General features: G+C 36.5%; 1 protein-coding gene across 20 annotated transcripts; it reads right to left on the minus strand.

Moving 5' to 3' along the window:
• Positions 1–40,662: 40,662 nt before the first annotated feature.
• CSNK1G3 (casein kinase 1 gamma 3) lies at positions 40,663–111,338 on the minus strand. 20 transcript variants are annotated; one of them, XM_038170668.2, is made up of 16 exons: positions 111,217–111,338; positions 110,844–110,972; positions 102,588–102,657; positions 97,407–97,837; positions 92,909–92,949; positions 86,741–86,810; positions 70,657–70,805; positions 69,622–69,856; positions 59,435–59,520; positions 59,217–59,301; positions 56,047–56,195; positions 54,863–54,958; positions 54,093–54,188; positions 48,483–48,589; positions 48,085–48,108; positions 40,663–42,284 (listed from the first exon to the last, which is right to left on the minus strand). In XM_038170668.2, exons 4-16 carry the CDS (start codon positions 97,579–97,581, stop codon positions 42,230–42,232), a joined length of 1,368 nt encoding a protein of 455 aa, XP_038026596.1. In that variant the 5' UTR covers positions 97,582–97,837; positions 102,588–102,657; positions 110,844–110,972; positions 111,217–111,338; the 3' UTR covers positions 40,663–42,229. The 20 variants fall into 20 exon arrangements, with proteins under 20 accessions (XP_038026596.1, XP_038026594.1, XP_071887104.1 ...); XM_038170666.2 differs by having other exon boundaries at positions 110,787–110,972; XM_072031003.1 differs by lacking the exon at positions 48,085–48,108 and having other exon boundaries at positions 110,787–110,972.
• Positions 111,339–128,928: the final 17,590 nt, after the last annotated feature.

The following is a 128,928-nucleotide window of genomic DNA, read 5'->3' on the forward strand; positions in this document are numbered from 1 at the left end:
AGGTCCTGTTGAAAATACCTGTGCATTTCTGGCACAAGCACACTGCTACAGATTTGATGATTTGAAAAACAATGTATATAATATTATGTAATGCTTCCACCTCTAAAGCATACTTTTTCATGTGAATTTTCATTTATTGCATTCATATATTCAATAAGCATAGTCTTTAATCACATCTGAAAACAAATAATTATAAGGTAGGGGTAGAGCTATGATACTGTGATAGGGAGTTATTCCTTAAAAAGCACAAGTTTACCAGTCCTATTTCAGTTCATTTTAACAGACCATTTCCACTGACTCACTGCCAGCCCTAAGACTTACCACAGCACTGCTTAATAACAATGTGCAGCTTCTGACATTTATTTATAGTATACTAAAACCAAAATCAGGCTGGGTGGCAAGAGGTTTAGACCACCTGAGATGTCTTTAAATCTTCAGCACATGTTTAACTGTAGCAAGACTAGCAATAATCCCAAATACGCAGTCATCACACTATTGGTTGATTCACTCTGTAAAGTTATAGATTCATTTCAGCAAACTATTTTTCCCAAGAGTACTTTAAAAAAAATAAAAAAATGTTGTAAATCTTTTTATCAGTTAAGTGACAGAGGAGTAGTTGGAAAGACAACAGTGATTTTTTTTTTTTTTTATACAAGGCTATGTGTGCACAGTAAATTGATGGATTTTTCTGGAATTCTTTTTTATTTATTTATTTTCCCCTCCTCTGCCTTGTGTAAAGCAAGAACTCTGTGTTTAGTACGAGAAAGCATCAGTCATTTGTTTAGTCTTATACGAGTGTGCAGCAGTTGTGAGCTTAAGATGTGTGTCATGCAGTAACTATTTTAGAAAACAAACTATACTTTCCATTAAAGTTTTAAGAAGCATCTCTTAAGTATCTGAATGGCATTTCACACTGCTAGTAAGGTGACAGTACAAGCAACACCATTTCCAGTAACCATGAAACAAATCAGTCTTCTCATCCTCAATCTGAATAGCCGTTTGAAGTGAAGGACACTTTTTGTCCCCTGTCCAGCAAAGCACTTAAGCATGTGTAGTCTCCTTGACTTCAATAGGATTATTCATGGGCCCAAAGTGAAACATGTGCTTAAGTGCTTTGGTGGATCAGAGTGTTTCTAAGCAAGGGCAGCAAAGCAGAACCTTGTACAGATCCTTTAGTGCTGGAAACGCTGTAACAGTAATAGTATAGTATTTCAGGAACAATGGCCTTTGAATCTTTAACAATAAATCTGAACACAAAGGGAATTGTGAAATACATCAATTTTCTTTGACGCACAAAGCTATCTGAGCCAGATTCACACTTGGTGTGAACTGGGGTAGGCTCAAAGTATTGGAAATATCCTGATGGGTGCTAAGCCTCCAATTTCCAAAGGTTTAATGTTATTGATAAATGATTTTAATTTAACTTACAGTAACACTCAATTACAAATACCATTCTACTCCTCCAGTAAACATGCTAAGGAAAATGAGCAGTCTTCATGAGCCAAACATATCTCTACAATTCTGCATATCTCTGTGACTACTACTACTACTAGTGCAAGTAGGTAATGGTTAGGGTATAATAATTTTCTTACCTACAACCTTTAATTTAATAGGCTGAATATTTTGAGCACTTGGTATCACTTTGTCTGATAGGCTGTCAAACAAACTCTCATGCCACAGACCAAATCCAGCTGATATTTTCAAGATACAAGTATTTTGAGTGTGTGCACAATATCTCAGCTCTGATGAAAGTAAAACAAGGCTCGCTGGTCTTTGTTCAAGGCAGAAGAAAAGAAGGAAAAGCATACTTATTACTCAGGATGGTAGTTCAAAGACATCTGCAGGATTTATTTTTGTTTTTTAATTTGCCTTAATTTTGGAAATGTAATCACAGGAAACAATAACGAGGGCCAAATCAGAATAACCTCTAATGAAATGCATTGTTTAAATGCATGCTTTTTGTACCTCGTAGTTATAGTCACTACTGTTATAAGGGAAATATGGATGACAATTACATTTTGTAAAAACTGTTTGTTTTTTTTTTTTTTAAAAAAAAAAAAAAAAAAAGAGAAAGAGAGAGAGAGAGAGAGAAAGGAAGAAAAAAAAAAAAAAACTTTTCCTACAAGAAGAACCTTATTTTTAATCAAATTCACTTCCTACTCTTTAAGCAGGAAGCAGAATTTGCTATTGCAAATGTTTTTACTAAGTGATGGAATGTGCAGTCATATACCACCAATTGAATTCTGAAATTCAACTTGCCCATGCCAGGCAAGAAAAAGCTTTTGAGTTCAGGCGTGCACTCTATTACAAGGGGAGGCACTTAAATACATGAAGGGGAGGCCATGCATTTTATTTCAGAAGACTGAAATACATCTTGCAATGTGGGGCTTTGATGTTATTCATATGCTAACAATATACCATTTCCTCCAAGTGCTCAATACATTGGAATAAAAAGACATAATTTGCTGACATTGTGCTGAATACATCCTGCCCAGAATACTGATCAATTGTCATTCAGCTTCCAAGGCTAACCCACCCAAAATAACCCTCAACATAACCTTTAAATTATTCTTTTAACATTTTAAAATTCCAGTTAAAATAATTTACCATTTTACAGAATAAAACGATGAAACAAAGAACGTAACTGTATTTTCACTCTGCTTCTAAAATGCAGTTCTAGTGCCCCAGGGACTCCTTTCATCTAGTGTAAGTGCTGGCATATGATGTGATTGTTAACATAGCTGGCCACCAGATGAAGTGAATTATCTAAACTGCCAAGGTTCCTACTTTCATTCCAATTTAAACATCAATTTAACACAGAAACTGAAGGGTATTATGAAAGCTTTAATATGAACAATTTCAGACATGAAAAAGAACTAGAAGGATTTCTCAAACCACCAAAACAAACAAAGGTGTAATTTATTGAACCTGAAGATGAGTTGGAAAATGATCAGCCCACAAAGTCATAACAGAACATGTCTATCTAACTCCCAGTGCTAGTAAATTAATGCCATATAACCTGGGCACTTGCAAAAAAGGTGAATCACCTCTATGAATCCACAAGGGCATTCCACATCCCATAACCAGATGCATCTGATTTATACAAGATTCTTAAAGGGGGATCCAATAGATAGTAAATCCTAGAATTGTGTAGGTTAGAAAAGACCTTAAATATCATCAAATACAACCATCTACCTGAATCCCATCACTAAACCATGTTCCTTAGTGCCATGTTCACATATCTTAAATACCCCCAGAGATGGGGACTCCACTTCTCAGGTCAGCCTGTTTCAATGTTTGACCAGTCTCTTTGTGAAGAAATTTTTCCTAATGTCTGATCTAACCTTCCCCTGGTGCTGCCTGAGAAAGCTTCCTTATGTCCTATCACCAGGCTCCTGAGAAAAGAAATCAGCACCCTTCTCAATGCAACCTCCTTTCAGGTAGTTGTAGAGAGTCACAAAGTCTCCCCTCAGCCTCCTTTTCTCCAGACTGAACAAATCCAGTTCCCTCAGCCACTCCTCACAAGTTTTGTTTTCTTGTCCCTTCACCAGCTTTATTGTTCTTCTCTGCACATACTTTAACTACTCAATACCCTTCTTGTAGTGGGGGGCCCAAAACTGAACACAATTTTCAAGGTCTGGTCTCACCAGCACTGTGTATAAGGGATAATTGCTTCCATAGTTTTGCTGTCCACATTATTGCTGATTCAGGCCAGGATGCCCTTGGCCTTCTTGGCCACCTGGGCTTACTGCTGGCAGTCGACCAGCACCCCTAGGTCCATTTCTGCTGGGCAACTCTCTAGCTACTCTTTCCCAGGTCTATACCACTGCAGGGGATGGCTATGACCCAGGTGCAGGACCCAGCACTTACCCTCACCAGATGTCATGCAACTGGGTTTGGCCCACTGATCTAGCCTATCCAGATCACCCTGCAAAGCCTTCCTACCTTCAGGCACATCAACACTCCTGCCTAAGTACATACCAACTGCGAACTTACTGAGAGCACACTCAATGCCCTCATGATCCAGATCATTGATAAAAATGTTAAACAAAAATAGCCCCAGTACTGAGGTTATCTGGGCACACCATTTGTGACCAGCTGCCAACTGGATTGAATTCCACTCACTAGGACACTAGTCCAGCTATCCAGCCAGTTCTTCATCCAGCAAACTGTATACTTGTCCAAGCTAGGAGCAGCCTGTTTCTACAGGAGAATACTGTGGCAGTTAGCATCAAACACTTCAGTAATATCAAAGTAAAGAACATTAATAGGGCTCAATTTTAGGGGCAGTTCTCTTTAATGTTTTCATAAATGACTTGAATATAGAAGATGTTCTGAATAAAGGCAGATGAGACTAAATTACGAGGAGCTGTTGACTCTGTCAGGGGTAGAGATCTCAAAGAGAGATCTTGACAAATCAGAGAGCTTGGCAATCACCAACAAATTGTAGTTTAACAAAAGCAAGTGCCAAATTCTGCACCCGTGAAGGGGCAACCCTGTCTGTATGTACAGAATGAGGGAATGAGAGGCTGGAGAGCAGTCCCATAGCCTGGGCATTTTGGTCAACAGCAAGTTGAATATGAGACAGCAGTATGCTCTAGCAGTTAAAAGGGCCAACCTTACCCTGAGGTGCATCAGACACAGCATGGCTAGCTGGTGGATGGAATGGATTGCCCCACTCTGCTCTGTGTGCGTGCTGTCTCACCTTGAGTAATGCGTGCTATTTAGGGCACCACAGTATATAAGGACTTAAAACTATTAGAAAGAGTCCACAGAGGGCTACAAACATAGTGAAGGGTCTAGAGGGGAAGATGTATGAGGAGATGTATGAGGCCCAGATGCAGGATTAAGTGCAAGTTCCTGCCTCTGGGCTGGGACAATCCCAAACACAAATACAGGCTGGATGGAGAATTGTTGGAGAACAGCTCTAAGGAGAAGGACCTGGGGATGTTGGTTGAAAGAAGCTCCACATGAGCTGGCAATTTGTGCTTGCAACCCAGAAAGCCAATTGTTTCCTGGACTGCATCAAAAGCAGTGTGGCCAGCATTTCAAGGAAAGTGATTGTCCCACTCTACTCTGCTCTCATGAGACCTTGCCTGGAGTCTTCTGTTCATCACAAGAAGGACACTGATGTACTAGGATGAGTCCAGAGGAGAGTCACAAAGATGATCAGAGGGATGGAGAACCTCTCCTGTGAAGACAGGCTGAGGGAGTCGGGGATCTGACCTGGAGAAGAGAAAGTTAGAATCATAGAATCATAGAATATCCTGAGTTGGAAGGGACCCTTAAGGATCATCAAGTCCAACTCTTGACACCGCACAGGTCTACCCAAGTTCAGACCATGTGACTAAGCGCACAGTCCAATCTCTTCTTAAATTCAGTCAGGCTCGGTGCAGTGACCACTTCCCTGGGGAGCCTGTTCCAGTGTGCAACCACTCTCTCTGTGAAGAACCCCTTCCTGATGTCCAGCCTAAACTTCCCCTGCCTCAGCTTAACCCCATTCCCGCGGGTCCTGTCGCTGGTGTTAATGGAGAAAAGGTCTCCTGCCTCTCGACACCCCCTTACGAGGAAGTTGTAGACTGCGATGAGGTCTCCCCTCAGCCTCCTCTTCTCCAGGCTGAACAGGCCCAGTGCCCTCAGCCGTTCCTCGTACGTCTTCCCCTCCAGGCCTTTCACCATCTTCGTAGCCCTCCTCTGGACACTCTCCAACAGTTTCATGTCCTTTTTATACTGTGGTGCCCAGAACTGCACACAGTACTCGAGGTGAGGCCGCACCAGCGCAGAGTAGAGCGGGACAATCACCTCCCTCGACCTACTAGCGATGCCGTGCTTGATGCACCCCAGGACACGGTTGGCCCTCCTGGCTGCCAGGGCACACTGCTGGCTCATATTCAACTTGCTGTCTACCACGACCCCCAGATCCCTCTCTTCTAGGCTGCTCTCCAGCGTCTCATCGCCCAGTCTGTACGTGCAGCCAGGGTTTCCCCGTCCCAGGTGCAGGACCCGGCACTTGCTCTTATTGAACTTCATGCGGTTGGCGATCGCCCAGCTCTCCAACCTATCCAGATCCCTCTGCAAGGCCTTTCCACCCTCATTCGAGTCCACAACTCCTCCAAGTTTGGTGTCATCAGCAAACTTGCTCAAAATGCCTTCTATTCCTACATCCAGATCGTTTATAAAAATATTGAAAAGTACCGGCCCTAAAATGGAGCCTTGAGGGACCCCACTGGTGACCGCCCGCCAGCCTGACGCAGCCCCATTCACCATAACCCTTTGGGCCCTGCCCGTTAGCCAATTGCTCACCCATCGTATGATGTTTTTATTTAGCTGTATGCTGGACATTTTGTCCAGTAGGATCCTATGGGAAACCGTGTCAAAAGCCTTGCTGAAGTCCAAAAAAATCACATCAGCTGGTTTCCCTTGGTCCACCATACGGGTGATCTTATCATAAAAGGAAATCAGGTTAGTTAGGCAGGACCTACCCTTCACAAACCCATGCTGGCTGGGACCAATGACTGCTTTGTCCCCCAGGTGCGCCTCAATACGTTCGAGAACCATCTTCTCCATGATTTTACCAGGCACTGACGTGAGACTGACAGGCCTGTAATTGCTAGGGTCTTCTTTCTGACCCTTCTTGAAAATCGGCACAACATTTGCCAGCTTCCAGTCTACCGGGACCTCTCCAGACTCCCAGGATCGTTGAAAAATAATTGAGAGAGGTTCCGCGATGACGTCCGCCAGCTCCTTCAGCACCCGGGGATGAATCCCATCCGGACCCATGGACTTGTAGGGATCCAGGTGGAGTAGCAGATCCCGCACACGTTCAGGGTCGGTCGGGAGTTTGTCATCCCCACCGTCCCGGTCCTCCAGCTCGGGGCACCCTGGGTCCCGAAGCCCATCATCGGCATTGAAGACAGAGGCAAAGAAGGCGTTAAGCGTCTCTGCTTTGCCTATGTCATCGTCTGTGAGAAGACCTTCCCTGTCAAGGAGCGGCCCTATGTATTCTTTAGTTCTCCTTTTTCCATTCACATATCTAAAAAAACCCTTTTTATTTTCTCTCACAGACACAGCCAGCTTCAACTCTAGGTGTGCTTTAGCCACACGAATTTTCTTCCTACAGACACGAGCAGCATCCCTGTATTCTTTCCATGTCACCCGGCCCTCCTTCCAGTAGCGAAACACTCTCTGTTTCCGCCTAATCTCCATTAGAATGTTCCTGGTCAGCCACGCCGGCCTCCTGCCCCGCCTGCCTGACTTGCGATATTTAGGAATCGCCTGATCTTGTGCTTCTAGGAGGCATCGCTTAAAGAGTGACCAGCACTGGTGGACATCAAGGCCTTCAAGAGCAGCTTCCCAGGGGACCTTGCTGACTAGTTCCCCGAGCAGCCTGAAGTCCGCCTTCCCCATATCTAGGGATGAGGTTTTGGTGGCACTTTTCCTTCTGTCACCGTAAATTTTGAACTCAACCACTTCATGGTCGCTATGACCGAGGCGGCCACCAATCACCACATCTCCCACCAGACCCTCTCTGTTTTCTAGCAACAGGTCTAGGAGGGCACCTTTCCTAGTTGGCTCCGTTAGCACCTGCACCAAAAAGTTATCATCTAGGTGCTTCATGAACCTCCTGGACTTGCTCGTGTCAGCCGTGTGGCACTCCCAGTTAACGTCTGGCAAGTTGAAGTCCCCCATAAGGACAAGGGGAGTTAATCTCGAGGCCTCTCTTAGTTCTGTAAAGAATAAGTTATCGGCGCTATCGTCCTGGCCAGGCGGTCTGTAATAGACTCCCACAACGACATCCCCTTTATTCGTTCGTCCCTTGATCCTTACCCAGAGGCTCTCAACTTTGCCATCGCCGACCTGAAGTTCCACACAGTCCAGCCCCTGCTTCACATACATCGCCACCCCACCACCTCGCCTACCCTGCCTGTCCCTCCTGAAGAGCCTGTAACCGTCTATCGCAACACCCCAGTCACAGGACTCATCCCACCAGGTTTCGCTTATGCCGATGATGTCGTAGTTGCGGGACTGGGCCAGGACTTCTAGCTCATCCATTTTATTCCTCATACTGCGTGCGTTTGTGTAGAAGCATTTCAGGTGCGTCTCCTTACACTCAGCACCTCGTGGATCGAACCGAAGGACCTCACTGGCACACAGCCCCTCTGATTCTAGCGTACCATCCCTTAGGTCTACACCGGCGTGCCTGGTTTTAGCCCCTTCCCCCTTCGACTCTAGTTTAAAGCCCTATCTATCAGCCCTGCCAACTCCTGACCCAAGATCCTTACCCCTCTCCGAGAGAGGCCCATCCCATCCGGTGCCATCAGGCCCTGTGTAGCATAGACCTTCCCGTGATCGAAGAACCCAAAGTTGTGCCGGTCACACCAGTCACGAAGCCACGAGTTTATGCGAACAGCGCACCTTTCAGCTTCCATCCCCCCTATCGGAAGGACAGAGGCAAACACAACCTGCGCGCCTGAACCTCTAAGTTGTCGCCCCAAATCCCTAAAGTCTCTTTTGATCGCCTTTGGACTCCTCTTTGCTACTTCATCGCTACCAGCCTGAAAGACCAATAGCGGGTAGTAGTCAGTGGGCCGTACCAGGTGCTTGACCTTCTTGGCAATGTCCCTGACCCTGGCCCCAGGGAGGCAGCAGACCTCCCTACGGGTAGGGTCAGGCCGACAAATAGGGCCCTCTGTTCCCCTAAGGACAGAGTCACCCACAACAATCACCCTTCTTTCGTTCTTGGTGGAGGCAGTCCTGATGTGTGGAGTTGACCTCCTCACCCTAGGAGTCCTCCTGGGGACACTTTCTACCTCTTCCTCAGTCTCTGTTGATCTCTCATTCTCCAGGGCCTCAAACCTGTTTTGTAAGGGCACCTGGGAAGGTGGGGTCGGAAGAGGAGGGCATCGCCTGCGATGTCGAGCAGGGACCTGTTTCCATTTCTCCTCAGCTCCCAGATCCCCTCCCTCTGCCCGACGGCGACTGGGCAGGGTGTCCACCCCCATTTGGGGTGTCTCACCCCGGTACCTCTCCTTGAGGCCCTGCAGGGAGTTGCTCCAGAAGTCTATCTCCCGCTCACACTCCCTGATGGCCCTCAGCCTCTCCACCTCCTCCTTGAGCTCCGCCACCATGCGGATCAGGTCATCTACTTGCTCACACCTAACACACGCAGCGTCTCTGCCTCCTGCCGATGGCAGGAACAGGCTCTGACACTCCCTGCACCCTGTGACCTGAACCGCTGCATTCTTTAGCGGGTACTCGGTCTGGGTGTGTACAGACCTCCTGCAGAGCGCTCCGTGCCTGGTGGAGACCATTCTCACCTAGCTAACGACTGTCGTTAACAGGTGCTCGTGTGGGAGGGTGTTGCTCTCCGCCCTTCCTGCTCGCCCTGCCTGCGCGAACTTCTGGGGATACCTTAGAGCAGCCTTCCAGTACCTAAAGGGGGCCTACAGAAAAGCTAGGGAGGGACTCTGTATGTAGTGATAGAACAAGGGAAAATAACTTTAAACTGAAAAGGAGTAGATTTAGATTAGACATTAGGAAGAAATTCTTCTCTCAGAGGGTGGTGAGGCACTGGACTAGGCTGCCCAGAGAAGCTGTGGATGCTCCATCTGTGGAGGTGTTCAAGGCCAGGTTGGACAGGGCTTTGGCAACCTGGTCAAGTGGAAAGTGTCCCTGCTCATGGCAGGGGGGGGTGGAACTGGATGGTCTTTAAGGTCCCTTCCCACTCAAACCATTCTGTGATTCTTTGAGTGGCTGAGGTCCCTTGGTTTGCTCAGCCCAGAGCAGAGCAGGCTGAGGGGAGGCCTCATGGCGGCCTGCAGCTCTCTCACGAGGGGAGCAGAGGGGCAGGCACTGAGCTCTGCTCTCTGGGGACAGTGACAGGACCCGAGGGAATGGCATGGAGCTGGGACAGGGGAGGGTCAGGTTGGGTCTTACGAAAAGGTTCCTCACCAGGGGAGTTCCAGGGGAGTAGTCACAGCACTGATTTTTCTGTTGCTCAAGGTGAATTTAGATAAAGCTCTCAGACATATTGTCTCATTTTTTGGTGGTTCAATGCAGACCAAGATGTTGGACGAGATGATCCTTGTGGGTCCCTTCCAACTCAGAATATTCTGTGATTCTGTGAACAGCATTTCCCTTAGGTCATCTTGATATAGAAGGAGATCAGCTTAGTCAGGCAGCACTTGCCTTTCATAAACCCATGCTGGCTACAATGCACTGTGATGGTATTCAAGATCTGGATAGGCTGGACCCATCTGATTTGATCTGGATAGGCTGCACTGATGGGCTGAGGTCAACTGCATGAAGTTCAACAAGGCCAAGTGCCGGGTCCTGCACCTGGGGTGCAATAACCCCAAGCAGAGCTACAGGCTGGGAGAGGAGTGGTTGGAAAGCTGCTTGGCAGAGAAGGACCTGGGAGTATTGGTTGATAGTCAGCTGAATATGAGCCAGCAGGGTGCTCAGGTGGCCAAGAAGGCTGACAGCACCCTGGCTTGTAGAAGAAGCAGTGTGGCCAGCAGGGCTAGGGAAGTGGTCTTCCCCCTGTACTCGGCTCTGGTGAGGCCGCACCTCAAGTACTGTGTTCAGTTTTGGGCCCCTTGCTACAAGAAGGACATGGAGGTGCTTGAGTGGGTCCAGAGAAGGGCAACGGAGCTGGTGAAGGGTCTGGAGAACAAGTCTTACAAGAAGCGGCTGAGGGAGCTGGGCTTGTTCAGCCTAGAGAAAAGGAGTCTCAGGGGCGACCTTATTGCTCTCTATAGGTACCTTAAAGGAGGCTGTAGCGAGGTGGGAGTTGGTCTGTTCTCCCACGTGCCTGGTGACAGGACGAGGGGGAATGCGCTAAAGTTGTGCCAGGGGAGGTTTAGGTTGGATGTTAGGTAGAATTTCTTTACTGGAAGGGTTTTTAGGCATTGGAACAGGCTGCCCAGGGACGTGGTGGAGTCACCATCCCTGGAGGCTTTTAAAAGACGTTTAGATGTAGAGCTTAGGGATATGGTTTAGTGGAGGACTTGTTAGTGTTAGGTCAGAGGTTGGACTCGATGATCTTGAGGTCTCTTCCAACCTAGAAATTCTGTGATTCTGTGATCTGTTCCACAATGTTCCCCAGTACTGAGGTCAGATTGACAGGCCTGTAGTTCCCTGGGTCCTCTTTCCTGTCCTTCTTCTAGATTGGTGTCATATTCACTAACCTCCAGGCAACTGGGACCTCCCCTGTTAACCAGTTCTGTTGGTAAATTACTGACAGTGGCTTAACAAGCACTTCTGCCAGCTCCTTCAGTACCTCTGGATGAATCCTGTCTGACCCCATAAACTTAATAACATTCAAAATACGTAGTATACCACCGGCAGTTTTAGATCCATCTCACTCCCTTTTTCTGTCTTCAAATTCTGGAGGCTGGTTATTCTGAGAGCAATTGGCCTTGCTAACAAAGACTGAGGCAAAAAGGCATTAGGAACATCAGTTTTATCTCCATCTTTGGTCACTGTTTCATATTCAGTGGATGGAGATTCTCCTTAATTTTTCTTCTAATGTAAATGTATTTATAAAACAATTTTTAATTGTTCTATGACACCAGCCAAATTGAGTCCTATAGTTGGGCTTTGTACCTTTTAATTTTCTCCCTGCACAGCTTGGCAACATATTTATAGTCCTCCTGAGTTGCCTGCCCCTTCTTCCACAGTTAATAAAAATCTTTCTTCTTGCTTTCCTGAAGAAAATTTCTGTTCACTCAGACTGGTCTTCCAAGCACAGTTTGAAGCTCATTCTAGTCTAAGATTACCATATTTAGAGGAAGGATTTTCTCCAGTCAAAAAAATAAATACATATTTCTTCAGTGACCTTGACAGAGTCACTTAGTCACCTAATCACCGTTTTTTCTCAGCTGCTTCCTCCTCCATATAATAATACTTTTCTTAACTCTGTTCATTTTCATTTATACAGCAGCTCCCTTTGCACAACACAATGTTGTTGCCTTTTATTCAAGATACAGAGACTTCATTAAACAAAAAACAAACAAACAAACAAACAAAAAAAAAAAACAAGCAGTATTAGTCTGCTTTATACAAACTAAGATGATCTAGTTACAAAGCACATAAGAAAACTATTTGAACAAATATTCTATGGCCAATGAAGTTTTTATAGAGAGGGCTCACCTCTTTGAGGATTTATCTAGTGCTTTTGAAAGGAATGACGTGTTAAGATATGGTTGTATGCAGATGGTTTGCATAGGAGAAGAAAAATAAAATGATAAGATGCAAGATAACTGTTGCTTCCAGGTAGAGTATATAGAATGATAGAAGACACATCAAAATGAGAAGGAAAAACACACTGTTTCTAATGAGATTAATCACTATGCACCCATCTAGACGTGTGAACATTTTTGTAATGTCCAAGTTTACTACCTTCTTGCATAAATAATCTTTAGTTCCTTACTGGAAATAAATGTTTTTTCTGCATTGTAACTGAATAGAGAAAAGTTTATCATTGAACAGGACTAAGAAAGTACCAAAGGAAAGCATAGACTCAAGAAAATGCAAATATGGTTGCTGTGTTTTTGCATTAATGATACTGAACTGGGTATTCTTTATACATTTTGGTCAATATATGGTGAAAAGAACAATGATCAAAATTATTAAAGAATTTTTGTATACAAGTTCAAGTTCACATTTAAAACTAAGGGGAAAATAGACAAGCGACAAGCCATGGAAACTTGAAATAAGACAAACTTATAAAATAGGTCTGATTAGTAGCCTATAATCTTGGACTTAAATGTAAGAGGCCAACAAAGCCCTGTAACACCAACACTAGCTGCCTATGGAACAGAGTGACACAGCAAAGAGTTGGTGAAGATCAGTTTAAAGGGGATTTGACAAGTTTGATGAGAAGTAATTGGTTAACATACCACTGAGCGTTCTAATTGGGAGCAAGAGCTGAGACATGACTCATTCCCAAATGGCTTTATAGACAGGGCCTTAAATGAACTTTTCTGTATTATTACTACTACTTTATTATGCACAAACTACAACAGCATATTTCAGAGGGTGTGACAAAGAGAGCACTTACAAAGTGTGAGGACATGGAAAAAGCTAAAGGTCCATTTGTAGTAATCTATACAGTAGGGCTCACATGGACAACTAAATTCATTGCACTGAAGGGACAACCAGTACTTGGACAGTGCAAGCAACACACTGACTGACTGAAATGATTGTGATTTCTGAATAGCTTCAAAATGATATGATTGAAATTATTTTTTACTGTTCTTTTTTTTTTTTTTTTTAAATCCATATTGTTTTTGTTGTTTTTTGATAGACTTAATCCTAGCTTCTATTATTCACCTTACCTTTGGAAGCTGAGTGGAAAAGCTCTCTTTCACCCTCTCAAACATTAAGACATTCATTTAGGAATCTTTTTGTTTAAGCATTCATCAAGAATGAAGGTGCTTTGATTGGCTGTTGTTATAACACAAACTTCAAATATGCATCAGGAAAGCAAACATCTGTGACGAATGAATCAATAATGCAATTCTGGCCTAAAGGTCCTTTTCAATGGCAGCCATTTCTTGGTTTGATTTGGGATTCTATTCTCTTTTTGCCCCTAGACTCCTAAAAGATCAGAAACTATGATTTTTATGAAATGAAAAATAAATGTTTGTACTGAAAATGTCATAGTGAGAAGGCTACAGGTGAAATGAGGTATCCAGATTCACCACACTTGGGATTTTAGAGCATATGATGTTACTGTTTTACATCAGCAATTACGTATTGGTCGCAGACAACTTAGAACCAAAAGGTCTACTACACAACAACAACAGAGAACACATATCTGCATGATGGACACACTATTATTCAAACAACATAACTGTATCATCTGTAGAGACCATTTCAATGCAAATCTAAACACTTACACCCAACAGACATTCTAACTACTAGGCCATTTTCATGTCAAAAAGGACAAGTGCCTAAAATGAAACTACGAGATTTTAAATACTAGCAGCACTTACAAATAATAACCATTAATTTGGACTAGATCTTAACGCCAATCACCCATCCATCAAATAGCTTAGTGCTTAAAGAAAACTGTAAGCAGTGAACTTTAAGTTAGTATGGCAAAGAAAAAAAAAACATTTTCAAATGACTTTCCACTCTTGACATTCATGCATAGATAGATAGTCTATAAATCAAGTCAACAATTTTAACCATCTGATTTAACTGACCTCTCCCACTTAAAGATATCCAGCTGAAAAAACAGATGTCCTGCGAAACTAACATTCTGTAATGCCCCTTAAAACCACCTGAGAAATATGCTGTGAGGATGTGCCAACTTGTCAGTGATAAAAGAGAAGGCATAAGAGCAATATGTACCAGCTGGAGGGAAGAAAGATCCTGTAAACAGCAGCAAGCTGACAAATAACTATTCTAGCTGGCATAACTACTACTTGTCTATGGCAAATGTAAGGGGCCAGCTACTAGCAGTATCTCCTGGAGGAATGTGGGAGGGGTGAAGGTGGCAGTAAAATGGGATGGAAGTTATATTTCTATAGAATTTAGTGCTGACCTATTATCTACCAAGAAAAATGTGTCAAAAATAAAATATTGTTTAGGTTGTGGGGAACATACATAAAAGTAATTTGCAAATTCTACAGTTACAGTTCTTTTGAATAGTGTGTTTTTGTTGAGGATAGTTATAAAAGTTTGTATATATATATTAAATAACACTATGGTTTAAAAGCTCACTTTGTTCTTATAGTATAAGAACAAGCAGAAAAAAGACCTAAGTAATAGCCTGAGATATGTTTATTCTTATCATACTTTTAATGGACCAGGATTTTACTGTTATGTTACAGACCACAAAGATAGAATTAGAACTGTAACATTCTATTTATGGTCCTCATTCTCTGTGTTTTTTCATCCTGATTTTTCTAGATCTCAAGCTTTAATGTGGACACACAGATGTGTGTGTGTGCATGCACATGCACTTATTTGTGGGTTTAGTATTACTTTTGCTATTTTTGCTTTTACAGGAAATAACTCATTGAAAGACACAAAAAAAATGAGCACAGGTTCTGGACATGTCAATACAACACAAGCAATGCTTGTCAAGTATAGAAAGGAAAGTACAATCAAAATATGAATACAAACGATGCTTCCTCTCTCTCTCCTTTGTAACTTCCTGATCTTGGACGTTCTGCTCAAGACTCGAGCATTTATAGCAGCTCCAAAATGCTGACTTTGTTAATGCACGGACCTCAGTAGGACAAGGAGTGCTGAGGACGTTTGATTGAAATTGAGAACACCTTAAAAAAACAGATTTGTTTGACATACCCAGTAGGGAAATCTTGCTTGTTGAGCTTGTTATTCATTCATGTATTCATGAAAAAAGAAAAAAAAACACACACACACACACACAATAAAAGCATAATCCATCCATAGTGCCTGAATGATCACATTGAAATGAACCCAGAGCTTTGCAGTGCTAAGCAAGGTCTTTACTTTGCAACAGAACAGTTTTATATTGCAATATCATTACCTGAGCCTAGAGTTTATATTATACTTATAAATCAGCAAGGGAAATTTAACCTGCATTGTAATCTGAAGTTATGCTGAGAATCAGATATTATAAATACATATGCATAATAACAATTGCTTGTGTGACTTTTTGATCTTCTTCCTCCTAAATGATTTGGCAATTACTGTGTTGAAATGTAAGCCTGTGAATCTGTTTGCATTTTGACAACTAAAATACAGCTGAAAGGAAATAGGGAAATAGCAAATATGCTTTGATGATTTGAAAAAAAAAAAAGTGCCTAGAATAGATCATTATTACAGGGGAAAAAAATGAAAAAGATAACTGGCAAGATTTAAATATGACTTTCCTGTGTTCAAATTAGTGAGAAAATAAAGAACAACATTTTACAGGGAAAAAACATTATCATAAGCTCCAGCACTGAGAAGCACTAACATTTGTAAATGTGAATGGGCTATATGTAATTTTTTCTGTATAGTATGATACCAAACAAAACAATGCTTTATTTTCCCTTACTTACTAAACTTTCCTAGTTTTTCTCTTTCTACACTAAACTTTTGGATGCTTTTATTTTGGTTGTACTGGTTTTACAATGTATATTCAGATCAATTCCTATCCCCAAAAGAACTAAAGAACTATATTCACACATGGGGGGACGGGGACATTTGGTATTGCATTACTAATTTCAATCATTTATAATTTATTTTCAACCACAGCAGACAGAATTACTTGATAACTCACTGTTACTGTGTGACCTTGCTATTGTCAAAATTTTGTGCCAGATTAAAAGTACTTCTGGAAATCTTCTTGATTAGTTGTTTCTATTTGCTGTAAAAAGAATCTCTCCTCCCCTCTCACTAGATGCTTTTAACTTGTGATAGAACGACAGAGTCTTCCCTGACTCTGAAAGGTATGTATCAGTTTTGATCAAGAAATCCAGACGTGAAAAAGCCTCAAGTTAATGAAGTGGATCTGAATGCATAAAAAAAATAATTTGTTTTTGGAAGGGATTGACAGAGGAATTAGGCCCAAAATCAGCTTCTGAAGCTGAGACAAACCAAAATAATAGTCAGCTATCTCTGTTCTCAAAATGAAAGTTGCATGACTTCTGTTAGGGGACACCTATATTAATTACCTTCCCAAAACTGTCTTCATCTTGCATTAATCTGTGGTCTAGTTCCTTCAATTAGACAAAATACTTCAGTCAGTAGAGGTAGTGTGGTTGCCTTGTTCACCTTTCAAAAACCATGTTGATAGGTCCCAAGCCACACAAAGTTTTTGCTTCCTCTTCTATTCCTCTGATCTAGGCATAGAAGATTTGCATGATGTTATCACAGCAGTAGGAAAAGCATGAAGTTTCGTCTCTCAGGTGACACACTCACAACAGAAAAACAGCTAAGTTTGCAACCAAAAAAGACTTCAGCCTTCTGAATGAACAACACCTTAAAACTTTAGCACAAAGTCACTTAAGGCTGTCTTCTTTAATAACAACTTTCTAGCACTGTGCACAATTGCACTCTACGATGTAAAAAAAAAAAAATAAAATAAAAAATAAAAAAATTGTGCTTTTGTTTTGTTTTGTAGTTTTTTGTTGTTGTTATTTTTAACCTGTGAAGTTTTAAATATTTTCTTTTATTTACAGTCAACACTTTGATACACTCTTACTCCTGGTAGGCAGCTTGCTGTGTTCATAAACAGAAAGACTAATACTGATATCTAGAAGACAATAGTGCCATTTTCTAGACAAAGATGAAAAAAGAGTCTTATTAAAACAAACAAACAAAACAAAAAATAAACTTTCTTCAATTGGGAAACAGTGCCAATTTGTTAACAGCTTGTCATCACCTCATCAACTACTTCTGAAACAACATACAGTTCTTGAATTCTTTTCTTCTTCATGCTATTAATGGTATGAGCTATAGATCAACAGGAACCCTAAAACCATTACATACCATTACATGCAACTATATACCAGCTAACAAGACATTCTGCTAACAAGTCAATTAACAGTAAAGCTTCCAATGCATTGGGGATATCTAAAAATGTCATTTCATAGGAAATGTCAACATTACTTTAAATGGTGGCTCTGATTTGAGTCAAAATGGAAACTTTCAGAAAAAGTCAAACTAGTTAGCAACCTCATAAATTGCACAACTTAAATTAATAGAAGATGATTTCAGTCAAATAAAAAAATTGGAAGGTGCTTGCATTAGAATTAAATGATGAAAAGCAATAAATAAATAAAAAAATAAAAACACAAAAACAACAATTCAGTTTCCAAAAACACATGCATAACCTCATCTGTTGGTGGAAGAAAAGCTTTTTGCATTATGTCATATGAGATTTTTTTTTTTACTTTATTTACTGCTGAACTGAAGAAATTAATCGTCTCTCCTTCCTAACCTCTTCAAAGATGGGGTCCTTCAGAAGGGTTGCTTAAAAGTGTCTCCATCTACTCATTCTACTCTCCATATCTTGAGTCTTAGCAGTAGTTTCAACTAGAAATATTCAATTTAAGTTCTCATCCTTCAGTCTCACCATCACATTTTTCCTCCTTATCAAGGACATACAAAATTTTCGGGCCACTATAGTATATTTGCACATCAGCCTCCTGTATCCACATGACTGATAATGCAGCTAGGCAAGGATGATAGTTCAGTTTGCAGTACAGTTGTATTCACCCTGAGAAGCATGATGAATCAGTTCTATAGTAGTAACTAAATAGTATCTTCACTGAGATGGACCAGGCATCCTGTGAGACCAGCTCAAGATCACTGTAAGTGAGTCTTCTGCTACAGTGAAGGCCTGATGAAATATCAGCTGAAGTCAGTGGGAGTCAATGTATTTCAATAGTCTTGCTCATATGTATCAGGAAAAAATGCTTATCCCCTTAGTCAAATCACAAAATCATTCCTTATTACCTACACCTGCAACAAACACCAGTCCATTACCCACACTGTATTCAACAATTCCTGTATTTCTAGACGTGTTAAAAAAAATTCTTCCTAAAAAGTCGTCTTCTGCTCTTATTGCAGAAAGGTTAACTTCAAAGTGTTTGGCAGCAGCAGCCTTTCTTGCTCATGACTAACTGTTTCACCAGGTAATTTCAACAGGCTCTGAAAATGCCAGTGATTTAGACAAGCGTAAGCCCCTGTTCCCATGTGAAATTCATTTTAAGATCATATCAATTTTACTGTAATATATTAATATACAAAACTGTTACCACGGAAACCAGCGACAAAGATTTGGACAATCAGTTCCAATTATTATAGTTAAATAGTCATGCCTTAAAACCTACAAACAGTAAATGTTATATGGATAATCAAATGAAAAAATATATTTGCTGTGGACAGGAGAAGATGTGCTCAGCATTGTAATACCGGCACAAGTCATTCAGGATATAATTTGTTTTGACAATCACACAAGTTTTGTTTTTTTTTTCCTTTTTTTTTTTTGTTTTTTTTTTTGTTTGTTTGTTTGTTTGTTTGTTGAAGGGCGGGAGGGAAGTGTGGAGAGCCAGGCATATTGAGGGTTGGTTGGTTGATTTGTTTGTTTTTTAACCTACAGTCAAGTGGCACACAAAAAGGTCAGCTCCTGCTGTCTTTGAGATCAAAGAAAATCAAGAAAATTACTTCCCATCTGATCCTGAGCAATCAGATTTTCAGCTGCTCAATATTTCAACAAGCAAACACATCAGCACCAATTAGAAGTGTAGAACTGTAGCCAAATAATAGTACCACTGTATTTCTGTGTGAGTTGATTTTGGAATAAAACAGAAGAAAGATGAAGAATAGAAGTGGATGATTCAGAGAAATTTTAAAATCTGTATATTATTCTAGAAAGAACAAGATAAACTGTAATTTTAATTTCTTTGTGACTGGAGAGAGAAGCTAGAAGGAAGAGAATAGAGTGATGTAGCAGACTAAGCAAAATGCCTTCTTGTAACAGATGACAACGAATGCTTTATCAGCATATACCCAAATACACTATCTAGTGATCAAACAGAATCAAATATCACAGCTATGCCAGGGACACAGTTGTTTCTTGGATTCTGACAGGAAAACAAGCAAACAGAATATACCCCTCAGCAGAACAAATGCAGCCTTTTTTACTCACAGCCCAATATACTTTGTTGCCTAAACGTAAGTTACACCTATTGCTCATTTGGACAAAGGATGCCGAAAACAAAACAGCGAGTTGTTTATTTTTTGCCATCTGCTACCAACATGACAAAATTTGGACAGCATAATCCATTATAAGTTGTAAAACAAGAGCATAAAGGTATTTACTGGAAGCAAGAGTTTTATTTGAGAAAGTGTTTATTTTGCAATTGTTCACAAATATTTCAACTCGCACACATAATTTCTTGGAGGAATGCTCTATCAGTTCACTACTTGAAGTCTTGTTCACACACAAAAACTAATTTACAACAAGAAAAACAACCAAACAAACTACATACAACTTCATGACCATTATACCTCTGCAAAAAAAAATAAAAATACTTGCAGTAAAAAACACCACACTGATTTAAGCACTGCTGTCAACATTTGCTTCCTTTAGGCCCCAAGGACCAATAGACTCTTATAGGAAAGCAAATCTGGGTCTTACAGACAGGCAAAGCTCCTAGTACTGATTATTCACAGTCAGGTCCCCAGGAACTCTTACCACATCTCATATTTTTCAATTTGAAAGAATGCACTACTTATCCTGAAAACTCCTTTTTCCCAGAAACATAATCCACCAATAAAAACGTATCAGCACACACACAAAAATAAATTAATAAATAAACTAATTAATAAAACCTGCAGAACTGATGTTTGCCACTGATTTTGCATTGTGTTCCATAAACTAATATATAATTATCAACCTCAAAAATCAATATGCAACAGTATTGTTCATAACCATAGAATAACATTATTATTCTATGTATTCTCATGTTTTATTATTATTCTATGTATTCTCAGTATTATAATACTGTTGTGAAACGACGTTAGAAGTCTCTCTAGTAATCATCACTGTCACAGCCTACTTTTCATAATTGCAACCGTATTTTTGCTCCTGGGTTAAGAAAGACATATAGGAACTGAGTTTGACACTTAAGTAACTGTTACAATAATTAACCATTCATTTCTTCTAGCTGCTGTTTCATCTCCATGAATTGTAAAATTAAAAAAAAAAAAAAAAGTTATCTTAATTTTATACTGAGTTGAGAAAATAATAAATAAATAAAATGAGAGGAGTAGAAAAGAAATAGCAGTGGCTCAGGAGAGACCCCAAAACTCAGAGACCTAGTTCAGAGACCTAAAAATGCTGACACAATCCAAATCTACACTATTATGGTGCATTACATTTCTTCCCCTTCTTTTATGATTGATATTGATGTTTATGATACCAAAGAGCAACAAACCTTGAAAAGCTACTCAAAAAGTAAAGAGCACAGCATATATTTACAAGAACAATTGTTTATCAGGTCTAAAAAATTTAAACAAAACTTGAAAGAACATCAAGAACATCATCAGCATTTCCGATTTATACAGAAGAAAAACCAACTTATTAAAGATTTACTATGTTTTTCTTCATATTATAGCATGTCAAATTTTACTCCCTAACTAATCTCCTCTGTTACCTAAGTATAAAATATTCAAGAACTTCCCTTTATCTAAGTATTCAAAAATAGTTTAAATTTGTAACTGTGCACCAAACAAGTAAGGTATGTGAATAGTTTTGTTTCTGCTTTCGACAGGAGCTACATCTGCCTATGAACTGCTGTATACTGACCCTATTGTTTTTTCTGTCCAACCAGGACACAGACTATGTGCAAGCTTCTGTCTATAAATAGGAAAATTATCCTCAGAGGCTTTTTTGTAGGTATACCTTTCGGCATATCAGGTAAAGAGCATATATAGGAGCATATCAAAGCATAATAGAGCATGGAGACTTCAGATTAGACCATGTCCCTTTTTCAACCAGCCTGAAATTCAAACAGAGGAAGAGATGTCTCTGTATTAAAGATGCAAATACTATAAAGATACTATAAAGATACAAATACTATATATATGAATGCAAATGTCTTCCATTTTAACAACAAACTGCAATTTATTTTTTTTCCTTGATGACTCTACAACTTTGAAACTCCAAATCTTGCATGAAATGGATGGGAAGGTGGCATAAGAAGAGGGAAGAGGCATATACTACTCTTACATGTAGTACCTAATTTTTTGTGCTAAAACAGTATTTTTAAATGGCCATTGGTTAGCCTTAAGCTGAAAAACAACAAATAGCACTGCAACCATCAGAACGCTTGAGATCTTGTTTCTTACATTTTTCTCCAATCTTCTTTACCAATAGATTTGATGTTCCTTCCAGCCCCTACCTCCTGTTTAAAGCAGCAGGTAGTAATGCGTGCTAATTGAGGCTGGTGCCAAAAGAATGGCTAATGGCTGACTTCTGCCTGCTGTTCCTGCCACTCTCTTTCTATTGATTTTCATGAATCTTGAAAGAATGTAGTTATGTTTAAGAAATCTAACTTCCTTTCAAAACTAATTTGAAACTGACCTATTTTGGGAGAGAATGAAGACAACTGACAAACAGATGACTCCCTTCAGAGCCTTGGTCTTCTTACAGAAGGAAATAATGGAGAAGTGTGGATAATAATTTTTACTCATTTGTTTTTCATTTACCAGTTTGTTACAGTGCTCAAATTAACTAAGTTGGCACCTACTAGATGACACAACTTTTGCTACCATTACTTGAAAGAGTGAAGTTAATTAATTTTTCCAGACCCTAAACTTTCAATTCGGAATTTATGAGAAGAAGCAGCACCATAATTGCATGCAGATATGCAAGAAACATGGCACAAACTCATTAGGTGCACTAAAAATACAAGTTTATCCAAAATTCTGTGCAAATTGAAAACAAACAAACAAACAATAAACAATCAAAACAGCCAGTATTTTGCATAAGAATATTCAGTTCATGTTTTCAAGTTTCAGAAAATATGTGCTACCAGTAAGTGTTCAGGCCCTCTTACATATTTGATATAATCAAAGAACACATTTTGGAGAAGAAGATCTCAACAATATAACTATCTGAGTTACTAGGTGGAGGTCATTGATTTAAGTGGGAAAGGAAGCAGGATAACACACACACACACACAAAGATAAATGCATCTCAGTTTAATCTCTCTAAACTAGATAAAAAAGAAAACTGATAAAAATGAGTCCAATCAAAAAAAAAAAAAAAAGCTAAAGTAAAACAAACTATTCTTTTACTATAAAAGTTCAGATGCTGTATTTGGGTCCAATCAAGTTGAATGGTCAGAGATAATCTCTTACATTGAAGGACATTAAAATACCCAGTACTCAATATATACTGTGTGTTCTTTAGCTTTTTGCACACTCATCTTCTGTCAGCCCTCAAAATTGCTCATAATTTATTTACATGAAAACACTAGAGATACAAGATGTTTCCTACCTTGAGCAGAAGAGCCTTGAAGAACAGCTGAACCTATCATGACCTTAAAGATTACTAGCTTTTTTTTTTTTTTTTTTGTATTGCCAAGGCCTAACAGTGAAAAAAAAAAAAAATTAATATAGCAACTGAACTCACATAATATAGACCACAGTTTTAAGCTGAATCAAAACCATGTTCACATTTGGCTTTGATAATACTGAAATCACAAGACCATAGGTGAAAACTGCAGCACTATTTTCAAATTTCAAGAAATTCCTTTTGATTTTTTTCCTCTTGAGGTGGAATCACGTAAGAGTATTTGTGTTTTTCTAATATTTTGGCAACCGAATCAGCAATAAGGAAATAAACACCTTATATATATAACTACCAACAACAAATACAGGGATTCAGGGACTTAAATTAGGCCTTCAAGTTCAATATTTACCCATAAAGAATTTCAGTTTTCCCAAAATAAAGTGTTTCTGCTATTTCAGCAGCAAGGAATATTATTTCAGTTCACAAATGCAACTATTGCATAATAAGGTCACTTAATGAAAAAAACGCTTGGTCTGAGTCAAGTTTTCACTGGAATTATTTGTACCTCAGAATAACAAATATGTTAGCAAAATATTTCAGACAGACCTTCCAAATCTCACCAGTCAAAATTGTTCCAACTTAACCACATTCTAAATGCAATAAAATTCAGCAACTATAATCTAAAACATACACTTACTAGTCTTTTTCCCACAAGTTACCATGGAAACAAATTCTACATTTTCACAAATTGGAAGAGTCAGTTGAAAACAAAACAAAAATAAATTAAAAAAAAAAAAAAAGATTAACTCATTATTAACTATACTTCATTAAAATTATGAACGTAGCACTAGCTGACTAGCTTGTAGTGAGGAACATTTAAGAGTGACAGTAAAATTATTCAGGGATCGAAACAGCATGGATTTCATAAGAAATTCTAAAAATAAAGATAAAATAAAAATAACAAAGCAGTTTCTTATAACAAAGCATTTATACATTATATTTAAAACAAGATGTTGTATCCATCAATGTGTGATGAGAATGAAACTAAACCACAAATTATCCTATAACCTGAGTATGCACAGAACTATTGGTTGAAGCTTTAGATTCAAGCAGCATATTGTCTAGCAAGGAGATTTAATCTCTCTCACAGCTTTTGCTTCCTATCTCTAAAATGGGGACAGTAATGCTTTTAATAGCAGATAATACTTTGGGAAAGATATGGCTTATATTTGTCTGCATGGCTACCTAATCATGCAACATCATATACGATTTGCAACATCAAACAAATGCCAGATTGTGCTATACAGGGTTACATGTATACATGCTGTTATGGTTATCTATAACCCTGAATCAAAGAAGTTGCAAGGTTGTCTCTTACATCTCTAGAGGTAGACATGGATCTCCTGATACCTACTTTACACCAAAGTCTGATACGTATCAGATTATACATGGCCCCAGAGTATATGAAAATTCAAAAGAAAGGGCTAAAAGCCAAGAACATGCATATCCAGGGATCATCTACCCTCATTTGGCTTAAGTGCATGGAATTTCTACTCTTGGATTAATTAGGACTAGAATTCTTGTTACTCCAGAAATCCTTTTTTATCAATACAAGAGAAAAGCAATCAGAAGTGGTTCTGACATGGGATTATGCTTGCTCTGGAGTCTGGGTGACAATCCTGAAAATGCCTGTGATTGGAAAGCAGCACTCTCCAGTTCAATTTCATATATCTAATTTATCTTTTAAATCATCATTTTTTTAACCTTGTTTAATCACTCTACTGATTTATATATATTGAGTCTTCTGAGAATGCCAACTAATGTAAGTCCTGGTGATGGCTCATGTCATGTGAATTCTGTCAAATATAAACCAGTTCCAAAGCATTAATGTCACTGAAGTATGTCAGGTAGTGACTGTTCTTAACCTAAATGAGATTTGAAAACACAATATAGAACAACTCTGGGTTTCTCACATCTGTTTCAGTATGTACTTCTAAGAGATTTTTGAAAAGTAATAAGCAGGAGTTTTGAATGTGTAGAGAGGCACATAAACTGAAGAAGTTTTAAATCAGGTGTTGACCAATAGACAACAGATCTTTGGAATGCATTACCAGCCTATCCTGGCAGTATCCTTAAAAATACATGAAAATTTTCTCTTTTAAAATTATGACATAGTTCACATCATGTTTTAGGACTTCAGTCCTTGGCTGTACCTCATACAAAAGATGAACAAGGTTCCAAAGAGGTTAAACATATTCTAGATGTATATCCCAAAACTTAAGTAATTTCTGCCTTTTATATACATATATATATATTCTTTAATTCTTATGGTTTAGAATGATTCTTATAAAACAAAAGTGCTTTTTTCAGCCTCAACTGCAAAAAAAATAAAGATTAAAAAAAAAAAAAAAAAAAGATGGCAAATACCTAAAGAATGTCTACATTTCTTTACTTAAAGTAAGTGTACTGGGGATTGTATTTCTTTTCTTTAAATTATGTATTTGAGGCAGATTATCTTTTTGTACTTCTCAAAAATAAATATGGCTACAATGGAAAGTCTTAAGCCCTCAGCCCTTTTTCATGTTGTTTCATTGCAAACGGCGAGATTATCTCTAGGAATTCCAACCACTCTTGTGAGTGGCAGGTTGTAGAAGCAAGCCTATTGTTAAAGGCAGGTTTATTCTTCTTTTGTCCAAAAAAACTTCCTCCCAAGGAACAGAAGTCTGTGTGCTATTTTTGGATTTGTAAAGACCACCTATGGTCAAAAATTTCATCAAATTACCTACTGTCTGCACAGGATAAACATTCACTGCTTTCACTCACAGGACTATTTCAACATGTCCAGATGAGAGAAATTAGGTACTCATGTGATTCCAAGACATTCTCCCAGTTTTGGACCAGCTACTGTTCTCAGGTCATCAAAGAAAATGTCTGTGATTGATAGAGCTCCAAAGTGTTTTTTTATCATAATAAAATGGATAAAATAGAAAAAAAAAAAAAAAAAAAAAAGAAACAAAAAAAGAAAAAAAAAAAAAAGAGAGAAAAAAAAGAGTGGATATTAAAGGAAAGCAAGGCGGAGGGTGTACTGGGTCTGACTGGGATGTTAACTTTCCCTGCAGCAGCCCATACAGTGCTGTGCTCCGCACTTGTAGCTAGAACAGCAGTGTTATCACACCAGTGTTGTGTCTGCTGCTGAGCAGTGCTGGCACAGCATCAGGACTCTCCCTAACCCTCCTAGGAGGTGGGCAAAAAAGTGAGAAGAGAAACAACACCAGGGCAGCTGACCTAAACCAGCCAAAGGGCTATTCCATACCATGTGGTGTCACACTCAGCAATAAAAGGTGGAAACAGGAAGAAGAGGGGAGGGGTGGGCTCTCGTTGTGAAAACATCGGTCCTCCTCCTGAACACCGGCTGCCTGCGTTGAGGCCCTGCTTCAAGGACGTGGTCAAGCATTGCTCATTTGTGGGCATTTGAGAGTAATTTATTTCCTCTGCACTTCCACATAGCCTTTATTTTTTTTGTTGTTGTTTTGTTTTGTTTTTCCCTTTCCCCTTCCCTTTTCCCCTTTCCATTTTTTTTTCCTTTAGTTAAATTGTTTAGTTAATAATAATCTTTCCTTAATAATAATAATATTTTTTCTCTTTAATTAAATTCTCCTTATCTCAATCCGTGAGTTGTTCTTTACTTGACTTCTTCCCCTCCTCATCTAAAGAGGGGGAGTGAGAGAGGGGTTGTGGTGTTTAGCTGCCTAGCACTGTAAAACCACCACACTTATGTGGCTCCAAGACATTCTCCCAGTTTTGGACCAGCTACTTTTCTCAGTTCACTGAAGAAAATGTCTGTGATTGATAGAGCTCATAAGTGTTTTTTTAGCATAATAAAATAGATAAAATGGGAAAAAGAAAAAAGAAAAAAGTAATAGACATTAAAGGAGAGTGAGAGAGAACGAGAAAAAGAACAAGGCAGAGGGAATAAGGAAGACTGCATGTTTTTCAAGACATACAGCACAGAAGAGACTGAGCAACCAAAAACATCTAAACCAAAATATTCTGAGGGTGTTACATCCCAGTCAAGACTTTAACGGAAGAAGTTACTTTATGTCTTTCTCTGTTTAAAAATAAAATAAAATAAAAAAATACAGTGAACACTATCAAAACAAAACAAAACAAAAACAACAACAACAACAACAAAAACAGTCTCTAAGTGTTTTTGTCTTTAAAGCTCTTTTGTACTGCTTTTCTCAGTCCATTCTCCTGATGTGGTTTGATCAAGTGCAAATCTCTTGTGCTGGAGACTCAACATTTATTTTGACTCCAAAATTTTTATATTTTCCCCATATTTTCTCTGAAACAGGAAAGAAACAGGAAAATATTCAACAGTCTTTACTTCTAAAACATGACTACTGTATGACTTGGAACATTACTGGTTTTTGAAACTTTTTTTTTCTTCAAATAATGATAGAGTGCACATACACTGGAAGTTAATAAAGTTTCCACTCACAAAAGTATAATCATTAGTTCACCACTGACCCTTCAACATTTTCTACAAATAATTATTCCACTGACCCTTCAACATTTTCTACAAATAATTCTTCCTTACTACATAGGAATTACAAAAAACCTTACCCACAAAATACATGTAAGGTACATTTTTTTCCTTTAACCAAAAGTTTCAAAATAATGTGGTTTCTTATTAATTATTTCTTAGTGAGTGTCTGAAATAATTATTTCTTTCTCCTCACATAACAAGTATTCACCCTGCAGATCAATGCACACTAACCCTATTTGCATACTGAATATTCTTCTTTACTCAGTTCACTAACACTTCTGCATATTCCTTAGAAATCTGTAACACAGTAACCCAGATGATAGTAGTGTTGCCTTGTTTTCCAAATTCAAGGCTTGTTTGATTATGTTCTGTAACATGGAAAATTCCAATGTTCAAACATCTTGTGTATGTAACACATTGCACATCAATCATACCATTCCCAGCTGTTAAGAATGGGAGAAATCTTTGATGCATTTGTGTTTTACATGCTTTGTGACACTTCCTCCCTCAAAGTTTTGAGCACAGGATAATTTTTTTAGTCTTATGTACACATCTAAAACTATGTTCACTCAAATGGACTACCAGATATTTCCACCCTCTGAAAATCACCTCTTGAGTAAGACTGATCTTAAGCCATCTAACTCATAATCATATCCCTGTTTTAACTAGACACAATTAAGTTTTACTGACATGTAGGAAGCACCTTAAAGTACAGTATCTTTCAGTCTCTTAGAAACCAGGAAACAATTAAAGAGGACATTAGCATCAAACAACAGTTTCTTAGGTGAAGAGAGACTGAGCTATTACATCTCTTAAAACCGCTGACAGCTTACCCTCATTTAAATAGGTATTAGCAATGCCTTCCAACAGTAGACCCAATGCTGTTCCACTTCTTTTTTATGGCTAGGTAAAGGGCACAGATTCCACATTCAGCTAGCTGTGCAGATCTTTTTAGCAATTCTGAAATTGCCAGTCAGGACACAAGACAAAACGCAACTAGGGTAGGTTCTGCATTGACACGCTCCCACCTTCATATCTTTGAATTGCTGTGGAAAACATTCAAATTGTGTTTACAAAGAAAATCAAAATAGTGTTTCTTCTTTGAATCTATTCTCTACTATAAGAATACCTGTTTTAAAACTGTTTGCACAGAAAGGCCATCCACAATTTATTATTTCCTTTGAGAAAATCATTATCTAGATTTACAACACACAAATTTAAAGGCTAAAAATATAAGACAATCTGATTAAAAATTGAATGCCAAAACAACAACAAAAAATCTGTATTGAAAAACAGATAAATAAACATAACAAATATAAATATAACCCTACAGTTACAAAAGAACCGATTTTTTTGTTGCTATATTGTGAAATGTGTAACCAGGGCCAGATTATTACCTTTGCATTTTTATTAGTCTTATCTGCACTGTTGTGTTCGCAGGCTACTACAAACATTGCATAAAGCCTTGTTTATATGGTAAATAAGCCCTATCCATGACAGAAACCTTACTCTATGAACCAAATAAAAAATTCATCTTCTAAAACTACAAACTTCAGGGAAAATGACAAGTAGGTGTTCTGTCAGAACGTGTGATTTATATTTAACATACATAATATCCTGACAAATTTTCAAACAATGCAAGGGAACAATATTTAATGTGATTTAATTTTAAATTCTATGCTAATTGTCAGTGACCTCTGAACTCTGCAAGTAGTGCTACTGTCCACATGGCAAATGTAATTATGGAATTTGATTTCCTATATATTGTAAGCAATGCAACTACTTTAATTGACACTGATGTATATTTGTAATAACTTCTGTGTAAATTAAAAATCAATACCGATTTTAGTTCCCTGGATACTATTTTTTTCATCAAATTGGTTATTTCTTTGGAATAGGAAGTATACCGAAGCAGACATTTTGCAGAATGTATGATTTATGTTTTAAATCATACAGTAGTTTGCATGCATGCCACTTTTGCTTAAAGCTTGTGTGTCTCACACTTGTGCACACACACAAAGACAAATCCCATAAGATCTAGGCTGCCTTCAGGAGATTTTGCTTCTAGCTGATTTTTGATTGATTGCCAAGCATGCTTCACAATGACTAAGTGGGATATCATTGTATTAGCTGATATCAATGCTGCAATGCACCATAGGTATCCAATACAGAATTACTAAAAGTAGGGTAATTCACTTCGTTGATGGTTGCTTTTTTTTTTTTTTTTTTCTTTTTTAATAGAACAATCCAGATTTAGGAAATATTTCAGTGTTGTTGCACTTTCAAAGAAATGCTTGGCAAGAAAGAAACAAATTAGTAATGTTTATTATATCGTTGCCTTATCCCCATACACAGTGATTAAATGTTAGAATGCAAAATATAAATACAGGTATCTAAAGTAAAGCTACAGCTCTATACAAAGGAGGGCATCAATCAAAACATTTTGCCATCTGTGAACCAGTGTTCTTTATGAATTCAAGTGAATTTCAGGCTAGGCTTTGAAATGGTCACAATAGTTGTTGTGGGAATGGAAGGTGATTTTTGTGGTTTCAGACCCCCAAACCGGTATGCTGTATTGTGTGTAATATTTTTCTATTGTCATAAAAATCATGTCATATTCTTCACTAAAATTAAAAAGGACAAATATATTTTGAAACGACCTTTTATGTTTAAATGGTGTTAACCATATAAGCTACATAGTGAATAAAGATTGATTGAGGAACAATGAAGAGAATAAGAACACTCACAGCTCAAAGGTCTTGCTCTCACACACAGTACAGGGCCACATCTGATCTCCTAGTGTTTTATCCCACTGTGACCACATAGACTTCATTAAGCTTCATCCTTTATACAAACACAAATGAATACATAAATAGAAAGCAAAGAGCTGCACAGATTTTACACAAGGCTAGAAAAAACCCTTAATCAGGAATCACCCAGCAACAGTGCCAACTCTGTTTTCAAAAGCTCCTGTTTGTTCACACTATACTCCTTAGCAAGAGAGCTAATTTACATCACAGGTGCAAAGCAGAAAAAACAATGTGCTATAAGGTCTTTGGGAAATTTTGCCTTTCAAAGAAATAGCGTTTCTCACCTGTAACAAGAACTCAAAGTGACCTAAAGACAAACTGTGTTTGTCTTTAAACTAGAAATATTACAGGCACTTTACATTCCTTTTTTTTTCCTTTTTTTTTTTTTTCCTATTTTTTTAAACTCTATGTCAAGTGGAAAACTCTCTTCTTTCCTGAATCCTCTCCCAGCAGTACTAGTCGGTCATCATCAGTATATATCTAGGACGTGCACTCCATAGTGAAAACTGTTACTACTCCTTTACACCCCATGCTTTCTTTAGCAAACTGGGTTTATGAATAAGGGAAAACAACTAAAATCAAACCATAAATAAATAAAAATTTGAATCATAATTGATTTCTGCTACCTTGCAAGAAGATTATTTTTTAATGAATGATTTTATTATATGCAATTTCTTATGAATTAATCTCTTCTACAAATAAAATAATGGGAAGAAAAAATTTTATACACTCATTTCCATAAATGCCACAGAGGCCTAACATAATCCATCTTACCAGTAGTTGCATTTTACTCAGCAAACAAATCGTCAACTTGTAATTTGCTTTTGATGTAGGCTAAAAACACTTTAATATAATAAAGCTTATTGATGCCTGTAAGGCCCTTTTACCTACAAATATTTCAAATGTAGTGAAATAATGCAACACTAATCTCTAAGACTTTTATTCTATAATAGATGTTTTTTCTCACTAAATCAATTCAAAGGCTAATTGGGGTGGAAGGTGACTATCTCTAGTGGTTATAAATACATTTGCATTGCTATCAATCTTTTACACGACTGATGTTTAACGAGGCTGAACAAGAGCTCAGACCAGCCCTACAGCTACAAACTGCAAACATGTAGTCAATGCTTCCATCAAGTGGCAAAACCAGGAGTTGCAGTACTCATAATTTCCCAGCTCACAATTCTTGCAGGCACTCAAGAGGTTTGATAGCTCGTCGAGCATGTGGATGCTCTTGTCCAAGTTCCCTCAGCTCTGTTGGCCACCTGAAACTCAATCCATTACCATCTACCAGGGTCAGAACAATAACAAAAAGCAGCAAACACAGCATGACTATTCAATGCAGACAAGCCTAGCCTCAAAAGAGACCACAAAAGGTCAATGATTCCTTCAGTATACTTTAGTTTATGTGCTTTCTAAACCGTTCACAACATATATAAGGACATTTCATCCTCCTGTAACCTGAAAGGTCTCATCACATCCTGAAATAAACTTGTCCACACCAACATCCCAGGAAAAAAGTCAGACATTTGGAAATGCAATTTAAGGTGCTAAGTGTACTCCACAAGTGTTCCAGGTGTCAGAGAGAGAGAAAAAAAAAAAAAACAAAAAACCTTTGTATCGCAAGAGCTCACACTCACAATGCTTTGACCACCTCCAAAAAAAAAAAAAAAAAAAAAAAAAAAAAAAAAAAGTATTACTGTGAGCTGTATAGAACAGTATATCCAAAATAGAGAAGCCCAGTTTACCTTCCAAAAAATGTAGAATTTGTCAGAATGGTCTCTCCTTAGACAATAACCTCAATAAATATTTTGGGTTGAATTGTGCTTAAAAGCACTTTAGTATTTTTTGCCTAATGAACCAAAATACAACTATATATAGGATAAACTATGAAGTAGCTGGTTTTTCCAGTGGGAAAGTTATTCTGAAAAAGAGATGCTTATTTTTCCCATTTGGTTTGTCTATGAAACAGATTATCTAAGTAAGCTTAGTGGCTCTTTCCTCCATGGATCATTTCTGCATGAACAGCTTGCAATGAAGTGTATCTTCCTCTTGAGGAAAGAGTGATCTAAAGCAATTCTTTTGTGTACACCTGGAACTTTTAACCATCCCCAGTCAGTCAGTTACAGACATTATACCTGGAAGTGTCATACTTACTGAATAGCAAATATATAATAAGCAAGGAACCATAACAACCTTTATGATGCTACAGCATTACTAGGTGCTCTCCAGAGTTTTACAACCAGAAATTTAAAGTAGCCAATTGCTGATATGACTGAAGAATGGGTTTACCAAAGACAGCTATTATGATTCCAGAATTTTGCTTTTAAGTACCTAATGTCACAGTAAACAGTTCATAAACCATAAGCAATGGTGTTAAGGTAGCAGGAAGAAACATGCATTTTGTCCTTTATTACTGAGTGTTTTTATGTATAGAGCCACAAAACAGTATATTCCCAGTGTAAACATTAACAACACAGATAAGCTTTTGCGTCAGTGAATATGTAGGCTAAAATGAGAACTGAAATAGAAGTGGAAGCCAAGGGGAAAATGACATCATGAAGACAGGAAGACAGACAAAATCCACAGAATAAGTTAAATCAGTTACAGGCAGAAACACATAATGTTAGTTAATAGCACTTTAACTACAGTGTAAATTTACATTGTTGTTTCAAAGGAACTAGAGGCTACACTTGTCAGAATGGGGGGGGGAGCGGGGGGGGGGGGAGAGGGAGGGAGACAGGATTTTAATCATGAGCCAAGAATTGACACTTTAAAAGGGGAGGTGGGGGGTGGGGGGAGAGAAGGAGGGGAGGGAGAGATTCCAAGATCACAGCTGGGACCATCTGGTATCACACTAACATTTTTAGTTTCTGCCTTAAGTGCCTTTAAAGAGAGATGTATATAATGAGGAGAAAGACAACTGAATAGACTACATCTTACCAGTTATTAGTTGGTCAGAAACTGAGACTTTCACTGCTTTTTGAAAATAAAATAAAAGTTCTAAATATGACCAGTTGAGGACAAATCTAACCTGTCTGCACAGTGTAAGCAAATGTGGAAAAAAAAAAAAGAGACACCAAGTACAGATAAAACATGCAAGATGGCAAAACAGACATTCCAGATATATATACTCTCAGGTGTGGGAGACGGAGGGATTTGGCCAACCTCTTTTCAGTGGCTTGTGGGGACAGAACAAGGGGCACAGGCCACAAGATGGATCACAGGAAGTTCTGTACCAACATGCAAAAGAACTTCTTCATGGTGACGGTGACGAAGCACTGGGACAGGCTCCCAGGGCAGTTGTGGAGTCTCCTTCTCTGGAGATATTCAAGGCCTGTCTGGACGCCTGCCAGGGCAGCCTGCTCTAGGGAACTGCTTCGGCAGGAGGGTTGGACCCGATGATCTTTCAAAGTCCCTTCCAACCCCTACAATTCTGTGATTCTGTGATATATTTAAAAAGTCTATTTCAGATTATTTTCTTTGACATCATGAAATATTGCAGTGCATTAACAACACACACACAGAGGAGGAAAAAAAGGAAGGAAGAGAAGGAGGGAGGGAGGGAGGGAGGGAAGAAGATTGCAGAACTGTAAACTACAGGCACTTATAATGTGCCAGTGCAACCAACGCTACAATCAGAGAGTGCCAATTCAAGTAATGTTGCAGCTGGTACTGAATTTCTTCACTACTACCATGCCACAACAATATAGAGGACACTTATGAAATCAGGCTCTAATATTGTGATCAGGCATTGCTATAGTTGTTCAGTTCCAGTCAGATACAAGTTTCTAAAATCCTCAGAGGTTTAGCACACTGCTGCATCTTAAAGCCCTTTGCAGTTAGTATAAAGAACTAAACTTGTGATAAGTGGAGCTGGTTATTTAATGGGGAACAAAATTTTCCCAGTCAAGTGGCAGCATTTTATCATCATAGATTCTAAGAAGCAGCCTCTGAAGTTCTGCAACTGTTGCACAAAACTACCAGTTTTTAAATAGAAGGGCTAATGCATATTTTCAGGGAAAAAAAAAAAAAAAAAAAAAGAAAAAGGCCAGGTCTTGGATAAGCACAGCTGAACTCATCTAGGAAGGTTACCAGCAAGACTTTCCAAGTGTCTAGTGTCTAAAGAGGTACATGGCAGTTTGCTCTCTGCAGAACACAACAGTGTCAAAGATGCTGAGGATACCCATAAATGTTTGAGTTCAGAAAGCAACCAGGCAAATTAATGGTAGGGAAAAAAAAAAACACAACACCATTAAACAAGAAAATACTGCTTATGATGGAGGAAGTTCCTGAACTGTGGAATATTGAAAGAGGCAACTACTAGGATATGGTTTACTACAGGCTTTTCACATATTCTTTCTGCAGTATCTGATAGCGATCATTGCTTGCAACAGAAGTCTCACCAAGTATACATTCAGTCACTACAGCTGTATTTCAGCAGAGATTTTTCAAAATCGTATCTGTTTTCACTCTTAATTTGAACCAAGCATATTTGGATAAACTACATGTGAAAATATTTACAGAAATTCATTAGACATGTCTTTGTCATCATCCTATGCTGGGACTGCTTGTGGTTTCTGATAGACCATATGACTTTAAATGTACTTCTTTAAAAGCTTCACATCTGTTGGGTCAAACTACCTTCTATCGTCACATGAAATACCGACTAGGAGTGATCCCCTGAATTTCCATGCAGACTGATTTTTGCACCTTCTTTCATGGGTTATGATGGTTCACTGCTGCATTGCTCTAACTTAGTGTACTTGCTGAAGGCAAGTTGCAAACAAGCACAAGGTTAAGAATCATCATTAACTCACTTTTCACTTATCCTAACATTGGACATTTGAATTTAAATCACTCAAACTCTTCACCAACCATAAAGCCAAATTAATAGTTTAAAGTGGAAAAAAATATAACAGCTACTATTTATCCATGCTTTCATGTTATTTTGTTTGGATCTAGGAGCAACATTCAAATTTAAAAAGACAGTTTTTCTTGCATAGAAAAATGACCCACATGGAAGCAGGTGCAGTTTTATTTCTGCTGAATCAGGCCCTAATTTATGTCATGTATTTTACCCAGCAGAAATGCCCTAGTTTTGTTGTACTACGTTGCCTCTATTAAAACAAAATTGGAATCTTTTCAGTCCAACAGCCTGCCTGAAACTCTTATAGGCAGGTTTGACCTTTACATTATGAATTTCATTTCATTATAAGCTCTTACATTTATATTACTGCTTAACATGAACTCTCACTGAAACGTGACCTGACAATTTCTATCTATATTTATTCATGCTAAGCTTTGTGCTTAACAACTATCGGGCTAAAATAGAGTATAGTTACTTGAGAAATAAAATTTCCTGCTATTTCACACAATGAAGGTCATACCGGCTTCACATAAAAGGAAAGGAAATGTTTCATGTTTTACAATTGAGGCATGCAGTTTAAATTGATTGTTTTAATCACCTATAATACAGTGTTGGCCAAAATTGCTTTTTTTTCCTTGTGTCCCTCTATGCACTGTTGTCAAGTCAGATATACAGTTTATCATCATTAGCACTGCCCCACCAATAGGATAAAAATAACAAATACAGATTCAAAAATTACTAAGCTATACAGCTGAAAATAATAATAATAAATATATAAATAAAATAAAATAAAATAAAATAAAATAAAATAAAATAAAATAAAATAAAATAAAATAAAATAAAATAAAATAAAATAAAATAAAATAAAATAAAATAAAATAAAATTTGTCACAGGCCATATTGTGTCCGAGTTTTATTCCTGTATACTGTCTTATTCCTGTATACTACCCTTGGAAAAATACTTTTACCTTTCTGCAGCATGATCCTTTTTAAAGAAAGGATCCCAAAGAGATCCATAAGCTGTCAGCTTGCTGTTTTTATAAAGCAGATCAGTAACAATAACTGCACAAGTGTAGGCCCATGATTAAAGATATGATCAATTTCTCATTCAGTTTTGTCTGAATATCAGTGTCTGATTTTCCAGCTGGTCATCAGTATGCAGTAATTATAGCTACTGTGCTAATTTAAGTATTACACATATGTACACTAGATTTCCACAAGTATTTGGAAGGCTCAAAACAACACTTATTGCTATCATGAAAAGATGTCTACTAAAATCGATCTCTTTTTTCTAGTTAGGAACATTAGTTGTTTTGTTGTTGTCATTTGTTTGTTTTTTCCATAAGCAGATGAATGTACTTAGAAATATGCATACATATATATTTTTGCTATGTATGATTCCATGAGAAATGCTCACAAAAAATACTCTACTGGACAATTTACAACAATTTCAACAATTTGTACAATATACAAATATTTACAGCCTTAAAAAAAAAAAAAAAAAAAAAAAAAAAAAAAAAAAAACAAGGTTACAATCTTTTTTGTCAACTGGCTGCATGAAACACCTATTGAATATTGAATATGGTGTCATTTTCAGTTTCACATACTGAACACAAGATCAGTTTGGTTCGGTTTGTTTCGTTTTCAAAACAATGCCTTTTACCTACAAAATGGAAAGTTTCCTGAAATACTTATTTCATTCCTGGTTACAATTCCCAATAATATGAATTTTATTTGGAAATAACTTTAATTAAAGTTCAGTTGCAAAGCACACATTATGAGAACTTTCAAATGCTCATTCTATGTGGTAGCTAGCATTGCAGCACATCTGAAAAGAAGTATTTTAGCACCCAGAACAGGAAATACAACCCCACAGGAAAAAAAAAAAATAATAAATAAATATATATATATATATATAAAATTAAGCAGCAATGTCAGTTTTTAATCTGCACAGGTAGTACACAATGTTTTAGTCCAGGCCTCCTCTCTCTTTCTCAATAGCTGCATGCTGGTGATCCTAGCCAGTCAAGCTTCTGGCTCACAAAAATCCTTACCTCGTTCCCCCACAAGGGATTAAATTTGTCATGAGACTTGAAATTTAGCAGTTATGCCGTTAGATCAGGAAAGAGAGGTAAAGAAGTGTGTGCTAAGTAAGGGTGGAGGTTATATAAATGCTTACTGTCAAGGTGTTGCAGTTGTACAAAAACAGATCAGCTGAGGCAGGGACTGTGTCTGTGAAAATATGGAACTTGATAGAAATAACCTCAACACTAACAGCAACACAATCAAAGCATACCAGATGTATCCAATGAAATCCAGCAATGTTGATTTAATACGCCATATTATTCAGAAAAAAAGGATGATGCTATATGGGCATGGGAATGAGGTCATTACTGTTATTTCAATAGGAGATACACAAATGGCAACTAGCTGCAGAATAGTGTTGCCTATTAATGCACTCATACGTGATCTGCAATTACAATAGATCAAAATGCGGGGCAAATAGCTCTCAAACTACTGAATGCATAGCACTAATAATCAGGTTTTGAGCCATGAGCTCTATTACAAAGTCCCTAAAAAGTTGCATTTAAAAACATGCTAGCATATTAACCATGGAATTCAGTGGTGATACTGAATGCCATACAACCAGTACAAGAATATTCACTGTTTTATACGTTATTTGTAGACTTTACTATTAAGACACAGTATTAAGAATGATTACAGTGTGCTACTAGAAAGGACTAGATAATCAGTCACTAGTACAGATTACCCAAAGCCCCATCCAATCTGGCCTTGATCACTTTCAGGGATGGGGCATTCACAACCCCCCTGGGGAACCTGTTCCACTGTCTCATCACCTCCCAAGTCAAGGATTTCTTCCTTGTATCTAATCTAAACCTAACCTATTTAGTTTAAAATTGTTACACTTTGTCCTGTCACTACATGTCCTTCCTTGTAAAAAGCTACTCTGTCTTTTTTACAAGCCCCCTTTAAGTATTGAAAGGCTGCAAGAAGGTCTCCTCAGAGCCTTTTACCCCTTAGGCTGAAAAAACACAACTCCCTCAGGCTGGAGGAGAGGTCCTCAAGCCCTCTGATCATCCTTATGGCTCTCCTCTTGACTATTCTGTCTTTCTTGTATTGGGGGCCTAAGAGCTGAAAGCAGTGCTCCAGCTGGGGTCTCAGAAGAGTGGGGCAGTGGAAGAGAATCCCCTCCCTCAGCCTGCTGGCCACACTGACTTTGATGCAGCCCGAGACATGTTTGGCTTTCTGGCCTGCAAGCATTAATGGCTCATGTGGAGCTTCTCATCAAACAGTGCCCCCAGGTCCTTCTCCTCAGGGCTGCTCCCCATTCTTTCACCCCCCAGCCTATATGTTTGGGGTTGCCTGAACCCAGGTGCAGCACCTTGCTCTAGGCCTTGCTGAACTTCACTAGGTTCAAGTGGGCCCATTTCTCAAGCATGTCCAGGTCCCTCTGGATGGCATTTCTTCTCCCATATGTCAACTGCACCACACAGATTTGAGTCGTCTGCAAACTTGCTGAAAATGCACTTGATTCTATTTATGTCATTAATGAAGATATTATTATACTTCAAAAAAGTTCCTAACAGCTCCTAAAATACTATAGAAAAAAATGCATGAGAGTGTACTTTTTAAGATCTCAGGCATTAAAAAGCCAAGTCTCAAAAAAGTTCATCTATTCCACATCATAGAATATGTCTGATGGCTTTTTTTCCTTGTGGCACAGACCCAACCCAAAGAGATCCTGAGTAGATTTCTTCATTAGAAACATTTACTGAAATTTCTTCTCTCCATTGTAATCATTAGGGGTATTAAAACTTAACAATATCACAGAATCACAGAATTGTCTAGGTTGGAAGAGACCTCCAAGATCATCGAGTCCAACCTCTGACCTAACACTAACCAGTCCTCCACTAAACCATATCGCTAAGTTCAACATCTAAATGTCTTTTAAAGACCTCCAGGGATGGTGACTCCACCACTATCCTGGGCAGCCCATTCCAATGTCTAACAGCCCTTTCGGTAAAGAAGTTCTTCCTAATATCCAACCTAAAACTCCCCTGGTGCAACTTTAGCCTGTTCCCACTCATCCTCTCGCCAGGCACGTGGGAGAATAGACCAACTCCCACCTCGCTACAGCTTCCTGTACCTGTAGAGCATGATAAGGTCACTCCTGAGCCTCCTCCAGGCTGAACAAGCCCAGCTCCCTCAGCTGTTCCTCATAGGACTTGTTCTCCAGACCCCTCACCAGCTTCATTGCCCTTCTCTGGACTCGCTCAAGCACCTCAATGTCCTTCTTGTAGCAAGGGGCCCAAAACTGAACACAGTACTCGAGGTGCGGCCTCACCAGAGCTGAGTACAGGGGGACAATCACCTCCCTAGCCCTGCTGGCCACACTGCTTCTTATACACCTGTTAACTAAGCAGACATACCTATAACTGCAATGTTGAAGTAGTATTTTGAGTAACTTACTTTCAGATTTCTTGATATTGAAAAACATTAAAATAGTTGAGCAATTTTTCAAGTAACATTTTCCATCATTTCATCCAAGACTGTAGGAAAGCAGAAAAAGCCTACCTTTAGTTCTCTTCTCTTACACTTAAACAGGAGTGTATTTTATTATTTAGACATCCAGGCAATGTTGACTTCATTAGTTTGGACAGGAAACAAAGTATAGAAATGCTAATCATATTTTCATATATACATAACCATATATTCATAACACAAATATATCTGCATTACTTACAAATGAACAGTTTGCTTTGCTAGAAGAAAACCTTCAGCATTACAATTAAGCACTTGAAAATACTGCTGAAAAGCTACTGCCTGGATAGTGGTCATTTCAGCAAATACACAGCTTTCATCCTTCTGAATATTTCAAGTCCATAATATATGTATTTTCTTGGTATTTTCTCTGTATTCAGAATCTAAAAACACTATACAGGTCAAAAGCTTCAGACAACAAAACCAATTAGGTATGTGAGAAATACACGTATCACAAATATTTACGAATATTATGAAGTAACAAATTTGGTCAAATACTAAAAAGAGGGATGCATTTTTGTATGAAAATGGTCAAGAAACCTCCTACCTTTCCAACTCAAATTAAAAAAAAAAAAAAAAGAAGGCAATTCTATGAGTTTAAAATAATCAACAGTGAAAAAAGGTAAAGAGGAAACTTATGACCAAAGTCATACATTATGTTTTTGTAGGCCAGGTTCAGTTTTGTTGTTGATGATTTTCTTTATAAAACAAAACCTTAAAATCATGAACAGCAATAATCACAAATATCAAAGTATACCGTGTATTCACTGAGCAAATAACCCAAACAATATGCTACACTATTGGCCATCAAGGAAGACTAAATTACAAAATACAATTAAAATCCCCATAAATGTAATAATGAATTTAAAGGTGTGCATTTATTTTTAATATACATTTTGAATGTTACCACAAAACAGTTTAAAATAAATATGTATGCCAAAAGGCATCTGTGGACACATACGCACATACACACACACACACACACACACACACACACAAATCACTAGTTAGCTTTAGAAGAACTTTAAAATCATGGAGATAATTAATCTGATTTTTGGTCAACAAATCTGTCTAGTCACTTCAATCTTTCATACGCTTCCTTAAAGTAACTAGCAGCTAAACATGACAAAAGCACACCTCTGTCATTATGGCTTTAAATAAAGCATGTATTTTCTTTAAAAGACAATATAAAATGGGCTGTCTTGTCTACAAAAGTGCTGGTTTGTTCATATTGCAGGCACTTCATTGGACTGTGGGAAAAGTACCTGACCCATCCTTGTCATCCTATTGTACTAGCAAGGCTACACGCTGAAGTATTAGAAAATTCCAGGAAAAAAAAAAAAAATAAATTTGGCTGTTATGGGCTAGTATGCAGAGAAGAGAAAAGCCTAACACAATTCTATTGTCTTTCTCTTCTAAATCAAACAGAAAAGTAATTTACAAGCATATCTCTAATATTACATGGCACATCCATATTTTCAAGTTGAAGATGTTGTCAATCAGCAGTTACCTTAGCGAACACATGAGCTTTAATATCAACTTTGCTTTAACCAGATTCACATTTATTTCTCCTTTTATAATTCCTATGTAGATCCTCTCTTGTGAAGGTAACTTCTATCTTACTAACATTACTGGAAGCAATGTTACATAATACAAATTTCTGTATTCTTTGTACAAATGCTCTTGTCATTTCTGCTATACTGCAATAGCAAGTATATAAGCATAACAAAAGCAGGTTTCCAAACCCAGAAGCTACAGGAAATACTTTCAGTTCATTAGCATCATCAGCATTTAGACAACTGTCATTAGTTAATTGTCAACCTCCTCAGCATATCTGGACAGTGATTGTACCACATTAACAGAGAGAGGAATTAATGCTGACATAATTTGGCTACAGTACCAGGGTTAGGCAGTGGGAGTCAATGCAGAATTATTTTTTTTTTTAAATGGCTGTGCATTTATATTTTTCTTCTGCATTTTTTTTTCAAAACTGCTTTTGATATGCTGTTACAGACTCATATACCAGATTTGTGATATCTGTCTTCAGCTACTACTTCTTCACCACTAGTACATTCTAGGATGGGAGAAATACTTCTGAAGTTTAGTTTTGCTGTAGAAAGTGATCATTTCTACCATTTCATTGGTCCATTTGTTGATAGTCAACAAAGTCACAAAACCTTAAAGCTTTCAGAAGAGATGAATTCAAGAAACAAAACACAGATGTAGGAGAACCTACAAAACACAGAAGTCTTTCATTGTTTTGAAGGGAGTCCTTGGAAAATGTGTAGTCATTACAGAGGTGTTTTTGCTGATTGTGGTTTTTGTTTGTTTGTTTGTTTTTTCTTTTTGTGTCTTCTTGTTTTTTTCAGGATCACAAGACAGCAACTGAACAAATGAGCAATTTCCCATGTTCTGCGTGGCTCTAGTCATTTCTGGTGCTGAATGGTTTTCCTTCTTCTTCGCTTGAAAAAACAGCAGCACCTGCAGGTGTAACATGAGTTACATATAATTTAAAAAGAAGCCCCAAAACTGTTGGCATTTTGTTTCACTTGATGTATGTAGCTCAGTTATAATGACCTCCACAAGGAATAAATTAAGTTCTAAGTATGTGGTTGATTTATTTGTGAAAAACAAAGAGAGTTACTGTTGACAAAACAAGGTCTGTCAAAGGAAAATAGCTATAATAAAAATAGGTAGTGAATCCAGAGTATTGTGTGAAGGTATCAAAGACATGGGCATTACAGACTGATTAAAAATGCATTTGTAAAAATAAGTAATGTTCCGTTACCTGAACACTTTTTCACATTAACTGTTAATATGACAAGCACAAGCTTGAGCTTATCTTAAGTTTGCATTACCTGAACTGGGCACTTAAGACTCTACCATGCCTAATACAGGAACCCACCTTGAGCTTCTTTTGTCAACCAGAACTTAGGAAAGCCTCCCCAAAGCTACTCCCCAAAATATTTTAGAAAACTATTTTCATCAGTAACAAAATTAATACTCCAGTTAACTACTGTGATGATAGCACTGCAGTGAGAATCACAGCTTTAAGTGTACGTAAGTATACTGACATTCTTTCCTCTGCTTCATTGCATACATGAAGGAAACTAAAATTGAAACTGATAAATACTGCCAATTCCACTTAGCAGGAAGTAACTAAGTCTGAAAGTAACTAAGAAAGCACTACAAAAGGAAAAAGGATTGGAGGAAGTTTGTGAGAAAGATTGAAGGAGTCCAGGAAGCATTTTTGAAAAACTAGGTGAAAGCAACAAATACACAAAGAAAACCTTTCATCTGCATTTCATGGTAGTCTAGCTTATTTTAAGCAACTCCTAGCTCCTGACTATCATTTTGAAATTAAAGCCTTGACTTAGGAAAGTATTCAAAATAGTTTAATTATAATCAAAACTGAACAAGCAAGCGTTTTAAATGGCAGATTTTACCACTGTTAGTTCTGCTGTTTGGTTACTCAATTATCCATTGCAGTGCTATATACTATACTAAATACTGATATTTTTCTCAAACTATTGAATACAACAAAGTGAAAACTACAGATTTACCATATCAGCAGCTTATCTGCAAGTCCTTAAGTTCACCAAGCATTAGATGTCATTAAACTTCAAAAGGAATCTTGACAGCTTAATTTGGAATGTGGGAAAAGGGAAAAGCATTTGAAAATCAAGGAGAATAGGGTTCTAAAAATGAAGTTCTAAAATGGGTGAGAACATCCAAAGTAAGTGGAGACATAAGTTACCTTCTCAAAATATCCAATGGCACCCTGTTGCTCAGTCACTGTAAAGGTAGCAGTGGGCAGAGGCAGACCAGGGCTGCTCTGAAAGTTATGTAACTTTCAGTAGAAAAAAACATTGGTTATTGAGGGAGAGGAAAACCCACATTAAAATTCAATAGGGGAAACTGCAGAGATAATATTTTTATAGCTACCAGAAATATTACTGTATTATTTACCTTAAAGAACTTACGAGAGAGACATAATTGCTCTTGAAGGCTACCAACTGTAGCTGAAATTCCCAGTAACTGCTAGCCTTTTTCCTTACCAGCTGTTTACAAACACTAGCATCCATTATTACATAAGCTATTACTGAATTTATAAGCAGATGTGTGGAGTCCAAACTAGCTTTATCCTTTCTTCACCTCCATCTTTTCCCAAGTATTTTATATATATGTATATACACAACAAACACCATATCAAAACAAAGCTTTTTACACTGGTTTCTCCCTTTTTTAGTGCGGATTACTCTATGATCCTATAAGTCAGGAAATGCTGACCTGGACTGTGATAGTAAATCACTTTTGCACCTGTTCCAGATTAGGAAGCCTCAAGGAAAGCTTACCAAAAAAAATTGTAGATTCATAGTTATTATAAAGAGCACATATTGTGTAAGTAACTATAGGAAGATGAAATTGTGCTGGACAGTTAACTCAAATTCTAGAAAAACAAACCTTGAAATTTAATTCATCACCTTTTAAGTACATTTAGTTTAAATGGAATATGTCCCAACTAAGAGCAGCTTACACTTCCTAAGTGTTTAAGATTGCTTAGACCTTCTGTGTAATTCAAGGACTTTTTTTTTCCCTTTCTTCCCAAGCAAGTTGTTTTAACCTATCCTTTGCTGAAAATCTTGTACTGCCCTTTATTCCTGCTCCATAGCTTGTTTTGTTTGCTCCTTTTCTGTCAATCAAAGAACAGAATCATGTAATGGGGAATTCAATAGTGCTACCTTTAGCCAACATAAAGCATTGCTTTCGTAAACTCTGTCTGCTGGATTTTGCATAATATTGTTATAAAGAGTATTCTATTAGCAGCTATCAGTTTAAAATGACTGAAGTTATTAAACTGTATTCCAGTACAGGGAATTTAACTAATCATGCTAAATGCAGTTATTCGGTAGTGGAAAATTAATGTCTTGTTGATGTGTGTAGAAAGTATTAAAGAAATATAAATTCCACAGAGCACTGTAAATCACAGTATTTTTTGAACATTTACAGAAATAAGTATTCTTTATACTTATACACTGTATGCTTAACAGTCTAGTAATGCTAAATCTGTCAAACCTTCTAAGAACAAATAAATATCATTTTTGAATATATGCACATTTACATGGAACTAAGGGAATTCAGAATAAGCTGTCAATTTACTTCATGAAAAAAATGTAGCCTTGGTGTTAAAGATCCATAGTGTATCATTTCTTGAAGAGCATCATGCAAAAATAGAAATACTGACTTGTTTTTATAAATATTGTCACTAGAGGGCATCATTATCTTGTATAGATTTTACACTGCTTGAAGACAAATTTAAATCTACAAAGGATGAAGGGGCATTATTTAGTACTAAAACACAAACTTCACCAACTATTCAATATGCATGAAAAATGCATAAGAATTCATGAATGAAGCATTCCTGGAAAACACTCAAGTTTGTGTCCTCAGAGGATGAGGAAATCCTCTGAGGATCCTCTTTAACATCTTCATCAATGATCTGGATGAGGGCATTGAGTGCACCCTCAGTAAGTTTGCAGATGACACCAAGCTAGGTGCGTGTGTCGATCTGCTCGAGGGTAGGAAGGCTCTGCAGGAGGATCTGGATAGGCTGCACCGATGGGCTGAGGTCAACTGTATGAAGTTCAACAAGGCCAAGTGCCGGGTCCTGCACCTGGGGCGCAATAACCCCAAGCAGAACTACAGGCTGGGAGAGGAATGGTTGGAGAGTTGCCAGGCAGAGAAGGACCTGGGAGTGATGGTGGACAGTCGGCTGAATATGAGCCAGCAGTGTGCTCAGGTGGCCAAGAAGGCCAACGGCATCCTGGCTTGTATCAGAAACACTGTGACCAGCAGGGCTAGGGAGGTGATCGTCCCCCTGTACTCGGCTCTGGTGAGGCCGCACCTCGAGTACTGTGTTCAGTTTTGGGCCCCTCGCTACAAGAAGGACATCGAGGTGCTTGAGCGGGTCCAAGGAAGGGCGACGAAGCTGGTGAGGGGCCTGGAGAGCAAGTCCTATGAGGAGCGGCTGAAGGAGCTGGGCTTGTTCAGCCTAGAGAAGAGGAGGCTCAGGGGTGACCTTATTGCTCTGTATAAGTACATTAAAGGAGGCTGTAGAGAGGTGGGGGTTGGCCTGTTCTCCCATGTGCCTGGTGACAGGACGAGGGGGAATGGGCTAAAGTTACGCCAGGGGAGCTTTAGGTTAGATGTTAGGAAGAATTTCTTTACTGAAAGGGTTGTGAGGCACTGGAACGGGCTGCCCAGGGAGGTGGTGGAGTCACCATCCCTGGAAGTCTTCAAAAGACGTTTAGATGTAGAGCTTAGGGATATGGTTTAGTGGGGACTGTTAGTGTTAGGTTAGAGGTTGGACTCGATGATCTTGAGGTCTCTTCCAACCTAGAAATTCTGTGTGATTCTGTGTGAAATTATACATACAGAAGATAAAAACAAGGGACTAACTTTGTTCACATCTTCAGATGGGAAAAAAAAAAAAAAATTACAAAAAAGGCAGAGTGATACGCTTTTGATGAAACAATGTCTCCTTAAAAAGAAGTTTCTATCACATACATGAAGAACCTATACTTGCATTTCCTTACACTATTCAGCAGTGTTACATCTGTAAATAGATGCTTAAATACCTCAACTGCCTTTTGTATTAAGTTTGTAATTAACATGTTAAAATGTAAAGTTACTTAAACTTTCTGAATTATTCTTACTGAGAAAAGAATGTATACATTGGTGTATGGTGGCAATTTTGGACATGTGTGCCTTAATTACTGACAAAGTATAAGAAAAGTTCTAACAGAATAGTGAACAAAGAAATTGCAGTTTAAACTGATACTACTGGAAAACTAATATTTTGTTTCCTACTGAAGAAGAAGATTAATCTGTAAAGTAGAATATTAAGAACTGACATTTCATATATAAAAAAACAGTAAGTCTAGGTCAAGGACAGCTTTTTTGTCCCTCCATTACTCATATTACAGCAAATGAACAAATAACTTCTACATTTTTAATTGAGCTGGCAGCACCTAGTTTCTGAGAATTCTCTTTTTTTCCTGTATATAATTAAACATAAGTTTAATTGTGATGAACATTACCCAAAGCTTTGGAAATTTAATCCTTTCCTGTGTATACATACACTGGGTACAATAAAGGTTATCACTGCACTTACCCAAAGGGAAGGAATTGGGAATTTCTCTATGTGCAGCCTACCAACATCCTTGTTATTCAAGACTTTGGGCCTTTTTTTGTTTGTTTTCAAATAAGAAAAATAAATTCTTGTGAGAAAAAATAAAAATAGTACAGCACTCTGTAAAGACTGCAAGTAAAGAACTGGTCTTCTCAGTGCCCAATAGAAAGATAGTGCAAAAAGTGTGACAATAAGCCAAAAACTGTTATTCACAATTTTTAACTACTTATGCACATAAATGACACATATTAAAATGAGACCATACAGAACAATCACTTCAATAAAAATTTGTATTTTATGAATTTTATAGTTGCTTAAAAATTTGCAAAGTGGGCTCTAGAAAACAAATTCTACTAATGAATGCTCACTAGATTTTTCTGCTACATGCTTCTGCGGCTCTGTAATCAGCCGGATCCATACCCTTCTGAAATTCTATTCCACAAACAATTATACAATCAAGTACCTTGAAAGTTATCCTGCCTTTATCTATCAAAAACTTTTTTTTCTGCACTGCCTTACAGGTTTGACTTTACTACTAAAATATGTATATATATATTTTAGCCATCTTGTGTTAACAGAAATTAGTGTTTTCCCCATTAATTCCATTGTAATTCTAAGGTACCCTGAAATAATGCTTTGGTAGTTAGCTAGCAAGTTGTCAAAGACTATTATTTTGGTAAATACTATTTATACAGAGGTAATGGGCAAAGCTCAAACATCATATTGCATTTATTGCTTGTTCATGTGAGTTATTTTCTAGATGCTAAAACACTAGCTGAATGTTATAACATCTGAAAACAACTTCTACCCCTCTAAAACAGCGTAGCAAAAATATTGTACTACCCACTAAAAATAATTGAACAAGGCACACCACAGACTACAAAACTTGAACAAGCAAGATCTGAAGCAGGCAAAATAGCTTATCAAGGTGGCTATCTGTTTGTAAAAACAGTTAGTTGTTGCATGATACTAGAAATGTTTTATGAGTTCCAATTGGACTTATTATTTTAAAGTCCTCTGAAATGAGTTTTAAGCAAAATAAGAATAGTCCTTGGAGCTATTTCTGCCTGCCTGTGCTGTAGAACTCACCACATGTTCAACACTTTCTCGCAGCTATACAGAAAGAGAGTAAGGGAAAAAAGAGAATCAGATACAATACACAGAAAGAATTACAAATCTTTGATAGATACGTTTTTGTAGTCAGACACCATGTAAAAATAAATATTTCAAAATTAGTTAAAATATAAAAAATGCATGCACTTATCTAGTATAGGGAAATGTGTTATTAAAATCTGAGCCTAAAAAGCACAAGCTACGGAAGGTCTATTACTTAAATGTTTAAAGCCAAAATTAAGTAATGTACCATAATACTTTGCCACTCACCAGTGTCTTTTAAGCTTGGACAATGTTCTGTGAGTAACTAAGCAAGAAAAATTTTGAAGTAGTTGAGAAGACCAGATCTAAAGAATACGGAAAGAAGAACATACTTTGTTTCATCCGTTACTTCTACTTCTGCAGGAGCTGCGATGGGTACATTTGAACGGCCCGCAGTTGGGTCATCCGTGTTCAATTCTCCATTTGTTGAACTTACTACCTGAAATCACCAGAAATATCTGAAGTTATGCTAGTGCCAGAAACACATTTATGATTTTCTGAAGTTACATCTTCAAAACTCAATTTTTGTTAATTCCATAAGTCTTTTAATTACAATAATAGTATCCATTCCTCCTGTTATTCCTGCATCCCCGACTTTCTGCCTTTTTCATATCTAAAAGAGATGAAACATAGTGTAACATACATCTACATGACATTCAAATAGAGTGGACTAAGCAAAGCAATGCTGCTCATCAGGCTTGCTGGTCTTCCTCATGTCTCTTAAGAGCCTTAATGGAAGGCACCAGGCCGTTTTCTGATAGCAATTTAGTCAGTCTTCCCCTATGTCTCCTTCTTTAGTGCATTCTGGCTCCTCTGTATCCTTCAACTGTACCTCAAAGCACTCATCAGAAAAGGAAAAAACAGTCTAGACATTCTCTGGACCAAATAGCAGGGTATTTGCAATAACTCAGATTTTTTCTCTTTTCCTACAAAAAGCAAATGAAAACATTCAAATCATTCAAAAACAAAAAAAGATTTGCTGCTCTAGTTTAAGATTTGTGGTTGTTCTGTATCAGCCTTTGTCAACAACTCTACCAGTCTCTTCGGAACCTCTTCTGTCAATGCTTAAAAGAGCATTTGCAAGATTTGAGCAGCTCATAAAACCAAAAATTCTCCCTGTTTCTGACAGGGTTGATTCTGTTTTTGTTGTTTGTCTTGTTTAACTTTTTAAACCACAGCTGAAGTCATCATGATCAAAGGTGACTGCAACTTTAAAGAAGTAATAATAATCTGCTTGGGTCAACGAAATGCCATATGGTAATGATGAACAAAGTTATTTTCAGGGTTTCCCAATAAGCTTATGTGCTTAAAAAAGAGGATGCAGAGGCACTTTTGAAGCTGTAACAACCTGTTTGGTGATTCTTTTCTTTAAAGTCTTCATACTAACTCCAAAACTGAACACTATTTCCTGACAGTTATTTCCTTTAATGGGAGAAGTCTTTCTTCTTTTTGAAGATAGCATTTGTCTTCCTTTTTTGTTGTTGGGCTTTGCTGTTGGTTTCTTTTTAATCAATTTAAGAATACAGTTTTCTCTAAGAAACTTTAGAGAAACCTTTGCACCGGGAGTACCAAGAGACTGTCCTACCTCCCTCCGGGTGATTTCTCTGGAGGCTCAAAGACAACAAGACCTCATTTCTTTCTATATACATAATACATATACATTCAGCAAACATGCATCCAAATATAATAAAATATAATGGCATACTGTAAGGCTTGGTTTAGATGGGAGGAAAACAATCTTCAGATTTCTGGAAAGAGATGCAGCCTCTGAAGACGTAAGTGAACCAAAGGATATTCATAGCCCAAAAAATCGCAAATCATGTTTCTCAAGAATCACAAACACCCTGAGTTTCGTTCTAGTCTACTACTGTAGATGATAGATCTAGGAAAGGTCTAAGATGAAAATCTTAGAATTAACACAACTGCAGCAGTAAAATGTGCAAACTTAATCAAACTTATTTACTTAAGCATTAATAAACTCATTTAATTGGTAGGGCTCAAGAAAAATGTAGGAATGTTCTCATTCCAGCATCAGTAAGGCTAAAAGAATGTGATTTTACAGTCCTAAGTTCTGTAGCTTGCTAAAATAAGCTACAATGCTATAAATTCCTTGTGATGTTAGTAAATAAGTCAGTATTTAAATTGACAGTAAAATACCTTAGTATCTGACCAAAAAATGAATTTGTCAAAAGATTGATAATACAGGGTAAATGAAGCAGTATTACAACTTCACTACCAATCCTGGCACATGGGCTCTTAACTTAGACCAACCATAGACTTTTCTCTCATAGGCTACCTACTAATAGTCGAAAAAATCACCTCAACACAGGAAGAAAAATATAGGAATCCAACAAAATTAAGCAAGACTAAGTCTGGAAGACATCTGGAAGACAACTCATGCAGTAGAGGTATGGTACACCAAATTTTTTTTGGTGTACCGTCAATAAGGCACAAAGAAGAATCATCTTTCTGGTTTCACAAAAAAAAAGGCTGAAACTTTAGGAAATGAGGGGAAAGAGTACACAAAACTAATAGTGTTTAAAGAGAAACTTTTATTTTCATTTCTTATGAGTAGAATTGGACCAGATTTCCTCCACAGTCTGGAGGAAATCCATAGTCTGAAATCCATTAAGGCACAATTCAGCTCATAATAAATTTGTATACTACCGTAGATATTAAAGTTATCTTTTTTATGTAAACGTTTTGTTAACAAGAACTAGATGTTTTGTGTTTGTTTTTTTTTTGTTTTTTTTTCCATGAACAGTAACAGAGGTTTCTGAAAACTATTATTTAAAACGAAGGTTCAAATTTTGTTTCAATGTTAAGGATGAAGTTAAGCTACCCATTTGTATGCAAGTTGGAAATTAACTACTGAACTAGAAATCTAAAACAACTAAGCATTGTGATAACAGATCTTATCTTGATTTAAATTTAGTTCATACAAATTAAACTGGCCTTTGAAAGTTCAATTGAAGAGCACTTATATAAAAAAGTGTATGAATCACAGTTTCTTACCGTCCTCTACACCACAAGACAAAAAAGAAAATTAGACTCATTATCTAATGATAAGCCGTAATAATTGTGAAAGATTAGTTTCTTGGATGTACATGTATGCTTTTTTAGAAACTTAATAAGGGCCAGTTAAATTAAGACAAAATTAAGCCTAAATATCAATTCCCCAAATAGTAAAAGTAAATCAGGCTAGCCCTATGCTTTGTTTTGAATAGGAATACACATAAACTAAACTTTTACTTGCTATGTTCAAAAATCAGTCAAATTCTCTCATAAAACAAATCAGCCTATTGTCAAGAAGACACAGAAAATAATCTTTCATTTTATTACAACTCTCAGTAACTGAATTCTCCACTCTCCAAAAAACAAAGTTGTCCTTCACGCCTAAGCATGAAATTATTATTAATGATACTAAAGAATGATATATTTTACTTTCAGAATCTATCCAGATAAAAGAATGAAATAATTGGCACTACCTTTATCATTCAGAAAAGCTTAGGCAAATTGATTTGTTTCATCTAACATATTGCTATCTTAACCAGGATAATGAGGTACATGAAATATTCTATAAGCAACTAAAAGCTTCACAATGCCTAAGGCTAAGGCTGAGGTACTTAATGCTTTCTTTGCCTAAGTCTTTATTCATAAGGCCGATCATTCTCAGGGTACCCAGACCCCTGAGTTGGAAGATGGTGACAGAGTAAGATGAAGTTCCTATAATTCAATGGGAAATTGTAAATGACCTCCTCCATGTTTTGAATGTTCACAAGTCTATAGGGACAGATGAGATTCATCCAAGGGTACTGAAAGAGGTGGGGGAAGTGCTCAACAAGCCTCTTTCAATAGTTTACCAGCATTCAGTATGGTGTTCTCCAGGGCTCGGTCTTGGGTCCAGTTTTGTTTAACATTTTTATCAATGACATGGAGGAGAGCATTGAGTGCTCCCTCAGTAAATTCACAGATGATACTTAGGCAGGACTGTTGATCTGCTTGTATTATACAACTACTGTTTTTGGTAAGTGAGGAAAATCCACAAAATAAAGATAATACGTTGCTGAGTGAATTGCTGGGAGGTATGAGAAGTTGCTTTCATTACTAAGGCTACAGAAACTAGAAAGATAGACTGTGATGCTACTGCATTTACACCTAATTCCAAACACAGATAAGCAGAAGAAAGGGCCATTTCTGGACATCTTCGTTTTACAATTCAGTTTGCTAGTAATATTTCAACTTTTCACATGAACTGATCCTACTAAGCAAAATTAGATGCATTAAGCACATTAACAGTGACACAGGCCTAGATAGTCTAAGATTACTTAAATTTATACCCCCCCAAAAAACAAACAAACAAACAAACAAACAAAAATACTGTTAATTATCAAACCATTTAGAACCTGAATGCTTCCAATTGAACATCATTATTAAGAATATTAGCACATACACTAAGATATATATGCACATTCCAACAGACAGTACACTTCAATTTATTATGTAATACTGAGGAATCATTAACATGTTTAAATAACCTACTACAAAAGGATCCCATAGATGACAATAACTGAAACCTGTAGTGGCAGTGTACCAACATTTTTGATGTCTTTCTTTAAAAGGAAGTTCTCTGCCACGAGATTTTAATATCTTGAAGAAAATCTGGTAATTCTGCATAAAACTGATCTCATAGATATGCAATGACTCAATGATGACACAGAAAAGAAAAAATAACAAAACCCAGAATTCAGTTTCACCTCCTAGAGTCACAACCTTACTTTGAACAATTGTGCCTGGCACTTTTAAAATTTGGCTTATTGAGGGCAATTAGGAATTTAGATAAACTAACTAGCTAATGGTCCAACTCACTAGCATGACTTGGTTAGTATTAGATATTAGATATACTTGGTTAGTATATCTTACAATGAAGATATTTGACAACATATATACCCAGTATCTGTGTTATATCTGACAACACTCAAGGGCTCAAACTTCACCATGCATTAGGTGAAAAAAATATATATTTTTCCCCATAACACATTACAAAATAAGTTATTTTCATTTCAGACCGAAAGCTCAAAAGTATATGCAGATTGGCAGTTGGCATTCTGAATCCTTCTGTATGTAGCGTCTAACCATTCCACTCCAGAGTATGTTCATACAGCAAGACACCAAAAAATAAAGTTTAGAGCACATGAGGAAAATAAAGCTCTTTGAAGATGATGGAAACAAAGGAATAATAAATATTACTTTTATATCCATTTTTATTTTTATATATATATATATATATATATATATATATATATATATATATATATATATTATCCATTATTATTCATATATATGCATATTTATTTCTATATTTTATCTGTATATATATATGTATACATTTTTATGTATATTAATAAAGGAAATATGTTGGTTTCTACTCATTTTTCTATGGGTAACTGGTAAACATTCTTCTAGTCACCTAGTGTTTGAAGAAAAGTAGCTGTTAAAGTTTAAGTAAAATCTGTAATTAGTGCTTTCATTTGCAGTTTGCTGAAGGAACATAAAGTGTGACTTGAACAACTATGAACTAAGTTAATAGTGTATTAGCTGCTAGTAAAACCAAGTAACATATCAAATGTCTAAACTTCAGTTGGTTACAGTGATGTAGGAACATATTCCTTCAGAAGGACAGATAATTCTGTTGTGTTAGACTATTTTTTTCTCTTTTAGTAAGAAGCATGCAGCAGATATTCCACATACAAAAAGACCTACCGTTCTCTGCACCTGTTTAAATTTCAGTTTGGCAATAGTCAAGTAGTGAAAAATAGGTATATTCTGCACATAATTGGAAAGCAAGCCTAAGAGGTAAGCAGGAATCATTGCCATGCATTAAAGGAGACTAATGTTATCTAATGTGAAAGCAATCAGTCAAGCAAAGAAGCAGAAAATACCTGTACCGAGCCACCGTGTCTGTCAGCTGCTAGATGAGCCTTCAAATGATGTGTATTGGCCTGCTGTGAGTTCCAAGCTGCTCTGTGATCTGTTGCCTATGTTTTTTTGAATGTATCAGTAAAATAGGCAAAATGAAAATAAAAATTCCAAAAATTAACAATTCACTTATAAAATATTATAAATTTTTTTTTTTAAGCACAGAAGCACTACATAATCAATTCCTATATAAATTGTATATCAACATTACCTACAGAGTAAAATAAAAATTTCATAAAGAAGTTACGAAGTATCTAAACTAAAAATTCCTTATAAAAAAATGAACAAAACCCACTAATACAACCCTGTAACTAAGCTTAGATAAAAAGTCAAAGATTTAGCTTCTTAATGTGTTTACAACCTTGGTCATTATCCCGTTTTTTTTTTGTTTTTTTTTTAAAAAAAGTAAATATGTTAGAAATGCATGTTAAAACCTCAACAGATGATACAGGATAATGGGAAATGTGATTAAAAACAGAAATAAAAAAAAATTAAGAGAAAATTCAATATTGATGCATAGTAAATTATACTATAGCATCAAAACAAGTAACTTATTACAATGTTGAAATGTCTACAGATGTGAAATATATTAACAAGGACCTACTTAAACAAAAGAAAAAAAATAACCTGGAGTCAATTTTACTTTGAAGTTATAATAAAAGTAACAAGAACATAGCAAAGATTTTTAGATAAAAGTCAGTGTAATGCTGGCAGTCTTACATAAGCATTTTACCTGATTTTTGGATTGTTGCATCTTATCTCTGTGCTGATAAGCTTCTCTGTTTGATGACAATGCAGTGTCTAAATGCATTGAACCCAGTGGCGTAGGCTATAAATACAAATAATATATAGCAACTGGTAAAAAAAATAAATTTCTAAGTCTTACCAGAAGTTATTAAATTGTAATCCAAATAAATCCTTAAATCTGTCAGTCTCCCATAATCTAAAACTGTAAAATTGAAGCAAAACTGTCACAAGGTATTTGCTAATAGCAGAAAGAAAAAAGCAAGCCAAGTCTTACACAATTTCATGCATGAGCAATTCTGAGTATTATCAGATGATATTTTTTTCTGAGAGGATTTAAGCTACTATTTTCTGCAGTTAGCATTTGTTTATGGGATATTTTGCTGACAATCTGAAAAGAAGCTTAAAGTAATTTTTAACGTTAAACACTGAAAAAATATTTAGCAATAAAATCCCACAATTCTTCAAAGGTGTCACACTTGTCACACTTCAGGGTAAAATGTATAATCTGAAATTGTGCAACTTGCATTCACAACCCTTCTCCTATTTATTAGAAGAAGAAGAAGAAAGAAAAGCTCTGACGTCTTGAAAATTTCACTTTTTACCATTTCTTTAAAGAATATAAACACAGTATTTTCTGCAACTTCTGCAGAAAATGCAGAAGTGATGTGTCTTCCCTGTGATGGAAGCTGATATCCTCCATCTCATTTCAATAGAGTAACTCACAAAGAAAAAAAAAAAAAAGTTTCTTCATAATGAAAAGCTAAATATCTGGAATATGTGTCAGAGAAGTGACTGCTTTATGTTCTAAAAATGCTTGGAGTAAGAAAGCTCATAAATGAAAAAAATATGAACGATGACAATAATCACTTGCAGAGTTTTAAGCTTTCTTCAACTCAGAAAGCAGTCTAAATTCCTATTCCTATCTCATTTTAGACGGAAAAGAGGTTTTATTGGATATTAGAAGTATGCTTGGAAAGAGACTCAATACGAAGCATGTCAAACTAAAACACTGTGTTTCAAAATGCAATAGAAAATGTGTTTGTCAAACGTGTTCACAACTCTAATTAGCTGCCATAAGATGTACTCATATTCTAAAACTCAAGACTAACAGTGGCTCATAACTGATCAAACAATTAAACAGTATCTTATTAATAGCTTAATCATACTCACCAACTGTTTGCCAGTCCAGTCATATTCATAATCAAACACATAGCCTTTTCGATCAAGTAAGTCAGTGAAGAGCTTTCTTAAATAGTCATAGTCTGGCTTTTCAAAAAAATCCAGCCTTCTTACATAACGTAGATACGTAGCCATTTCCTCTATGTAAAAAGAAACACACCTAACTGTAACACTTTTTAGTGGCACTCAAAAATAGTATTTATTAATGTATTTTAAAATAACTTCTGTCTTAACACAAAACATGAATTGTGGTCCACCATGCATGTATGCATTATCAGAAAGAAACGTTGCCTCATAGTAGTTATATTCTTGAAGTTATACTGCCCCATTCCAAATACATCCTACAAAGTGATTCCCCCTACAATTTTACCTTTGTATCTAAGACAAGTAATGTAAGACAGTGCATCTTTCATTTAACCTTTTGAATCCTCATGCATAATAATGTAACAAAAAAGTGGGGAAGTAAATGTCTCCGCTTTTCAACTTTTTTCAATGTTTTGCTTATAGACAAGCCTAAGGAAAGGTAAGGAAGGGGTATATATAGGACAGGGTGGACTGTGTCTCCAGGAACATGTTTTACTGAATGCAAACTTCCTTTCTGAGAGGATCTACAACTACTTCCTGAAGTGGGAAGCTTCAACTGTCCTGACACATAGTATAGGCTGTGATATTGATCAGATGAAACACCTGACCTGAGTCCTGAGGCATAAATTCAGGAGGACAGGTAATGTAATGAAACACTGAAATGTAAATTGCTTTGAATACTTTGAAGTCCATGAAAGAGTGGAAAATCACACACCGGTAACTCATTCTGAGAAAAGCAATGACTCCTCACACTCTAGCCAAAAAGACTATTTGGATGACTCCAAGGCAGAAGAGAAAGCTCACACAACTGTATGATCAGAGAGTCTGAGGATGAACAGGGTTCAATGTAGTTTCGACCAGCACCCGCTGACCCTTATGTATATGAGAAACAGAACAACAGTATCACCACATGCCTTTCCTCACCTTCCATTAAGTGTGAAGGACCAGACATTTTGTAGTACAAAGAGGGTACCTGCCCTCTAACAGAGGATTACGGAGAAGTGCACAGGAGACTGAGCTACACCAAGTTAAACTCCTCCATAAGTAGAGGGGTAGAAAGAGCGTTTGAGACCAGCTTGGAAAAAGTAATTTGGAATGCAGCTTAGTGATGTTGCTGTCCGATATGAAGCTACTCTTACTCATTATTATTTGCAAGAATTGCAACATATACCCTCTACATTAGATTTAACATTATTTGTTTATGCTTAGTGAACTCATTTATGTTCCAACATTTTCTCCAGTTCTGTAATTGAAATCCTTTTTTTTTTTATAGGATACACAGAGAAATTAAAATGAAAATCATCAGAAAAAAATAGTTATGGATTAATTTTTACAAGAGGGTTGGAAAGAAATTCAAGATGCAACCTAGTACACCATGCTTAGCTCAGAGGAAATCAGTTCCAGCCACGTCTGTGTAATTGGTTTTCACACAACTCCTGTGAAAGAAACTCCACAATCTCCTCAACAATCCCCTCCTGCTCTTCATTGCATACGAAACAGATGAGTTCACCGCTAAACGGTTTTATAGTGGATTACATCCATTACTGTGTCTTTTTTGCTGTGAATGTAGTAAGCTAATTCCTTTCATGACTGTACCAAGGCAAAAGGTACAAAAGGTACAGGGGAACTTAATTCCCTCACAGTCTTATTTTGGCTAAAACAGTTTCTATAACTTCAGTCTTTGGAAAGAGGTATAGCAAAAAAAAATATCCCTGCTTTTGCACCCTTAAAATAGGGTAAATTTCTTGAAGTACAGTTCCCAGAAACAAACATACTGTTTCAGCTGCAGTTTTACAGAATCGAGTACAGCAGAAATAGCAATTCATATATCTTTTAGTTTGCAACTGGTTTATATAATGCAGTTTAGTACAGGTTTTTGTTTGGTTGGTTGGTTTTGTGTGTTTTGTGTTTGTTTGTTTGTTTGTTTGTTTAATATAAGACCATGACACTATTCACTCATTTACTTTGTGACTCATCTTTAAGTCATTACCTAAAGCACCTTGCCATTTTACATATCCAGTAATTTTTAATCTGGACTTGATCCTTTGTTTATATCCTATTGTAACTTACTGAACTATACCTTGTATTTTTAGACCGTATTTATAATTTGTCAAAATCTTTTATTTCCAACTCCACTATCAAGCCCATGAATTTCATATTTATCGTTTGGAAGCTTAATAAGAATTCTCAATTATACAAGGCATTAACAAAAATACTGAGCGGAACCATCATAGATCTCTGTGGAATTCTTTTTCATTTTTCCAATTTGATAGCAATGACAAGTTCTTGAGTACTTCAAACAGTTTTATACTCTTTGTCCCAAAGTAAATTCCTCTCAATTATGTTTTAATATTATTTATAAGGTTATTTAAAAATAGTGTCAAAAGCAAAAGTACTAAGGTTTCATGGCATTTAACATCAGCCTCTTGTCTACAAGACCCACTGTCTTGTCATAAAAGACAATCAAATCTGTTTGTCATGACCTAGTCTCAGCAAATCCATTTTGCCTATCGATATGCTGATTATCTTTGAAGGTGTTTATTTCTATTTTAGCAACAACACCATACCTATCCTGTTTATTAATCCAACTTTTAAAAAAGTATTTGCTTCTGTCTGGTCTTCCAAATACCTTATTAGGAGGTATCTTCTCTTCGCACACTTAAGAACAACTAACTGTAAGTGTCACAGGAAAACCTGCAAGTTATTATTTTTTTTAAATATTATTTCAAGCTGTAATCATATACCAGCTGAAAAGCAGATTCGTTTTTAAATGGTTATGAAGCAAATACCAAAATTTTGTGTTTGAAGGCAAAAGTGTAGACTAGCGGAACACTTTAACAATAATTATAATTTTTTAATGTTTCTCTTAGAATTATTTATCTTTGAACAACACCAGCACTGGTTTACTGCTTGTTTCAAAAGATACATAAATATATATACACACACTATGGTGATAGATATTTAGAAGTATTGTTTAATTTATTTTTAAAAACAGATATTAAAAAACAAGGTATACTAGGTTCATTTTCTAAATCAACACATCAGTACACAACATTTTCAGTAGCAGCAGACATTACCTGGGAAGTTTTCACACAATACTTCTATAGATGTTGTTTGTTTTGTCTCTCCTATTTTCTGGTAACGTTCTTTTAATGTTTCAGCCTATGATAAAAGAGCAAAAGAAACTTATGATGATATACAGCTTTCAGACAAGCTTTCAGAAATTAAAAGATCATACTGAGAAAAGCTGATTATCTAAAACCAGGAAGGAAGTGAAGATGTAAAAAACTACTACCTTTAAACCTTGCCATGGAAGGCTTCCTCTGAGAAAATACATAAACATATGACCTAAAGCTTCCAAATCATCTCTTCTACTTTGCTCTGAAACAAAATTCAAATATTATTAGAAGTCAATCTGCTTAATTTACCATTATATTTTAAAGTCTAAGTTCAAAATTGTGTAAAAGTAATTGAGAAGTGTAAAGTACTTGAAATCAAAACAAACATTTAAGACTTCTTAAGTACTATAGCCTACATTAAGAACAGAAGTAAATCAGAACAGGCAGATGCAGTTGGCAACTAAATAAAACTCAGCAGTACATTAAACAAATTATCATGTTATAATAAATTGATCTTATTTTAAAACAGATTTTGATCCTTTAGATACATAATTGCACTTTTGTCCCACATTTTTTCATAATTTTTTTCCAGTTACGAACTTGAAACAAGTTTAAAAAAGCTTCAACTTAACTTATTTTTCATCTATAAAATCATGGAAGATGGTTGATTTCTCAGTCTCACTTTACTGGATATATAAGTAAACAAAAGGTCTTCTGAAGAAGGCTCAGAAGTCTTACTATTTGATCAGAAAGCAGCATAAAGAGACATGTACACACAGGCTACTCTCATAAGTACTGGAAAGAAGTGTCTGGCACGAACCATAACATTGGATCTGCAGTAGTACAATGGCATTCCTTCAAAAAATTTATAGAACATTTGAAAACAGAAGAGTAACAAACAAAATACAGTTTATACAAAATATGAAGTTTTCAAAATACATTCTGTATTATTTTAAAGTAAAATCAAATCTACTTAGGAAAATTCAATGTAATAGAATTAGTAAAAATCTTTAAAGGACTAGTAGAAAAGGAATTTTACATTTTCACCTGACTTCATTCTGTTCTGTTGTTGAAAGAGCTGTTACACAGTGTATTATGTTTTCTAGTAACAAACACTATTTCCCCTCTAACTTTGACTTCCTCCCTTACAGAAGGCAGAAAACCAAAATATTAGCATTGCTTCTACTCAGCACTGTCACAAAACCACTTTGCCTTGACAGCAAGAGAAACTGAACAGAAAAGTACATACCATGTTACCATTTGAAGACAAGAATGTTAAAATAGCAAACCCGGCTTTGACCAGATCAACACGAAATATCGCTGCAAATACACTGCATCTGAACAATAGTTCTTAATATAAAAAGAACTTTTACTTATTACTGTTTTCTATGCCCAACTTCTCACTTGAACACTGAATAAAACATACTAGCAAGTAAATAAAAAAAAAACACCAAAAAATTATTATAATCCCGAGGTTGGACCACACCTAGTCCCTCGCTTCATCACACATCTGCCAGCCACATGGAGGTGCTTCTACAGTCACTTCTCCATCCTTCCAAATCCCATGCCAACATTCATCCTGTTTGCATCCGCTCTGCCACTTTTCTTGTCCACTGCTGTCTCCTTCCTCAGTGAATATCCTCTAGACAACGTTGTTTTCTCTAAGCTCCTCTGCTGAGCCTGCAGTATCCCATTTGCTGAGCATATGCAATGCTGATACCACTGCTGAAGTTACTGGAGTTTTATGATTGACAGGTTTCAGAATGTGCAGTAAATGTTGACTTCTGTTGCCTGTTGGAACCCAGAGCTCTTTATGGGGTGGACACAGAGATAACGGGTACTTGTTGAGAACTGCTCACAACAAATGTTTGTTGCACAGCAGTGCGTGCATTATGTAAATCAGTTCTGTGGCTGCAAGAAAATGCTGGCAAAGCATACAAAAATGTTGCAAGTGTGCAACCCAAGGCCCACCTATGAACAACTCCAAAGTATGGCTCACAAAAATAAATCTGGAAAGTTCTACTTGGTCTTTGCTGATAGATAATAATTCCTCCTTTTTGCAATAACTTCTACAGGTTACACTAATGAAAAATTAAGCTCTTTGTGAAAAACATCAACAACAATAAACACGTATACATTAGGAGCAATTGCTACTTCACTGAGGGCTATCTCTAAAAAAGGAGTAACTTTCAATTCTTGTCCTGAAATGATTTCTCATTAAGATGTTTTTTGTATGAGCTTTGGGTAGTTTGAGATACTTCTGTAGAACAGTTCCACAGTAACTATTTCAAGGATGTGCCATTTGTGTTCATAATGCCCTCTAGATTCTGCTATGGGAAAGGTTTTGCTGGTGACTTTTTTTTTTGTCGTTGTTTGTTTTATATTTTATACTAAAGAGGGATTATTATTTAGAATTCATTTGAGTTCTTTGGTCATAACTTTAACTTAAAATAGTAGTCAAATATCCTTTCTCAGGGATGAAAATTTTCAAGATAATCCTGCCAAACTAGAAAGCCAGGGTTTTTATTGCTATGGTTAGAGAAAGGGCTTTTGCAAGCCAGAAAAACTGAGCAGTGGACAAGCTGGAAAACAAAAGGATTTCAAGCATCAGCTGGAGGAGGAGTTGCTGATATTTGCTGATCCCAGTGCATCACAAATTAATGAGATCGAGAGGATTTGTTGTAATACGATCGTAAGATAACAAAACCACAAGATGTTAGGGCACAGTCTCTCTCCCTCAAGGAGGAGGTGTCACCTGAAGCCAGCTAAATTAGTCAGAAACTAATACCCATTATTTAGTTTACAAGCTACACATAAGTCTTGACTCAAATAGGTTGATTTTAATAAAAACTAGAACCTCATTCCTCAGGCTATCTCCAGAAATTACCTCTTCTTAGCCTACATGGTAAAGTAACCATAACAGGACAAATAAGACATTTCAGTCTTAGTATGTGCCCATTATAAACACCACACTCCTCCCTCCAAAGAAAGTTTTACTGCTTGCTATAGGAATGCTGAAACAGCAGAAACTTTCTGATCTGTTTGGATCAGAAAACATGGTTTTAGCTGTCAGGAATGACTGCAGGAGACTGTGCAATGCTCAGGTTCCTTAATATAATCACTAAGCAGATAGCAAGTGACACGCCTACATGTCCTGTAGGTAGAGTCAAATCCTGTAGATTTAAAACTTATCACCCAAAGTTTCTAATCTTGTTCAAAATGATATAATTCCACACAACAGCATACTTTGAGGGAAAGAATGGCACCCCCTCATTATGTTTAAAGATGAAATTCTGCCAATTTTATAATAAACGCATTGTATGCCATATTGTTACGTTAAGAATAATGTGGGCTTTAAGCAAACTGTTTTCAGTTATACCTTTACGTGAGCAAAGGAAATTATCTAGCATTTGGTAAGTCTGAATCTTGGACAATTAGAATCTCAAATCATTTTGTATTAGAAGCACTGTTTCATATAATTGTAGGTTTCCAGGTTTTCTTTACACAGAAAAAGTTATTCATCTCATACTACTTATTACCCTTATCCAAAAATAAACTGAGATCAAAGAACCACAAATTTTAGTATTTTTTGTATTTCAGAGATACTTATTTTGAGCAATATCATTTAATAACTATTATAATTCACTTGAAACATAGTGATTTACTGTGACAACACAGCTCTGATACCTGCTCAGAACACAGTTTTGAAGCTATTCTACTAAATTGGCTATAAAAGCAAATTAAGGTCTCGAAAATCAAAGAACTGCATTTCCCTTATGAAAAATTAGGAGTAATAATCCTGTCATAAAAGCAAGCAACCAACAAAACCTTCAAACCTACTTGCTGTTCAAAAGCCACATTGTTCATTCCCCTTCTCTGTCATAGCAGAACACTTCACTAACCCTAGTTCTGTTTGCCAGACACACTGCTTTGTATTAACCCCATAAAGGTTACGGAAATTTCACTTGCTGTATCTATGCAAGATCACTTCTTGAGCCTCACTAGCTCTTAGGCCTGCCTCTCTACAGCCCTGCCCCTGAGGTTCAGCAATGGTACAATGATGAGGACTAGTCAATCTTCCACGCGGGGCTACTAGATCTGGAAAAAGATTTCATTCTGCCCAACTGACTCAGCAACAAGTGAGAGTTGCTAGGCTCTGAAAGGCTATGGCCCATTAACTGCAGAAAATATTTTTTTCTTCAAGTTTATGAAAAAGCTCTAGAATGCAGGCTAGTACAGACATTTATTGTGAACAAAACTACATTAAGAAATGCACTAGCATTGATCCAATCTACAAATATTTTTGCTGATTTAGATTACAGAAAAGACTGGTCCTAAGAAGATGTATTTTAAATCTAGAACATACGACAGCTCTGACTACAGGGTGGACCTACCAGTGAAGGGCAGAGGGGCTTGAAGGAAGGGTGTTCTTTGTTTTGTTGCTGTTGCTGCTGTCTTTGTTGCGTTCTTTTTTCCCCTAAGATAATTACTGTTAAATTACCGTTAATTTCTTCATTTGGCCTTTCAATTAGCATTACAGAGCAAAGCTGTTTCATTCCCAGGAGTCTCAGACATTCATGGTAAAATAACTAACCTCTGCCTTTTCAATAATCAAGCACTACCAGGAAAAGACCAATATAACCAAGGATATTCGTCATTCCCCAGACACCATTAGATGTACCAATTTCATAGCAATTACCGCTTCATTTGACCACACTTCTTTTAACCAATAAATTAAAACAGCAATCCAGTACACTATTTTTCTGAATTTAGGGAAATCCCCCAATTACCATTGTAGATTTCCAGCAGATACAAAACTCATAGGACTCTTACAGATAGAGATTTTTAGCTCCCATACAGAATCCACACTCTCTGGCATCCCACTCTCCCTTCCTGAAAATGAAGGGAACTGAAGAAGCATAGAATAATTTTATCCTCAGGAGAAGTTAATTTACAGAAGCAAGTGCACCAACCAAATGCTGAAAAGGGCTGCAGAATATCTGTATTTCCCTCAAACAATTATCTAAATAAATCCACATTATTTTTCACATAGACAAAGTATCTTCTATTCCAGATAGAAACTTCCAGTGTAGTACAAAGCCACTACAAACATTTGACCAAATGCATGTTTGGGGAAAAAACATAATTGAAATAATTGGCTACACAGTGCTCGGTAACTATAAATCACCTTCTATACACACTTCAAAATATTGGGTCTTGGCAATTTTGTGCTAGTTTCAACTAAACACATGCAAACACTTAAAACTCCTTGTTGCTATGCACTCGTTTTGACATTTGTAAACTATCCGGATCCTAAACTATATTTTTGGTGATGAGAATACATGCTTTCTTGTTTATAAGTAATAATGCAGAGTAAGTTGTAGTTCAATTAAATGCATAACTGAGATTAACCTGTAAGAGAATAAGAACATGACGGTCTCCCTCTTTACTCAAACGGCTTTTATTTTTCACAAGGGTCAGCTGAAACCTTGGATAGTTAAGCAGCAATAATGTATTCATAAGCTTTGCTACAAGGCCATTGATATTGTGAGGGGGACTGAGCTCTTAAGAGGTCATACTTCTCTGACACCCAAGAAATGCCTACAAAATCCTCCAGGGTCAAGGAGAATCACTGCTCTGAGTTTGAACTGAAGAAGTTTTTACACAGGGTTGTGGTCTTTTGCATGGTTTAATCACTTACAGCGCCCAGTAACGCCATTGTAAAGATTTCAGATATGCATGCTAAATTTTTTGCACTTACATTTAAGAATTGCGTAAGTATTTGTGTAACTCCTGTGAGAAGGAGCCGTATCACAGTAAAGTAAGACCAGCTAGTGAAAATACTATTAGCTTTGCCACAGCTACCATGGCCAGAGGAGTCAGTATATACCTAACTACTCTTCCCCACAGCTTTGCTGAGAGGTACAGACTACTAACGATACGCAAGTAAGATTTGGAAGAATTTTCAAACAGACATGTCATTTAAACAAGAGTAAGTTTACCCAACTAGAGTTTTAAGATTCTACCTAAAGAATGCAAAAGACTCTCCACTTGAAGGAGAAAGTGTCCTTTATTATGTTAATGTGTTAACATCAGACATATAATTCCCTAAAGAATCAGATATATTCTCCCCATAATTAGCAACTTTAAGTTATGTGGTTTTCTTTCTTAAATGATTTGGGGGTAAGAGGGTTGTCTTATTTAAGAAGGATTAAATAGGTTGTTTGGTTCTAAAATTGGTTGTATCTTCTTAAACTGACACCAATTTGATATACCATGCACAGGAAACAAAGTAAATGCTTCCTTGAGAAATTTACAGTTTAAAAATTATGTTTAAGAAATTCAATCACCATTAATAAATTTTAAAATGTGTTCTCAGTAAAAAATATTCATGATACTACAAGAAAATGTTAATATTTACATTGTTATTCCTTAAATGAAAAAATATTGCAACTAATCTTAAAGCTCTTTGGCTCTAATATGGTTTAAAAACATTGACATTTTTGAAGTCTTTACTTGGAAAAGAATAGTAAATCTAGCACATGATAAGTTTACAATAGTTCAGTTACTTCTTACACATCCAGTTACTATGTGAACGCAAGCAGACTTGAGGGCGGTTTCATGTACCATGCTTTTTTCAATTCATGAGTGGGTGGGCTTTCATTATATATACATGCTAGGAATATGCTATTCTACCTGTTTTAATTAAGAGAATGCTTCTGATCAGGCAGTTCAAAACCCACTGACATTGACACTGACAAGACCTGGAGTAGCAACGAATTTATCATTATTGTGAAAACAGAAAATATCATAGCACTGTAGTAAATGCTTCTGTATCATTACAATAGGCTTCTTTCCATTTTCAAACACTAAGGTATTTGCTGAAATAAAGCTGGCATATTGTACTCCATTTCAAAAGTGGGAAAACAGCCAAAAAGTGTTCTAGTAGGCCAGTTTTCAGTAATTATTTGGATAGCTTTGTGGAATTTGTGGAAATAATTTAAGTAGAAAAAAGGAAGAAAAAAAAAAGAAAAGATTTTTATTTTCACACAACTGGCATGCCATAACAAAATAAAATATGAGTATAAACTAATGATCTTTATCTCTAATAAATATCAAATAAAACATGACCAGGTTGCCCTGAGAGGCTGTAGAGTCTTCACCACTGGAGATACCAAAAAGCTGTTTGGACGTGGTCCTCAGCTCTATGCGGCTTAGCCTGAGCAAGCAATTGGACCAAATGACCTCCAGAGCTCCCTTCCAACACCAACCATTCCATGATTGGAATCTCTACTGGAAGTCTTCTACTGGAATCCCTACTGGCTTCTTTCTTTACTTGCCAAGGGTTGGCAGACACTTCCATAACAACTAAAGGAACCACAGTGGCCATGATGCAATGAAAAATGTGAACAAGATCTCTAAAGCCATAAACTTCAGAAACAGTAATTTGTATCTTTAAATCTGTGGATTGATTTTTCAGACACTTAATATGCAAAAGTGCACATTACTAACTTTTGTTCATGTCAGTCTTGTGAAGAAGTTGATGAAGTTTATATTGACAGAAAAGGAAATCTGGGAGACTGATGACAAAAAAATCCCTCAGCTTGCCAGCAAAAGTTCTCACCTGTGTCATTTCATCTGTTCAACTACAAAGTGACTGTTGAAACCGTCACACTAACTTAACATATGAAAACTTCAATCTTAAAACAGAAAGACAGACTAGTTATTTCGCTGTTTCTTTAAACATAAAACCAATCACTAAGCTCAGCCAAACAAGATACATTCCATGATACTCAGAGCCAAAAGTCTCAATTGCTTCTCACAAGACTTGGCTATGTGCTATAAATTGAATATATTTGACAAACAATATTCTTTAAGCTCAAGCATTCCTGATGTATAAATACAAAGAATTACACCAGTGTCTCACACGCCCAGCAGAAACTATCTCAAATGTGTTTTACTTAAATTAATCTCATTCTGACCACAGAAGCAACCCCACAGAAAATGAAAACATGGTCAAAAGTGCACAATCTCCCACCTTTAAAAAGGGAAGCAGTTATTATTTAGCTTATTCTTAAAAATTCCCCCTAGAACATGCATTTAAAGAAGTAAGCCACCCTGTGAAGATGTTCCCAGAACATGGGACTGCCAGTGAGATTTCAAAATCTACAAAAAGTCCACCTCCAAAATCAGGATTAAAATACAAGACAGCTACACATTAAACAGTGCTTCTTCTGTTTCTCTAAAACATGCATTGTGTATGTGTGTAATAAGTTATTTCATTATATAGGAAAAGTACCCAAACATAACTCTTACCAGATATGAGTGGGGTGGCCATTCAGACATTGTCTAATGCTACTAGAAGCCTTCCACTACTTAAAAGGGCTTATAAGAAAGATGGGGAAGGACTCTTTATCAGCGAGTGCAGTGACAAGTGAAAATCGTTTTAAACTAAAAGTGCGTAGATCTAGATTAGGTATTAGGAAGACACTCTTCACCATGAGGGTGGTGAGGCACTGGCACAGGCTGCCCAGAGAGGCTGTGGATGCCCCATACCTTGAAGTGCTCAAGGCCAGGCTGGATGGGGCTTTGAGTAACCCGGTCTGGTGGGAGATGTCCCTCCTGCACATGGTAGGGGATTGGAACTGGATGGGCTTTAAGGTCCCTTCCGATCCAAACCTTTCCATGTGTAATAATAACAAACCCTTCCAATAATCTGGGGACCTTACATGCACTGTCAGTCTTACACAAGAACATACAGCATAGCCATACATACACCTGCTTCTTTCTCCCTATGCAATGGAGAAAACCAAAGGATGTTTTAGGAATTGGGAGGGAAAACCCAAGATCTACAGTTTGCTTGCACATCATAAATATTTCAGATTTGTTTGTGAAGAATGCACTGATATATGTCAGGTTAAACATCTGAAATGTTTTGAATTATAAAGTAATATTTAGCATTTTAAAATCAATACCTTTTTGAATTGTCACCATAGAAAAATATATTTTCATCATCACCTACTTAAGTCCTCCTCTCTCCTGTTCTGGAACATTTGTAATTTTTGTTTAATTGAAAAAGCTCCACTTTCTTTAACTTGCCCAGAGATAGAGCAAAATTACCAAGTTTACTGTCCTAAAGTAATGTCAAATGACATTTTGTAAATATTGGTCTATATTTGCCATGGGATTTACTGAAAAAGGAACACATATATTCTTTCTCTAAATCTTCACAGAAGCCAGATAAATAGCTGAGAAATTTAGAAAGATCTTTCTAATTTATGTTGAGACTGAGGCAGGAACCAAGAGAAAAGCATTAACAGGTGGAACAGTTCCATACTGATTAAATTAAAAAATTGCCAATAGACAAGATAACTAATTTTTTCCTATTTTGAAGAAAGATATAAAAGCTGAATATATGTGCCTATAATTGTTATTCTTTTAAGGGAATCTAATGTGACAGTGTTATAAAAAATGCATTAAATCAAACTACTACAAAACATCTACCATCATTTCCTCAGCTATGGCTGCTCACCACTAACTGAACTTGTTTGATTTTACTGATTAAACCTCACTATCACTCTAAGAAAAACATGAACAGTATCACATTTGTCATATTAGCATGAACTATAAAAACTGTGCAACAGTCTGTCTGACCGATTCAAACAGCAACCTATTTACCATGCAATTATATACTACTGGTTTGCACAAATTCAAAGATGTCAGACCTATTGTCATTAGAAATCATCAACACAACTGGGATAAACAAAGACTGCCTTGTATGCTCATGCACCTTTTTCCAGGTAAATTTATTCCTTCAATTAAAATTATTTATCTCCATATATATCTTGTCATTTCCTTAGTCCATCACATTTGCAACAGAAGCTTAATATTTAGCTACTCCGACAAAGCCTCATTAATAACCATTAAAATCAACAAGTCTGCATGAAAATGGGAACTCCTATTATTCCACTAGGCAGTACATTTCAAAGGGATCAAAAAAACTTGCAAGGCAGCATAGAAAACCCTTATCACTGCAATCTATTAACTTTTGTATCTTTCTCAACAATATCTACCTTTATTTTCTCCATAGCATACTTCTAATGTGAGGATGTTACAATATAAATATACACCTCTTCTTCTGGATAACTAACAAAAATAACATAAATGTTTGCTGAGACACAATCGTGATCAACAGAGACCCAGAGAACCTTATTTCCATAAATAGCATTTTAGCAAGTCCAGACTAATTTTGAACAGTACTTTAAACTTCAAACTGTTGAGAAAAATTACAACTTGAAAAGAAGATGATTTCACACAAATGACAGCTGCTAATTCTCATTTCTGCACTTAAAAGCACACGTACCTTTTCCTAAATGTGTATTTATACTCATGTATCTAGCTGTTCCTGTAAGGCTCTTGTGTTCTTGATATGGTATGTGCTGCTTCGTTTCTGGATCTATATACTCCTTTGCCAAACCAAAATCTATAATATGAATAATTTGCTGGGTTTTGTTTCCAGGTTGTCCTATTAAGAAGTTTTCAGGCTTAACATCTCTGTATATCAAGTTCTTTGAATGGACATATTCCATACGAGAAATCTTTAATAAAACGAAAAAATGACAGTTTAGTTTAAGCTCCAGGTTGCCACATGAACTTGTGGTAGAAGCTAAATATCTTACATTTGCATTAACCAGAAATTATGTCACTAAAACAAGTTCCACATAGATCACCTATATATTAAAGGAATAAAAGCTTTATACCAGTAGAAGAGAAGTGCTGGAATTCCACCAACATATATATAACCCCAATATCAATATCTATTTATAGAGTTGGAGGCTCAATACCTTTAAGATTTCAGAAAGATTTACTTAAAGCACATTATATCAAGGCAAACATGCAAAGCCTTGTTTCTTCCTTTCATTACACACACTTGTCTTACTGGAAACCAAATTACAAAATGCTTCAAAAAATCTGACATATTATTCACTGCATAAATTTGTTATATTTTATTATTTCCAGAGTTTTATTTTTTCTCTTTGTTCCTGAGAAAGCACAGGTTAAATATTTATGCTACTTAGGAATCCTAGCTTCCAACTCCTTTCATAATTACAATTATTTATATTTCAAGAAGGTGTTTTTTTAATTGTGAATGTCAAACTAAAATCCATTATTTCAGGTTGTGATTAGGCAAGAGACTCAGAAGACAGTGATTCATGCAGTGATTTTTGAAAAATTAGAACAAAGCAAGTGAAAATGACATAAAGTCAATCTCCTACTAAAATTGTATCACAGCCACAAATAACAATTTAAAACATGCTAAGCAAGTGAAATGAGTATTTAATCCACTGACGACTAAATTACTTTAATGAACATTCAAATTCACATCTGTTCTACTTACCAACTGTATGGCTATCATAAGAACAGTTTTAAGAGAAAACTTCCTATCACACAAGTCAAATAAGTCTTCAAGACTAGGTCCAAGTAGTTCTAGCACCATAGCATTATATTTTCCACATGGGCCAAAATAGTAGACCTGAGGTAGTCCATCTGTAAAAGAGAGATACAGTGTAACTATAAGGGGTTAAATAATGTTAATGAATATAACACTAGAATTCCTACCTAACTTCAAGATGATCTTAAGTAAAAAAATACATATTTCACAAAAGCCAACAACAAAACCTTGTGAAAGATACAAGTAAAAGGTAAAATAGGAGTAGTGAAAATAGTATCAGTAGTAATAAACGTCTTAAGAATGTTACATATTTGACACGAAAAAAATTTACAATCTTTTACAGAAAATGAGGAAAATCTGTTGAATTTTGTAAAAGTAAATTAAAATGGGGTTTTAAAAAGGTATTGAGAGCTTTTAAATAAACTTATTTACCAAAAATCATTTTTTTACATTAATTTTTTTACATTAAGGTTATATTCAGGAGTAAACTGCTTTATGTTAGTCATTTAAAAATCCAAAAGAGATTAATGAATCCATAAGCTTCATGAGACATTAAGTCAAGTTGCAGATGCATTATCAAAATAGAAATGCCATAGATAACAAACTGTTGTAGTCATCACTTGTTAGTATAGATAGTTTTCCAAATATGAGCTAGCAGTACGAACTTGCAAACCAGAAGACAAACTGCATCCTGGGCTGCATCAACACAGGAGCAGCCAGCAAGCCGAAGGAGGGGATTGTTCCCCTCTGCACTGAGGGGTCCCACCTGGAGTGCTGCATCCAGGTCTGGGTCCCCAGCACAAGAAGGATGTGTACCTGTTAGAATGAGTCCAAAAGAGAGCTACAAGAGAGTTGGAACACCTATGAAAAAAAAAAATCTAAAAGAACTGGAGGTGATATGGCTCCAGAGAGATCTCATTGCAGCCTTTCAATACCTAAAGGGGGCTTATAACAAGATGGAAAGTGACTTTTTGCACAGGAAGATAGTGATAGGACAAGGGGAATGGCTTTAAACTAAGAGATAGGACGTTTCGATTAGATGTAACGAAGAAATTCTTGGTGGTGAGGAACTGGACCATGTTGCCCTGAGAAGCTGTGGATGCCCTGTACCTCAAAGTGTTCAAGGCTAGGTTGGATGGGGCTTTGAGCAACCTGGTCTGGTGGGAGGTGTCCCTGCCCATGGCAAGGGATTGGAATTGGATGGTTTTTAAGGTGCCTTCCAACCCAAGACATTCTATGATTCTACGACGAAATATATGCATTTTTTACTTAAATTTGCACTGTCTTCTATTCCTTGATTACTTTTTGTTTCTGTATAGATGGCACATAATAGCAAAAATTTTTCTTAAATCTGAGTTGGTTCATTACAAATCTAAACACCACCAAGTTGAAGTCTTAAAACCATTAAAAAATCTAGACTGTGGGGTACACTGAGATCTATTATTTAAACTGCATGAAGGACAGGGTTGTTTGTTTTTTTTTAATGTACTCATAAGAAATGATGACAAAGGGAGTTTTCATAAGTCTCAAGGGGAACCTATGATAAAACAATTCACAGTCTTTCCACTTCTACAGAATTCAAATACTTTCCTTAATTTCTTAAATTCTTTTGAAAATTGAATTAATGGTGTCCAGAAATGAACCACTAACTCCTACACTGTTACATCATTAAAGTGATTTAGAAGAAAAATATCTTTGAATAAAAACAAAATTTCACATTTTAAAAGTTTATTGTAAGCAAGTTTGCATCTGTAGTTGTGTATTTTTTACTTTGAATTTTGTTAAAATAAAGAGCAAGTTCAGAACAAAATATCATACAACATTTCCAGAAAAAAAACATATGTGAACATAAATCTCTCACTGCATGTTCCACTAACAATTTCTTAAATACTGTGTGAATAAGTATGAAATAAACCTATCAAGAGGGGCAAAAGGCTAATTTGGCGTTAAAGCTGCATTTGTTTTCAAATCTTGCATACAAATAAGTAACTATATTTAAGCTACTCTTGAATTTAAAAGTAAGAATTCTTAACCACTTGTTTTATTTCACTTTAGAAACAATCAAGTCATTTGCATTTGCAGTATCACAGAAAAGCATGTTAATACTTAAACTGTGGATTAAATGCAGTCTAAAATATGAACTGGCATCCTGATGTCTTATTTCCTGATAGATAAAATAGGCCTTACAATTTTCCTGATATAAAAGTAAACACAGTGACACAAAATTTTTCAAGAATACATTTTGCTAATTTGCTTGTCATAAAAAGCACATTAAAGGACGGTATATTTTTCCTTTCACATGAGCTTTTCTATAGTCTCTATTATTACAATCCTGTACTACATTTAACAGCCATATCCATTTTCAGAATGTCCCAAACATTGGGTATTGCCTTTCTTCTCTGAAGATAAAATGGGATTTTATATATGAAAACACTCCTAACATCAGGTGTACTCTGAAGTACATCTGCTATGACAAAGCGACGCACTTGGTGGATGAGGGAAAGGCTGTGGATGTGGTCTACCTTGACTTCAGTAAGGCCCTTGACACCATTTCCCACAGCACCCTCCTCAAGAAACTGGCTGCTCTTGGCTTGGACTGGCGTATGCTTCATTGGGTTAGAAACTGGCTGGATAGCCAGGCCCAAAGAGTCGTGGTAAATGGAGTCAAATCCAGCTGGAGGCCGGTCACTAGCGGTGTCCCCCAGGGCTCAGTACTAGGGTCAGTCCTCCTTAGCATCTTTATCGATGATCTGGATGAGGGGATCGAGTGCACCCTCAGTAAGTTTGCAGATGACACCAAGTTAGGTGCATGTGTCGATCTGCTCAAGGGTAGGAAGGCTCTGCAGGAGGATCTGGAAAGGCTGCACCGATGGGCTGAGGTCAACTGTATGAAGTTCAACAGGGTCAAGCGCCAGGTCCTGCACCTGGGGCACAATAACCCCAAGCAGAGCTACAGGCTGGGAGAGGAGTGGTTGGAAAGCTGCCTAGCGGAGAAGGACCTGGGAGTATTGGTGGACAGTCGGCTGAATATGAGCCAGCAGTGTGCTCAGGTGGCCAAGAAGGCCAACAGCATCCTGGCTTGTAGAAGAAGCAGTGTGGCCAGCAGGGCTAGGAAAGTGATCGTCCCCCTGTACTCAGCTCTGGTGAGGCTGCACCTCGAGTACTGTGTTCAGTTTTGGGCCCCTCGCTACAAGAAGGACATGGAGGTACTCGAGCAAGTCCAGAGAAGGGCGACGAAGCTGGTGAGAGGTCTGGAGAACAAGTCCTACGAGGAGCAGCTGAGGGAGCTGGAATTGTTCAGCCTGGAGAAAAGAAGGCTCAGGGGCGACTTTATCACTCTCTACAGATACCTTAAAGGAGGCTGTAGCGAGGTGGGGGTTGGCCTGTTCTCCCACGTGCCTGGTGACAGGACGAGGGGGAATGGGCTAAAGTCGTGCCAGAAGTTTAGGTTGGATGTTAGGAAGAACTTCTTTACTGAAAGGGTTTTTAGGCACTGGAATGCATGTAGGCTGCCCAAGGAAGTGGTGGAGTCACCATCCCTGGCTGTCTTTAAAAGACGTTTAGATGTAGAGCTTAGTGATACGGTTTAGTGGAGGACTTCTTAGTGTTAGGTCAGAGGTTGGAATAGGTGATCTTGAAGGTCTCTTCCAACTAAACGATTCTGTGATCTCACATTTTCCATACCTTAGTACAGTGCTAATTTACATGCAAGCTACAGCTGTGTAACTGTGTCCAAAACCAACACCCTTATATTTAAGCAAAACTAAAAGCAAACGAAGTGTTTTCTAAGAGCATTTTCCTTGATATCTTTTCCTACATTTGATAACAATGAAAACGTAACCCCTAACAACCAACCTTCCATTTATTATTTTTTTAATCATAACTATACCCTATAACAAGCATAATCATACCCATTCCAGAAAGAGTTTGCAATAGCAGCTCATTCCTACTAAGGAAGTAACATAAACCACATTACACATTATGTGTGTACATGGTACAACAAAGCTTGATTTTTAAAAGATCATCCCTAATCATAAAATAACGGCTCAGAAAAGCTGTCTGTACAGAAAAGGATATCATAATTCTAGATATCCCTAGTTTCAAGTTTTCTGCCTCCACTTTGTGGTACTGTGGAATTGTACATGGAGATGTGGATGAGTATGCAGTAGTGAATTATGTTATCCAACAGCTGTACAGAAGTAAGTCCAAAAAACAAACAATTGAACACAGGAAGAAAAAGAACAGTAATGAAGAAGAAAAGAGAATATTTGTGATGGTCTGAGACACATTCCAAGAATCTCTGCTCTTGTATCTTCATGTCTAAAGATTTGAACTACAAAACTCTCCTCTATTAGCACTGCCTTTGCTCTGTGTCGGTTTATAGCATTTTAAAACACTAAAAGAACTTAAATATTTTGTTTACTGTTTACTTTTTTTGTTTACAAAAATATTTCTGTTTACTGCATCGCTATTTTCATTAATAAGCTTTAACTGTTAGCTGCAATACCATAAAACCTCACTTACTCTATTTTCATATGATTTAAAGTATTATGATTTTCCAAGCAGTTTTGCTGCACAAAGTAGTTTGTATCTTTTTAATACAACAGCTATCCAGAAATTTCTACATAAATAAATGAAATAAGTTATAGAACATGTTATACTTAATGTATTATATGCTATACAGCACCATGTAAGTTATAGAGTATGCCGTATTTCCAACATAATTCATATTTTATAAAACCCTGCTGCCCTGGACTTCGAGAGAGTAGACTTTGTCCTCTTTGGGGATCTCCTTGGTAGAATACCATTGGACAAAGCCTTGGATGGAAGAGGGTCCTAAGAGAGGTTAACATTCAAGAATCACCTCCCCGAGCTCAGGAGCAAAGAGGAAGTCAGGCAAAAACATCAGGAGGCCTGAATCGAGGAACAAGCTGCTCCTGGCCAAACTCAAACAGAAGAAGACCTACAGAGGGTGGAAGCAAGGACAGGTAGCCTAAGAGGTATACAGAACAAATCATCTGAGAAGCTATGGGTGGAGATTGAGACCAGCTCTGAGAAGGACTGGTGGATGGTGGTTGATGAGAAGCTCAATGTGACCTGTCAACGTGCACTTGCAGCCCAGAAACCAACCGTATCCTGGCCTGCATCAAAAGCAGCATGGCCAGCAAGGCAAGGGAGGCAATCCTCCATCTCTATTCTGCTCTCGTGAGACCCCACGTGGAGCACGGTGTTCAGCTCTGGGGCCCCCAACACAAGAAGGACATCCTCCCATTAGAGTGAGTCCAGAGGATGCTCACATGGATGATCAAAGAAACACGGAGACATGGAGATGACAAACGTATCATCCTTGTTCCTTCATCCGTTTACAGCATATTGCAGTTTACGTATGCCCAGTTAAGTGGATTTATAGACTATATTGTCTAACTTAAACTGGGCTACCCCTCACAAAATGGAGGAGCAGTATAAAAAGACTCCGCCAAAAAAAACACAGACTGAAAATATCACTTATAATGCTAACATGAGCAAAGAAGAACAAGGCAGAGCAGACATTTCTACTGTGGTATAAGCTCTTCATCTGCTGCATTATAAAGTAAACAGTGATAATCTTTTCAAAGAAAAATAGGCCAGAAAATGGAAAATATCAAGAAAACTATTTGAAATATGTAGTTACATCCACTCTTATTAACAAAGAACCTCACCCTGAGTGTTTATTATGCTTTGATATATTATCTAGTGATAGTATGAAGGAACTGCAGTTATCAAAACATTTTTTTAAAATTAGAAACTAAGCATCTAGAACATGAAAACAAGCCTCTACAATTATTTTCAGTAGCATTTCAAGTCATGTGTTATTGAATCCACAACCTTTATGTCATTTCACTAAATCCTATGACAACGATTTGTCAGTATCTTTTGAAATATCTTACTTAGTAGCAAGACACAAAAAGCCACAAACCATTGAGGAAACACTCGATCTTCCTGCTGTGGTAAAAATGGTTGAAAATAATGCATGAAGAAAAAGATGGTGTCAAACTGAAGTGCACTCCTTTGTCAGCAAGTACCATCAGAAGACAAGAACATACTGCTGGAGATTTGAGTAAATAACTGTTAGGACAAATTAGTCAGTGTGGTAGGTTTGGCATACAGGTGGATGAGACCACACACATTTCAAATACATCTCAGCCTATGGTGTATGTTAGGTTATACTTTGATAATAGCATACACAGAACTTTTTCTGTGTATCACTACCAGAAAGACATACTAGAGTTGATATACTCTCAACACTAAATGACAATAAAGAACATGTTTTATGGAAAAAATGTCAGTGTAACTGTTGCTCAAACAGGTGCTTGACCATGAAAAATCTGCTGCTTAGTGATTATCTTGTGACAAAGGTCTTCAAGAAGCTGAACTTAAAGAGGAGTTGCAGATTTTTCTTTTACAAAAAGACAAGACTTCCAAATATGTTGACCCACCTCTGTGAAGACAAGTGGCTGTCAGTAGTAGGCTACTTCACAGACTGTTCAAAAAACAGGACATGTCATAAGGGTGAAAGTGACAAATTTAAACAATGAGTGAGAATGTAGCTGATTTTCAAAAGAAATTTGTGCTATGGAGATAGCATTTTAGAAACTGATGTTTGGAAATGTTTTCATTGTTAAGTGATTTCATTGAGCAAAACAATGCAATCTGACCTAAAAAAAAAAAATCTCTTGCAAACTATTTTACACTTACACCTGGAAACAGAAATTTCTAACCAGTTCAAAAATCCCCCAAGGAGTTTCAGTGCATTTTGAACATATTTTCTAAAAATATGGATATTTAATGTCTTCTGATTAGTTTTCAAGAACAAGAGATTAACATCTGGAAAGATGGAAAATAGTGGAATTAAATAAAAAAAGCAGAATAAGTAGTGAATGGGATTAAAAACAAGCACCATGATTTAGTAAGCCCAGCCAGAGATGCACTTCTTCCATTTGGATCTACATATCTTTGTGAGGAACATTTTCCACCTATGACAGTAATTAAAACAAACTCAAACCAAACTTTGAGCCAGACATTCAAATCACTCTATCACAAAGTACAAAAATAAGAGCTTTTTTTTTTAAAAAAAAAAATCAAATAAAATAATGAAGTTCATTCAAGCACATAACTCTCACTACAAAGCCATAATTTTTTTAAAAGAGCAAGATCAGGTACAATGTATATATATTAAATACTATTTAAGCTGTATCTCATCCCTTTAATTTCTCATTTTGTACATGTTTTAATGTACATAACATTAATACAGTGATACACTTATTTTATAAATACACATTTATAAAGTGGGCGTTCAAAAATTTTTACAGATGGGATGTACGACCAGTAACTCAGTATCACCACAAAATACAATCTGTAATTTGTAAAGCTATTGGGCAGGTGACTTTTCAGTGTTTTAATTTTACAGTTTCTTCCAAATCCAGTTGAGAAACACACTTACTGAAGTGACCTGTTATATCTTATTACTTAGATTGTCAGTTAAACCAGAGTCCTAAATGACAGTAAAATACACAAAATTGCAATTACAGAACACACTATTCTGCATTCAGTTTCCTACATTTCACTGTCTTTTATTTGTAGTTTTACTTTTCATATATAGCAACTCAAGAGACACTGAAATAATCCAAGCTGAAGATATTGAAGAAATGCATTAAGAGCTGTCTTCCATGGCACATTCATATTGATAGTGTCAACGATCCAACTCAGTTCAACAACCTGCCACCAATAGAAGGATTCTTCACTTCACTTTGCAGCATCTGACCTGAATCTTCCAGGAAAGAAGCAATGACAAAATTGCAGGATAATGCCACATGTGTTTTTCAAGTTGAACCAAAGCAGCATACAAAAAAACATGCATACAGAAAACCAAAGCAGCGTATGCAGAAGGCCATACAATCTCAGGTAACTCAGCACTTTACAGCTATGGAAACCACAATCATCCCTGCACGTGACTGCAAAACACCAAACTAAACGAGGACGTAATATATAAGCACCATTACTTCAGTACTTTTGAATTAATGTAAGAAGCCAGGCTTCTTATAGTCAGTAATTACCATTTCTCAAAATCATTAACACATGCACTTGTAAATTAAATTTAAATCCGTACAACTGCCTTTCTTAACAGATCTCCTGAACTAATTCTAGGGAAAATACTTCAAATATAAATTGCAAAAATTCTGTACATTTCCTTAAATTAAATGTTAGAAAGGACTTGCCTAAAACACAAAAATTGCCAGCAAAATTCTCCTATAAGTTTTGCTGGAAATGTTCTTAAGACAGCTGATCTAAATTTGTAATTCTCAATGTCTCATTCATTCAAATAGAAATATCACATTATTCACGTATTCACATTAATAACTGAGCAGCTCAACCTTCCTATTCAAGTATACTGGCTACAATGGAACTCAGAATCAAGTCAGTTATTTCCCAAACACCTCCTGACAGAACCGTAATAGTCATCAGCACATAGATAACAGTGCCCAAAAGCAGATAGATACCTCTTCATTCAAGAGGTTCATTAGTTGATTAATTTTAAGTGTTTTTTTTTTTTAAATAAGAAAATCATGGTTTGTGCTAAGTTCACCTGATCTGTATTTTTATTAATTGATACAGATATCAAATATATATATATATATATGCAAAACAAATATGTACAATTGCTTACTGTTTATTCTTCTGCATAACATCCCTAGTGAAAATAGAACAAGTGAGTGTAGGACAGCAGTACTAAAATAATTTAAAAAAAAATCATTGCTCAGTTTAGGAGCAAATTCCCACTACTTATCTAAGAATATAGCTCTAAGCAACGTTCATATAATGTTACAAAAAAAATCAGAGTGTATATTGAATGTCTGCTAGCAAGATACATAGGCAAGTTATGAACTGCAATAACTCAAAGAAACATACACAAGAAGTCATAAATAGGTATACGTATATAATTAAGACTACCCTGAACTGAGTTAATTGCCAACTCTGCAGTTAACAGCTAGACATTTTGTCTTTAACTTTTGTTTCGAACAATCAGTAACAGCAGTGTGCTTGTTTCAGAAATTAATTTATCTCCTAAAATCTGAAGCTCCAGTAAATTACTATTCTTTTAATAAGTTATTAGAAACATTCAGTTCATAAATAAATATATTTGGACATCTACAGCATTGGACTAGTCTTGTACTAGTCTTTTTTCAAATTTGCTTTAAACCATGTTAACTTCCATTATCATTATATTATGGAATGGCAATGGCAAGTACCAATCTCCAATGCAAGTACTATTTTTAAAAAATACATAATAGGATATTTTAGGTGATACCTGAACAAAAATCATATGAAATCATCGTATTAATCTAGCTACAATTCACTTCTAGCCCTAAAATCAAACAGAATCATTACTAAGGTAACTACTCATTATATAGTAATCAATCGTAATAAAGCGATGACAATTTTGCATAGGGAACTTAAACAGCACTGTCTGCATGGACTCTGTTCCAATGCAGGAGAAGGGCTTCATATAGATAACACTTTTCTTATCATATTTGGTACTATGCTGTGTACTACAATATTGGTAGCTGTCACGGACTGGGATCGATGTGTTGCAAAGGAGAGGGGAGTAGGACATGAGGCCCAGTGCCCTGAGAATTAGGAGTTGTCATGGTGTTGGGAAGAGTTAGAGCAGATCAGAGATGCTGATACCATCTTGGTATGGTGTCAGCACCTGAAACTATGCTATGATGACCTTTTTTTCTGTATTAAGTGTCACGCTGTGGAAGAAACAAACTACCTCCTTTACTTATGAAGGTAGGCTGGCCCTGGCAATAAGGCAGAACCAATCAATGGATTGACCTCTGTAGCAATACAAAACCCTCTCCCATACTGAATTAGTATTTTCTAGTAGTGTACTATGAAAGAGTAGAAAAAAAAAAACACCTATCACTGAAGATGGGCAGATATTGGAAATTAAAAGGATGCTTTATCATGCATTCTATACCCTGAAAGGTATAGAATGGTATATATAGAATATAAGAATATATAAAAGGTATAGAATGGGTTGTACAAAAAAAAATGAAAAGTTGGCATTGAACACTCAAACCTTTCGTTTTGTCCCATATGATGAAGTCGGTCTGAACTGAAATTAGAGGAACAATTTTATTTTCGTTACCATAAATATTTTGGTCTTCACCTACAGGAAAGAGTACTGAACACCAACTTTACTCGTCTTCAGCTTGGCAAAAGCTTTTCAACAAAGATAAAAACTATGACCAGCAATGTCTACTCTACCAAAGCAACATTAAATGGTGTAGAAAGTACTTTGTAATAAATGTTTAGTTTAACATATTCTGCACCAAAAAGTGCAAAAAAAGATTTCAGACCACCTTTGCTACTTTCCCAAATCAAAACCCAGTTATCAACACAGAGAATCCTGACATGCTCCAAACACTAAAATAAAAATTCAATTGAGCCCAATTGCCAGAATAGTGAGTAAATTCTACTCCTCAGTTGACAAGCTTGCAAAAATGCTTCCTACTTCCCTGGCTGCAGCTTTTCTTACGTAGTCCTGTTCTTAAACTAACATTGTTTTACCCGTCAATACATACACACACGATCTATTGGCTTCTGTATTGTTGAAAATTACATTACACCCACAGTTCAATGTCCTCCAACCAAAAGTAACTTTTTTTTTTATTATAACCATCCAAATAGTATGTTTGGTTTTTTATTGCCTTTTTTTTTTTAATGTTTAAGGTAGGCTCTCATTACCTCAGAACAGAAAACTATATGTATTTTTAGATACTAATGCTGAGCATATTACCATGTGACTACTAGTATCCATCTGTAGAAAAGATTGTCACATACAGAATGCACTACTTAGCATTCTTTTCACAATGGCCAAAACCACTTAATATGCTATACTGTTTTTCATAGAACAAATGCATCTTTTATACCTTCATTAGTCAAGTGTCACATTTTGGTTGCACTGTAAGAAATGCTATTTGACTGCCAATCTGAAGAGTCAGCTAAACTTCATCTGAAAGAACAGATGTACAAAAGTTAAGAAAAATAAAATATCATTACCAATATTGAACTCAGCATGAAATGTTAATACAGCAATTTCAGAAGTAGAATAATCCAGAGCTAAGCAGATCTTTGTCTCTTTCACAAATTACCTCAAACGAAAAAAATAAAATCTAAAATGGATCCTCCTTGTTGCTCTAGACAGGTATTATAGTAACAGTATATATATATAGTTCTCAGTACGTCAGCAGCACTGCAGACAGAAGTTTGCTATGGCAGCAGCAGCTGTCTGCCTTTCTGTTCCACTTATCAGATGGCTATGAGATCTCCATCTCCTGTAGAGGCTTCCAGCCGTTACAATTAATGGCCTACGGATTTGTTAAGAGAGGTAAGAAAAAAAATTATTTGGAATAGTTTTTATACTCTTAAACACATAGAGAACAACTTCTATTTCAATATGTACACAGACTCTTTATTTTAAGACAAAACTGAACCATGCTGTAAATTCCTACCTGTCTTCCTTGGAAAACTTCCTTTCTTGGAAGTTTTCACTCATGCAGGACCATTACGTCCCACATTAAAAAAAATATCTCAGCTTTGCTCCTCAAAAGTTGAACTGAGCCAGTAGCTACTGATTTCTTTGACTCAGTCTTTCCAAATAGAAAAGAACACTGAGTTTGGGTGTGGTTAAATTACAGACCCTATGTCTATAAGGGTTATTTACAGACATAAAACATGAGAAAGAGCTGACTTCTGAAGTTCACCTTCTTATCATGAAGGGAAAGATTTAGCGTGAAAGATAACTACCACAAAATAAATAAATGAAAGCATACAAAACTGCTTTTTATTCATGCTAAAAGTCCTAATACATGTGTAACTTCAGATAAGAACTCAGCTGTAGTTTTATTTGTAGTACTGTGCTATCACTGATGTATCTATCTGTTTTTCTTATCTTTTCTTACTGGGTTTTAAGAAAAATAATTTTAACTAAAATTATAGTAGAATTCAAGGTATCTCAAATTTCATCTGTTGGTGCTTATACACTTAACTAGAAACTTCCGCATACCAACAGCTAAATGATCTCGAACTTTATGAGTACAGTATGTACTTTAAGCAAGATTCTCCTGCCCACAACTACTAAACAACAAAGTTATGGTAGAAAAAAAAGCAAAGTAATATTCAGAAAAAATCTCTACCGGTGTACATAAAACCTAAAATGAAAACTAAATAATGATGTGACCAAAATTAGTTACATCTTTAAAATGATTTAAGAACTACTTTAGGAAGTTTAGACCCATTCCTCTGAATAATCCAAAATATTTCAAGAGTAGCCTCAAAGTAGATAAAATGTTTCCTGTTTAAGAAAGAGACCTCAGAATTTTGTTTTCCTGACAAACTCCTACATTCTACTGAACGTTCACTGATATGGTCAGTAAGAAGCCCATTTGAGGCTGATTTAGCCTCCTTGATAAGCAGATTCTTTCCAAAGAGGAACAGTTTTGAAACGTTTCTGGTTTTACATGCATATTTCTTGCCTATTTTTTCCATGACTCTTTTGTTCTGTCAGGGTTGGAAATTACAAGAGATATCCCTCCCAAAATGCTTGTTGCACCCAAGCACATCTTCCACCCATTCATGGCATTCAAGAAAGAAGAAGAAACCAAAAGAGTAAGTCTTATCACAGGATTATTTTTTTTTTTTTTTAAATCTTTAAGTCACAAATCCACATTATAAGAATAAGTAGACCTTCAGCAGGCAAATACTGGCTAGAGATAAAGGAATACCAAGTAAATATGGAATTTCAAAATGTTAATCTTTCCACCAACGGAATTCATAAGATCAGAGGAAACACCTAGCTACTCTGTTAAAAATGGTTAGAAAGCAAGGTAATAGGCTGCCCAGTAACACTATATGACTTCAAGAAGGTATTTCAGGAAAATAACCTTATTTACTTCCAGAACTGTTAATTCACATCAGTGCCTTCTTCCCATGCCATCACCCCAAATAAACTGTGATTTCACAGGAGCTACAAGTACCTCTTCAGCCTCAGGTTATTTTACAGTCACCATGACTGTTTGTAGCATCACCTGTGGAATGCATAGTTCTTATTGGTGAAAAATTAAGTTATCTGTCTTCAGGAAACAATGGCTCTGCCATTTCTCAGAACTGGGAAAGAAAGGAAAGTGTTACACGCTTTTCCACAGTTACCTCTGAAAAATGAGTTCACACTCACTATACTGATTTTTTGTAGTCACTTACTATTAATTTACATGAATGCATGTGCAGATGTGGAGAATAAGTGGAGGATACTTACTACAATTAAATACAAAAATCAGTCTACTCTCAATATAAACTACCACCTAAATTATGTAAATTTTTGCATCAAAAAAAAAAAATGAGGAAAAAACAACTTCATGATGAAAGCCTGCAAATACGGACTTATAGAAGCCAGAAGGCTCCAGACAACTGGAACTGATACTCCAGTAAGTAATTTCTCAGCAGAGAAACCAATTTGCTCGTAATTACTACAGTTAGGACTTCTAGCAATGACAGCTATTTTTATACCTCCTAATGCCAGTTGTACAATGAAGATACATTTTCTTCAATTTACTCTGTGACAAAAATACAACCACTGCTTAGAAAGCAACACTGCCTATGTAGTCAGAACTAATATAAGATTTATTACTTGGTCCATCAAATATCTGCCGTCATGTTTTTCAGCCATTCATGTGTGAAAATTTCTTACACCCACACTTGACTGAAACATGCATTCAAAAAAAATGAACTAAAACAGATTGCCTCAGATTACGTGAGGATAGAAAATAAATCATTCTGCAGTTTTTCTTCTAGAAGTGTCTTGGGTAGAATGGCTTCCTACACATGAGTAGCCAATTCTGACAAAGATAGGAGAAGTGTTGCAGAAAGAAAAGGAAACTACAAGTTTTTGAACTTGTCTCTAGGAATATGGGAGCATGAATATCACTTTTTTCACAGTGAATCCCACACAGCCCACTAAAATGAATCTCAAGTGGGATGCCTGAGAAAGTCAGAAAGGTCTCAAAAAAAGCTTAAAAGTGTTCTAGACTTGATGTGGGAAGCTTTCACTTTGTAATAAAAACACTTAGAAAAATAGAGAAGTCCACACCAAAGACCTCCTCATCTTCAGTCAATATACAAAGAATCAGAGAGTTTGTTTTCCTTTAGAGCACTGTAATAAGGCAACTGAATAAGTGATCAAATTGTTGCTACCCACAGAGTTTTGAAGACTGAATAATATCACAGAATCACAGAATTTCTAGGTTGGAAGAGACCTCAAGATCATCGAGTCCAACCTCTAACCTAACACTAACAGTCCCCACTAAACCATATCCCTAAGCTCTACAACTAAACGTCTTTTAAAGACCTCCAGGGATGGTGACTCCACCACCTCCCTGGGCAGCCTGTTCCAGTGTCCAACAACCCTTTCGGTAAAGAAGTTCTTCCTAAGATCCAACCTAAAGCTACCCTTGCGGAAGTAAAACAGACTGTAACTATGACTGTCTCATTAGCTAAGGGATTAAGATATCTGCTTTTAATTTCTCTTTCAGAATGCCAGCCTAGCGTACGTTAACAATTTACAACTACTTTAAAAAAAAAAAAAGACATTGTACCCTGACAGTTTTCTCAAATTAACAAGCATGTAAGACTCAAGATTTTGATGACACAGTCTGCAACTTAATTTTCCATCTATTAGTAGGAATAGACGATATCATATCTTATGAGGAGTTCTTTCTGAAGAAATGTTGCTGGTGCCACGGCATCAAACAAGTTCTACATGAAGTAAAAGGTTCAGAAAGTTGTTTAAAGATCCTCTGCTAGGAAACACAGAGTACAAAATTTTGAAAGCTACTTAACCAGAGAAACATTATCCAATCTGTGTATCAATAAATATGAGATGCTGAATTTTAAAAAAGAAAAGTTATTTAATTAAAATTCATCATAACACATACACCCAAGGCAATAATATACAAGTAGCATGTCTATTTTGTATTCCCTGACTTTTGGACAGCACTTTTCAGCTTGAACAGAACGTTATTGCAGACTAAACAGAACTTTAAGATCACTATTAAAAACAGCCTTTGACAGGAAAAAAAAAAAAAACAGTTTGCATGTAAAAATAAAGTATGTAAAGTATAAGCAAAATAACCCATTTTGCAAAAGAAACATTAAAAATGGAGGAAAAAAAGTAACGACGTGACCTATGAAAAACTACTCTTTGAATTCAAGAACATTTTCAAGCAACATATATTCTTCCTAGCTATATTAACTAATTTAGGGAAGATTTGTACTCTGAGTACAAGAAGCTTTATTTCTTGCTAAGTGCCTACAGTTTTGTGAAAGGTGCAAAACTGCATGAAAAATACCAGGGATAGCTCACCTATAGCAGGAAAAGGTGAAAACTGGACAATTGAGGGAACAATCATAAGGGTATTTCTGGGCATAAAAGCACCAAGAGGAATGAAATGAGCAAGTCTTCTCTGCATTTAAAGTTTGTTGTTTTTTTTTTAAACATGTTTTAGAGTCTTAAAATAGGAAGCAGCATACAGATAGTATCAATGGAATTGAAGTAAAACTAAGACTAAAGCTATTTAAGCACCTTATCAACTTTAGATATTATTAGATCAGCAATTTGTTTATTTACAGTGTTTATTCAAAGAGAAAACATAACATTTATAAAGACTGCTTAATTGAATGATTTGGTATGATTTGTGTGATATTTAATGTTTATTAAGTAGTCTGAGGATTTCAGACACTTTAATGAAGAACAGAAATTTTAAAATACCAGGAGAACATATATATTAATCCACTGATTATGGGTCTTTTTCCTGTTTTGAGTACCTTGGGACACTTCATTAAATAAGATTCACACCCCTAAATAAGAAAATTGCTGCAAAAATTGCATACTGTATTATATTACAGTAAAACATATGACACTGCTTTTTACCTCCAGCTCCTAGCTGCTTGTAGAATCTGTATTCCAAATGTAGCTGTGGTGCTCTCGACTTCATTGGCTCCTGATTTAAAAAACAAAAACAACATTTAAAAGCCTTTGAGCCTCCTACTGAACCCTAAAAAACTAATACACTAACCTATTACCTGCCAAATTAACCCTGTTGCTCCCAAGATACATGAAAAGTTTGAACATTCCCTCCAAACCAACAGGTAATCAGAAAGCTAGGAAACAAAGCCCAGACAGGTGACACCAGAGTGTAGAGGGCTTTTACATCTTGCATTGCTCCATTATCCCGTGGTCCAACTTGCAAACTGATTCCCAGACCCTTCATGGAGTAAAAAAACAAACAAACAAAAGTTTGTCTCCCCAGAGTATGTGTCAAAGTCCTCAGACAAAAGGTAGCATTGGCATGGAGCTTAACAAATCAGACAGTCCACACTCCTGCTATACATGATAGATGCATTTTTATCAACAAAAATAGTTTTATGCTAGGATCAGGAGAAAAAAATAAATCCATTCACCAAATAGCCACATCCTAACATAGATTAAGTTGCATCATTCTAAAACTTTAAGTACAAAAAAAAAAAAAAGCACCAAAATAACTGCTTTTTAAACCTTTTTTCCTCTGGCATATCTTACATAAGTTAATGAAATCTTAGTTCTGTCATACATATTAATGTTGCAAAATCTCAGAGAATAAAGTGACATGATATCAAACACAGGAACACACAAGCAGTCTAAATGTAAGCCCTAACTTCTTGAGTATTTCCCTTTCCAAAGTAAATACTACTTTATCATAAGATTGTTAAAGTAATTTCCTAGAGCACCTTCTAGAAGATACACCTGGTTTCTTGTGATACGTGAAAACTTCTAGTGAGTCAGTGACAATTTGGACATTAACTGCTAATTATTCCTGCACCAACTACTGCATGTACTTGGAAGATTGTTAATACAAACTCTTACCAACAACAACAGATAGTGCTGAATGACAATTTTCAGGAAAAGTTTGGGCAAGGTACTCATCTCTTTCCTCACATCATCTTCTCCAGAAGCTAACAGCTCATTAACCTATGTTCTTTCCAAGTCATGCATCCAGGCTATAGAAGCCACAAGCCAATCTGCAATTGTAAGAAGCCGAGTTCTCTTCCTCAACCCATCTCCCTCCAACACTCAGATGTTTCAAATTGCTGCTTGTGCTACAGCCAAAATCCCTGTCAGAATCCATTTGTTATTTGATTCTGGCAGGACACCAACTGTTGAGGACCACAAGTAAAAAGAGGCCAACACAGCAGCTTATACATAAACTAAGCACAATTTAATGTATGTTTTTTATCCTCCATAGCATTCATTCCAGTTGCTTACTGGAAATTTTTACAAAGAACTGAGCAAGAACTTTCTAAAAACAAAAAGGTGTTAATCTTTTACACACAGCCGTTAAGCTACACTAGCTGGGCCACCAAAAGCTCTCACTTCCAGTTTCAGAATACTTGAAATTTATTGCCATATATTAAAGACAGATTTCACTTAAAGCATATTATTGTAAATATGGATCTCAGCAAATAAGTGCAATTATTAACCTTAGTATACAGCTTCCAGACATTTAAATTAATCCACTCTAAAGCATAAAACATTTTAACTTTTTACAAAACTATACAACTCTTGCTACTGGTTTGCCTGCAGTGTTATTACACAAATCTAACAGTTACACAATGTACAACTGTATACACGCATTAATTAAAGCTTGCAACTCTGACTGCTAAGTGTAAAACATTTTAGTCCACAAAACTCTGCATCAGTTTAATACAACAAGAGAAGACACTGTCAATTTCTTACTATTCAATACTGTAGGACACTCCCACAACTCTCATAACGAGGAAGAAAAAATAGCTTGCATATATTAAATTTGCTATTCACATAAAGAAAAAAAAAAAAAAGAGAGGACTTTCCTAGGAAAAAGATTTCCTATTTTTGACATAAAAATCTACGTTGACAGGTCTTCAAATAAATGGCACTTGTTCAGGTCATCAGCAGAAAAGTTCTTATAAGTCTCCAGGAGGTACAGGTTTGCAAACAGTCTAACAAGTCTACTTGCCAACTGGCCACCAGATAGACTAAGTCAAAATCCTGTCTAGGAGATAGACAGTGTTAATACTTCCACTGCTTCCAGTAATGAAGAAAAATGTGACAATATGTAGTTGTAATCTATTTACTGATCGAGGGTTTTCTGCAACTGCATGCATGTGTAAGTAGGCTTAGATTCTTTATTGACTATTCACTAACTCCAAACATACAGAGGAAATAATTTTTTTCATTCAACAAAACTTGTGAGAGGGCAAGAACAATAACGTATTCATACACAATTAGTTTTGTTCCTACGCATCATACTTTGAAGTATGGAGAGAACTACTGAGAGAAATATGAGAAGAATAGGATACACAAACAGAAATCCAGAAAAAAAATATGTAAACTTTCACTGTAAGACGGAAGTGAAGGACACACTGCAAACAACTTTTTAATTCGTGACTATTAAAAAGAGAACTATGTGCAAGAATAAAAAAGAAATAACACATCATGGTTCTGTTTTCATTAGTGTTACGGTAGATTTCAGGAACTAAAAATAAGCTTGGGAACCCAAAACTGAAGCACTGTTCAAATGTGACATTAATCCCAGAAGACTCTGAAGCCAGCTCCTCCTCTTACCAAATAAATTGTGTGTTTTTGGTTTACATAATTAATCTTGAATGTACAAGCAGCATTGTGAATGTGATTTACAAAACAATGCAGAACTGGAACAGTTCCTTATGAATCCTTTGGCAAACACCTAAGCCATTATTATTTCAAAGCTGTTTCATTAACATAGATAGCTTCTTTTCACCACAGAAGAGCATTCCCTCTTAATGAGGAGCTTGGGGTTCAACCTGAGTTCTCGAGATTTTCCTGCCATCAAAGCATTAGCCTGCAGTTGACGTAGTACCAGTTACCAAAGAAGCAGAAAAAATAGCTCCTTCATTCATAATCTTTTCTTCCTTATTTCTTATTTTCTTTTGTGGGATGCTTGTACATTCAGACAAAAGAATAAAGACATTTGAAATGAAAAATCCATTTCAAGTTCATAATGCATTTTTATTGCAATTATTTTTGCTCTAAAGACAAGGAATAAACTACTATAGTTTTCAAGATGCGCCCTTTCCATCTAAAGGTCCATGACAAAACACTTTATCCGTAGTGTTACAAGCTTTCAACAACTTTGTTAGCCTAAAGCACAACATTCACCTACTACCTAGTTTTCATATTTTTAACAATCCATTGAGAACTCAATGTACATTCCATCTCTACTTCATCTTTCCTTAAGAAGCAAACAAAAGCTATTTCCAGGAAATTTTTCTTTAAGAGGTAGGGTTCTTGTTAAATGAAAAGATCAGTCTATTAAACAGAGTTGCATGTGATTTGGATTTACTAGTCTACACATTTCAAGTAGAGAGGTTTTGAAATGGTAGCATTCTAGACTGCAGTAATTTAAAAAAAAAAAAAAAAAAAAGGAAAAGTTCTAGCCTTGGAACTGGTATCTTCTTTCCTACAAACCTCTTACAATTTTTATGGACTAAAATCTAGTAAGTTAGATGATTAATGAGTTGATGAATTAAGCATTACAGATGAAAAACACCAGTGACTACCTTGTAATTTGTTGCCTTTCACAAAGACAAAGGAAAATCAAGCTATTTGCTTGAGCAGAAATTCCTTCAGTTGATATTTGGTTAGTGCTTCAGCAACCTCCCATGGAGGTACGTTTGGGCAATGGAGAAGTTAATTGAAGGAGAAGACAGAGCTGAGTAACAAGTAGGAGGTGCAAATGCAGTAGAGGGTCATGTGTTAAGAGAAGGAAATCTACCCATAAACGCTAAGAATTGATACCCCTTACAGTACACCAAATAGTAATATAATTGCAGAACTACCTCATCAAAAGGTACTAGTCTGCATACTACTAGAACAGCAGAAACACGCAGTTAGCCAGCACAAAACCCATTCCTAACACTCTTGTTCCGATTAAAAAAAAAAAAAAAAGGGGGGCAGTTCTGGCCTTTCAATCTTGAGTACCTGTCCAACAAAATAAAGGCCAAATGAAAGAAAATGGATTATAAGCATTAAGATCCTGAAAGTAGCTGTCTTAGGACAATAAATACACACTTTATATAAACTTCATAAATTAAAATGAGTATCTGTGTGAGGCCTAAGAGTCATAAGAAGAAATTTACATAGTTTAAACTTTTTTCTTTCACAAGTAATCCCTAAACTACCAGAACTATCATGAACAAGAACATACTTGTACACTGCACAGGAGGGAAAATATTAAACACACTGAAAAATTTGAAGTCAAAACAATAGTCATAAAATCCATTTAGTTTAAACATCAGTAACAGACACTCAGCAAGCCTTCAGGAGTAACTCATACTATCATTTTTGAACAAGGTATATGGTTACATTTAGATACAAAACATCTGGCATAGGAGAAAACAGGTTCTCCTACCAGCTGCTCACAATAAACCAGCAAGTAAATAGCGTGATGCTACCATAAGGAATTAAAATACAATTTTGGTATAGCGTAGGAAGTATTATAACCATATCTTCCACCAGTTGCTGTTCAAACTAGAATACATGCATTATTCAAATTACCTCATTCAGTAAACTACAACAGGTACAGATAATTACTAAAAGGTAGAGGAAGTTATGAGCACCTTAATTAAGCTAACAAAACAAAGAGCACAGACCTGATGACTGCTCGCAAAACATAAAAAGTGAATAAATGCTAAGCTGTTAGACTAATGTTTATAAAGGGAAAGGAACGTATACCATGGGCAGGTATTCAACCTCCCTAACCGTTACAGAGTCCTGGCACGCTCTCCAGCAGGAGAAGCAAAACAGCAGAAAAGCAAAAATTCAGCAAAAAAACCGACGTAAGTAATAAAAACAGTTTTATCACTGAGCAGATTAAAAAGTTTTCTCACTCAACATCAAGCAATTAATGCTTCAAAATATCACTGTCTTGCAAACTGTTTCTGAACGTGCTCTACAGTAAGTAGTTTTTAACTAGAGGAGTTCTCAGAACACCTTCCAAGTTTCACCAGACATTAAAAAATCACTTGAAGATTGTTTTAAAACAAAGTCAATTTAGATCAGATATAATGCAAACACGATGAACACCCTTTGAATTGCATCCAGCATTACTCTTTTGAAGTATAACCTGGCTGTTTTTAAATCTGTAACTACTCCTGAAATAATTATTTTCTAATAATTATTATTCTAATAATATTTTTCTGAACAGTGGATAGTTGCACACACATTTTGCATGGAATATATAAACATGTAATACTTTTTAGGCTTCCAGTTTTGAGCCATCTATTTCTCTGTTTCCATAGCTTGTCTTCCTCTTTACAGAACCCAAATTTCACCACTCTACGCTGTGAAAAGCATTCTGTTCTACTGTAGCAACAAGAAACTTACAGCAGTCCCCAAAAAAATTAAAGGACAAACAGTAAACAAATTAATTCTGTCTTGAAATACCTTGGTTATGAAAACAGACATTTACCTAAAAGCTTAAATGAGTTCAGAAGCAAAACATGAAGTAAGTTGAATAGTTCTAATGAAAGATGCAGAAAAGAACAGAACAATATCACGTTAACAAATATGTAAGTTTTACATATTTGTAAGTGAAAGGGAACTTTTGACACACCGTCACAAATAAGAAGCCTACCAAATCAGAAGTGCAAGTATCAATGACAACAGATGAAAACCAGTTCGTTGCTAGAATAAGGGTGTTAAACTAAGGACATTCTGTAGAATTTCTGGAGCTTTTTGTAGTCATCTGATATCAGATTTGCATTAAATTTGGCTTTTACCTACTTGTGGCAACTGCTGAAGCAGGAGTCTATTACTGACTTCAAAGACATTGATTTAGCTCTCAGAATAGTGACAATTAACTTTTAGCTTTATTCAATATGGCCAAAGCATATAATTACAACTACGACTAACTACTTTCATCTACTCTACGAAAACATACAAAAGTATTAATGATTTCAATTAAGGAAAAAAGCCATTGTATATTGTAAGGAAAATCCTGATTAGTTTTTCATCCCAAATCTTAACAAAAAAGTATTAACTTACCAACTTAATTGCCACATGTTCATTTGTGTATAAATTGTTTCCTTGAAAACAAAACAAAACAAAAAACAACAAAAACAAGAACGTGAGACTTCAGCAGTGACAGTTCATAAAAACACAGAGCTGTGGGAGATCTATTCTGCCAAAAACTATCCTCATAAAACACAGCAAACTTATGACTACTTTCTTTAGCAATTAAGTAAATTACTTGTCAAGAACTCATCAGAAAATCACAGATGACACGCTCAGCAAACAAACAACTTGGGCTTTAACAGCGTTAAAATAACAGAGAACCTTTACAAGCAAAGTATGAATAGCAATTTAAACTCACAACAAGTCTTAGGAACTTGTTTATAGTTTAGAAAGTATAAGATTTTTGGTCTGAATTACAGAAACACACTGAATTTCTGTGATAATTTTCACTATAGTTCACAGTAAAAAACACAGGGTTACTCTGCCATAAACGTCTTACTCAAAAGTTAAAAAAAAAAAAGAAATAATAATTTAGGAAGGTTTAAGAGGTTTTTTATTATTGTTTTTTTAAATGACAATAGGAGGACTATAAGAAACAAAAAAATAAATAAATAAAAGAGCATAAACACTTCAACATTTTCAACATGTCTTAGGTATCCCGAGAACAGAGAAGATAAATGGAACAAGTCTACATGATGAACATATCATTACTATACACATCTGAGTAAAATAAATCATCTTATTTCAAGATTTAAGCCTACCAATTAAAGATAAATTATATACACTTCAAGAATTGTAATTAAAAGCACAGGCTAAAAAAAAGGAAAGGCAAATTAAACAATCTTCAGTTACAAAAAAAAAATAAAATAACAGAATCTGGTACTGTTTCCTTAATCAAGGAAAATCACATTTAAACCTCATTTAAGATTCTTTGGAACTGCTCGTCAAAGATAATAAATATTGTGGTACTCATTTTAAAAATGCAGTCTTTTACTGTTATGCCATACTTCAAGGAGAACTTGGTTCTTGAATAGTGTCAGAAGTGGCAGTATCATGGAGACAAAATTTCAGCTATTTCACCACATTTGCTACATTCTTACAGTAATGTACCAATTTTCAACTTTCTCTAGTATCTAAATCAAATTTGATATTTTATGTTTTCAGATTCATTGCTGAAAACTATTTTTTTTCTAAAATTGTTATATAGTTTTGCAACATTACATTCTAACAAGTTAGAATTGATTAGGGCTTCCATCCCTCTTCCCTTCTCCCCTCCAGCACCCCACTTCTGTATATTACTAAACTCAGACTTAAGACGAAGATGGCAAGAATATTATTGCCAAGTTAAATACTTACACCATTTGGAAAATGCATCTGCTGTTTTAAAAGCAATTCTGCAACTGGATGAGCATATTTCTAATCACCATTACTTCAAAATTTTATGCAATGACTGTAACACTAAAGCTACAAAAGGTGTAAAACTGAAACGTATCAGGTAAGGGAGAAAAAAAGAAGTAATCACTTCTGACACTTCTGATTTCCCTACAGTATTCAAATGATTCCAGTGCGTACTATTTTAAAGACAATCCTATGTTTTTCTCTGTAACATTACGAGTGTCCAAATTTGATGTATTTAGCTTGGTTTTGTTAAAAAAAATGAACAGGAAAAGAAAGAAATGGACCAAAACAAAAAGGTAAAGATAATTACGTTTATAATAAGAGACTGATCTCAGCTCTAGTCCTTATTTTTAAAAATAGACTACTCTTGCAAAGCAGAAAAAAAAAAAAAAAGAATAACTATAAAATCGTGTGTCTGTTATGGGATCAAATTTACAAAAAGCAAGCTACCTGAAGGATGTACCCTAACCTGGTTACCAAGCAAATGATCTATCATGATTCAATGATCTATCCAGGGACTATAGCAGACATCCCAGGTACCTAAAATATGTATTTTATGATTGAGTTTGTTTGTTTTAAAAGAATACTTTGAAGCTGTCTCTGTGTTTTTGCATTGTATTACCATATTGAAGACAGTTTAAAAGAGCCTTGCAGGGAATGTGCTAGTTCAGTCTAACTAGATATTCCTGTCATCTACTAGATTAGTTAACAAATCCAGTAACTATCCAGTTCCAGTACCCCAGGGGAGTGCAGACAGGTTTATCGTTCTGAAGAAACATTAGAAGGGATATTGTAACTTTGAATACAGTGAATCAACGCCATCATCTCAAAAAATGTAGGACATCACATTTGACACTTCTGGTATCTCTGAAAGCACAGAAGGAGGTAACATGTAATACATCACAACCAGCAGGAACATAAGACTGGTGGGACAATAAAAGAAAACTCATCTTAACTACAGCTAAGGAAAGTTTTAAGATTAACAGCTCAATATTCAAAACAATTTAGTCCTTTGCAACTCAATGGTTGCACATAGTGTTTTAAGTGGCACTTTCATTGAGACAAAATTTCAGCTATTTCACCAAGTCTGCAACATTCTTACAGTAACATTACTGATTTGACATGCAGCCAATTTACCACGTTAACCACAACAAGCCACAGAACAGTAGCAATTCCTTTCTTCTCAGGAGGAAGTAGTACCGCAATGGCTACTAAGCTGCAACTGAATTTCTTACTTTCTGAAGCACATCTTCATCTAACAACTTTATTCCTCCTGTATGGCTGAAGACTGGATCTTAAGCCACACGCTAAACATATTCAAGTTTGATGAAGTCCACAAAACAAATTAACTGCTTGCGTACATCTTAGTACACAACAACGGAGGGTTGCCTGCTTTAAGTTATTTTTCCGTATGCGTTACTACAGTAGAAAGTAAGAAGTTAAAAATCTATCTCTAATACGAATCTTAGCTGTCGCTTTAAGCAGTTAATTATTAATTAAAACATCTTACCCCTAATAAATTACGGCTTTACCCCTAATAAATTAGGGCTTGAAGAATCAATGTATGGAACAAATAAGATGTTCAAAAAAAAGCCTGGTGCACTTTGCAGATGGAAGGACAGAATACTCTTCCCCCTATTTCTTTTACCAGTATGCACAATTTATTTCACTATCACACTAATTTTTAGCCACTTCAATATTGTTTCTTTTAAAAAGAAATGGATGATTTCACTCTGTATTTGCTGTAACCAAAATAGATATGATAATAATCTGAAATACATAACCAATTTTGCATGCTGTGACCACACCAAGGTAATGGACAAGAAAATATTCAACTTGATTATTTTACAGTTACCTTCAGCAGTAAATGTGACATATTAATTGTATTGGTTTCTTTTATTTCATTGAGAGGTTTAAGTGAAATGCAATCATTCAAGGAGAGTTTAGAAAAGTTTAAGACAAATTCAAAACAGAGCTCCTGCCTGACTTCTGATTTTCAGAGGCACATATATAGCAATTTCGTGTAATTGCTGCTGGAATAACTACAGTGCCTCTTACTGAGACTGTTTTAAAATTCAGTATCCTCATTAAGAGGTACAGTAATATTCTTTCATTCCTCTACAGCATTACTGTGTTCATCTTATTTGCATTCTGACACAGAGCATAGTGCCCCCTGACAGCACTATACAAAAACCAGTTTCTATTATCTTTCTGCAGCACAATACGTAGTTCTACCAAAAACAGAATACCAACAGAAACACAACAACATAGCCCACCCTACTCTCATATGCCCCACACCTGAAAAAGTCCCTTTTAACCTTCAAAAACAGCATTAAGTCAAGTCTTTCATAAATATTGGAGCAAATTCTTGCCATTAACTGTTCAGTTACGTTAGTTAATACATACAAAATTTCCATATCTTAAAAACCCTGGACAGCCGTGCTGTCTTCACGGAAATGTAAGTGCCCAAAAATAAATTGGTATCTTCTCTTTCAAAACCACCCATCGTGCCCATTCTGTACTTTTTTATTAATGGTAAGATATCCAGCACCACCTCCCCCCCCTTCCTTCTCCAAAACTCCAGACCCAGTCTGACTGCCCCTAATTAACAGCAGCTTACTGTTTAGCCTCACTACACCACACCGTTACTGGTGAAAAGGAAACCAAGGGATCCAACAGCTTGCTGTTGTTAAACCTTCTGGAGTGCCTGCTACACTGTCTTCCAAGAGACATTCTTAACACATTATTAAGACTCATATACATTTAGCTTCAAATACACCTGAATAAGCTGCTTCTGGAAGTCAGGATAGAGAGCAAAATACAGTAACTGTGAAAGCATTTCCAGCATCTTCGGAGAGACAACTGACTGAACATGGGACAGCATTGCACACGGTTATGAAATGTTATTAGCCCTGGAAAGTCTCCCGCCGCATTGAGTCTTAATATGTAATAGAGCTTATATGGACTAGGGTTCAACCCAGAAGAGAGCTACAAGGCAAAATGAACACATCTGAAGCTTGCAAGTAGTTTGAAGAGCTGTATGGTGTGGATATCATGAAGGTATCTTCATGCCTAGCCTACACACATGGCTTTGAATAATGAAAGTTGAAATAAAGAACAGTCATCTTACCTAATCGCAATTCTCCAAAGTTACCGCCTCCAATTTTTTTGCCAACTCTGAAGTTAGGTCCAACCATTAACACTCCTGAACTTGAACCAGTTCCACGTGGAATATGGCCAGACCTCCCAGAAGTCCGTGGGATTCTTTCATCTGGCTTGTCCTTGTCTTTTTTTTTATTATCCATGTCAAGTTTACGGTACTCCACTTTGATTTCTTCCTCTTTTCAAAATCAGTATAAGCAAACTCCAATTAGATGGTGTGAGAATGCGAACATCACTAGCAGAGTGCCCAGCTGATTACTGTCAGGAAGCAGTCCACAACAGCGCATTCATCCCATTTGCAAAGTTGTTCTTGTTTCTTTTCCCCTTGATAGTATCTGCAGCAAAACGTATCTCCAAAATGTACGCAACCAGCAATATTTACTAGCATTTACAAGAACTCTGTTAAAGAAAAACAAAGTTATTCAAAACAGTAAAATCCTTGTACAAAGTTATATCTTCCTTTAATCTGCCATACACTTAAAATGCAACAACATTTGCTTCACAGATCTTCTGTGAAGTACCCCTGCATAGTTAAAAGTCTGTTTCCAGCACACAACTGCTACAGATATTGGTGCAACTGAGATGAGCTAAAAAAATCTCAAGGCTCTACACAACAGATTTTTTCCCTAAAGAAATACCCTATAAAACTACTTCCTGACTCTGTGAACAGACCTAAAATTGCTATTTAAACATTCGTTGCATCTCATGCCAGCTCTGCAAGAGACAACGGTTCAGTTCTGATTTTTTCCCCAAGTAGTATCTATTTACCAAAGGAAATGCTTAAGCTACATAGTTACTGAAGTTACTGAAAGACGCTCAAAGTGAAAATGATTCCTTTACCTTTTCTGAATTAGTTTGAGATTCATGATTTATACACTTACAACAAGGACACTACAATTCATTCAGTAAATTGTGGAACTTGAAAATGTATTTACTCAAAATATTTATTCTCTCCTGTCCCATTTAATTAGGTCATACATCTGCTTTCATACTCCCTCCATCCACCATTTAGCATCATTTCCCAGACACCAATTCCAACATGGTTTTTTTTCAGAAAATGCATGTTAGCTTACTACTACAATAAAGAATTAAAGAAAGCTTTCAGCTTTATCTGGCCCGTAAGAATAGTGACTGGTGTTTTCTATTTGACAACAGTGGTTTAAAAAAACAAAATTGAGAAGATTGGCTACTACACAGCCAAAACTTCAGGGAGATTTAAATACCTGTTCAGAATTATTTTGCTACAGTTTCCTCAATATTGAAAATACATGGCAGAAGAACAAAACATCCTCTGAAAAAAAAAATAATGTACCTAGTGCTATTTATACAGCCTTTGTTAAAGACGGTCACTAAGAGCTTATTTTCACTGGTTTGAAGGGAAGATGCTGTAATTTCTTAAACTCAACTATCATGAAATATAATTATTATTACACACATTTCAGCTTATTACTGTCATAAAAATCAAAGAGACAGCAGAGAAAAAGTCATAAAAAAATATGAATAACCACCCGAATAACTGCATCTGCTGATTCAGAGATACTCACATAATAGTTTTTAGCAGATGATGTTTAAACAAATCACTAATCAAGAGCTGACTAAACAATCTGCTGAACAATGAAGCGCAAGCAAAATTATTTGGTGAAGAAACATGATTACTATCAAAGGGGAATGAAAGACTTGTTCCCAGAAACACAAATAGGGGCTCCAATCCAATTAGAAAAGCCTAATGCAATGGAAAAGTATGATAGTAAGTAATAAATGTAGAGGTATAATATGAGTAGATGCGTTTAAGAGAAATAATAATACAGGCACATTTGGCTGCAATGTACTCTTGCAGGCTCGAGTATTGTTAGATATCCTACAGCAACGTTCCAAGCCAGTGACCTTGAAGAACTAAAGAGGAAACATTACCCATTGTTTCCTCACCCACTGTGCTACAAAGCCAGTTAAGAAATAAGGAAACTAGAAATGGAGTATGTTAAGGTAGGACTTTAAGTGAACTAATTATTACTTGGAAAGAAGGTCAGTACATTTGACACAGCAGAATATATAGATCTTTTAATCAGCAAATGAAAAGAAAAGAAAAAAAAAGACTTGTGCTTCATATTTTACTGGTTCTCCACTGAGAACTAGCACGGCAAACCTAGAATTTTTGAGTAAACACATACAGCCTTCATGGCAAGTAGAATCAATGCCCTTAAGCTCAGCACACAATTGCCAACACAAAATAGTAAAATAAATAAATAAGTAAATAAAAATTGTACAGTACTAACATAGTGCTTTGGTAATCTAAGTAGTAGGGGAAGGCCAAATTTCCTGACATTATTTTTCACATACCAAAATCTTCACCCTACCAAGTGCTTAAAGAATCATCTCAGAACAGTGAAAGGCTAGACAGTCAGTAATCGTTCAGTGATACCAACAGGTTCCACAACAGAGACTGGTCATGCAGGTAAACCTGAGAAGATCCAAATCTGATTTCAGAATGAACAGGATTCTTAGGATTCTTTTTCCCCAGTAAAATAACACACTTCTGCTATGCATCTAGTCATCAAAATGCCAATATCGTAGCTGTGGACATCAAACTAGTGTTTGCCCCTCCTCCCCACCATCCTCATCACTCAGAGGAGGGGTTGGGATATATGATCTTTAAAGATCTCTTCCAGTTCTGGTGGTTGTACCCAGCTGGGCAACTGAACTCAACCACAACCACTGCCTCACTCCCCCTCCTCAGAAGAGGGGAGAAGAAAGTACGCTGGAAAACAAATCAAAAAAAGCTCACAGGTTGAGAAAAGGATAAGCAAATTAAAGGGGAAAGGAAGTGGGAAAAAAAATACACAATGGCCACATGGAAGCACTGAGAGAAAATAAGTTACTCTCTACTTCTCATCAACAAGCAGGGTTCAGCCACGTCCTGGAAAGCAGGGCCTTGATATGCATAGCGGTTGTTTGAGGGGACAGACATCTTCATAATGAGAGCCCCCCCTCTTTTGCCTTTGCCACGACTTATTGCGGAGTGTGACACTATTACGGCATGAAACATCCCTTTGGTCAGTTTAGGCAAGCTGCCATGGCCATGTCCCCTCCCAGCCTCCTGCCCATCCCCTATAGCCTTGGTGGGGGTTGGACAGAGTCCTGATGCTGTGCCAGCAATGCTCAGCAACAGACCAAACACTGCTGTGATACCTGGGCTGTCTGAGCTACATGTGCAGAGCACAGCACGGCATGGGCCACTGCAGAGAAAGCTGACTCCATCCCTGCCCAAGCTATTCTATGATTCTCTAACCGCTTACCAATTACCATCACAGACAAAAGATACAACTTGCACAAAATTAATTTATAGACAACTAAAAGTGAACTAAGGTGGTGAAAAATAAAAATAACTACCTCCTGCCCCTACTCTTCCCAGGCCCAATTTCACACATTTGTTCTCAACTCCTCTAACACCTCACCCCACACCCTGAGCAGTGCAAGGGGCTGGGGAAAGGGTGCTGTGGTCAGTGCACAGCAGCTCCTCTCTGCTACTCTCCTCCTCGCATTTTAACTCTGCTCCACTATCAGCCCTGCCCACAGGCAGCAGCTCTTCTGCTCCCACATGGCTCCATACTATGGGATCCATTCCCCTGGAGCAAACTGCTTCAGCACGGGTCCCCCACAGGTGGGTGGCAGCTCCCCCCAGAGCACCGACCAGCAGTTCCCCTGTGGGCTGTGCAGGGAGAGGCCCCTGGTGGAGCAGGCTGTCCCCCTGCAGCCCATGGGTCCCCCATGGAGCAGATCTCCACGCTGCAGCCCCCCCATGGGTGGAGGAGCCCCCGCTGGAGCAGGTGGATGTGGCCTGGAGGAGGCTGCGGCCCATGGAGAGCCCCTGCAGGAGCAGGCCCCGGGCCGGAGCTGCAGCCCGTGGAGAGGAGCCCACGCAGAACTGCTCTGTGCCTGGAGTGCCTCCTGCCCTCCTTCTGCACTTGCTGTCCACCCTCTCAGTGACTGCTGGGCAGTTTCTCTCACATTTCTCCCACTCCAATCTTCCTCAGCTGCTGCATAGCAGTTTTTGCACGTTTTAAAATATGATTTCCCAGAGGGGCACACACACTTGGCTGCTGAGCTCATCTGTGTCCTCTGGCAGGGTCACTGGTACTGGATGGAGCAGCTGTGTCCAGTACAGGGCAGCCCCAGGCCTCTTCTCATGGAAGCTACCCTGCAGCTATTCACTGTCGACACCTTGTCACAGATAACAAATACACTTACAAAAACAATGTTCGTGTCTTTCAGATATGTGACATTCCAAAAAATGAAGGTGAGTAACTGCTTTTCTAAAGCAGCAAGAGCTTTCAGCAGAAATAGTCTACCACAGAGTTTTCAATTTAAGGAACATCTACTTCCAAATTTTTTTTGTATCCACACACAGATTTCGCCAGACATCATTTTAAAAATCAAGGAACCAAAAATCAAAAAGGTTAAGTTACAATGGTTTCATGGGATAAATACTTGTGCTTATATTCAAGATTATCAAAATAATTTGTTTCGTAAATTGTACTAGCATTTTGTGAGCAAACCATAAAGCAAGAATAAAACTAATAGAATTCCATATAATAGAGTACATACTAAATAAGCTGCTTACTGAATTATTTCCTAAAAAATTAAAAAATTCTCACAATGTTTAAGTAATGCTTTATTGAGAACTTCACTGAAATTTAAGGAAACAATGCATGAAACCACACTAACTACTAAACTAAACCACACTAACACATATTTCAGCTTCCAAAAATGAATCTATTATATGGTAATTTATATAATTCCATCTTCTGCTACTGAACCAACAGATATTCCAGTTACATTATGGGTATGCTTCTTTATATAAACTGAAATTAGCACCTTTTATCAGATTTCTGCTAAATGAACATAATAAGCTCATTACATTTTTAGCACACTATGTCAGAAGGAAGACACTTGTCAGAATGTCAGAAGGCATTCCTATCAGTTTCTTCAGGATACAATACTTGCTAATAAAATAATCTGCAGTTAATTTGACATAAGGAGATCACCTCAACTTTCATCACACAAGTTCCTGTACAACATTTTATGAAATATCTACCTTAGAAATACAAAAGACATTAATGGTTTTGTTTGTATTTATTTATATTGCACTTACCTATGAAACAATAATGCTGCTCATGCCAATCTCTCTTCTTCATCATAATGCTCCTTTTAGAGGAAAAGCACTAAAAGGAAATACATATATGCAGCATTTGCAATTACTTTGGCATTCAAATAGTCCTGATGTAGAATGCATATAAAGCACGTTATGGGGTTAATCACATCAGTCTTAGCAAACTGTTAGAGAAAACCCAGAAGACTTTTTCAAAGACTCTATGTAATATATGAGACTTGTATGCCATTAACAACAACAACAAAAAAATCACAACTGTATTACACAGCAAGAAAAAATAGCTATTAGTTACAAATTAAGTCTTCAGTTCCTATAGATGGAAGATAGAAGGTGAAATGTGACTGTAAGGAAGCAATTAACAGTCATAGAAATGTGAAGTTAAATAAATAAACCCTCTATTAGCTCATTATTTGATGGAATTTAACAGATATTCCCAAGCACTGTAAAGAGATCACCTAAAAAGCAAAGAAAGGAGTGGTAAAGACAAGCAAGAGCAGTGAAAACAATACCTAGATGCATGTTTCAGCTGACAGAAAACAGTCACACACCTTATACCTGCTGAAGTATAAAAGGAATCTAGGATTCAGTTTTAGAGACAGAAATTAAAATTGACAGTAAAAGACAGGCAGGCTTCTGGTCAATATATACTGTCAATATACTGCTTAGATTGAGAACACATGGTCAAATCAACCCAATAAATATAAAATTAGCCGTAATACTAGAGTAAAGTCATCCTGAAACAAAATCCCCATTTTAAGGGAGAAGCATGTAAGAGCAACTGTATTTTCTGGGTACACAGAGAATTACAAGCTTATGCCAATACTGCTTTACATCAGCTGAAGTATGAGGTCAAACGCAAAACTTAATAGCAAAACTAGATTAGCCACCGTGCTGGTACGGCCATACCAACTCTGAAACTCCAATAGTTATTCCCACTAAAAGAGGGTTTGGCTCTGTGCTCTGCACCATGATTGGAACCTATTGTTATGGTTCATCTACATGTTACTTCTTTCAAACTTTTTGCTCTTGATGTTACAACTTCAATAATGTTATTTCTAAATACAATAGGTGATTAAATTCTTGTTCCCCGAAGTCAAGGCAAGGATTACAAAGACCATTCCCTAAAGACTCTACTGTCTAAAGTTAGATGATCATTTTGTGATAGTTCTCAGCCTTCTCATCAAATATTTCCTTGAGAGAACATTTTTACTCTACAGAATTGTTTTGTGCATTTCTGATTTGCTTGCTTACAAAATCAACACGGAGTTTCCAACTCAGAAAATGCAGCTTGTTTAAACACTTGTTTTGCACACATTCTACCAAACTGAATTCTACATACACAAAAAGCTGAATGATTTAATGGAACTACATGGACATGTGCATTAAAATGAGACTCAACTCACCACTATATTCATTTGTTTGTTTTTTTTTTTAAATTTATGTTGCAGTAGGGTAATCAGAAGAACCCAGAATACTGAAAATTCCGTAAGAATTAGACATAGAAAAACTGGAAACGAGCAAATATCTCACTTCCAAATGAATTCACTGTGGGAAAGTTCTGTATTTTTTTCTTCTGACAGATCGCGACCTTTGAACTACTTACAAGTATGCACTTAAACATCAAAAGAAAACAGTTCGAAGAAAGGGTACTGAAACAAAACACTGTAATACTATACACATGGTGAATAAATGGATGAGTTAAAAAAAAAAAAAAAAAAAAGGTCTCTTTTGTTGCATTATACACTCAGTATAGTCAGCAGCTTTGCTGCTATTGTTCCAAGTTCACACACCACCCAAAAGGAACACATCATATATTAAGCAAACATGCTGGTACAGAAAGTCTGTGAAGCAAAACGATCTTTCCCTGAACCTACACTGGAGAAATTTTAAGTCCTCCTAATCTTTTTATCCTTGAATCAGTATTCATAACTCCAAAGCATTTCAACAACATCTATGAGAAAAAGGGAAATAAGGCTACATAATAAATAAGGCTACAAAAAAAAAAAAAAAAATCAAATTTCCTTATCACTTGTATTAAAAGTTCACATTTTTCAAGTTCACTGGAAACAACCATAAGCTCTTCAGGTTGCACTGCTACCAAAGATATCACATTAACACACAAACAATTTCTTTCACATTTACAGGTTAAAAAGAGAAATCTCAGATTCACTCAAGAGAGCCAGCTGGGCTAACAACTTGAAGGTGCCATTAAATTTTATCACCACAGGGGTGTTTCTATTATCTTGCACAGCCACACTCAACAGAACATGACATAAGAAAACACTGCTCCAAGTCATTTTTAGGGTCAAAGTCTAATCGCAACCATGTCACGTTGCTAAAATTAAAATTCTAATACAGGGATTGACACACAGGAAGAGCCTACACCCAGAAAAGAGTTAGACATCCCTAGATTACAGGTGCTGCAGCAGCACCACTGTAATCACATGCAAGCTTATCTGAGGTGTATGCCAGAGCATTCTTTCTCAGATACACAAATCACCTTTAAAAGGAAAAAAGCATCCAGAAAGTTTCTATGCTCTAGATCTACTCTTTAATAAAAATATTAAGTGAACACCAAAGCTGCTAAAAATATTTCCCAGTCAGGAAATAACAAAGTTAAATGAAGCATACAACTGTCACTCTTCCTTTAAGTATCATCAGATTAAATTAAACTACATAAGATAATGCATAATTGCAAGATCCTGTATCTGTGCTGGTATCAGTAGACTAACATTTTCCTCCAGTTTTAGAAAAAGCATACAGTAGCAGAAGAGCTAGGGAGAAAAAAGAAAAGACTCCATGAAACAAAAAGACTTTAAAAAGCACTTCATGTTTAAGTACAAAGCATTTAAACAAATCACCCACGCCGCTACCATCTTCATGTCTTCAGTTTTGCTAGTCTCTCAGACTTCTTGGTTCACAGTAGTGGTCCACTATAGTCTCATGGTTGTTGTGGGGTTTTTTTGGCATTTGCATTAGTCCAGCAGCAAAGCTTCTCCACACACCTTCCAGAAATGCATAGAGAAAGTTTCTAATGCCTCTGATTTCCAGCAGTGTTCCTCTAACATTACATACAGCTTTTATGAAATAATCCACCCACTCAGTAGCCCTTATTTCAAACAAAGAACAGTCCTGTTCAATTTTCAGTCTTCACCTAAATGTTACAAGTACGCATGGACAGACAGAATAGCAGAATTTTACTCAACAAAGCTCCTTCATAAGTACTTAACAGTACAAAAAAAAAAATGCAATTTTTTACATTACTACATACTACATGTCAGAAATCTAGATCATATTGAGAGCTCCCTTGTAAGGCAATCAAAACACCATTCAAATATCTAGTAAACTATTTATGGTATTGTTTTTACACATTATGAAAAGATTAAACTCTTCTTTCTAGCCTAGACCTGGGATGACTGCATCATTTTCCTTCATTTTTATAAACATGTCTCCATAAAATAGAGGACATCTGTGAAATTTCAAGTTTACAGCCAAAAGATTCACAGCCGAAGAGCCCTTGAAACTTAATCTTCTTATATCTTAGAAACTTTTCTAAGAGCTTCTAAGCTCCAAAAATTCTTGTGATGGTATCTAAAAGGAAGAATAGCTCTAAATTGATACACAATTTGCTAGGATTGTTTATTTAAACTGAAAATAATCTAGTTATTGAACAGTGGTATATTTATTTTATTCCCTTGAGAGAAATTCATATCTTCACATGATCTTCATGTGACCCATAAAACTAGAGTTGACATTCCTACAGCTTTTATTACAAATAAATTCAGTTATAACTGTAGTTTTCATTCAAACACACACTCATAATATTGGTATTACACCACTTTGACAGTTGTTTATCAAGGCCCCCAAATCCCAAACTGCCACATTCAGACCCTAAAAATAAATGTTAAAAAGTTCAATGCATAACTCACATGAACATATCCAATCTGATTTTGACTTAAGAATATTATTTCTTAATTTTCCAAATCACAGAAGATGAAATCCCTAGACAACTCAAAGATAAAGTACTGAAACATTCAGTATGTAATTTCCATATATACTACTTACTTGGAAATGAGTTTTGAAAAAACAAAAACCCATTTCCAAACAATTTCTCCTGGCAATGTTTCTCCAGCTAACAATAAACTGCATCAAAATTGCTAATTACTGTGTCATTACACATTTCTTGGATAGCACTGTGTAAAAGCAACCGAAACATAATGGAAACTTACTCATCAGTAACTTAATTCATTCATAACAATGTCATCTACTTGACATACATGGGGAACAACAGACTAACTCTTGCAAATCTAAGGCAGCCAATATGTGTCATTCTAAGGCAGCAATGCGTGTCATTTCTTAAAACTTTATTTTTAAAAAGTTTGTTTGTTTTTTTTTAATTAAAAAATTTTTTTTTATTTTAACCTTAAGACGTCTTATCTCTTTAGAAAACAGACTAAAGGCTTTTGGAAGAACATTCCAAGTACTATCAATGGACCATTCTTAGAGCTGAAAGTCAGAAAATTTAAAACAAACATCAAAGGGGCACTTCTGGAAGTCAGAGATACTTATCTCTGTTTGGTAAAAGCTGAAAATAAATTTAATCATTTGGTCTTCCAGTCAACTGTAGATACGATTCACCTCAACCCAGTTAATGTTACCTGTAAACTCAAGTTGCACCACTTGTAATCTCTCCAGATTTAGAAACGCTCAGCCTCTTTAAAAAAAATGTTGAACAGAAGTAAAAAGAGCAAGTTTCATAACCTGCTCCTGAGAACCCGCTCCTACAATACTACAATGAGTATCATTAGTTTGAGGCAACCTTGAAGAGAAAAAATGGCCCAATATTTTTTACTGGACTTCCTTTTGTTTTTTGTTTTTTTTTTAAACCTCCCACCAGTGTAACACTATTTTTCCCAGTCAGCGTAACACAAGTAAGAAAATACAGGTTCAGGCTGGAGTGTCACACCTCCAATGATCCTTATCAGGCCTCTGGACTGCAATCTCTACAACATTACTGCATCTTCCTGACAATACTGCACAGTTATTATTCTAAGATATCTCCATTTACATGGATATCATCTACATGGAAACTGACATCAACAGTTTCATCATCATTTGAAAATAATTACCAACTCCATTTTAAGATATTGGAACTCCTCTAAAGCAAACCTTTATAAAACTACTTTGTATCATTACATTAAAAAGCTATTGAACATAAAAAGCCTTCCATATTTTTACATATAGAAATGCTAGCTGCTCCATGTAAGTCCAAATATAAAGACCTAAAATGCAAATTGTTTAGTGTCTGAAGTCAAAATAGTACTTCAGAGACTTTCTGTGCAAAACAACACATTTTTTCAATACTACTGTCTTCTAGGCCGCAGAGGTGGGTCATACCCCGGACTAAATCACAAGTTCTAGCATCACAAAAATAATCTGCCAAGGAGCCCCTACCTCCAAAGAACTACAGCAGTTTTCTACAAAAATATACTCTACTCAGTCTTCCAAACACAGCAGATGAACACTTACTAGCTAATTAACACCTCAAGCTCAAAGAACCAAACCAAAAACAGGTCAGTTTTAAGTACAGACAGTCTTTAACAGTACAGACAATCCAGGTCTGAAACTGTTTTGGAAAATACAGATAGGCCGTACAATGGCTCAGCACGAAGGCTCTCCTCTCCTGCTGCATCTGGCCACAGGTACCTGCTGCTTTAACTGCTTAATTCACAACAGACTCTGAACTTAAAGCCTGCTATAAAGCTATTAAGTTCACTAGCCAAGCAGAAAGTACACAAACTCACTATTGAACGGCAGCTGAATGAACTCAGGATACAAGAGAAAGAGGCAGAGCAAGGGAAGAGGTACAAAACAGAGCAGGCAGGAATGAGCAAGGAGAAGAAACACCTGGCAGCAAAGAGGAGGACTCTCCCAGCACCAGACATCAAATCAGACCAAGCACTCCACATAATTTCAACGGCTGCTGTTTCACAATCAACTTAAGGCATCTTTCAAAGAGAAAATGTTCACAGACCTCCACAGGCTAATTGCCACCCAGACCGTACTGTTACCTGTGACCAGTTCACCTACTTACTATTGCTGTACATAGTTTACTGGCTTCTCAGAAACACTCAATAAATAAACATAGAAATTACAGTGTGACAAACCACATGCTTCACCATGAAATCCAGGCCCAGCTTGTCAGAGGACACTGCTGGATTTTTGTACCACTGAAAAGGACACTACCTTCCATTCTTATATTCCACATTCACACCGGCTTAATACTTGAAGGTAACATTGACAAAGGGCATGAACTGCCACCCCGGCAATTACACCCCTGTAATCTGAAAAAAAAAAACATAAAATAAAAATCCACTCCTGGAAAATCACATTACATTATCAACAGATTTTAAAATAACTTTTTACTTAAAAAGTCTTGGTATGTTAGAAGCTGAAGAGGGTAGTAAGGTTAAAGGGAAGATCATAAAGCACTCCTCTGTGTTTTCTGAATACAGATGAGCACTCTGCTACTTACTAGAAGTTTCAGAAATCCATTTAAAACTAGTGCTTTCAGAAAGGTAAGTAATCAAAATCATAACCACTCCTACAGTGCAGACTGGTATTCTACCTATTCTCCTAACTTTTCACTTAATTAAAATAACAAAACAAACAAACTATCGTGCTTTTATTTATGCTAATACTTAGATTAAATAAACACACTTTTTTTTTTTCCCTTCACTGACTTATTTCAATCGCAGCACACAAGTTCCCAGAATCCCAGTGATATTATCTAGGATGCTACTCAGAACTAAGCATAGAAAAACACGCTCACAAACAGCAGATTGATTTCACTGCACTGGTTCTGCAGCAGCATTGAGAGAGTCAAAGCATCTGCACTGCCAACAATCTTCAAATTAAGGTTTGCAAGAAAGTAAGACAATCAGATAAAACTTACTTTTCCGCAATTTACCAAAAGGTAAAGACCAATCATATCGAAGTCTCAAAACATTTCAGAAGAATGTTAAAGGCCCAGAGACAAAGCAAACAACACGTTGCAGTTCTTAATGCTTCTGCCTATCCTTCCAGGCTGGATTCTCCTTGAGAATATCCCACCCCATTTCACTGCTAAATAACTCTCACGTATCATGATCCGTTTAAGCTAATCTAACGAGTCAGCCACGGAAAACCACTGAGCCACTCCCCCTCTAAGCTCTGCATCAGCTCCTCGCAACTGCGGGTTGGGTAGGACTGAGCAAAAACTCCTGCAGTTAGGTTCTGGTTGAGCCAGTGAGCTTTAACGACACCCCTTAAAACTCCTTCCTCCTGCGGTTTGTCTGTGTCCTCAACCGATTTACTACCTATAGCCACTTCAAAACAACTAGTTAAAAATAAAGACCAAAGAAAAATAAATAATAAAGCATATATAATAAAGCATATATAATAAAGCATATAGGTTGCTTAAACAGATTGAAAAGGTTGCATTAGCCAGCTTGATTTATTAATATAAATCAGACAGTTAATACAGCTAACCAATACCTCATTCTTTGTAGAGATGTTTTGTGTCATTGCACGACACTTGAGAAAACTAACAACCACCACTTCCCTATTCCTCACATTTCATCTATTGTTATCTCAAAGCCCGAACAAAATGAAATTTATCCTAAACACTGGGAGACTTTATAAAATTTTCTTTGTTAAAGCTCATTTTTAAGACAAAAATAAGGATGCTACAAACACTCGTCACTTTCCCACTTCTAACCTTTAAACAACCCAGTGTAGTCATTTTAGAAGCATAAACAGTATTATTTGCCTAGGACATAACTTTGCAGGTACACTGTAGTTTTGATACACTCTATCAACTCTGTTAAACCTGTTTATTCACAGAAGCCTCATGACTGCTGAAAAGTGGAAAAGTTAGCACTGTAAGCAAGCTCAGCCCTGTTAACTGGACGAGAAAGAACTCTTTTGCAGGTTCAGTAGTCTTCCTTGTGGGGAAGAGCAACTTCAGAAAGGTTTATTAGGACCGCGCCCGCAAGTGTTCGGCACACACAGGTTGCCTCTCCTAACTAATCTCTAAAACCTTCATCCTGGCCAGGCAGGACAGAGAAGAGGTGACTGCATCGGAGCTGCACGAGCGTCGCTGTATCAGAACTGGCTCTCTAGGCGCAGAAACTCACTTACATTTTATTAGCAAATCAGCCTGTTTCGGAAGCACGAGTAGCAAGAGAAGAGGCTCACTTCTTTAGCTGAAAGCCAGCTCCTGCTAACGATCCCTCCGCCGTTCGCCAGCTGATTTCTCTCATTTCAGAGCCGCAACACACGGTACCGCTTATCCCTCTGCGGCTGCTGCTTCACTTGTTGAAACTCCTGCGTGGAGAAGAAACCCAGAGGAGGAGGAGGATGCTGCGGGCAGCAGGACGCCTCTTAACAATCACTTCATAATAATAATGAAAAAAAAAAAGAAAAAAAAGGCTCCCGCTTCCCCTTGCAAAGCAGCGAGCCCCAGCTGGAGCTCTCCCCCCGCAGAACGTTTCAGACGAAAACGGGGGAAAAAATAATAATAATTATTATTATTAAAAATAAAGCAGGCAGCTCGCGGCGGGAGACTCACCGGCGAGGCGGAGACCCCCCCACCCCTTCCCCCCCCGCGGTAGGCGGCGGCAGAAAATGGCCCCCAGCCCCGGCCCCGCCGCGGCCCCTGCACCGGGCGGGCGGGATGGAGGGCGGGGCTCGTTGTGGCACCTCCCGCCCGTGTGGAGGGAGATTGGCAGCCCTCCCGGCCAATCGAAAGGAAAAGAGAGCCCGGGCCCGCTGAAGGGCGGGGGAAGTAGCCAATGAGAGAGGGCGTGGGCGGTGCCGCTCTGCCGCTGCCTGGGCAGCGCCGGGCCGTGAGGGGCGGCCCGCGGCGCGTCCCCATCCCTGTGCCCATCCCCGCCCCCATCCCCGTCCCCAATTTATATTAACCTTTTTGTTGTGTGCCGGTGTACAAGGTGGACCTGGGTAGCATCTCATTCATTTGCAGAAGTGCAAGTCCTGTGAGCACCGCCTCCCGCCCCACGCACAGTGCCGATTCTCCTTCAGGACGCCTGACTCCTCACAGCAATCCGCCTGGTTTCCTTCATCACCCTGTGTCTGGCTGCAGTGCCCGCGGACAGATCTGTGCTTTGCTGTATAACAAGCTTTCCATCCATAAAAGTTGGTTTTGTTAAAGAGGAATTGGCACATACCCACTAATACTACTATTGCAGGATCCCGTCAGACGCTTAAACTTTCCACTCCTGTAACCGGCTAACCAGAGGCAAAAATAAGCATGGTATTGCTGTGACTCCTGATCTGTTTTGCAGAACCTATCCTCAAATTTGACATCAGCCTTAATCAGAAAATGACATATTCTCACAAATCCTAATATTGCACTCCCTGGCCTTTACTAAAGAGGCTGTTGCAACCTGCTGATGTGTACAGACTTATCAATGCATACAGACTTTTGTGTGTAAAAGCTGTAGGGGCTTTTTGCAGTAAAGTTATCTCTGACTTCAAAAATTAAATTCATTTTCCTTTCATTCAACTCAACATATTATTTAGTAACCTTCATTACTACCATATAGCAGAAGAACAAAGGCAAAAGGGAAAGATGTTTTCCATATATTAGAAATTTGAAGAAAGAATGCATCTGTTGGGGTGGTTGGAATTACGGTCAGTGCTGAACAAAGCAGATAATTGCTATGTATAAAATGTGTTTGCACGCTTAGTAAGAAAATGCAGGCATAGCATACCATCGAGTACACAAAATCAGACAGGAATGCTGTGGCTTCAGCTTTATGATGTGAGGTACACACGAACAAATGTTGTTCCAAGTGAACAAAAAATTAGCTCAAGTGTTAATACCAGGCTGAACGTTATCATTGTCAGGGAATCTTTCAAAAATTCCTGTGCACACAGCAGAATAACAGAGCTTGTCTAATACCATGCCCCTTAATTTTCCAAAACCTTTTTTTTTAAAGTACTTTATGACAAATTTGTTGAGATATTTCATTTCCTGTGAATTTTCAACTTTCATTTTAATATCTACTTATAGTTTTGCACTGATAATTCGAAGTCTGTTTCTAGTAGCCTACACAATTTAATTTATGCAGTGTTTTCTGATGAACTTAATTTCAACATGGCGTACAGGAACACTTAATTATCAGATACTGTTAAATTAAGAACTTGCACTAAAAGAGCCCCCAGACATAACTTCTGGTTTGTCATTGTCACAGTTCAGATTTCTCTTAACAACAGCTTCTCCAGATCTTTAAGAACTCACTTCTTTTCACACAGATGGAATGGATAATCATAATACTCCTCCTTCCATCCAGTATTTTAAGTGCATATTGAATTCTAAATATTGTTGGGTTTTGTTGTTGGTGGTTTTTTGTTTTGTTTTGTTTTTCCCACTCTCTTATGACTTGAACCAGCCAAGCTCATTTAGAATGATTGCTCTCACTGTGGTATCTTGATCACAGTCCTTTCTGCCATTCAGAATCCTGTAACTTAATCCAGGCACCTAAGAAGATCTCACCACCTAAAAATAGAGTTAAACAAGCAGTAATACAAATTGCTGCAGTAAATGAATTCTTTCTTATGGCTCTTCTAAATTCTTTTTGGCTCTAACTTTTAGCTTAAGTTTTGTTTTTTTTTTTTTATTCTAGTTCCAACTGTGCAAAATGAAAATCCCTGTAATGTAAGTAAGCTACAGAGCCATGAGCCAGCTCTTAGCTCTTTGTGGAGAAGCAGTGAAGGAAATCCGTTTCTGGCTGATGTAAATGTGTTTTCTCTGTACAAACAGGGAAAACAAACAAAACTGGGTATTTTTCATTTGTTCTAAAGTTCATGCCGTTTGGCAGCATTTGGTGTTTGTGAAGCAGAAAGCCTTACCTGGCTGGACTTTGCAGATTGGGGTTGAGGTACACGTGTAGGTTCCAAAATTTTAAGACCAGTAGGAGCAGTGCATAGTCCTCAGTGCAGAGAACTTACCAAGGCACCTAGACATAGCACCACGTGAGAGACAGGTGGGGCTTTCCTTCTGCACTGCATGACTGGAGCTCAACAAAAACATAGGAGTTCATGCTCTTCTTGGCATAGTAATGTCATTGCTGGTGATGGTGGCAAACAGCATGCCCAGTTTGAGAATCTCTGTAATATATCATCCTTGTTCATCATACAATGTTAAGCAGCTGACAGGATGTCTGTACTTTAAGTAAAAAAGCAAAAGCAGACTTTGGCTGCTTCATCTGAGCTACATACATTGTTCTACTTTTTCTCCACAATCCTGAAGTTCTTGGTTGAATAGATTTCTTGGCAGTTTGCTGTTTTCAATTTTCCTTTAGAAGAACTGCAGATGAGGAAGAGATACAGAAAAGTGGTGTGTTCTGGCTGAGTCCTTCCAAACTAATGGACCACAATGAGCTTTTAAAAGCTTGTGGAAATCATAGCTGCAGAAAGTTCAGAAAGAGGGCATGTCAATCTTCACGGGTGCCATTTCAGCACAACTGCAAAATTAATTTAATTATTAATGCATTTTAAAGAGTTTATATATATATATATATATATATATATATATATATTCAGTAATGGATGCTTTTGCATATTTTCTTTACCTCATTTACTGTTTTCAGTATGTTTCATAAATGTCTCAACGCTGGCTGCAAGTTGAATTGAAAAAAAAAAAACTACTTAATTTTCTATTATATAAACATACTCAAATTGTTTGAGTATTTGAGGTACTGCCTCTTTGTGTTTATTTTTCTGTCATGTAAAGTAATAGTCTGTGAGTACAAATAAACCATTTATGTGTTTCAAGCTATTCTGCAATATTTCAACTTCTTTTCATAAAAGCAATTAGTCAAGTTCTAGGATTTTTAAAATGCTGGATTTGCTAATATATCTCAAACTGTGTTATAAATTGTACTTCTTTCATATGCCAGCTGCTAAATGATTAATGAATTGGCATCACCGGTATTTATAGTAATTCCTAATCCTTTCTCTGGAAGAAAAACAGTGAATAGTCCATTGCTTGAATCTAGCATTTTAGGCTTTATCTCCAATACACTGTCCTCAAATCCTGTTCTCTAATTTATGAGTTGTTTGAATTCTACCTTAGAAAATCAATAGTAAATTAGTAACAAAGCACTAATTCTTAGCACATATTCTGCACTAATGAAGCAACTCTTCTGTCATGCAGAATGTAAATTTTCCAGCCATTGTTTTAACTGCTGCTCCTCAATAACTGACTCACCCACTCAGCCTGCTAATCATTTCCAGAATAGGTTACATGAACAACAAAGCAGACAAGAAAAGTTTATTAGAAGCAGCTGGCAAAAGTGCAAAATAAACTTTTTTTTTTAAATTGTTGGTAGACACTTCTGCATCCCTCTCATCATCTACTAGATCTTTTACTCTTTCCTATATGTCATTTAATGGCCTTTAATGTTTTCCAAAGGAAATTCTACCACTGTCTGTATTTTGTCTGCTTCTCGTGAAACTTTCTTTGTCTGAAATATGTGACAATTTTTTTCACAGTAGCACCACGTTACTTTGCATGCTGTTATACTGAATATGGTCTAAGGTCACCAAATATAGTGGGAGGTAATTTAAATGCAGAGTATGTGGAGAAGCAGAACTGTACTCAGGACAGGGGAAACATTAATTAGCTTGCTGAATGATTGCCACTCTTTCCCAAAGCCAATTACTTTTCTTTCAATATTTTGTACAATTGTCAAGAATATTCTGCTGGTTCTAAGGAGAACGTATTCTGTAGTCTCTGTAAACCAGCTTTCTTGCACACATCAAGAGCTCCCTCTATTTCAACACAGCAGCCTCCTGTGTGCCACCTTTCTGTAGGAAGCTCTTGGACTCTGTATCTACCGCTATATACCCTAATATACCCTAATTTCAACTGTCCAATATGATGAGTTTCTTTTCCTCCTTTACCCTTACATACCAAAATCTATGTCATTTGCGCACCTTGTTTACCTTCTAGAAGACATTTTCCAGCATTGTTCTATTTACAGAGTGTGAGTACACTTCCATTTTGCCATTTCTGTCAAACCAGCTGTTTGATTATTGAAAAAGAATGAAGGCACTTGAGTTGCACCACTCTGCTCAATAAGCTAAACAGATTCTACAGGATTTCCATTTTAACTGGAACTCCTTGGCTTTCTAGTTGTCCACCTAATCAATAGCATTCTGCCCACTGACATTTAAAATGTTTCCTGAAATTGGGGAACTGATCAAATACAAAGCCAACAGGCAGATATATGACTCTGCTACCTAGACCAAGGTGGGGGTTTTGTTGTCATTATTTGTGTTGTTTGTTTGTTTGTTTGTTTGTCTTGTTTTGTTTTGTTTTTGTATAAGATAAAGTACAGAATTCACTTAAGATTTGTGTGCACATATATGGCACTGACAGAAATGGATGGGACTGTATAGTTTTTGTTAGGTTGTTAAAGAGAAGTGAAACATACCCATCATCACAAAAGTCTTAGCCTCATGCTAGAATTAACTAGTTTTACTGTATTACAGTTCGTATTCAGATTTGGTTTGGTTTGTTTGGTTTTCTAGATACAAATATTGCAGTTTATTGATTGCTCTATTTATGTTTTCTCTGAAAGCTGAGATTAGTGAACAGACATGAAATAAAGGCAGAACATCACCCTAAAAAGTAACTTTGCTGCTAACTCACATGTCAAATGAGATCTCATTGCTTTTATTTATATCTGTGTTTATGCTGTGGGTTTTGTAGAGGTTCTTCCACCAGCTCCGAATTAGAAAGCTTGTAATTTTATTTTAATTGAGCAGTAACCCTAAACAACCTCAACATATCTTTTTTCGATGTAATATTAATTAATATTATATATTATTATAAATAATAATATTATTTTTTGAGATATAATATTAAATTTCTGGAAATTGAATTCATATGGATTTAGAAGAAAGGAAAAAAAAAAAAAGCTCCATTCAGAAATAGAAATCAATTATTCTGTCAGGTAGAGCATGAGGGATGAGATATTAATTGCTTGGCTTCCTTAACATCATTACCTTTTCATTAATTCAATACAAGTCTGTTTTTGAGAGCTCCTTGCGTGCTCCCTGTTGACATTATTATATACATTTTTCCAGAAATTCACTAATAATGTACAGAGAACAAGGCTATTTCCACAAAATTTGTCTTTTTTATTCACAAAAACTAATGGCATAGTTAGTTGCTAAGCACAGGTGATGATGATTACTATGAAAAAATCAAGGACTATGAACTACTATTTCTATGAACTACTTTTCCATGAAAATCCTTGAGTCTACAAATACTAGCAACTGCTTTATAAAATATTGGATTATGTGGAAGGAGTAGATAAATAGATACAAAGTGAGTTGTTTTTATATGTTTGGGGGGGTATATTATTATTATTATTATTATTATTATTATTATTATTATTATTATTATTATTATTATTATTATTATTATTATTATTTAATTATATAATTATATAATTATATAATTATATAATATAATGTATAATATGATAATAATAATAATAATAATAATAATAATAATAATTTTTATGAATAAGTTGCTATATCTAAATTATTAGACATTCTGTAAAGAAACCTGGGGGGAGGGGTGGGAAGAGATTTTCCAGGAATTTAGGTGTTGTTTTAATCAACAAAAATGAGGACAGAATTTTCTGACAATCCAAAATTGCATAAGAAAAATTTCTAGTTCTGTGGATCATATTGTGTGCTCGGTTATATTTTGTCTGTAAAGGCTGGAAAGCTGAAATATGTCCTGATTTTTGTTTCTGTATGAGCAAGTGAGGAATTGAAACATAACTGGCTTAAAGCAGCTAATGTATCTGTGAACTGGCTCGCTCATATATTTGATTTATTTATACTTAATTTTCCCTCTATGTCTTTCTGAAGAAAAAGATATATCACTGCATCATTGCAGAGATTCCATTTTCATCTAAAAAATGTTTGCTCTTTACAGACCTTCCATGGATGAATCCCCCCCTATTAGGAGAATTACTTTGGTAAGATCTGTTTTAACTGCTTTGTCTTCATAGCAATCCTATCTGAAGAAACACTAGCAGAATGGTAACATCAAACTGACACAAAAACTTCATTGAGGGATACCAACTTCCACTGGAACCAGTGAAGCTGGAAGCCTAGTGTCTTTGGAAACAGGCCCTTGGCCTTAACATGAGAACAAACGCAGCCAGCGTTCCTCAGCTGCCTTCTGACTTGTTCAAAGGAATTTAGGCCCAGGGAATATTAAGAGAATAGAGCAACCGTATGTGACACTGCCCCCAAGTACTTAGTCTCTGACTACTCACGTCAGGAAATCCTGTTAATTTTTTCTGTTTAATAACCCCCAGAAGATTTCTTTCACAATCCTAGTCCAAGGCTCCACTTGAACTAATGTCAAATTTTTGCATCAACAACATCCTGTAGTAAGAATATTCACAGAAAACTTAGCTGTTGTCTGAATAATTTTATTTGGTTTGAATTTGGTTCCTCCTAGCCTTGGCTTTTTTCTTAGAAGATCTACTGAATTTATTGATCCTTATATGCTTCTAATGATGATGAAAATGATTTTGCAGACTTCTGCTATAATTTTTTTCTTTTTTTTCCCAGTCTGAAAATTCCTGCTTTATTTAGTCGTTCCATGTAAAGAAAGTGTTCCACATTTTGGTCATCCTTGTCACGCATCTGTGATTTTTCCACCAGTTCCGGTATTGCTTTTCTGAGATAAGGGGATCAGAACAATATATGTCTTATTGTTTTATTTCATAGTGCTTTTTAAATGATTTCTAACATCTGATGTTATTTTTTGGCCCCTATGAAGCATTAAGCTGAAGTTTTGCACGGACATGTCATAAACTAGGGTCTGTGTAGTTATGATCAGTCTGTCATTTTCTATATGATGCTAGGACCGTTCTTCCCTATGTCCATCATGCGATCTTTGTATATTTTGAAGTTCTGGCATTTCAACTGCTATGTGATTTGATCTCATGACATGAGATCATAACATGTATTCCAGGAAATTTTATTATTACATTATCTAAAAATTAAGATGCATTTAAAACATACATCGGTCTTGGATTTGTAGTAGTCCTTTGTTTTCATAAAGTGAAGTGGCAGTTTCAGACAAAACAAGTGAATCACAAGACATTGAAATATGGAAATTCCCATATCTTAAGGTTGGTACAGTACTTTAGGAAGCCAAAATACCACTGAAGAAGGATCTCTGTGCATCTGACTCTGAAAAATACAAGCATTTTTCTCTTTTCAAAACATTGCATTGAAATTATTATTATTATTTTTTTCCATTCAAATTCACCATATTTTTGTTTTCCTATGTGGTCTCCCAAGGTCTTCTTCATGCAGAAGAACAGCTGTCAGTGTAGCTTTAGGTGGAAACCACAGTACATAAAGGCATTTAATACCAGATCCACTACCAACTGTAAGCTGCAAACAAGAGAATGAACATTGACTTCATGGATAATAGGCCATAGAAGCTGTCCATCATGATGTTTCTCTCTAAGATTTTGAAGCTGTTGAACTTGAGCAATAATGAAAACCAGCCTTAAAGAAAATCATGCTAGGAAATATTTCAGCTGGGAGGTGAAAGGAAATTCTGAAGTGTCTGGTGAAATGTCTGGACGAATATACTTCCATCATGAGAAGAGTGTAGCTCTTCTGCTCCTAGTGTAGTTCTGGAAGTATGCTCTGGGAGTATGAAAGCTCTGGGAGTATGAAATGAATGCATTCTACTTCTTTCTCTGGCAATCAGAAGCACCAGTAGAAAACAAAAAGTACGTGAATTGCCAGACTGAAACTCACAAAGTCTGAACATGGAAATGCATGAATAAGCACATACACTAGGTAGTAGCTGAAACAAGATGTCAAAGTAAAAGGAGTGGAAAGACTTTAAAGGACCAAGCCTTGAAAAGGTATCTGAGATAGTATGCTTCTGATTTAATATTTTCTAATCTTTCCAGTAAACGGCTATGCAGTTCTCTTTTAGGACGTAACATATTCCAGGTTTTATGATCTGATCCACTTTATGGCTGTTTATTCTTAGCATAAATTCTGCTGAAATAATTCCACAATTTGCCTTCCAGTTGTACATGTAATAACATTTGCAATTATCTGTCAATTATGCTAAATCTTTCAGCATTACCAATTTAAATATTTATATTTCTACTGTAATTTCTCTACTGTTATTTCTAGTAATTTCTAGTAATTTCATGGACTAGAGCCTTGTAGAGATATAACTTGGAATCAATGTAGGCTGTAGTGTTGTTTGTGGTCTATGCTCTTATTTCATTATGTTTTCTTTTCTGCTTGAAATGTGAAAGGTGCACACTCCCTCCCTCCTGCACTCCTTCCCTCTTCCTCTTTTTACTTTTTCTGATATTCAAATTATATAAATTACCATATATTCTACAAAAAAAAATCTATTTTCATAGAATGAATTCTCAAGTTTTTAACTGGTTATGTGCCTCTTATTTTTTCCTCTGCCAAAGCTAAATGGAACCATAAGGATTTTTAGAAATTATGAATGAAGTCTTCCCTTATTCCTCTCATTTGGTTAATATGCTATCCATTCTCAGAGAGCCCACTGTAAATATATATATATGTATATGTACATAGTAACTTCTAATAGGTTACTTTCTCAGTCTTTTAGATCAATGTGAAGGAAAAAAAAAAAAAAATCAAAATTTAATGGTGGTGTTTACCCAATATATTTTCAACATCCAGACAAAAGAAAAAAGAACTGAACATTCTTTTATTTTCAGTCTGAACAGTATTACTATTCAAAGGAATCGTTTTCTTTCCCAGTTTTGTAGCCTTTTCAAAAACAAATACCAGCATTTTATGCAACTTTGTCTAACAGTGTTTTCTGACTTCTGATAAATTTGATCTTTATATTTGTGATCCACAGTCCTCATTTCTTGAAAGTATTAATTAAAATCATCAATTTGAAGTTGTCAGTACTTATATTGTAGGCATCTGACATTAGTTAAATTAAAAAATATTGCTTAAGAGGCCCTTAGAGATCCTTATCTCCAACTCCCGGTCTCAAGACCATACATACCTACATTAATTTAACCAGATGCTTGTTTAATCTGTTCCAAAGAGATTTCCAATGGCCATGTAACTGGAAGAAAATATGCCAAAAGTAACTTGCTTCTATGTCAATCTATAAATTCTCTGCTTCTGTAAAATTAGGGAGCATAAAGGATAAGCTTCATTTTCCTTATAGGGATGATATTTATATTGTTACAATGCTTCCCAGCTCTGTGGGATAAGGATAGACCCAAACTGAGTTTCGAAAAAGCAGTAGTTGCACTGAACTTTCATACAAAAAGAAGGTAGAACCAAAGAAGTTAATGAAGTAGCTTGATCTGGAAGAAATGGATTAATGGCCTAATATGATTATATTATGTCACTGTAGAAGCTATTGAAAACCCAGTCCTATCAAGCATTGGAGCCTATAGAAACAATGAATTTATTAAAGTAGTTTTATGTTTAGATATAAGCATATGCAAGATATCATTGTAGAGGCCTAATTATGAATACGCACAAAATCAAAAATGATCAAGAACAGTCAGAAGCAGAAGCATGCAGGTAGGTACAAACTCCAGTCCAGGAGCAAAAGGAAAAAACAAGACACAGAGCTGCACAAGCAACTTCTTTTGATCTTTGCAAAGTATTACATTAAATAAATAAATGGTGTTTGTAGGGTTAACCTTCAGGGAAATTACATATATATATAATAAATATATATATACCTCTCTAATAATTATATCCACCTTTCGCTTGAATATTAACTATTTTTAATTTATATAAAATTGAATTTTCTCTAGGAATATATATTATTATTTTGTCATAGAAAAAAAAAAAAAAGAGAGAGAGATAGTCATCAGGTATAATTTCCTCCATCAATATATCAATTTTTGAGACCTTTCTACTATTTCTCTACCATGTAGAATGATTGCAAGCCAATTTTAAAATTGTGTGCATTCTAGCTATTGAGAAGTCACAAATTTAAGACCTGAACCTGAAAACTCACAAGTATACGAATAGCTATTGTTCCGTATGAATTAGCCTGTTGACTTCAGTAGGTCTATTCATATTTTTTTAGTCTTTTCAAGATGAAGACTATAATTTTTTTCATATTAAAAAATTATTTCATAGGACAGCAGAAGCTTGTTAAGACTAGGAAACCACATCAAATGGTGAAAGAACACATCAAATGAACCAGATCTAAAGATATCCATTAAAGTGTGAAGTATTTTTCAGGTTTTGTATCGTCTTGTAAGTCAACATTATCCAGTATATCTTTTGTTGTCAAAGTATGGTTCTCACCAACATACACATGAGATTTTTATTCTAAGGTATTCATACGATCTTGTGTAATGCCCTGCATGGAATCCACCACCCGTCAATGCCAGTGGGAATTGTTCCCTTGACTTCAGTCCCAGAAATTCCTGCTTGGAGTCCTGGTTACATGCAAGTTAAAGGCAAATTATTCCATTCAATCATAATGAGAGGATATTAATATTTTAAAGCAGATAAAGCCAAAGTGCATGGTGGTGATAATAAATTATGCTCTCTGCTTTTCCTGATAATGCCAGTGAGAGAGCTGTCATCCCATTCTTTGTATGAATAAACTATGGGGAAACAATCAATCGTGCAAAATTCCTGACTTTAGAAAAATACATATTCTAGTAACAGTTCAGTATTGGCAATGGATTGCTGTAAATCTAAGACTGCATATTCAAGAGGAAAAAATATTTTTATGATTTAGCACTCTGATTTCAGCAGTACAAGTAAGGCTTTCAATCACTACAAACAGGGCTTTAGACGTTATTTTAACTGGTAGTTCAATTGCTAACATTTTACAGGTAAAATTATATTCAAGAAAAGAATGATCACTAGAATATCTGAGAAATATTGTCTGAATTTGCAATTCATAGAAGCTTCTAGAATTTGAAATAAATGTATTCAAATAATTCTTAGATAAATACTTTTCAGACACTGAGGCCTTATTAATTTTCTACTGAGAGTTTTTTGGGGGCTTGGAAATCCTAGCATACAGCAAAAAATATTAACTTGCAAATTCATACACTACATTTATTCTTCCCATTGGTAGGGTGATTTCTTAAAACTTTGCATATTAAAAATTGGGAGCAGTGTCCTTTGCAATCTAGTCATTCTGCTTGCACGTCAGGGTAATTCCAGTTGATTCAATTTAATTTCTTCATGGTTATTTATAGGATGCAAAATACAAAATATAGGCATTGCTAAATCTTATTTGTCTGGAACTGTAAGTGAACATATTGAGTTTTATACACCACTTTTAAAACATAATAGGCAGTAGCAAAACTGAAATCTCCTGTGTCAGTAATGTACTGCAAAGGTAAGCTAAAAGGAAAAAAAAAAAAGAAGTAATCCAAAACTCATTAGATCTTGTTTACTCTTTGGACACTTAGTGTATATAAGACTTAAAAATGTTTCTGTGATACTGGTCAAGAGCAAAAGCAAATATCCAGACTAGATCCCTTTAGAAAAATATGACGGCACTAACAAGACAAAGGTCTTAGGTTTTCAAGTGTAAATTATTTTAGTGGGGAAAATACACAATGTGCAGTATATTCAGTAATATAATAACATAAAAGTAAACACTGTTACTTGCATTAAGTAGTCTCCAGCACTTAATAGCATGCTTACAATCAAGTGAGGATTCTTTTCGAAGAGTGCTATGCCTGACAGACAGCTGATATTTGATCTACCTTGGTAGTGAAGAAGAGAGCAAGGTTTTTTTTTCCTTTCATGGGACAAAAAAAGTCATTGAACCAATGTCTCTATTTGTAGAACACAGGTGGAGAATACAAATTTTGGACAAATTTTATTATGCCTGCAAAAATATTTTATGTCTTTAGACTAGGCATTTCATCTCACCAGTTTACGCAGATTTGATTTTTCTCATTAAAAAATCTATTTAGCAGAAACTATCTGCAGTACAGCACAGCACTATTTTATGCATTAGAGGATATATTTCAAAAAAAATCTCCAAGTGGCTTACATGTAGTATGATTTTATTTATCAGGATTTTGAAATAATAGTATTTCCGTAGATGGGAAGGACATAATGAAGTAACATTAAATTAATTCATTTAAACTTTATTTTCACTAAAATACATCTATTTTTTTATACCATTGAGTGCTACTAGTAGCCTAGAGAACAATAATTCTAGATTACTGAAATGATAGAGCACCTGAAGAGTAGCCAATGAACTCAGCAACTGATGTTGATGCTATTGCAATTCCAGTAAATATGTCTTCAGAGAAGAAAACTAACATTCTGCTGAGTAGAGGAAAGCACTCATCTCCATAATACGTAAAAAATTCTGTTGAAACTAAATGCAAGACATAATGCATGTTATGACGGTTGTTTGTGTTTCTTTTCTGCTACTTCAGAGTTGTAACTCCTACTGTTTGCTTAAAAAACTATTCTGAAATATGTTTCCATTCCCCCTCTCACCATCATCCTAGAATGTAAAATCAGTATATCAAGATCCATGAAGACTTAGTGGGACTAAATCATCTGAACATCCACATATTCCATCTCCTGTGTGTACACAACTGTCAGCAGGTGTAATTGCCAAGTCTAGAAGTTGATAATATAATTTGTGTAAAAATCTTTTACTAAAAATCTGATAGTTTTACACTAATTATATGGGAAATAACATTTCTGGCAATAAGAGATGTGATGCTGTTAGTTTTTAATTGCTTGAAGATTACTGAAAATAAAGAGCCATATAGAACATATTATTTCATTTAAGTTTCCTTTTTCAAAGACTGACTGAATGATTACACACTAATAACTAGTACCAAAAATAATATTAAAAAGAGTTTAAGAAAAATAAAGATAAGTTATTTCTTTTTTCCTTCTGAGGTGTATTGTAGTCCATTGTTGAAATCCAAGGACAGATAAAGAGCTTTTCAAGAAGAAATCGACTGAGCATAACTCCAGGAAAAATCAAAGCAAAAGGCTATACATGGCACATTTCCTTCCCTAGGCAAAATTATCACTGCTAGCTCATGGGAGACAAAATATTTTGCCCTCTTGAAAAATCAAAAGAGACCTTTCTTTAACAAGTCTAGGAAATACATATATATATATATAGGTCCACATTATGCCTTGTCTGTAGTTCTTTTTGATAACCATTTCAGCTTTGGTTAGCACCTCAGGCACTATCAGGCTGGTGAACTTTCCAGTGACATAACAGGAACATAGGCCAGCATCCAGAGTGCAAGCTAATTTGCACCCAGATCTAGAACACTGTACTAGTATTTGATAAAGAGCTGATAGTGCTATGCAGCAAATAGTTTGTCCTTTTCTGCATTTTTATGCACAAAATTTGAGAAGTGATCTATCTTGTTAATGAGAAGACAGTCCTTTCATTATTGTATATTTTATGGCATTTCCACTCTCCTCTTAAGATGCTCCAATATAGAAAGAAGTCATAGAGAAGTCAAAGAAAGTTGAGCCTCAGCACTCCTCAGTGTATCCTCCATGCACTCAGGCAGAGAACAGAAATGTATCATCAAAGAGCATAACTGATGGCTAAGATGAAAGCCAACTTTCAAGGGTTAATAACTGATCCGTTTCTTTTTTTCTTTTCTTTCTATTTTTTTTTATTTTTTTTTTCTCTACAATGGAAATGTTAACCTCTACAATAACAACACTTGTGGATGAGTCCACCAGGAACACAGGAACAATTTCATACAGAAATCCTAAGTGTGAGATCCATCTACTGACATATTGTATCTGTTACAACTGGCCACCCAAAGATGCCAAATATCGTTTGAAATGCTGTAAAATAACCTAACTGGTGTTAAAATAACCAGCCGCCATTCCAGGAGGATGCAAGTCCACCACAGGCCCTGTGAGCTTAAGTGCCTCTACTACACGGATAGCTAAGGCAAACTAGATCCTAGGCACATATATGTGGGCAATTGAGTCAGGCTTCTTGTTTCTGTGTCCTTATGGACTGACTTCATTGAACACAAATGCATTGAGCTCTGAAGACACGGTCAGGAACAAAATCAGTTTTTCTTCTGTGCATATCTCACGGGAATTCAGTCCATGTCCCTTAATGGAGTAAACACCTTTGATTCTTTCTGACTGGTGAGTAAGGGTGTCCAAACCTTCAAGGGTTGGTGGTATTATTAATAAGCACATGAGGGTGTTATCTCTGGAGCACTCCATGTAGAAATAACAAGAAGCTCCACGGACAAGGTAAACCAGGTAAAAAACCTTTATACCTTTTTTCTCCTCCAGATTAGAGTTGTAATACAGAGAACCAAGGTAGCATGCAGCTGTTGGTCCACATGGAACTCTTCACATCTTTGAGAAAATGTAAAGACATGCAAATACAAGGTGATATATTAATGCTAATTTAGTATGCTATTTCCACTGAATCTGTTCTAAGTTGCGCTGTAATGCAACTCCTAATGTGGGTAAGCAATACAATAGTTTTTGGTAATATGTTGTTATGTCATATGGATAACATAATATCAAATTTAGCCTATTAATTGTCACTAAAAGTATCTGGAGACTTTTCATAAAATCAGCAAAGCTAATAGAGAATGTCTAGCAAAATACTAGTTTGCTAGGAATCCAAATTAGTTTTGCAAACACCTATGAAAATATTTTATTTTTAAATAAATATCTAAAAATTATAGTTGTAGTAATTATATCATTTACATATAATTCCTGTGGCTAGCTGAAGTTCTCTCTGCAGTGTTAACCAGGAAGGTACTCATTTCATAGCTCAAATTACTGTGTAATGTTTATGTATGTTGCTGTATTGCTTCTCAATTTCATAATATATTTAGTAGTCTGACAGCTCTTTGTGAAGGATCCTGAATGCAAATTGTGTTTTACATTGTAATGCATGTCTGGAGGCGATAATATATGCAGGTCTATTGAAAAAGCCTATCATACACACACGTACACCTTTAAGCATAGGTCTGCTTTCATTTCCATTCTTAAACAGATCTGAAGACAGCTTATGCTTTCACATATTGTGGCATCTGCAACAAAAGAATAAAAACAGAAGTCACATTTCCATTGCTTTAGAAAATATATTTCTTGAGAACCATCTGACAGTGTTTTAACTGTTTTTTTTCCTCGAGATCTGAAATGTTCTTTCAAAAATATTTGATTTTGTTTAATCTGAACTCTTTTAAAAATGCAGAATGTCTGTTAAATATGTGTAAAATGGCTGGTCTAGTTTCAGGGAGTGTGCAGTTCACCTGGAACTATTTCTACAAATTTATCTGAAGTTGGACCAGGGTTTTAAAAATCTTCTTTTAAAATTACTATGAAGAGAGCCTTCCAATAACATAACAGATGTCATGTAAGAAAGCTTGATATAGAATGTTAAAACGAGAAATCCAGGAGGACATTAGGAAGGAACACAATATCAAATCAGCAAAAGATATTATTTGTAGAGTCTTTTAGCCAATTTATGTACAGTAACCTATACAATGTGGCTAATTACTTAATTTTGTTTCCTTCTTAAAGGTGAGGTGAATCAGGCACATGTTTCGGAGTTCTGTATTGTGGATTGTTGAGTAACTCCAACTGAAATCACTGATAGTTCTGAGTTTTCGAAACTACTAAAAAAAAACATGAGTAATGTATTTTAAATTGGATATCCAGAAAGCAAGATGCACCAACTATGCCTGTTCTGAAAAAAAATGTGTCCATATTTGATGTAAGCCATGCTCCAAGAGGTTCATCCTTAAAGCTGAAGCTAAAAATGGAAGTTCCAGCTGAAACTACAAGAGCCTGGTTCCATTCACAGAAATAAGAACTGGGTTCCTGTGGTGTCATCCTACCAACACTGAATTACCAAAGTGTAACTATGGCACATTACTTGTGCAGTGATTTTCTGTGCTTTCATTATGTTAAACAAACAAACAAACAAACAAACAAACAAACAAAAAAGAACTATTTATTGATTACCTGTGATGAAAAGTGATTTAAAAAAAAAAATAATAAATCCATATTATTCAGGAACATGGTGCTGTGGTGCATTAACTTTGGCTGTCTGCTCTTCACCCATCCACAGTGGCACACTAGTTTAAAAGTTCTCTGTCTTTTAACACCATCAGAGTTTTTTGTTTGTTTGTTTTTAAATGGGATAGAATGCAACTAAACAAAAAATATCTCAGCTTTCTGCCAGAGGAGGCTATGTAGTCTATTATGTGTTTGGCTAAGGATTACAGAATCACATAATCACAGAATGGTTTGTGTTGGAAGGTTTCTTAACGATCATCAAGTTCCAAACCTCCTGTCATGGGCAGAGACACCTCCCACCAGGCCAAAGGACAATTCAAAGCTCAAAGCCCCATCCAGCCTGGCCTTGAACACTTCCAGGGATGGGGCATCCACAGCTTCTCTAGGCAACCTGCTCCAGTGCCTCACCACTCACATAAAAAAGAATTTCTTCCTTGCATCTAATCTAAATCTCCTCTCTTTTAGTATAAAGCCATTACCCTATGTCCTATTGCTACACACCCCAGCTTTCCTGTAGGCCCCTTTTAGTTACTGGAAGGCTGCTATAAGGCATCCCCAGAGCCTTCTCTGGGCTGAGCAACCCCAAATCCCTCAGCCTTTCTTCAGAGGAGAGGTGTTCCAGCCCTCTGATCATCTCCATGGCCCTCCTCTGGACCCACTCTATAACAGACCCACATCTTTCTTGTGCTGGGGGCCCCAGAGCTAAGCACAGGACTCCAGTTGAGTTCTCATGAGAGCAGAGCAGAGGGGGAGAATCACCTCCCCAGCCCTGCTGGTCATGCTGTTTTTGGTGCAGCCCATGACAGAGCTGGCTTTCTGGGCTGTGAGCGCACATTTCCAGCTCATGTCAAGCTTCTCATAAAATACCCTCAGGTCCTTCTCCTCAGGGCTTCTCTCAATCCATTCTCTGCCCAGCCTATATTTGTGCTTGGATAATAACAAGTTACAATACATGATATGGTATTGCCATATCATATATCATGTAATAAATCATGTTCTAGGGAACACCCACAGTTGCCCACATGGTGAAGTATCACCATGCGATCAACCCAACTGCAAACTCTTATATTTACATAGCAAATATGGGAACTGTACATAAAGAAAAGGACGAGTAAGGTATCCTTAGAAAAGGAGAGGTGACTGAAAGAAGCCACTGGAATCATTCAACTGTCTGACTTATTATGTG

The sequence above is a fragment of the Anas platyrhynchos genome, chromosome Z (assembly GCF_047663525.1).
Source record: "Anas platyrhynchos isolate ZD024472 breed Pekin duck chromosome Z, IASCAAS_PekinDuck_T2T, whole genome shotgun sequence".
Classification (NCBI taxonomy): domain Eukaryota; kingdom Metazoa; phylum Chordata; class Aves; order Anseriformes; family Anatidae; genus Anas; species Anas platyrhynchos.

Bases quoted from the DNA above. Each gene is read 5' to 3' on its own strand.
- CSNK1G3 (XM_038170668.2), bottom strand. From the start codon at position 97,581: ATGGATAATAAAAAAAAAGACAAGGACAAGCCAGATGAAAGAATCCCA. The intron at 48,109-48,482 runs GTATGTTCTTCT...CTTTCTGTATAG, and splicing joins GAAGTAACGGATGAAACAAA to CTGCGAGAAAGTGTTGAACA. The intron at 42,285-48,084 runs GTGAGTTCTACA...TTACACCTGCAG, and splicing joins GAGAAAGTGTTGAACATGTG to GTGCTGCTGTTTTTTCAAGC.